At 44.1% G+C, this 133,502-nt stretch overlaps 1 protein-coding gene and 1 long non-coding RNA gene across 2 annotated transcripts; one reads left to right on the top strand and one right to left on the bottom strand.

Annotated features, from left to right (window-relative positions):
• Positions 1 to 36,017: 36,017 nt before the first annotated feature.
• rtn4rl1a (reticulon 4 receptor-like 1a) lies at positions 36,018 to 129,670 on the bottom strand. The gene is made up of 3 exons (XM_030101850.1): positions 129,559 to 129,670; positions 37,896 to 38,350; positions 36,018 to 37,266 (listed from the first exon to the last, which is right to left on the bottom strand). Exons 1-3 carry the CDS (start codon positions 129,569 to 129,571, stop codon positions 36,367 to 36,369), a joined length of 1,368 nt encoding a protein of 455 aa, XP_029957710.1. The 5' UTR covers positions 129,572 to 129,670; the 3' UTR covers positions 36,018 to 36,366.
• LOC115396088 (uncharacterized) lies at positions 100,835 to 109,944 on the top strand. Its single transcript, XR_003932350.1, has 3 exons — positions 100,835 to 100,846; positions 101,016 to 101,017; positions 109,645 to 109,944. It is a non-coding gene; the product is annotated as an uncharacterized LOC115396088 (long non-coding RNA).
• Positions 129,671 to 133,502: the final 3,832 nt, after the last annotated feature.

Here is a 133,502-nt window from a genome sequence, read left to right as displayed (position 1 = left end):
ACTGTTTTATTAGGACTGGCAGAGGAATAAAAACACTGGGACTGCAGCAGAATGAGAAAATATTGGCATTAAAGACATATTGTGAGGGTGAATATGTGAACACATGTACGCTGAAGACATCATACAAACTGAGAAGCAACAGAATTTTTAACAAAATCAGTTACATGTTGCAAGTTATTTAACTGATTTGTCCAAAAGAAAGAGCACAAAAACAATGCATTTCTTACATTGTTGGATGCATTTCACTAGGTTTTGCACATGAAAAGTTTTGTAAACAGCTCTGTTCTGGAAGTCGCAGTATAGTAGAGATGCCCAGACTTCCCTGTCCCCAGACTCTTCCTCCAGCTCTTCCTGGAGGATCCTGAGGGGTTCCCAGACCAGCTGAGAGACATCGTCTCTCCAGCGTGTCCTGGGTCTTCCCCGGGGTCTCCTCCCGGTGCAACATGCCTGGAACTCCTCCCCAGGGAGGCGTCCAGCAGGCATCCTGAACAGATGCCCGGACCACTTCAGCTGGCTCCTTTTAATGTGGAGGAGTAGCGGCTCTACTCCGAGCTCCTCCCTGGTGGCTGAGTCCCTCACCCTATCTCTAACACCCATTTCCCACTGGCCAAAAAACCCATTTAAACCCAGGTAAATTGAGCGACCCAGGTTTTAATCGGGTCGCCTCCTCAGCATTGTTTACCTCACTGTGCTCCATCGCACGGATGATATCATCAACGTGGGACATCATCAGCGTGGTAAAACGCAAAAACGCAGCTTGCCTGCAGGCCATTAGACCGGGGTCTGCAGTCAGTGGGAAAGGAGTCAGTGCTTGATTGTTAGTGGGTCGGGGTCGCAGGGGCATGTCATTATTTTTAATAACAACAGTGTGAAAGGGGTAAGGGAGCGCCCAGCCACCCTACACAGGAAGAACATTTCAGCCGCTTATATCCAGATCTTGTCCTTTTGGTCATGACCAAAAGCTCATGACCATAGGTGAGGGTAGGAGTGAAGATTGACCAGTAAATTGAGGGCTTTGTCTTTCAGTTCAGCTCCTTCTTCACCACAACGGACCGATACAACGACCGCATCACTCGCCTGTCAATCTGATGCTCCACATCCGTCCCCCACTCATGAGAAAGACCCTGAAATACATGAGCTCCTCCACTTGGGCCAGAGTCTCTCCACCGACCTGGAGAGGGCAAGCCACCTTCTTTCGGTTGAGGACCAGCAGATTTGGAGGTGCTGATCCTCATTTCCATCGCTTCACACTCAGCCACAAACCGCCCCAGCTCCTGCTGCAGGTCTTGGTTCGGTGAAGCCAACAGGACAACATCATCCGCAAAAAGTAGAAATGAGATCCTATGGCTACCAAACCAGACCCCCTCCGGCCCCCAGCTGTGCCTAGAAATTCTGTCCATAAAAATGATGAACAGAACTGTTGACAATTAGCAGCCCTGCCGGAGTCCAACATGCACCGGGAACAGGTCCAACTTACTGCCGGCAATGCGGACCAGACTCCTACTCCGGTCATACAGGGACCGGACGGCCCTTAACAAGGGACCCCGGACTCCGTAACCACAAGGCACCCCGAGGGACGTGGTCGAATGCCTTCTTCAAATCCACAAAACACATGTGGACAGGTTGGGCAAACTCCCACAAGCCCTCAAGCACCCTATGGAGGGTATAGGGCTGGTCCAGTGTTCCAGAACCAGGACGAAAACCGCATTGTTCCTCCTGAATCCGAGGTTATACTATCGGTTGAATCCTCCTCTCCAGTACCCTGGAATAGACTTTCCCGGGGAGGCTGAGGAGTGTGATCCCACTTGTTTGTCATAAAAATATATCAGGACAAGTCAAACAAAACCGCAGTGAACGTTGTTTCTTTTCTTACTCACTTTGCTAAGTGTGAGAGATATTTAATAAAACAGTCACACATCGTGATCAGCCTGCCGCACACCCTCACATTTTTAGTGTCTTCATTTCAGCTCTTTGTTTTGCTCGATGGCCCACATGTGTGATGTCTGAAATCACTCCCAGATGCAGCAGACAGATGTTTTTTGCCATTTAAAGCCACTGGTCCATTGAGCACTATCTGCTCATCAAATTACACATCGGGCTCAGCGTGCTGCCGAGCCGGTCCACATCTGTTCTGGGCCGTGGTTTTTACTGTTTGCATGTTCTCCCTCTGCACGTTTTCTCCATTTACTTCACCTTCCATTCCCAGTTCAGTCATATGATTCTTACGGTTCCTGTTTTTTGAGAGACTTTTTGTGTGAAGTTTGAATGCTCTCTCGGTGCATGTGTGGGTTTTCCCTTCAGGTACTTCAATTTTCTCCGGCAATCGATTTTAATGGTCCCCGGATTTATGACTACGAGGTCCTGTTTATACGACGTTTCAAGTGAAAATGCGTTGTTTTTGAGAGACCCTTCCTTCCACGTATGTTCTTTAAAATGTAAAACACAGAGAGCATATCCCCATTTGGCCCGTAATCAGCTGGGAGCGCCGGCGAGCCGCGACCCTGGTGACATAAAAGATGAACAGATGCAGAGATGAAGCCATCAAAAATAACACCGAGCGCCGCCTGAAGTCGTCATTCATTAAATAAATAGAACATTACAGATACCAGGACACTGTATTCACATGCATATACATGAGAATGGAGGCACACAATCAGTGTGCATCACATTATCCCGCTCCTAAAGGCTGCCTCAGAAGGGGAGGGCGGAACATTACAGGGAACAATGGAGGTTGTATACACAGCATATGGGTGATTTTTCATTATACTAGCATGTGGTTTGTAATGATTTGTTTAGGAATAACATTATCTCGCTGTGGAATCCGAGTCAGCAGATGTGGAGTTGTTTGCGTCTGCCGCTCCTCTCGCTCTTCCTGCTATTTCCAGCTGAGCGCTAAGTGGAGACACAGCTAATTATCCAGTTTACACTGCAAACGTAATTACGGGCCTGTGAGAAGTTCGAGCATGCGGTACATACTGAACTGGAGGATGTCGTGGTTGTGGATTCATCACAGGTACATGAATGGCGAGCGCTTACCGAGCAGTTTAACAATTAATTCAACACCCATTTAAAGCAGGATTAATATGAAAAAGAAGCATCTGAAAAGGCCGACATAACAAAACATGTGTACCAGAGCTTCCCATTCTTGATATCTGACTTTTGCTAGAACAATGCAGCTTGGAGCTCATAAATCTCCGTTCCCCGAGGGAGGTGGCTAATCGCAGATGCACCACATGTCTGGAGCTCAGTTATTTAGCCAGATTATCAGTGCAGGAGGTAGCTGGTAACAATGCTGCAGACCACATTCCGAAACACACAACCTCAGGCAGTAATGATTGCTGATTTCTTTCTCTTTTTTTTTTTTTTTTTTTTTTTGCGAGCATGTATTAAATTTGATTTAGAAGGAAAACTAGGAGGGAAGCTAATATTAAATCGGGGCTTGGAGACGGAGGGCTGTCAGAGCTGAGTTAATGTGTAAAAATGATCTTCTGTTGCTGTTATATAAACCTGATTAAAGACGTTCTTTGTTGTGCAATTTACTGCTCGTGTAGCATGTGAGGCGATGTGTGTGTTGAGTCTGAAACACACACAGCTCACACTCATACACACAGTTTTTTGTAAAACCCCAACAGGATTTAACTGAGTATTTAAGATATCTATATAAAATAACAATATTATTCATAATAATACAAAAAATAAAAAATAAACAAATAAGAGAAAACACGGTGGTCCATGACTTCTGTAACACTGAAAATGCAACTTTCTGAATATGACTCACCAGTGGTCTTTCCCCATGTGCCGCACTTGTGTGTTTCCTATTTAAACCCTTCCGTCCTCTTGTGGCCCAACATGAAAACTTGAGCTTTAGACACTGTTTTCCAAACACTGCTGCAAAAATGTTTTTATTTGGTGAGAAAAGCATTTGGCAACTGTTCTTCCATCACTGCCGTTAGTTGCTTCTGAAGTTCACACAAACACACAGAGCAGGGAACAGGTGTGGCTCAAACCAGAGCAGCAAAACCTCTTACATCATATTTACAAGAAGATAATAACACTTAATTGCCCTTAATAGGGAAAATTTGGACTCCATACCGCCGTGTTGTTTCAAAACCTGCCATAGCACTCCTGTGAAAGCAGGTTATATTAACTTACTGCACCGTCCAGCCGGCAAAGGCAGAACGCAAAGGACGAAAGTGACATGGTGTCGAGTCCTGCCTCTCCCCCTGCGCCACCTTCTTCTGTTCGTCCCCGGAAAACTGAAGGCTTTCACTCCACCCTGCTGACTGCCCTAGCACTGTCAGCACACACACACACACACACACACACACACACACACACACACACACACACACACACACACACACACACACACGGTCTTGTTTGAGAAAGTCATTTAACAGTAAAATGTGACTAAACATAAAGTTACTGTAAAGGTTACTGCACCTTCTGTTACTGCTAATGCTGCTGCGCACCACTGCTTTCATGTAGTAACTACCTCACACGAGCACACGTGCACGCTGCAATGTGTTCCCATGCCCTGCTGGCGGGATTCGTACTGCAGCAGACCGCAGAGAGGTCGGACGTATCGGGACGAGTACAGCGACGGCCTTACTAGAACAGCCGGGCTTCTGCTCAGAAATGAAAGTTGAGAAACCAGAAATTCTTTGTAGATGTTTCACAGAAATAAGTTAAGAAAACCTCAGCTTGAGTTGGTTGTTGCCCTTTCTCTGCGGATCGTGGATGTTCTCTCCTGGGAATCCGCTGTCTGTCACAGGAAATAAGATGCATTTCAGGCTAATGAGTTGCTATAAATTGCCTGTAGGTGTGAGCGTTGTGAATGTTTCCACTTTACCTGCTTTTACCTCCATGTTTACAGTGTTTTGCAGAGGCTACATAAGGCTAGCGTGATGCTGCCATGAAAGCTGGTAAACAAGCATTAGCCTGCAGGCCGTGCTGTCAGGGTGAGATGGAAAAAAATATTCACCTTATTTTCCACCATAAAGTAACATTAAATTTGGCTTCATGTTGAAACTGTAGTAATTTTTTAGAAGTAATTCTTCAGTTTGGTGAAAATATAGATATTTTCATCACATTTCCTCTGTACCACAACAAGGAAAAACTTTAAACTTAAATTCAAAAGTCATTATTGCACTAGTTTACCGATCCGGCTCTTCAAGATGAAATTGAGCTGCATGTGACTCCTGAGCTGAAATTAAAGGTGCTGTAGGCAGGATTCTGCATCTCCGCCATCTTGCTTAGGGTTACCTAAGCAAGATGGCGATTTGACCCATCTAAGATGGCAATTTGAAACCCAGCACAGCCAATCCTGTCCTGTTTTCTCTGACATCACGCCCTTACGCAAGTTAAGCCCCTCCCACAAGAACGTGCGACGAACGCCCCTCGACCAATCACGGTTAGAGCCTCAGGGGCTCTTCTGATTGGTCAAAGATACCTGGAGCTGTTGAGATTCCTTTTCAGCTCAGAACAGAGACAGATGGAAATGCTGCGCCCTCGCGGTAGTGCAATTATGCTACACTCCTAAAGGATTATCAATGGATACTCTAACATTTAATCCAAAGAAAACACAGAAAAATTAGCATTGACTAGCAAAATCCTGCCTACAGCACCTTTAATGTATTTAACACCCTGGATTTATTGCCTATAATCAGCTGGAATCAGCTCCACTTCCATGCTAGCATAAAATAGCACGTCATCTCAGGATATCGACCTACAGGGGGCCGATTTTTATCACCTCCTCAACAAAACATCTCAAACTTCTGAGGTTTTAAATCCTTTTTACAAGACTCGTCTGCTCTGCTGTTTGCATATTTACACTTTATCTCAGCTTTGATTGACGCGTTGATTGAGAAACATCTTCCTCCAAATAATCCATGTAGCTTCTGCTGGACTTAGTCATTGTTACCGACCCACGCAGAGCTGACAGCTCAGCTAATGCGACAAAAAGAAAAGTAAGCTCCCCGACTCTTACTTTCCTAACTTTTCAGTTATTTGGGAAGTTTTTTTGTTTGAACTATGCAGTTAAGTAAATTCCACTGTACTCTTAATGGAACTATCAAACTATCAAGGTGTTCTCCCACGACATCTCTTAAGACACGACACGTCTCAAGGAGGAAAGTTCTTGCTCTATCGAGGTACGAAGAGATTCCTGCTGCAGGAATTTTGCTTATATTTTGTGGACGTGATCAGAAATTTGTATCTGAGAGTTTTTTCTTTTGGTAGTACGTTGATTAATCGTCACCTCATTTTAATCTGTGAAAGCATGATTGAAGTGAAGATGACAAATGGACATTCATCCATCCTTGCGCCACCTCCTACTCTGTGGAGCTTTCTGGCAGGACGAGTGGCGATTGTGCAGAAAAAGTCCGGTCAGAGTGAACTGATGAAGACTTCCGGCCTGAAGTTACACTCATAGTAACTTCTGATTCGTCACCACTTCACCTCCTCTGGACGAGTTAGCTGGTCTCGTCTTTGTCCCACAGATCTCCCTGGATGTTATATAAAGCTGTGTCCGTGTGAGGCTCTCATCAGCGTTTTATAATGCGGTGGGAGTATTATTAAATACTGAAAACAGAGAGAACGGGGGGATTTATTCAGAAACTCCAGCGTCTTGTATGCAGAACTGTTGATTTAGATATTTTCAGCGTGTGTTTCTGATGGTTGGGCAATATTTATGCCCTGTGTGAAGCCCATGAGCAAGGCACACGGCACCAGGAGGAGATCTGCTCTGCATAATCCAGCATAATGCTTGTGGGGAACGGCCTGAGGACATCAGACGGAAGCACGACTTGAGCTGTGAAAGACGCCTCATGACCGCGAGCCTCACCAGCTGAATTTTGAGCGAAGCCTGGAAATCTTTTTATAACCCCTCGCTCCGTCCGCCCTCGCCCGTGTCGTGTGCCGTGCATCTGCGGTCCGTCTCGCTCATGCGTGAGCTGCAGCCTTTGTTCAGACACTGAATCACTTTGTCTTTAAAAGCCTCCCCCTCCTGCTGCTTGTAATTTGTGACATGTAAAAGACTGTTTAATACTTTCATCCTCGTCAAGTCTTTGCTATCTGGACGTTTGGCAGGACGGGGTCATGAGTTCAGGGACAGTCGGTGTCAAACTCGCTCATCCTTGTTTTGGGACGGCAGAGCCAAACCGCCAAACTGAAACACACATTATATAACCGATGAACGTTTCCAGGCCTTAGCATGAGCGCCCAGTCCAAGAAGTGCTTGAATCATTTCTCTGATGTTTTTGCTGGAAATGGTTCGCAGTCTGATTTTGGCAAAAAGGCTCCGACGTGTCACAAAGAGGCAAAATAAACTGGAGTCTTATCAGAATTTGGCCGAAAAACGAAGTACAGTGTTGGGATTGTTTATATTCTTGGCATTTCTGCTCTAACAGCATCAGCCTGCTTAATCTTCTGCAAGTGAGCATCTCACTTGTGCTTTTTTTTTTTTTTTTTTTTAATATCCAGCCTCCTTTGTAACATAACAGAGATTCTCGCTGGTCGTTTTGTCTTCAGTCTAATTAGCATCTCTGTCTCCTCTATCCCCCGTCTTCCCATTTTTCCTGCACCTTCTCCTAATGAGTTCGGCTTAATCAGGCATTCCATTTCACTTAGGAACTAATGAAATGTTGAGATCCTTCATGAAGAGTTCTCATTTTCTATTTTATATATATTTTTTTCTCGAGATTTCTCCGTCTGTCTTATTATTATTAATACAGCTGCTCCTTTAGCGCCCATTCAGGGGTCACAGAAAATTACTTCAACACAAAGGCTTCTCCTCTTCCCAGCATGTTTCTTGACAGGACTGGAGAGGAGGTTATCGCGCAGTGGGAGAGGCATTATAACATGTTTCATTACACATTTCACTACAGATAGCCTGGTAGAAAAGGTGCGCTGGGAAATCTAGACTTATTGTGTTGTCTTTGGACTTCATAAATTATATTGTTCGTGGTGTCCGTCACTTCAGCCACATTCTAATGGAGCAGGAGGGAGGCGGTACGCACCGCCCGTCGCGTGGTGCGTTCACGAACAGGCTCTGGGTGCGATCATTAATCACCGGAGCTGCTGAACAGGGGGATAATTTATGATACGATACTGTTTGGTTCCCAGATCCACTGAGTCAGAGGGCGACATGCGGCGAGGAGGGTGCTCGTGTTGGTGACACTCCTCCTGCTGCGATGAGTGTGTCTCTAAGATACCGAAAGATTAAGGAACAACAAAAAACAAGACAAAAAAAATACAGCAGCTGTTTATGTGACTGGTTTCTAATTCTTCAGGTAACGTATTTGTGTATTAAAGGTTCATTTAATGAATTAATCCTAAAGTTTCCCAGCTTACCCTGAACTACACACACACACACACTGGCCTCATTGACTTAATTCCCCCTGTAGTGAAAGTAACCACGAATAGGTTTTTTTTTTTTCATAAAGTCAAGCACTAACACACCTCGGAACTGTGTGTGTTATGAAGAGATGATTGAGTTGCAGGTGATTCACTGAACGGCTGAAATATTCCTTGTGTGATAACTGTGTTTCTGAGTGTGAAGCACATCCTTATAATGAGTGTTAAACGCTGTAATGTAGAGATGTCCAGTTTCTCGTGTCTCAGATGAGCCAGTGAAGGTCAAACAGGATATCTGTCTGCATTTTAACTGCAGCTCAAACCACTGCCAATATTAGTTTCACAGAAAATTGTAGCTTGTTTGAATAATTTATTTTACATAAATACATTCTGAATTCCTCAAGTTGTTTATTTACCATTAATTAAAGACATATTTGTATTTTTAGCTAGTTGATCATTAATAAAATATGTGAATCGTTACTGCATTCTTCATTTTTTAAAGTTTACCTTAAAAAAAGTGAAGGTGAAACCGTTCCGTGTACAATTGTAATTTCTGTAGGTCTTCATTACACAGAGTCATTGAGGCAGCTAACACAAAAAAGCACATAAATTGGATTTATGAAGGATAAAATAAAATTGAAAATCAAAACACTCCAAATCTGAACAGAACTGATCAAACAAGACAGGAAATGAAGAGACAGTGCAATTACGGCTGGTTGTGAGATAGGAATAAATAGGCCCCAAATTTAATTTAATTTAATAAATGCAGAGACACATTAAAAGTTTCGGTCTTTGATTTAACAGAAGTGGAAAAGAGCTTTTGGAGAGCTTGCTCCCTGCATGCAGTGCACAGATTCCGAACGCTGCTTCTCCGTGTTGAGGTTCGCCTCCGGGGACGAAACACAAAGTCAATGACCCAAGAGATTTGGACATAAAAGTGCTGTACGTCTAATGTGCCACACAGTGAAAGACGGATGTGCGCTCCTGGTAAAGACCATTTCATCTGCTGTATTATAACTCTAATTCCACATAGAAAACATAGAAACGGCTTCAGTTTTAAAGTAAAATCACCTCTGAGGCCTCGCGGATGGCGAGGAAGGATGTGTGAGTGCTGATGGGATATTCAGACCGCCGCGCAGAAGTAGGACGCACAGGAAATGTAGGTTACCATTTATGAGGGAGCAGGACGATCCGTCTGGAACGATTCACCAGAGATGGGATGTCTGCGCACACTTTAATGTGTGTGCACGCAACCTAAACAGCACTACATCAAAAGGTTTCCAGCTCGCATGCGTCCTGCACCGCCGCCGTGTTTCTGCCAGACGCACAGCAGAGCATGGGATCCACAGTACTTACGTAAACGCTATCAAGGAAATCAATAAACGCTGAGTTTAAGTTGGAGTGGAAGTTAAAGCAATTGCGGAAGAAATGCATGTGAGACGATGGATTTTGTGTGTGTGATGAACACATGAGGCAGAGTTGCCCGGCGCGGCGCTCGCAGTCAGCTCGCTGCCGTCAGTAAATATCTGGCCGTGTGGTGCCGGGCCAGTGGGCAGGCAGAAATAATGAGGGCTGAAGACGGAGCCAGATGGAGCTTCACTTCACACAGCGTGATTCTGCTCCACTGTCTAACGGACGGCGTTTTGTTATGTGGAGGAAAAACTGAGGGCTCTGGGTCAGTTTTCTGTCAGTTGTCCCTGCTGCCAAAAATAGAGGAATCTTCATTGGTGATGAAAATGCTGAGCTTTAGTAACGGAATGCTTTTGTTGGAAAACAGACGTTTTTTTAGGGGGGGGGGGCGGTTTGCCGTCAGCATATGGCGACAGTCTGGAGTCTTATCAAATCAGCAAACATTTAATTTAAGGACACACACTCACACAAAAAAAAGACTTTTCAGCTGGTGATTGAATGAAATATTAAAGTAAAGCTCTGTAAGTGGAAATGTGTCTGACCTTGGCTCGACTTTACAGGAATCATGAATTCTGAAAAGGGATCCGCGTGGCGGATCGTGACTCCGCTGCTTTTCTTGACAGAAGTTGGGTATAAGTGAACGTCTTCATGTGCATGTGGGCTTTTGCAGACGTGCCTGTTTGTTTTTGTGTCTGCGGCACCGTCGTGTGTGTTTGCTGAACAAATGGTTTAGTGGAGTGTGCAAGCACGGCCAGCTGTATTTGTCCGCCGTAAACCCCCCCTCAATCTGGTCTCACCAGAGCACATTGCCTGAGTCACCCGAGTGTGTTTGGCTGCGCGCACACGTCCCTGCCAACGCGTGTGTGCGTGCGTGCGCATGCCTCTTTGACTCGAGCTTGAACTCATTGCGATTTGTTGGGAATTGTATGAAAAGCAAATGTGCTGCGTTTCTCTGAGCGCTCTCTTAAAATTTGAACTGCAGCCACCCAGCAGTCACAAAGCATGAAGTGATTGGGGAGAAGTTGGACGCGGTTATTGGATGCCGTAGCACGCTGCCTGCAGAGAGGCCAAATATTACATCAGACTGAAAAGCTCCAACAACAAAGACTGTTAGTGAGAACAACTATTTTTACTCTGACATTAGAAGTTCTCGGGCTGGGGAGGGGAAACATTTGGCTGGAGCCGGGCGTGAAGCTTTCAAATATTAGACGGCTCTCGATGTTCTCGTCCACCTCTACCACACGACCCTGCAGCCAAATTCAAACTTTTCTGAAGATCTGATTAAAACCGACGATATAGATATAGCCTAGTTTGCCTGTGCCCAGAGCCGGCCCTGCATCCTGACAACGTGACTTCGTGAAACGTTCAGCTTACATGCTGATACCTCAGCTTGGGCCTCACTGATGCGTTGTGTCCCCGAATATAAAGAGATTTGTGAAACAAATCAATGTTTTCTTTGAATTTTTTTTACCATTTGCTTTGTGGTTTGGATCCATATGGCGTCTCTTGGGGCTGTTTTTACTTGTCACCTCTGTCTTATAGCAAAAATGTCTGCAGGGATTTGTTACGGCCTGAAAATGAAAAGAAGCAGAAGAAGAAGAAAAAAATGGAGTCCTAGGGTATTAATATCTGTGCCTCGCCTATTACATAAGTTGGCACATAATAATCATGTGTTTCTGTATTCAGACACAAATTAGTGTTTTTTTGCGCTTCAGAGCAACAGAAACAAGACGGATGAAACCGCTAATTTATCCTCTACGCTCCCCGTTTCCAGACGGGGGTCAGGGAGGCTGGAGCGTGAGCCACGAGGCGATTTCCACCCAGAGCGGCCAACGACTGTCACCGGGCCAGCGCAGCGAGACAAGGCGATCCCACGTGCGCACATTTACTCCCGGAGCAGCTGAAAGCCACCAATTAACCTGACAGTTGTGGTCGGGATTATATCTCGTGCAAACCAACGTGCATATTCCACACAGAAAGACCTCAGCTGGCGAGCAGCAGGAGTCAACAAAGATAACTTCAAGAGCGACTTTTGATTTACATGCTGATTAACACCCGGTTGGTACATGGATCCATTTGCACAATTTTTTCTGTCACCACCTGTTCTGATGGAGGCCTCTGTGGGTGTTAGAAACAGCAGAACTGCTATTTAAAGGAACTTCTTCTTGATTGATCAGTTGGAAGTGGACTATATCACGGTGTAGTGGGTAGAACTGTCATTGCACGGTGAAAATGTCCCAGTTTGAGCTCTGTACTAAGTTTGCACGTTCTCCCTGTGCGCTGGCTTTATCTTCCTACCATCCAAAAAAATCCTGCCCAGGCTGTATCTCGCTCTGAGGAAGAATCAGTTCCAGTAGCTCTGAGATCCATAAAGCAGTGGAGAAGTGAGGTGGTTGAATAATGTTCTCACCATTAAAGTGATACTTCAACATTTTGGCAAATTGGCCCATTTAGCGCAATTCCTCAGTCATTTCGAACAGCATACTTACTTTTCTTGTGAGGGCGAGCTGTTGTTTATCCAGAGGTGAGTCGGGGAAGGTTTTCGGGACGGACACAATGGAGGTGAACGGTATTTTTGTTCTCCCTCGTCAAACTCATCAAATACACAATCCAACAACCCCAAAACACTCTGGTGGACACGTTTTAATCCGCACATTCCCTACGCTGTGAAATATTAATGCAAAATTACCAGATTGAGTTGTTTATGCGAAGATTGCTAAGACGGAACTACTTACTAAACATGGCGTCTGGGCGTAGTGATTCCAAAAGAAAAAGTAGTTCCCAGTATTTGCTTCAGTGTCGTAACGCTACAATATTATTTGTCGGTGTTCCACAGCGTAGTGAATGTGCGGATTATAACGTGTCCACCAAAGTGTTTTGGGGTTGTTGGATTGTGTATTTGATGAGTTTGACGAGGGGGAACAAAAATACCATCCACTTCCATTGTGTCCGTCTCGAAAACCTTCCCCGACTCGCCTCTGAATAAACAACAGCTCGCCCTCACAAAAAAAATAGTATGCTGTTCGAAATGACTAAGGAATTGCGCTAAATGGGCCAATTTGCCAAAACGTTTAAGTATCGCTTTAAATAGAAGAGAGAGAATCAACCTTACATTGGATTATTACATTTATCTGCTTTCCCATTTTGCAGTCAATATAAACAACTGGGTATGAATGAAGAACTTCCCTCAGATACATCGAGGCACTTTATGTTTTGGAATAGCAAACTGCACTGAAGGTAGAAATAGAACTAAATCTAAAAAAGAAAGTTTTAGGCAGCAAAAACAAATCATGATTGAAAATGCTGAAGTCACTAAACCTGCTGAGTTTGGCATACTGCTCTGGGATCTGATTTGTTTTTAGATCCATTATTAGTATAAAAATGTTGCACGTAGCTTTGAATTGTACCTACATCACATTTTATGATGGACTCATGCTTCATAAATGCATCTTATATAACCCGTGCACACTTCACTGTATTAATATTCAAAGACCTGTCAGTTAAATTCCAAATTGCACAGGACAGGCATCTTATTAATAGTCAGGATTTAGGCGAAACGTCCCCAGAGCCTCATTAAGTGCCTGAAAACCGGCTTTTTCTGCTTTTGTCAGACCTGTGAAATTCAAAACAAAGCAGTAAGACTCAGCTAGATGACAGCCAAACATGTGACTGCATCATTACTCCTTGAAGCATTCTATGATAATCCATTGTATAACTTGATAAAGACATCTTCGACACACACCTTCCTGCTCAGCTACGTTGCATACAGTGTATACACACTACAGCCAAGGGGGAAGAAAGTCTGCAGCATTGTTGAGGGTCAGCAGAAAGTTGTCTTCATCCTTTCATGACCCTCTTTTGCATAACTATCAGAACCATAACTGGTTGAATCCTAACAAAAGTTCTACTGTCAGTACCGAGACCCCAACATATCAAACATATAGATTTGAAAACAGAAACAACGCACAATGCAATAATTTTGACCAGTTTGAACGGAATGAAGCCAATAATACAATAACTTGCCAATAAAATAACAAAATATTAATTAATGTTTTCTTTACGGCCAGGATTGAATGAATTTCATTAAACATGAGCCAACCTACTGTGCTTATTTTTCATAATCACACTGCACAAAAAGACTCTGTTTCCATAAAATGTGGCTCTGTTTGTACTATCACAATATTGGCTGCGGTTATAACATTTTGAATGGATTTTATTGAAACCACTTCAGTCGGGTGGCAACTTTGATTAGACGATTGTTCAAATGTTATCACATAGTGGATCAAATATCCTATTACTCTATTGGCAGGTGAGTACATTTTGGGCCGTATCACATTGAAAAAGGACAAAATTATGAGAATGTCGGCACAAATTGCAAATATATATCCACCCAGTTGTCATCATTACTGTTCTTAATCATTTATCGGAGGGCGGTTGATCAATAGAGGGAGAGCATGTCTGCCAATGCTTGAGCCCACCAGGAGGAAATCCCCTGTGGAAGCAGAACAGAGAGCAAGAGTTTAGAGAGAGGGGAGGAGATGATGGAGGAAGTGATGGATGCCAGAAAGTAGCTTTAGACGTAGAAATTGGTGGGAATCCACACAGAGGGAATGACAAGGTGACATGGATGGGTGTTGCAGTCTCTTCCAGTCCTATTGGTGTTACAGCGATCAAAGTGTCAGACGAGAAGACAGTTATGAAGAAGAAGAAGACATGAGGAGAAGGAACAAGGGATAGAAAGGCAAGAGCAGAGCTGAAAGAGAAGAAAAAAAGCGTGAGGATGAGGTAAGAGTGTGAGGGTGGGAGGAAAGAGAGGAACAGCAGGAGGCATAAACACTTCGAACGTGAATCACAGGCATCTGGCGAGGAAGGAGAAGGAGGTGGAGACTGAGATGTGAGACATAAGGAGAGGTGACAGAGTTAGAGAGTGGGTGAGCGAGACAAAAGTCGACAGAATGATGGAGAAAATGAGACGCAGAGTGGGTTTGATGGGGGGAACAAAAAGCTGCAAGTAAGGCGGCGGTGATGAGCAGCCAAATAGAGGCAAATAGGAGCGGACGCCATGTAAATCAGCATGTTTATCCTAATGTCCCTCCTCGTGGCTTTTTATTTATTTGGTTAGAGCTTGTAAGGGAGATAGGTTTTCCCTGCCTGGATGTATATGAGTGTGTGAGAGAGCCGTCGGGAGGGAGGAAGAAAGTGAAAACTGACAAATCTTGTCAGCTCGCTGCTGTCCTCCCACATAATCTGCTGACAGCTTCTCTGTCCAGTGGAGGAAGAAACCAAAAAAAAAATAAAACATTCCCAATGCTATGAATGACAATGAGGATTTAAATGCTTTTTTTTTTGGTGCCTGAGAGATTTTAGCTGATAATTCAAGGCTCCTTTGTGTTTAATATGAACCAGCTTGTTATGGACATTTCCAGGGAATTGGGTCTTAAGAAAGAAAGGAGGGTTGAGGTTTGTAATATTAGCTGTCAATGTGTCACATTTACTTCCACATGAGGACGCACAGGAGAACTCAAACTGCAGCCGGGGAAATTCTCAGTTGTTGGGCCAATAAATACAGACCAATAAATGGAGAAATTTCCCAAGAGGGTTTTTTTTGGGGCAGGGGAACAGAAGGATCACTCCAGCTGTGTAAATGAAAACACCTTTTTATGACGATGATACTCAGTAATCATAGATGATGATAATAATAATAATGAGAATAATGGCATGTTTTACATAAATGTATAAAAAAGTTAGTTAGAAACATAGGAAAATGTTGCATTTTTATTAAAAAAAATAAGCTAACATGGTTGAAAAATTAGCAAAAATTCAGTTTACTTGTGCTAAATATGCTAAATGTCTTGCAGCATCAGTACCTTCCATTATTGTTTTCATTTGTTTGAGATGCATCAACATTACTTTTAGCATCAGACATTGTTTGTGCATTTTCAGGTAAAATCAAAAACTTTTATCAAGTTTCGGGTGTCGCTGTTCGGAGCCACAGAAAGTGCAACTTTTCAAAAGTTGTCTGAGTCTGTCTCCTTGGAAAAAGAGGAAAGGCAACGTTTCCACCATGCGTGTGCATTTTAATCAAACGTTCTTGTTCACATGCTCATGACTCCCTGGCGTTCATTGTTTTATACCAGAGAGTCACCGAAATAATCCAACTCACTGATCTGTCCACATGAAGGTCCACGTTCTCGCCACTGCTGATGTTTATATTATATTTTTCTCCGCTCGTGTGTGTGTGTGGTTTCATTACAAACGACAAACAACAGCACCTAAACGGAACCCATTCTGAAGTTGTTCTTGAGTTCAGTTATGTTGATTCAATCCCTCAGTAATGTTTGATCCCTTTGTTTTGATTGTACTAATCTTCAAATGCCATCCTCGGAGTTTCTTTTTTAGAAATAAAAGTAACACTTGTAAGTACTTCCCGATGTGACGCCCTCTTTCAACACAACAGCCTCTGAAATCATCACAAATCAGCCTCGCAGAAACTAATCACAAGGTTGTGTGGCGGCGTAATCTCATCTCATCATCCACAGACTATCTGAAGAAATAATGAAAAGGCAAAAATAATCTCAAGTGCTCCGTGAATGATGATTACTTTGTCTCGCATACTGATGTCAAGGTCAAGACTCAAACCTTCTGAAAGATTTGTGCGACTGTTTGGCGATTTCTTCCGCCCCTCGGTGTCCTGTGTTTGGTTTATGCGCCGTTACAGGCAAAGGTCGAGTGGTTCTGGCTTGTATTTCAGGGAAGGATGCAGACACTGTGTGTTCAGTGTAGAAAACGAGTACAGTCTGTCTGGATCCAGACGAGTGTTTCAAGGTCAACACCATCATTATGTCATCTTAATTGTTGTGGCTGTTGCACAATTCGCGCTGCAGTCTTTTTTGTGTGTTATGAACGAAGGGTCCCTGATGTGAAGATGGATTTCAACATGGAAGAGACGTAATTTGGATCTTGTGTTTAATATCCATACCAGTTTTTGTTGTTCCTTTTAAGCTGTCTAAACCTTCTTCTTTACCTTGTCAGGTATTTATAACTACCACAATGTTTTCAGGCACAATGAGCGGCGCCATATTTTACAACACAAAACTAATAAAGTGTTTAATGAGAACGTATCATGTGGCTGTTTTCTGACCTTCACTGTGGTCAAGGTTTAGGATAAGACATAAAAACTGTTTTGTGACGGTGTCAGAAATACCGAGCTGACACTTTGAATAAAACTTAATTGCTGGTCCCAGACTGCATACCGGCAGTGTTCCGATCTCACGTTTATATCCACATTACTTTCTGTGAACATCCCCTCAGCTGAACTCGATGTATCCAGTGTGCTTTAAAACTTCGGGATCTCGACAGGAATTTTAAATGCAGATCAGCTGTATGGCGGTGAGGGATTGATCACGGCAGGTCATTCAGGTTTAAGATATAAATTTGCCTGTTTTAAGGCCCTGTGCAGAGGACAAGAAATGACCTCACATGAACCCTATCAGTCGAGGTTTTCATTTTTTAATATAATTGGCTGATTGCTCGAGAATTAAACTCTGGAACTTCGCCTCAGTTCTAATGTTTTATGCTGCATCCTGGAGCAGTTGTCATGTTTCTGCTTGACAGAGTTGGGGTTTTTTTTTTTTTTTCCTTTCTCCAGAAAGATTTTAAGCTCAGTGAAGCTTTCATTTGCTTGAATGACTGAAGACGGGGAGGAGGAGAACAGCATGTAACACATGGAGGGGTTTTATTCAGCCAAACAGGAAGCACTGTTTACAGCCGATGACACAATGTAAATATTAAGGTCGTGTTTATACAATGTTTTGAAGTAAAAATGGAAAACTTTCATTGCGTGCTGGCCGTCCGCTCACACGAAGACGGTGCTCAGAGTCACTGAAAATGAAAACACATTTTATTTGGTGCCACATTTTTTAAGGAACATGCATTTGTTGGATGTGTGTGTGAATTAAAAGAAGAAAAATTTGCCAAATCCTCTTTGCGGATGCCAAACAGCTTTTATCTGCCGTTTTAAATGAAGTGTGAAGAAACAACACATATTGGTTTTTCAACAATTGATTTTCTTTCCCTTAATGACTAAAAAGCCTTGGTAGCATGTGGAAGGCAAAATTTAGCCAAAACATCCTGGCGCCCCTGCTCTCATGTTGGTGGCACGCCGCTGTGGGCTGGCACGCCGTTCTGTCGCCAGCTCTGGTGGAAAGTCAGCCAATGTGGTCGGGTTAGTCATTCTGGCATCAGCAGCCCGGCCAACTTGATCCCACGTGGGGTTAAAACGGGGAAGCGCGAATTTTTGTACAACCGACTCGCCAAACTCTGCCTCTCGACCCACAGACACATCTGTCCATCATTGTGGGCTGGAGAGAATCAAGAACGAGAGGACACACTGTCACATGTAGGGTCACATCGAGTTATCAGGGACCTGGAAATGCATCGTTTTTGTTTCAGAAAAGTTCAGTGTTTACATGGCAAGATCTGAAAAACGGAAAACGCCTTTGGATTATGAGAAAAGACACAAACGGGAGAACATCCAAACCCAACGATGAAGGGCCTCTAAGCCCAGAATGGAGCCACAGACAGTCGTCATCCTCCACCAACACTCGTTTTTAACCATTTAAAAGGAAACAAACACACTCTGCTACTGTACAGGAAGTATTGGCCCGAAGTTCATGTGCCTCGATAAGGTGTTGTGCTTGCTAACGTCCAGTAATCTATAATATTTCCTAAGCTGCCCACCAGATAGGTTCTTCCACTGCGGCGATGATAAATCCTGTGGCAACCATCAGTGCAGGAATTTATCAGTAAACACCATGGCAACATCACTAATACTACTTCATTCCCGCTCTGTGAGGATACGCTGAATGGCTTTTGACGTGGAATAGACGATAACCAATGCATGCAGCGTCCTCCGATGTAAACACGTAGCTCGACAAGCACACACACTGAGGGACAGTTTGAGGTGTGTGAGAAGCACGGGTCCTCAGAAAGACTCGTGGGAGCACATTAAATCCTCTGACGGATGAGGGCCTCAGCGGCACGCGTCCGATAAACAGGGCGCGGCGAGGAAGACGGGCACGAGCATGACAAGAAGCTCTTTAGTTTTCCTTTATTTCCCAGCTTTTTTTTTTTTTTCCCCTCCTCCTGACTGTTTCGCCTGCCATTATGCGAGCGCCGAAAACGTGCGCACACACACACACACAAAAAAGCTCAAGGCACAAAGCCACCTACACTCAAAGCTATTGTTCTCTCCCGGTCTCGCTCCCACCCGCTCTTTTTTCTCTCTATGTGGTTTTAATTTTCCAAATACGTGGGCTTTAATTAATAAGGGAAACAGAGAGGCCTTTAATTGAAAGCATTCCTGAGAATATCAGCGACGACTGCTGAGGACTGCTCCATTTTCCCCCCCTCTCTCGCTACACAGAGCTCGTCTGTACAACATCACACAACCTTCATATCCCAATTATGTTGAACCGTATGATGTTAAAATACTTAAAATGCTTCAGATTCTATAATATCACTGATATTCCACACCTGTGGGAAGTTTTTTTTATTTCAAATGGTTTCATTTTCTCAAATTGAAGTACTCAAATATCACTAATAAATGTCTAGTTTGCTGGAAGTAAAGGGGTGACTGGCTTCATCCTTTCATACGTCTTTTCTAAGGTAAAATGAAAACATTCAGGGTGCAGGATCACATATTCAGATATGCATTGCTTGAGTAGGATTTTGTGAAAGTGCAGTACATCCAGTTTTAATGCATTTTATTAAATTACAGCCTGATATTTTCCCTTTGAAATTCTAAACACAATATATCCATAATGACATGAAAAAACATTTTCATGAAATGTTCTCAAATTCATTTAAAATAAAAAAAAAAAAACTTGGACATGCTGACAGAGTTGAACTGAGCTCAGGTGTTTCTTGTTTCCACTGATTGTCCTTGAGATGTTTCTAGGCTTCACTGGAGTCTGCCTGCGGTACATTCAGCTGATTGGATGATTGGAAAGACACACACCGTCTATTTAAGGCCTCACAGTTGATGCTGGGCATCACAGCACGAACCCAGCATCAATTCAAGTGTCCATGTGGGTCTCTTTAAATATGAAAGATGTTTTTTTCCCATATTTCTTTGCCAAAGCATCTCTTACCCCTTGTTAGTGGACCTGATTGATCAACAGGACAAACAAAAAGCTGTGACTTTGTTTTTCATCATTCAAACTGCACATAGAAAACAATTCTAAGTCACAGTATATCTTATATTGTGTGATTTTTTTTTTTTTTTCAGATTCACGGTGCTTTTCTGCAAACAACATACCACACCATAGGAAAATACAGGATGTGGCAGTAAGAGCTGAGAGTGACTTGCAGCAAACGTATTTTTCAATTGAAGCTGCACAACAGTGAAACCCAGAACTAGAGGTTTGATGGGAGCGATGCACATTGTAACGCGACCTCCTTATTGCTGAAAAAGCGCGAGCGTGAAGCCATACTGCTGCATGTGGGTGAGCTGAATCCCCCCCGAAGGCTCTGGAAGTCCTGTGTCAGAGGAAAAACACTGCTGTAGATATCTTTTCAGATTTAATTTTTTTTTTTTGAACCCAAGAAGACTCAGGTGATTTATATTCAGTTTGGTGAAAAAGAGTTTATTAAATGTGAAAAATATCAGTGTACTCAACAACCTTTGAGTTAAATCCAAGAAAAGTTGGATATTTTTCTGTCGTTGACCTCGGACTGAGTTGTGTGTGGTCAGCTGAAAAGAGCTCGCTCCCATAATACAATGTCAATTTTAGCAGAAGTTTTCTCTAGAAATTGTGAAGTCTGCGGGGTTGGTTGGTGTTACGGCACTCCTCTGCCGTGGTTTGAGCTTTTCTCCTCACCTGGTTCAGTTACAGCTGTGCAGAGTTTACACGCTCTCTTTCTGCATGTCTGGACTATCTGCAGACACTCTAGGCTCCGCCCACTTTCCAGAGATACGAGGGGGTACCCAAAAAAAACCGGAATTTGGTCAGAAAACAATAATAATAATGAGTTCCGACTTCTGGCTGTCAGATGTGCTGCAGGTAAGCCTTATGCACATCTGTGAGAAATTTGAGCTCCCAGAGTGACACTGACGCCTGTCAGGAGCTATTTATAGCAACAGAGTGCAGAGGCGGTCTGCGATTTTTTCCAAAATGGCGACATTGACGGGGAAGCCAGAGCAGCGCGTAAACATTAAATTCTGCTTTCTGCTGGGAAAAAACAGCAGCAGAAACACTCACCTTGTTGCAGCAAGCCTACAAGGATGCTGCTCTGGGGAAGAATCAGGTCCATGAGTGGTTCGGGTGGTTTAAAAAGGGCCAGATGTCGGCGCGTCAGGTGCGCTCAGCCGTGAAAACAATGCTGAGCTGCTTTTCCGCTGTCCAGGGTATCGTCCACAGCAAGTTTGTCCCTCCAGGTCAGACTGTAAACCAGGACTACTACATGGAAGTCCTCAGACGGCTCCGTGAGGAGGAAGTGGCCCGCGGAGTGGCGGAGTGGAGCCCGGTTGATCCACCACGACAGTGCGCCAGCGGACACGGCGCTGCGCCTCACGCAGTTTCTGGAGAAGAATGAGATGAATCTCCTCTCCCATCCGCCTTATTCGCCAGATGTAGCCTCGAGTGACTTTTTCTTGTTCCCCAAGTTGAAGAAAGAGCTGAAGGGACAGCGGTTTGCAGATGTGGAGGAGGGGACAGAAAAATCGCAGCCGGCAAAAAATGGCACTTTTACGCGCGGGTCTGACGACGCATTGGTGAAGTGGGAGACACGGCTGGAGCGCTGCATGAATGCAGATGGGGATTATTTTGAAGGCGACGGTGGTGTTTTATTTTGAAATGTCATAAATAAAAAGTTACAATCAAATTCCGGTTTTTTTTGGGTACACCCTCGTACGCGTGTAATCGGGTCACATTAGTGAGAGCCGCCAAATTAACCAGGGGTGTGAGTGCGTGGGGTTTTCTGCTTCTCTGTTAGTAATGTGATGACTTGGACTAAACCCTGCTTTCCATCCAAAACGAGACAGAAGGTTAATGAATGGATTTGGATCAAATCCGAGTGTTCAAATTTCCCTGTTTTAGTTTTCTAATCACTAGCCTGTAAAGGATAATTGGACATATCTCGGTCTTAGATTGCAGATGCAAAATCAGACGGTCGGGATATTGCTGATGCAGCAGAAAATAAAGACATAAAGCATGCCTGACCAAGAATGTACTCTTCACCATGTGATTTTTAGTTTGGCACAATCAGCGGTTGATTAAGGGAGAGCAGACGTCTGATTAATGTCAGTCTCCGTCTCAGGCGGCTGACAGAAATGGAGCCGCGCGGAGCTGAAACCTGCACTCGGTGCTAAGAGGATTACATCCAGTGTCCGTGGCCAAACGAAAGTCATCCTTGACTTTAAGAAGGACAGTTTTTCAGTATTGTGTGCTCTGAGGCCTGATTGGCCTCAGCACACTGGTCCGCTGCTCATACTGCTAATACCAGAGCTGCCAGGCTGGCCGCAGCAAACCTGCAGCGACGCTGTGTTTTCTGCACTCCAATGCAGCCCATCGTCTCTGAATCAACTATGACTGTATGATATTATTGCAACGTACACTCAGAACTAAAAGGAAGCTTCCAGAAAATACTTCATAATCCTGTGTAACTCTTGAAGTCCAATCTAGTCCAGTCCAGCGGACCATATGGTGCGCTTGGCTCCTGCGGCCACGCCATGCCCCCTCCTCCACTGTTCTCTGAGGGCTTTAAATAGATTTCACTCACTTCAAATAGAACAAAGTCTGCTTCCATGTTCGGAAAGGACAGAACAGCTTAGTTGGGGGGGAGAGCCCCAATTATCATCTGCAACAGAAAAATCCAACAGAAAAACAACACCAGAACAGAAGCAACATTATGCATTGTGATATTCAATTAAATGCTTTTCTTAAACTCTTCAGTGACTCTAATTAGAGGTTTCGTCTCTTTTTGTGTCCATCGGTAGTGGACGTGTCCATGATGCATCCTCAGTGTGAGCTGGACTCTCTGCAGCCTTATTCCAGATAGAACATGTATAAAAGATGCATAGATGGAAGAAAAGTGAACTCTTTTTCCCCTGCAACAACAACAACAGCTGTGTTTTCCAGTTATTTTGTCGGCGGGACTGTTGATCTTTTTGTAAATGATGTCTGTTTACATGGAAACAGCAGATACGCTGAGAAGGATGTATTTTCAGGTTGGGCGGCTAGTGGGCGCTGTGGGATGTCCTCCCAACGTGGACAGAGCGCACCTACAGCCGAGCGTTATCGCAAAAACTGAGGGCGAGGCTGATCAGCCAGCAAACGGAGAGCTTCGCAGCTCAATTCTCCCCACAACACTCTGCCGCTTGCCTCAAATTATGAGCCGCCGCGCCCTTCACTCACGAACAAGACTTTGAGATATGCAAAATCCTCCACCTGGGGAAGGTTGGCTCCTCTTGCCTGGCGAGGGCACGCCATGGGCTCAGACTTAAAGGTGCTGATCTGCATCCCGACAACTTCACTCAGGGCTGCGAGCTCCTCCGGTGCATGCTGGAGGCGCTCATGTAACGGAGCCAGAAACGACATCATCTGCAAGAAACACACACACACCGCCATCTCCACTTTCCCTGTCTGCACCAAGCGGTTATGTGTGTGTGTAAAAGTGTTGTTTTGATGTGTACTTTTTGTCTTGCTATTGTTACAGACACTTAAAGCAGCTGCAGCAGAGCTTGGTGTTTTTTCTCGTGAGAGATGGACCTCGGAGAGGTTTCACCTATATCTCCAATCCCCCTCGGCTTTAGAAAGTTTTACGTCGGAGCAGATTGTTTGGCTCTCCACTCTCCAGCTTTTGCTTTTTTTTTTTTTTTTTTTTTTTTGTATTTTTTTCCAGCTGCTTTAATTCACTCTCTCTGCTATGTTATTTTGATCCACAGCGGGCGGCCGCTTCCACTGACTGAACTCTAAAAACCCGACGTGTCGTCCCACCTGCCCAGCATCAAACAGGAGCCGGAGAACGCGCGGAGCGTTTGGCAGCTTCATCTCGAGCCCTGCAACAGGAGTAAAACGCATTTACCAGGTGGCCACAAACACCTCTCCCAATGACTGATAATGCTGCTCCCAAACAGCTGGCCTTGTAAATAAACAAATGCTTGTAATCAAGTCTATCATATCATATAAAGAGATGATAACATCAACGTGATGCTAATGCCTCATAGCGTCTGCTGCCAAGTATTTGATTAAAAATTGTTACCACTTACTCCAGCGCTGAGCGTTATCCGACCGGATGCAGATTATCTTTTAAATAATACAGGAACAATAATAAAACAATTATTTGATTCATATCAGTTACACACACGTTTAGTCAGCCTAATGACAATAACAATCATGATGAATTATGGCTGACTTATTTTTTTTGTGTGAGACTCCTAAATGTCATAAAATACCTCGAGCTAAACGGCGTCGTTAGCTCGGCTGCTCCGCGCCGTTGGGAATAAATTTTGGCATGACGTGTTGACATCAGATGTAATTACAGTGTTCTCACCTCACAGTGAGAAAATCTTGAGTTTTCTTTTTTCCTTTTTGTGTGGAGCATGCATGTTGTTGATTTTGCGTTCAGACTTTCGATTTTTTTATGCAGTTTTTTTCTGTATAACTGCTATGAGTACTGACTGCTCCCATAGAGGTCTGCTGTCTTATGACCACAATTAAATGTCACTGACACCACAGAACATACAAGAACAGCTCTTAAGGTTGCATTATAGTAATATTTTTTTCAAAATGACATTATAGCCTGCTTTAGCACTTAATTAAGCAATTTTAGCTATTAGTTTCTTAGTCTTTTTTTTTTTTTAACCAGCTGCAGGTTGCAGACCCCTGCTCACCAGCCACCTGTACTTTCTGCCTGCATTCATATCATGGTACGTCACATGGCGGCCTGTTCGAAATAAAAAGTGCTCTGGTCAATATTTTACTGCTCTGTCGTTGCCGCATTGTGCTCCGCACACGAAACGCCGGCTGGTCCTGCTGTAATCATCGTACTGGACCAAACTAAAAACGCTCTTCTCCCGTCTCTCTGAATCATTCCAGAGAGATTCGTTTCAGCGTCTTTGTCGTCGTCAGTGGACGTCTGGTTGATGTTCAGCGTGTCTTCGACAGGCCGCAGCTGCCTGCTGACGCTGCTGCCACCTCGATTTTTTTTTTTTTGTGTACAGAAATTTAAGACGCTGGCAGATATTTATGCTAATCGCAGCAGTTGGCAGTTTGATCCCTGGCCCCACGCGTCACAGTGAGCCTCATAACTATTAATAGTTTGGTGAGTGCTCTGCAGGGCAGCTCACCTCCATGGGTGAGCTAATGTGATAATGGGCGGCTGAAAGGCCACTTGTAATATCACTAAACTCAGTTTGTCGTCACACCAGGGGCCACTGACAACTTCGTTTCTGCTGTCATGCTCAGTTGTGTTCAATTTTTTTTATTACTTTCAAAAAGTGGTCTTTGTTTTGAGCATATTGTATAAAAAAAATAAAAATAATAATTTTGTCCTAATTTGTAACTTATATTTCTTAGTCATTTTTTTGCAAAATTTTATCAAAAAGAGCAAGATACACATCTTAGTTTTTTTTTTTTCAAATTATGTGTATTCTATGTTTTTGTATGGAAATAAAATTCAGATATATAACAAAAATAATTCTGTTACAGACAGAATCAGAACTCATACGCTAAAGAAAACTTTTGATGAAATTCTTTCTAATTTTAACCCAAACATTTTTTTCAAAGGTTTGAATTTTTTTCCCCTGACATAAATTCGTTTAACTATTATTGGAAATTGTGTTTCCTTGGCTCAGATATTAAAGGTCTAATACAGGATTTTCTCGAAAAGACGAAGCCCCACGTCTGTTACTCACTTTTTGAACAACGCGCATGCGCCAGACCATCCGCCCGGCTCTCCTGCTTCTCCCAGGAAACGCGGAAGTGTACGAGCGCGATCTCCTCTTCTCCAGCGTGCACGGCTCTGTTTACAGTTTCTGCGATCCACCTCGCTCATAAATAAAGCTTGTTTTCCGAAACAGTTACAGTTTCATTATGTCAGACTCGCCATCGGTAAGTACGAGCTCAGAAGCTCACCGGCTACATAAACACTCTGAATGCGCATGCGCAAAAGGGAGAAGCTGATTGGGCGCAAGCACGGAGAACCGCCTTACGAAAGCAGCTCGTCAGAATGATTGACAAACAGACCCACCAATTATTTAGGTGATCCACCCGGAAATCAAAATGTTGTATTACACCTTTAACTTCAAGGCCAGTTGAAGATGTGTATTTTTTTTATTGTCTGATTTGTTATTCTGGTCACTCAGTGTTGAATCACGGCATCCAAAACAAATTTAACCACAGGGGGCTTTTTATTTTTCATCTTTTCGAATTCTCATATATTGACATGAGCGTCTATCTGAACCATTCAATACTGGCCAGACACAAAGGCTGGACTGCTGTGGGTGATATCTTGGGGTCTGCCTCTTTTTCGACTGTATTCATTATCCATGAATTCAATTGCTTATTTTTTTCTCGATAGAGATTGTTTTTGTATGGCTCCTTTTGTGACTGAATATTCCAACCATTTATTGTGATCTCTGACTGAAGAAATATGACGTTTGGGTATCATGGTAAAAAAGACTGACTGAAGCTGAAGTGAAGCTTGTTTTGCCACGTATTGACAATCATAATCATTTTTTCTTACGTCCTAAATATCAAGCCAAGCAATGATTCGTATTTTAAGTGAACATAATGGGATTATGTTGTCATGAGTCAAGACTCAAAGGCTGGGCACAGCAGGTAGCGGGACGAGCGTTCTCTTTATTGAATCTCAGGAAGAGGAGAGATGGAGCCGTGGTCATGCAGACGATGATCAGAGCTGGCGACTGGACCGACTGAGGGCAGCAGAAGTGTAGTCGAGCAGATGAGGATCCTCGCCGGGGACGGGGGCGTTGAGGAGGGAGCAGTGGTGTAGTGGTGCTGTCGAATCTCACGCATTGTAGTCTGACAGAAAAAGGTTGGGAGGATGAAACTCAGAACTCGGGATGAATGCAGGGATGACGGGCAGGACAACATGACCCGATAGATAGAGCCGTCGCCAGGTGAAGACAATCACACTCGGGCACAGATGAAACACACCGGGGCAGGAACAACAATCAGACACCAGGAGGGGCAGTCAAGGAGACGGAAACAGAGACAGGACAGAGCATGTGCACCGTGACAGTAACCCTCGCTTCAATGGCCAACTCCTGACGCCCCGGTTGATCCAGGTGTGAGATGTGGAAGTGCCCAATGGGAATGGAATCGAAAATGTCACACCTGAGATCTCTCCTCGCTCCCGGTACCCTCCCAGTTCCCGGGTATTGATGACTATGAACCTAACCACAGACCGCCAGAGGCTTGGAGGAGGAGATCTGGAGGGAAGGATACAAGGATTTGTCCACAGTAGTGAGGATGGTGACTTTACACCCTGCTGGGCTGAGTCTATGTACATTCATCATCAGAACTGGAGAAGGACACCGAACAGCCAGCGGCTCACACAGGAGGTGGAGCCTCCTTTGCATGGTGTGTATAATACTTTAAGACAGCTCAACCGGTGAAGTGATCTCTGTTGACCATTTATATTCTCTGCACCGTCTTGAGTCGCCATGTGGGTCTTAGGTGCACAGCGTCTGCATAACACCTGGTGCGATGCACTGCATCTAATGTGATTTTGCTGTGAGTTTCTTATTAGTGTAATCTCTGCTGAGCAGCGTTGGTGTAAGGTTTTAAAGAATGATGAGAGCGGAGCATTGAAGCGAAACACCAGTGCTGTACTTTGTATCGCATGAACATACTTTATGTTGTGTGTGTTGCATATTGTATTATACCCATGTGTGCTTGTGTCTGTCTGAAAGCTGTTGAAATGGAGCAGGGCTTGTCTGATTTCACTAAACACTCACTGTGATCCACTGTTGATTGTGGCATTTCATGTAAACTGAAAGTACAATAAACATTTTAAAAGATTCAGGAGAACAGTGTAAAGGAGCAAGTCATTTAAATTAACTCTGGAAGGACATTTTCTCCAATAAAACCAGAAACGGTAAACATACTGTATGCATTCTTTTGTGAAGTTATTCAATTCATTTTATTTTCCCTGTGTCATTACCTGCATTTACCACACCCTGAGGGGGCAGTGTGCAGCCGCCATGCAGCCTGCTGGGACCAGTTTGGGGTCAAGGGCCTTGCTCAAGGGTTAATCTGTTAGTGGAATGAGTCAAATCCCAGTTGCAGCAGGAAAGGCATCCGGCGTAAAAAGTAGCCAAGTTTACAGTGAAACCTGCCAAAACTTACTAACTCTCCTCTGGCGACAAGTCGTGATCTGTGGAGGTAGTTTTGTGATTGTGCAGAACAGATCCATAAAATCTACTAACTATAAGTAAAAGTAGTAATATTATCCCTCGAATAAAACCAAGTTCAACTTTCCCCATGTTTCACAATCATGCTTCTATACAAAAGACAAAATCAGAAGTTCAAACGTTCTTTTGCAGCCTTGTAGGTCTGAATCATTTGAATCTGAAAATGTTTAGAGTGATTAAATATATTGGTTAACGTCTCACTAAGAAATCTGTTTCTGTGTGTCAGATTTTTCAAAGTAGTCTGTTTTTTTATTCACCACAGATTTAAAGCAGGTTTGAGGTCAACTTGTCACTGTGAGTGTCTTCCTCTCTGCGTTCGTCTTGTGATGGGATCAGGACTTTCTCAGGGTGACACTCTGAACAGGATAAAGTGGGACAGAGGAAGGAGAATGGAGGATTTTTTTTCAATACACCGAGGTAAAAGGAAAATCAATAAAAACCCACGAGAGCTCACCATATCCCTCCCAAAATATCAGCTGAGTCTGAAGTGAGGAATGCAGATTTTCATCTGTGTTAGCCTCAAATAACCAGAGAACGGAGTGAAATGATGGAGGAATGAAGTCTGGACAGAGCGGGATGATGGGTAGAGGCTCACAGTGAAACGCCGTCTTCTCCAGGAATAGTTTTAAACCTAGTAAAGCAGAGACCAACTCAGTGGGGTTCCTAGGGAGGGAAAAAAAAGGTGTAAACAAACATGGGAAAGGTATTTTTACAACTTCTCCAGAAAAGCTTTTCGTGGGAGGAGCTTCCGCATGTTGCATCACCCTCAGCCGGGCTCTGACTGGTGCGTTTTGGCCGCGATGACGCTTTTCTTTTCACGCCTGGATGTTGGAGTGGGTCACCCACACAGGTCACTGGACAGCCAGCAACGTCTCACACGGGTGTCCGAGGTGAGACTTTGGCATGGAGTCGAGTTGGGAAAGCACTTTTTCCACTGAGGCTACAAACGGCTGCACCGGGGTCGTCACCCGGCCAAATAACTCGCCACGCTCACTCAGTGCTTATGAAAAGTTTGGGAGGAATTGTTGAGCCCCCTGAACTCCAGTAATGACTGTCTGTCACCGGGAAATGTTGCATGATTGTGCTTTCCCTGGGTATGTTGTTCCACACCTGTGAAGATGAAGTAAACACCGGTAACGCCCTCATTTTAGAGCATCTTCCGCCGTCTGCTGCGACTTCAGCCGAGCTCCTGGAATCAATCAGTCACCAGACTGACGGCAGAGCCGGCAGCTCATCTCATTTCTGATGCTCTGTAACCGATGGAGGCCAATAAAAGTCACGCGAGAGTGACATCCACAAGTTACATTTAACTCACAATAAGTGTTAAAACAAGTCCATTTCTGTCAAATTGAATGCATAACTCTGATCAATAACTCATTTTCAGTGACATTCATAGCTCTGATGTTTTGTGGTCATGCACGAATCTCAGCATGTTAGCCTTTTAATTATAAGTAATTCTGAAGCAGAACGTCTGAAGCTTTCAGCTCATTCCTCTAATATTGTTTAGTTGGATACAGATGTTAAAAATCAGACGATACACGGTGCTGAGGGAGATCTCACCAACTCTTGTTTAGATCTGTTTGGTCCGAGATACATTTTGCCAAACTCTTGCTTTCTTTTGTTGCTCTTCGTGTCATTAAAGATTCATACCTGCAGAAATTTCCCAAGCTCCTCGGCAGGTCTGCGATTCGTCTCACGGATGGGAACGAGCTCTGTGACAGTAATGGCTGACTGCTGTCACTTCCCAGCTGCGCTTGAATTAATTTAGACATCTGTTTCCAGATTGTTTGGTGGATGCATTAAAAATTTAGCCAGAAACACAAATATTGTTTCAGAGACAACGTAGCCCTCTGTGCCACAGTGCAGATACTTCATAGAGACTTCGCCGATTTAAAACATTAATCCAGGATGATGAAACATTGAATAAAGCTGCAGCAGGACTCCCTAAAAACTGATGGAAAAAAAAAAACACACTGAAATGTGTTTGATTCGTCATGCTTACATGACAAATAATGAGGACATCAGCTGGATTTTCAGATGTCATTTTACCCATGTAGGATTACAGCTAAAAGGTTCAACAAGGTCTCCAACTGTGCATTCATTCCCATTCTTCCTGAGAGTAACAGCTTGGCGGTTGCTTCTATTATGATCCGCTGGAAACTGCACGGCTTATTCGCTGCAGCTGGACACGTCGGTGGAGGAAGCTATTGAATATCAGCAAACAAACTTTGATTTAGAGAGAAAAACACTGGTGTGGAAGATGCTCGTTTTAAAGGTTAATAATAAAGTCTGCAGGCAAAAATCATAGAAAGTTGAGGGAATGCGTCTCACTGCTACAGTAACAGCAGCAGCAGTGTGTCTGCTGAAGGTTTTATTTATGATTAACAACCTAAAGTTTATGATAATCAATTAGTTCACACTCATCACATTATTTTGCATGAACCAAAATGATTTTTAATGTCAACACGTTTATGCATGTGTGCAGGAATCCTGATCACTTGAGCTGACTCACCACATATTTAAATAAGCTGTACCCACGCGTCAAGTCGATCTATTTCAGTTACATTTAGGGTTCTGAGAGGAATTACAAACAATCCACATGTGCACAGGGAGAACATTACTAGACATTACTGGCAGATTCAAGCAAAAACCTTTGTCACAGCTGGACTGGGTTCTGAAAGTTTTAACTTTAAGGTATGAAACTTCTCTGGTAATTCAAGTCATCCTGAGCGGCTGAAAGACCCGTGGTTTCATGACTGCACATCTTCCAACGACTCCATTACAATTTCACACTTTGACCTTCCCCCTAATTGAAATCAGATATTTGCCTATAATGAGGGTAATGTAGCCTGATGGAGTTATGGCAGTGAGAAGATGGCTGCTGTTAAATGGTGCTTACAGCAGGGGACTGTGAGGCATGTGAGCTGGTGCGTGATGGACGCCATGTGCTTGGATGGCGACCGGAATGAGAATGAAGCCACGCAGTGCGAGCGTCCCTGCATTCCTCTCTGCGCACCAGTTTGGTGGAAACATCACACATTTGCATTTCGCTCAAGGTGTCTCTCGTTTCTTAGTTTTCCGCTTGTTTCACAAAATCTCCCACTGTTCTCCTCTAGATGTGCCTTTTATTTCCTTCTTTCCACTCTCCCTCTCTCTTTTCAGCTTTTCTTTTGCTGAGTTTCAACTCTTCGGGGATTCTCACAGAGAAATCAATTTTGCCTGGCCTCTTTGCCTTTGGAAGGGAACATAGGCATATATAAATATTCACATGCGGCTATTTCAGATCCTCAGCTTAGGGACTGAACTGGTGGATGAGCTGTTCTTCTGTTTGATCATGAAGCCTGCATACATGTGTCTCTGGATGATTTCTCTCTTTCCCTGTGCATCTTTCTTTTTCTTCTCATTTCTTCCGTCCGTAACTTCTCGTATTTCTCTAATTGACTTTTTTTAGACTCTTTTGTTGTATTTTTTTGTTTTTCATCCCAGTTTGAACTGCGTTTCCCCTTCTTTTCACTGCAGCCTTTATTAAATTGTTCCATCCGTCTTTTCTTGGGTAATTTATTCCAATATCCTGTCTGCTCAGTGCTTCTTCACTTTCTGGCTCCTAACTTTTTCCTCATGTCCAACATTCTGCCTAATTTTTGCTTTGCGGCGACCTTTCCTCTTTTGCTATTCACTACTATTTGCTCATCTTTATTCCTCCCCTCTTCCTTTTTTAATAAACAGCCCTTCCTATATGGGTTTCCTGTGTTGGTTGCTGCCTGGGGTTCATGTCCTCATAGCACTTTATTCTGTTTTATTTATGGCAGAAAGGAAATGTCAGGGTGCTCAGATGAAGCACCTGTGTTATTATCCTGTAATCGGATAATATTTGTTTTACATTATGTAAAGCAAACTGACATCAGATAACCTAAAGGAAGGTTTATATGAGGTTGGCTGCACAGATAAACAGCTGATAACAGGTCCGGTGATGCAGTCCGGCCAGTGGGCTCCTGCAAATGGGCATCCTCCGTTTCTGCTGTGATCATTTCTATCAGACAACATCACGACACTGTGCAGAAAAAACAAACACACTGCATGGAAAGTGGTTGCATGGAGCAGTTCCGGTGGTTTGATTCTCAAACTTTACCCCTCTGTTTGTTTCTGGACATGACACAGGAAGACAAAATTCCACTAACAGTGTGTGTACCAGCCAATAATCTATTTGTAATTCTCTTACAGAATTGGTAACTTGAGCATTTTGAGCTTTGTTATTTTACATTATTGGCCATTTGTATTCCATTATTACATAATTGTTAGTGTGCAGGTCTGCAGCTTGCTTGGCAGCGGTGTGTGTTTGTGTGTGTAATATGAGGATTTTTATGCCATAAACTGTAATAAATCAGTTATCATTCATACAAATGCTCCCTTCTCATTGAGCAGAACTGCAATAAACGATGTTTGAAAGTCATCTTCAAATGTTTCATTCATTATATTGTTTCTTTCAGTGTTGCTACTGGTCACCTTTTTTCCTTTTTTCTCACATAGCTGTTTTACGTGCCTTCATAATTGATGCGCCTTCTTTACCCGGGTGGCTTCTGTTTTAGAAACAGATTTATATTTCATAAATCTCCCTGAACCCACTGGCACCGCGGCTCAGTGCTCCCGTCTGGACTGGTCTTGGTGGAGCGTCGTGTGAATGAACACATGTAAAGTACGGTTCAGGCTCAACTCAGCGGCGGACCGTACACAGCCAGCCCCCCTCCCCCCCCCTCGCCCACATCTTCTGGTCTGTTTGCCACTGATAACTTCTTCATGGATTGCTTTCGTTGATATCTCCTCCCCTCTTCCGTTAAATCCTTTATTCATCCGCTCTTCCTTTCTCCCTCTTCCAATTGTCAGCCTTGTTTTTCCAAACGGCGCAGTGATACTGTCTCTCCGAGGCGCAGCCCTTCACGTTTCCCCCTGACCAGCTGTCAGCCAAGATCCGCCGTGACAGCGGCCATGGCATACTCGGTGCACCTTCGGTACACACACACACACACACACACACACACACACACACATAGGAGGAGCACGTGCAAACAACATGCATGACTCAATCAAAGTGGACGTGGCACATGCCAGCGCTCCGTTCGGACCCCACCTTGACCTGACACCAGACCCTTCCCTCGCATCCTCACAGCTAACACAGCCCGACAGGCGCGTGCGTGTGTGTGTGTGTGTGTGTGTGTGTGTGTGTGTTGAGTTCGGGACTTTGTGTGAGCTTACAGTCAATCAAATACATATTTCATACACGGCTGCTGAGTGTGTGTGAGTGAAACTAGGACATGAAGGGAGCCAGAAACTATCCCGGTTAAATGTGGGTGCTTCTCTCACAGCAGCGGATGAATTTGCACACTTATTCCATTACCTAGCTCTTCTTTTTCTTTCTCCTCCTGCACTTTTTAACCGTTTTTTCTCCCCTTTCATTGCCTTATCGTACAGCCTCAGGGCTCATTTTCGAGGTACGTCTATTAGCCACACACAGAGGCAGACAGATGTGCATACGCGCCGACAAAAGGGAGCAAACAGACGTGGACTTCCTCAGCCATTTGAGGACACTTTCTGTTTAATGTTATTTATAAACAGCTTTTCAGTCTGGCATTGTTTGATAACCACATACAAAACATTTGGGCTGCACAAAGGAAGAGAGGAGAGGAAAAGAATCCGGCGGCGGAGGTGTGTGGTCCGCCGTCGAAGGGAGAGGACCGCAGGAGGAGAGAGGGAGTGGACCGACGTGGAGGGGAAGGGAAGGGAAATGAGGAGAAGGGGAGGGGGAAAAGCAGAGGGACGAGAAGAGGAGGAGGGGCAGTGCAGTGTATCGTCTATCGTGAATGAGTCAGCAAAAGGAAAAAAAAAAAGAACAGACAGAAAGGAAATAATGGGAATAATCATATTTTAAAAAAATAATAAACTTCCAGCCTCAAGCTCCCCGTTTGTCTTTAAGGGAACTACAAAGACTCCACAGAGTTAGTTTCTCCAGGTTTTTTTTTTTTTTTACTTTTTCTCCTCTTTCTTTTTCAATTTTAATACAAAATTCATCCTCACAGAAATGAACAGACACAATTTACATCACCTCTGGGTTCACAGCAGCACAAACAAGTTCACCAGTAGGGATCTCTAATCCTACATGTCCGGGGAAAGACAGCAGTGGCAGGCTTCTGGACGTCTCCCCACATCGAGATAGATAGACATGAAAAGGCGGGGCTCAGCAGGAAAGACACAGCCAGGGTACAGACGTGACCCTGCTCTTGGGTTCCAGGTATTTTTCGGGCTGCCAGCAAACCAAAATAAATTTTGTGCTTTTTTTTTTTTTGTTTCTTTGTCCGTATGTCATGATTTTACCTTTTAGCTATAGGTAACCTTTTGAATTTCAAGTGTAGCTTTGAAATAGAATTCATGACTTCGCAGTGCTGTACGAAGGAAGCAGACCTTCAGTATCGCCGGCCAGTTGAAGGAGCCCAAATGTCCCGAGTGTTTCTGTACAGGTTCCACCGACTGTAATCGAGTGTGTGAGAGTCTGGGCGAGCGACTCCTAAATGCTTTGCGTGGAGGGTCGAATCCTGGACGGTATCTGCTGTGCTCTGCTCTGTGATTCAAACGTCCCGGACTGACATGAGTTTTGAAGTTTCCAGTGAGACAGAAAGGCTGTGAAGGTGACTGATCTGGGGTGTGTGTGTGTGTGTGTGTGTGTGTGTGTGTGTGTGTGTGTGTGCTTAAACCTCTTCAGTTTAGAAATGTTGCCGTGTCTCACAGTCCTCTCTGTCCTTGTTATTTTCTGAAGCAGAGTCCCGGGCCTTGAATTGTGCTCTCGGACACTCTGTCCTCAGACGTAGCAGCATTAAAAAAAAAAAAAAATCCAACTCTCCCAGTGGAGCGTGCAGATCCTCGAGTCCTTTTGCTTTGGAGCGCACTTAACATGACAAATATTCAGTAGTTGTTCCTGGATTCGGGTGAGCGTCACAGAACCTCTTATTCTGTCCAGTTTCTGTGATTCATCAAACCTCTGAAGGAGATGGATCGTGATTTGCAGAGTAAATTAGGCTTCCTCAGACTTGTGGTAGATATTTGGAGTGAACCATCATCCCTCTGACAGACGCACAGCTTCCACGAACGTTGCAGAGGATGCAGTTTTTGGAGAATCCAAAGTTTTGCGAGTCAGGTCTGGGCCTCAGCTCGTCCCCAGTCCGTATCCGTCCACCTCTTGGGCTCGAGGGGTTTTCTAGAATGAATGAAACTGTTTCTTGCGTCCACGTTCTCATCAAGAACAGGCTCTTGTTAGGCACTCTTGCGATCTAGCTTCATTCTACCTGCATGGCTTTAGTGATTTTTTTTTTTTCTTTTTTAATTGAACACACTCACACATGGTAACAGAAATCATCACTCGCTCACTCTTTCCCGCTGTCATTTACACAGATGAGACCAGTCGGCACTCAGAACGGTTGGTTAGATCTGAATGGCTTTTTTTAAGGGTGAGAACAGAAGTTGGCTCTCAGAACAGCCGAGAGTATAGAGATGTGTCGCATCTGCAACAGTTTGGGTTTTGCTTTCGAATTTAGACCCACAGACATGTAAGACCACAGCAGATGCAAAGTGTTATCTCCATCGCTGCGTCTCGTGTCTGCGGCGCGCTGCCTCTTGGTCTCGCTGTGCTTCAGAGTGAGCGGAGACATAGCTGTAAATAACTGCATGAGTGACAGATGGAGGTTGTACTGAGGAAAGCACGGTCTGTGTCAAGAGGACTGAAGACTGACACAGAGCCATCAGGCCTTTTGTTGGTTCCTCTTGTGAATGTTTGAACGGATTAGTGGCTTGTTGCTTCATGTGGCTGTACAGGTTTTATAAGTACATGAGTTGGGTAATGCGATGGATGTCACAGTAACAAAAGTAAAGTTTTCCTGCTGTTTCCCTTGGTGACATCATCAAAGCAATGAACGAAACTGTTTTCCCTGACTTCCACGTATTGATTATGACTCATAACCATCCCTGCATTAATACCACAGGGACAGTCCAGAGAAGTTCTTTATACACAGTCATGTACACACAGGTTACGCACACGCGCCTCCTTCTAAGAGCCAGGCCAGGGCGTTTCAGGAAAAGCGGTTCGTCAGGCTGCAGCACCAAAGTGCCCATGTCTTGTCTTAGCGCAGGATCACAAAAAAGAGTGACAGCAGCAAGGCCGGCGAGAGACACGAAAGATAATCTGCAAGGTGCGACCCCGCTTTATTATTGGCCCTCTGCACCCCGATCGGTGGGCCCACCGAAGTTCTGGGGATGCACTTGTTCTTCCTCCTCCCGGACGCAGACAGGTCGTATTTACCTCTGTCTGCAGTGTAGTCTTTCTCGCCCCCGTCCCGAAGTAGCTGCACTTCGTTGTGCCCGCCCTTCGCCTTGCGGCCCCGCCGGGTGCAGTTTCTGCGGCCTCCCTTCGGGGGCCGCGGCAGGGGCGAAGGCGAGGGCAAGCTGTACTGGTCCCCGTGGGGCAGGTACGGCCGCTGGTGGTGGTTGTGGTGAACTCTGTGGCGATTCAGGTGGTTTAAAGACTCTCCCTGCTCCATCTCCCCGCCTGGGCTGCCACGTGGGTGTCCCTCGCTCGACATGCAGCTGGGTAGCTGCTCTTTCTTCAGCATTTTCAGGTCCTTCCCGACCAGCTCAGGAGGTGAAACACAGATTAGCGATGAAGTGGAGCCTCTGAAACGACGCAACCAGTCCCAAAGTGACAGGGCTTTGCAGTCACACTCCCAGGGGTTGTCGTTAAGTCGCAAGTACTCCAGCGCCGGCAGCAGAGTGAGGCTGACGCCGGAGAGCTCGGTGAGGGAGTTATTAAACAGGTACAGGGTGGTGAGACGCCTCAGGTCATGGAAAGCCTGACGATCGACCCACTGGATTCGATTCTGGTGGAGAAGGAGCCGATCCAGGACGCCCAGACCTCGGAAAGTGTTCTGGCGAAGACTCCACAGCCGATTGCCATGCAGGAAGAGATGGCTGAGGTTCAGCAGGTCGATGAAGAGATCATCCTCAAGGAACTCTAACTGGTTGTCCTGTGTGATGAGAAAACACAGCATTGAAAACGGCTGCAAAATGGAAGATCAATTTCATCACTTTGAGTCGGTAAACTACTTCATATTTACAGTATTTTGTATTTGTACCATGAAAAACATCCCAATCAGAGTTATACAGAGGAATACTCCAAGTTACATGCAATGAAATAAAGAATAATTTAGTTGTCTAGGCTTCTGTGTGTGTGTGCAGAGAGGGCATAACTGTGTGTGAGCCACTTTAACACAACAGACTGTGCATGTTTGTTCCATCACACTATATAATCTTTCCTGTATCTGCTCAACATCACTTGATTCACCCATCAGTCACAGTGAAGAGGTAATTATACTTATTATAATTAAGGCAGAATAATTTTATTTTCATGTCAATGAAATCACACACTCAATCCAGGTTTCCCACAGAGGTTAATCGCTGAAGCTGTTCTATATGTGTGCTCTGGTGGGAGGGAGAGTGCGCGGTGTTGTCTCTACACTCAGGCTGACGACGGGCATTTGAACAGGCTCCAATTTACAGGCGGTGAATGCTGAACCAGGCTGATGGACAGATTACACCCTAATGCGATTGTGGCCGCAGATGCTATATGCAGGAGAGATAGCCGTTATCCATGCACCTGTAGGTAGAGATACTGGAGATTATGCAGCCCTGCAAAGATCCCCGGAGGCAGACTGATCAGGCCACAGTGGTACAGGTGCAGGGCGTGCAGCCGACCCAGGCCCAGGAAGGTGTCTGAAGCCACGGCCTTCAGGTGACGGTTGTCCCCGAGGTCCAGCTCCTCCAGGCGGTCGAAGCCGTGGAAGGTGGACGGCTGGATGTAGGAGATGTTGTTGGAGTACAGCCACAGCATGGTCGTGGTGGGCGAGAAGTGGCCGCGGAGCAGCCGCTGGATCTTGTTGTTTTGCAAGAAGACACGCTCGCTCTGAGCGGGGATGCCCTCGGGCACGGCATGGAAGTTGTGGGCCTGGCAGGACACGGTGCTAGGTGAAGTGTAGCAGATGCAGTGACGAGGGCAGGGCTGAGAGAGATCCAGGCCCCACAGCACCAGCAGCAGCTCCACCCCACCGTAACCTGAGAGAGGAGAGGAGGATGAGGAGGAGAGAGAAAGACAAACAGAATTAATTGAATTCATACAGCACACACTCTCCTATCAGACACATCTTGAATGAAACACTCATTGCGCTCAGTTTACAAGGACAACAATAGCCACGGTTCACTGCAGACAAATTACAATGTCGGCACAATACACACACACACACACACACACACACACACACACACACACACACACACACACACACACACACATAGACACACACACTTTTGCCTGCAAACCCCCGTTTATTGTTTTCAGGTCTCCTCTTCTAACATGTTTTTCAATCAGTCTCAAAGTGTTTACCCTTAACCTTTCCTACCCTTCATGTCGAACTCATTCAAAGACCCCAAAACTCAGGGGGCCGTCTCTTCACGTTCCGCACAAACCTTGAAAATCCTGAATACTAAGAGGCCCTCTCAGCACCACATGAGAAGTACAGAACAATGCTGCACAGATGTCTTTTGTGAAGCTGTGTTTGCCATCTGTTACTGTGCAGCGCTCATTTTCATAAAGGTATACAGAATTTTACATTGTGCAGATCTTGATGATGTGACGCACACACACACACACACACACACACACACACACACACACACACACACACACACACACACACACACAGCATCCCATCATGCTGCATAACATCCTTTGCTCATCCTCTAAAGGCGACAGAAAATCGATGTTTCTCCTGCTTACAAGTGAACATGCGCCACACCTGTAATACATTCCCACAATAAGGGAAACCAAGAAAAAGAGGCGAGGCGGAGAGATGGAGGATGAAGCGCCGTATCATCTGCAGCCGGCATGCCTATGAAGTGGATATTACTTTTTTGTTTTCTGACTCTCCCTGTTTCACTCACACTTTTTTTATTTATTTATTTATGTTTTTTTTCTTCTTCTTTCTCTTCTGCCTTGGATCACTCGAGACTCTAGAGTTTGATGTGTTGCAGGCTTGGAAAGAAAAAGTGGGGTAACTGACAGAGAGATCCGAGGGGGACATGCTGATCTGGGGAGTAATTTCCCAACAGAGAAAGACCCACAATATGAGCATTATGTGCTGACATGACTTCAATCTTGGGATGTGTGTGAGTGTACATTTGATTTGTCTCAATGTGACAATCTTAGCCACATCCGATCATGTTGAGGGCGATTCTGGTTTGACAGCGCATTTAATCATGAATTTAAATGAAAAGGCTTTGATGGTAAAGGGGTAGCGTCGAAAAGCCACAGATTATAAATGCACACATGGGTCAGTGTTCATTTTCTGTCTTTAAATTACATTTATTTGAAGCGCAGTTGAAATCAGTGTCAAACGGATCCGGGTGCACTGAAGGAAGCGTTTTGGCAGGAAAACTGTTGGGTTTGTTTCAGACATTTCACAGCTCAGCACAGCTCTCTCAGTAATGATGTTTTTCAGTCGTTCTCACGCGACCTAACATAATATTCACTTACATTTTTGAAAAATACCTGTCAATGATGTTTTAGTTATATTGTCAATACATTATTTTTGTCATATTTAGGTGAATAGCTGGGCTCTACCTTATACAGCCTTCGAGTTTATCTCATTCACAGCCATGGAGGTGGCTGTTGTGCAAGGCGCTCAATCCATCGGTAGCAAATTGGCATCTCGCTCAAGGACACTTCGACGTAGACAATCGAACCTGCAACATTCTGACTGAGGGACGACCGCTCTTCCAAGTCACAGGCGCCCCGATATAATGCTTCACGATGCAGCCAAGCTGCCAGGTAAGTGGCAGGCGAAGCTATTTTAGTCCACTCATTAATGTAAAACCGTCTGTGTGTTTATGTTCTTGACCCGTGTTGTGCATTAGAAGGTTGGTGCATATGCTGTGCGGCAAAGGGTGAAATCAGCTTCTGCAAAACAAAACCAGCATTCCTGTAAAACAGAAGCTAATTACGTAACGTTTTCCTTCAAATGAAACGGTGAGATTCATCCTAACGAGCTGGGACGAGGCTCTCAGAGAGACAATTCGGACGTCTTTAGGCGTAATTAAAGCGCTGTTTAATCAGCCCGCTTTACTGGCAGAAATGTGCATTTTGGGAGGACGCCAATATTGCATTTTAAAGACATTAACGGGCTGATGCTGATAATCAGGCATCCCCAGTGTGTGTTTGTGTGCCTGCATGTGACTGACGTGGGCAGATGTGATGGACAGATGTCGGCTCGACCCGGACGCTGCTGCTCCGGAAAGAACAACATGTTCTCAAATGTCAGCGGAGGACGGAGGGGTATTATCCTGCGTGCCGCACATATGTCTCGTATGGCTCGGGGTACTTTCATAAACCATAGGTAGCATAATGTGTGTGTCGTCGTCAGCACGTCTGTCTCTGTTCATGTGGCATTTGATATGCTGCATGTAGCGAGAGTAGCGTCTGTATTTGACAAGTTTGACCTTTACTACAAGCAAAAAAAAACATAACGACGCCCATCACTTACAATCAAGGCTAGCCATTACCTCCCCTACCCTATAGCTCAATACCGCTGCACTTTAATACCGAGCGGATTGATGGATACTTATAAATATGGGCAGTTAAGCAACAACCATTAAATTATTAACAGATTTGTGTTTTTAAAATTTAATCATGAACAAAATAAATAATCCATCAGCAGTTTATGAAACATAAAAAACCTCTTAATGATGTGCGATTGAAGCAGTCGAGCACGTTTCGGTACTCACTGTGTAACGAACTCACGACTCCATGTGGTGATTGTTAGGTGTGGTTGAAGGAATGATCATTAACTGAATTTACTGTGCACGGCAGAACGTCTCGGTGGGAGTTCATGTCAGGAAGTCGGTCGATCTTCAGTCGTTCGTCTTTTCAGTGTGGATGCGGTTGAGAGCACTCCGGCGGTAATGCTACCGTGACTTCCTCCAGCACCACCTCCAGGTTGAATTTGATCTGTTTGATTTGTCAGTGGAAAGCAGAGACATTTTGAGCATGTACCCAACGGGATCCCGGGTTTCCCTCCGTGTTTTTTGCAGGTTGGAGTTAGCGCTGCCACTCCCACCTGACTGGAGGAGAAATGCAGGATGAAACCTGCACCGGGAGCCGGGCCATCGCAGCTGAGGGGCAGAGATGGAGAACTCCCACACAAGCACAGGAATGGCCTGAGCCGGGAACTGAGTCAGGCTTTCCCCACCAAATTTCTAATCACACTTGCTTGGTGTGCAGGATTTGTTTGGATATCCTTTTAAAAAGACTCAGAAGGAGGTAACAGATCAGACGTCTGCAAGAAATGATGCTTTCCTTTAGTAATTCTGTTACCGGCCAGCTAAAGATCAGTATCTCACTGTGAGAGTGAATCTGGTTACGGAACGCTGTGTGAAATTCAAGACAACATAAATGCAGCTGAATTCAATTTAAATGATTGTAGAGATATCATGATACAGTCCTTTCACTTCTCTGATCGCCGAGCCTCAGTCGCTGGCTACCTGTTGTTGCAATTCACAGAGGGAGGGAAAGCCTTGACATGATTCTCTTGTTTTCTCTGTTGGCTTCAACAATCAAGTCTTTGCAGCTGCATCAAATTAGAAAGATAATTAGATTTGCACAATTTTCCCAAATGAAGCATTGCAACACCATTCAAACTTGACAGAATGTTTCAGTTTGGCCACGGCGATGCACCTGGAAGAGGTTTCAATAATGAATAATACACTTATCAATTCTCATTTATTATTGAGAAATATGCTAATGAATCCTTTGAACGAGTGCGAAGTTCGACCTCTAATTTCCCCCCTCTCTCTCAGTCCTCTTTCTTCATCCCGCCTCGACTGTTCTAATGTTCTTGTAACACACAACCGGAGTTCTCACTGAGGTATTTTTTTTTGAATGATTTCATCTCTGTTCTCGTTTTTTCTTCCATTTGTCTCCCTCATCCGTACATCAGTGTTCATGCTGCTCTCACTCCTTTCTGCACAATGTCTACACATCCACAGCTTTACATCCACACAATACATTGGCTAATTGCATGTAAACCTGCTCTTTGTGATGTTTTAAGTTCTGAATTTGTTTTGCAACGTGCCACTTTTGTCACTGGCTGCATCAGAAATCCCTTCCTGTTAGTTTACAGCGTTAAATTCACCAACAGGGTTTTCCCACTGGTCCCATTATGGCTTTTCTTTTTGTTTTTTGTTCTCCAATGCAAACTGTTTCCAGAATGAGTCTACTTGACACATACTTGTGATAGTGCTCCTAGCGTTAGTTTGCATTTCCAATTGCTTTTGCTCCCTTGTCGCCTTTTGTTTACCCCTGCAGTGTTTAATTTTTTCCCCCCACTTTTATGTTTTCATCATTGCTTTATATCTGACTTCCTCCTTTGGCCCTTTCATTCTTTATAATTATATCCTTTATCTTTCTGCATTTGTCACTGTGTGTTAGTGTTAGCTTGTCACTGAAAGGTATCCTGATATGTGTTTGCAGATTAACTCTGGCTGTTTAAACTTGAAGCAAGTGATACTGGATTTAGAAACGGAGGAAAAAAAAATAAAAAAACGGACTGCCTTATGGATCTCACACTGGAGGCAGCATTTCCCTTTCCTGTATCCATTTCAGATGATCTTTTCACGGAGCTCAAACACATATAGAGAAATCTAGTACCAGTATTTAATGAGGGACATCCTCATGCATTTGTGGGATGAGCAGCAGCAGCAGAGCCAAGTTTATGGGTTGCGCCCAAACCTGCAGCTGACTCTGCTATTGGCTCTTGGTTCGAGGTTCTGGTGCCTCTGTAACTCCACTGCAACACTATTAAACACATGTTGCATCAGCCTAGACGTAATGCTCATGCACGAGTGACGGTGCATGACCGATTCGCCGCAAACACCCGACTGACACTGATTTGCTGGGTGCATAAATGAAGAGGCTTCTGACCAATGTTTTTTCATGTCGAGTCTGAAAAAGTCAATGAATAACTAGCTTTAGAGGGGAAGGCAGAAATCCAGTAACCTACACAACTTTCTGACCTCATATTATTGTAAATACTCGACAATTGCTGTATGAATAAATCCAGTTTAAGATGATCTTTCCATTTTACATATGACCTTCAGGAGCGAGTGAGGATTTCTATGTTGCTTTCAGAATGATAAAGATGTAGAAGACATTCTACAAGTATTACAAGACAGAATCCTTCAAAGATGCCGTCCTCATTAACGTCGGAACAAAATCTATCGCCCTGCACGAAGAATAAATTCTCAATACCCCGTTTACAAATGCTACGAGCACGTTTCAAACCCAAAAGTCAGCAGTTTGATTTGTAGCCGTCGACTCTGGGCTGCCTTCAGCTCCACTGCTGGAATACATAAACAGACAACTAATTGCAAAGTAGCAATTAACCGAGGCATCAAGCTGGCATTACGCCAAGCGTCCAACCTGTAACAACTCCCAGTCAGGAGCGTCGGGGTACATAAAAATCTGTTTCACCGCTAATTCTTTACGACATATTTCCCTATGCGCTGCTGTTAAATAGGAAAATGAATCAGAGGTAGATTTTATTAAAGTGATTCATGCCCGGCGTGAATCTCTCGCGAAGGGGTGTAATGTCTTCAAGCTCATTTGATACTTTGACAAAAATCACTGCGAATGTTTTGGTCTTGAGAAGCTGCGGTTTTTCCTGGTGTTCGGCGGCGGGCTGCAGCTTAATTGCCTCTTTTGCTTGTGCTAAATCATTCGCAAATTTGATTGCTTGACCACGGGAAAAGCGAAAAAGGGAGCAATCAGAGCAAATTAATATTTTCTCCATTGCTCATCTGCCATAAATAAAACAGGGAAGAGAAGTGAGAAGCGCTAACGTCACCCTCGCCGCGAACACGGACTACGCAGCGTGTGGCTGTTGATCTTGTCATTTTAAAACCACGGGCATTAATTTGCCGCTGTTTGGCGGCGGCGGCGGCGGCCTGCAGCCGAGGGGTTAAGACACCGGCTGCGAACCGCAGGCTCTGTTGTGGGAGTCGTTCTGCGGACCTTTGTTACATCTTTCTTTTCCTGAGCGCCGCTCATCCCCCCCACTGTCTGTAACGAAGGCTTATAAAGGCCCAAATAATTCTTCGAAAATAATCTGTTGCCAGAACAGCCTTCACGTTCCTGGGAAAGCCTGTGCGGGGAGCGTCGCGCTCGGCTGCGGGGGATTTGTGTTCGCGGTGTTGGGTGATCTGATCTGGCTCAGAAGAGTCGATTCTGTTTCATCCAGAAAATGTAGACCGACAAAGATCCCCCCTACACACTCACACACACACACACACACACACACACAGCACTGGGTAAATCAGCTTTTTTGGGAAGCTTTTTGAAACTCTCTAGAAATCATTATTTATAGCGTAGAATTTGTTTCCCCCCCTCTGGAACCGAAACCTATTCTCCACTTGTGACAATGGCCACACAGGTAGTTAACCAGCTGTGGCGCTGAAGCTGTTCGCCATTACGTTTAGCCGCTGCTCCCGTCTGGGATTTGAACACTCCAGATGTTGTCTCAGCTTGGTACATTAGTTATTTAGTCGTGACTCGAATCGCAGAGTAAACTAATGCTAAGACGGTGAAACTAATCCACAGCTGTGACGCTCCTGCTTTTGTCAGATGCTGAAGGAAGAAAGAAAGAAAGTCAGTTAATCTGAGCTTCATATCTTTTTCTCAGAATAACAAAAAAAAAGCAGTAGGTCCAACCACACCTTTAAGCTGCCTATCCATCATGTTTTCATCATATAAATAATCGATGTAAGTGGATGTATTGTATTTATACATTATATACAGTTTAATTTATGCATTTCATATTAGAGAATAATAAAATATATTATTACTGTTATTCAGTAATTAGTCTTTTTTATGCATTGCACAGATACTTGCATTCATTTGTTGGTTTTATTTATTTAAATATAAATGCATGTCACTATTTAAAGTACTTAATATGAGTGTAAATTACATTTTCTTTGCATCTCTTAGCAGTGTTCATTCTGTGTTGCAGTTCTCTGGCATGACCAGAGGTGGGGGGAGTAAAAACTTTATTCATTTGTATATTTTGTGCTCACTCTGGCATTTTTGGCATCAGACTAAAGGACTGTTGGTGCAACATGCTGGACAGCGGGACGCACAACTTTGAACTGAAGTGGAAAACCTTGGCTCAAAAGACCTAATATGACTTTTATTTAGCATTTTTGTTCCACGTTAAAGGCTCTGAGTTGTTTAGATGTTAATCAAACTACTGAGACTTGCTTATTTGGTTTGTAACAAGGTTAGTTTAGCCAGACGTGACAAATGTGAAACACCTGAATCAATACAGGGATGGAATAATATTAAAACCATTAAAAACGTCCCAGAACAACAATAACAACAAAATAACCCTCACATACTTTTGCTCATATTCTGTAATTTTGAGCACATTGCGCTTGGTTTTCGATTTCCCCGTCACACAGGATGATGTCCTTTTGTCCTCTGGGGCAAACATGCATCTCTCTCTCTTTAGTCCAGTAATTGTCTATTTCAGCAAGTGATGCCTTTTTAATCAAAACTCTCTCTCCACTTCTCTCTCTCTCTCTCTCTCTCTCTCCATCTCTCCGTCCATTTCCCGCCAGTTGTTAGTCTAAATTCTCATCTAAGCTTTGCCGGGTAGACGTTTTCTGAAAGCTTCATCAAGCACAGCCAGGGTTCAATTACCAGAGCCGCCTCTGTCCTGTCTCTGTTTTTCTCCTCCCCGTCTCATTCTCATTCCTCCACCCGAGTCATGGCGTGCACACAACAACACACGGGCGGCAGGGAAAAGAGGGTAGAAAGAGAAATCCCGGCGCTCGCCCGCATGCTGCTTGTCAGACCACCGTCAAAACTCCCTCCCGACAACAGCCTGGCATCTGCAGGAGACACCTGCCACTCATCCCGGCAGCACGGCGCCGAATCTCTGAGAGAGATGCAGAGGAAGAGGAGAGGAAGGAGGCCTGCGAGGGGAGGAACGGGCAATATGGTGCTCAAAGGGAATGAGCAGCTCTTAAAACATGAAAGTGGAGGCAGGAGGAAAGCGGCGCAGTGTGGGAGGGAAAGAGAGCGGAGCGAGTGAGACGGGAGCTAAAAAAAGGATGATGGGGATGACAGGGATCCACTGCGAAACGTGGACCGTTATATAGGTAGGTGTGTGACTGTCTGCTCGGCGCGGCAAACACACACACACTCACACACACACACACCGGTGACTTCCGACGAATCGCCTGCTAATTCTGTAACCTTCTGCGAGATGAGTCACGTAAACACAAAGCCATTACACATTAGACACCGAGCGCCGCCGCCGCCGGCCAAGAGAAAACATTTCCTCACATTGAAGCGCGGCGCTCCGCAGGTGCGCACGTGCACGTGCACGCAGGCCGCCGGCGCTCACGCCCACATATAGACACAGGCAATCAAGCCTAATTAGGCAGCGGCGGCGGGATTCAATGAGAAGATTGGATTCAAGAGCGACGCACAGAGTAGGAAAGGTGAAAAAAAAAAAATAACAGTTGGATTTGATAAAGGAGAGCGTGAGTGAGAACGGGGTTCAGGAGGGACCACGGGAGCTCCGACACTCAATATAGATGCTGCTCCTCTCTTGTTAGTGGTTGATTTAGCTTAGCATAATCCCAAAGATCATTTAGCATTGCTCATTCAAACGGTGATAAATCTCTGGCAGAGTTAATGAGAGATTTAAATGGCGTCATTGCCTCAAAGACACAGCTGAAATGTCTCTGCACTATATAATCCTTCTCTCTCATGTAATAAACTACATAAGCATTACATCCATCTTCATATTGGAGACAAATCGGGTCAATACTGCCGGCTCTGCACCGCTGAGTCTCTGTGCCGCAGGAATTACTGCTCCGTGGCGCTGAAAGTTTCGGACGCACTCCCGTGACCCCAAACAAACAACAATCCAAACTAAACTCACAACCAAAGCAGGAGAGGTAACAGATTTGTCCAAATAGGTGTGATAATGGCAGCACGTGCAATGTCAGGCCCTGCTTACGAGGCAACGTTTCAAGTGAAAATGCAGAATTTTTTTGTGTTTTTGAGTCAGAAGAGCTTTGTATTTAGAGGACCGCGTTTTGAAAACGACATCTGTTCCCATGGCAACGGCAGAAACGCTGGAAACGATGTAGTTTTCATGTATGGGAGCACACTGACGTTGATATGGAGAGACGACCAGGTTGGATTGTGAATCTGGTGACTCTCAACTATAGCTCTATCAGGACCAGGAGGATCTGGGCTGGGAGTCATGGCTCTGCAGACCGCCACTGCTGCCGTCGTCCGTCTGTATCTTCATGTGCAGAAGAACTGTCTGCTACGGCCGCAGTGTTCATGCACAGGAGCAGCATTTCCGCCATATACACAGAGACAGAGCTCAAGCTGTGTGTGACGTGATCCTGTTTTCTTTCTCTTCTTAACTTAATTTTTTTTTTTTTTTTTTTTTTTTACAGCCATTACTTCCGATCTGAGCTCTTTTTAAACAGGACTACAGAGCAGGAAGAAAAACTAGGCTGACTCACACAGTTTGGATAGTCAGGTGTCCTTGAGCGCAGCGATATGACGGTTTTCAGAAGCGTCCTTGCTTATGAAGATGAGTCAAATAAACGGCAGTGAAGGACAACCTGGATAAGTCTCATGCATAATCTTGCATCAGTGACTGCCTGGGAAGGAAAAATTAGCAGGTTGGTTTGCTCCGAGAGACTCCCGAGCTGCTGTTTATTTAGTGGAATACAGAAATTCACTTGTTGCGGGGCTTTAAATTTCAATTTATGAGGAGAAACTGTTTAACCTCTGGGTCTCCAGCGGGCTGATTTTGTCCAGCTTTGAAACAAAAGGCTTAAAGTTGAAAGAGAAATCGATGTCCATTATCATGAGGCACCTTCAGTGGTCCCGCACTTGTTTAACAAATTCAGGGAGGCCTGCTTGAAAGCTATTTTTCAAGGTATCTAGGTATCTTATAATTAGTGCTGGTCCTATGTGGTCTATTTTCCGCCGCCTGACAGCCTCAGTGGTCTGATTCCCTGCAGCGGCCCTCCGCGGCCCCCCTGCTTCGCCGCTGTGACATCTGTTCAACACACAACACACTGGCCCATTAAAATACACACACTGTACTCTGATCAGAGAGTGAGCACATACGCGTGTGTGTGTGTGTGTGTGTCTGTGTGTGTTTGTGTGCGAGTTGAGGACAGAGGAAGAGAGCAGCAGAAAAAAAAAAAAAAAAAGCAAAAATAACCCCTACCCTCTTTGCATGCGGTAATTGGGTCATTTGAAAGGCTAAGCTTATCTCAACACTAATCAGGCTCTAATTATACTCAGAAAACTTTGCCCATCCCTCAAACACACACACACGCACACACACACACACACTCCAGATGCATAATCAGATGATGCAGGTCAGCTTTCCCCATTTAAATCCTGCCTATTACTGGTAAGATGCGAGTGGACGAACGCGGCTGCTCTCCATCTCGCCCTGCCTCCTCCAGGCTGCGGCGGTAACGCAGACCGGCAGGGTGACACGTGTCAAATGGAAACAGACGACATGATCAGATTTTGATGAGGAGGTGTGGCACCACCTCTTCCTCCTCCTCCTCCTCCTCAGGGATCAAAAATGAAAGCTCTAAGGCCTGTTCGGGCACGTGGAGCCTGAACCACTTCATCATTCAATCAATGAAATGCATTTCATCTATGGAGATCAGAAAACTAGCAAATAAAAATCTCCAAAAAAGCTCAAATGACAGCCTTGAATTCAAGAGTGTGTTGTGCAAACCAACAAGCTTTACTGTAAAGTACTCAATATTCCTATTTTGATCAATTTCACACATGTGAAGTTGGCTGTATATTATCATCTAGTCTAGTGAAATGAGTTCACTGTAAGTCAGGATGATCATGAGACCTCTGAACCTTTTATATCTTGGACTAATGGACAAGTGCATTTTAAACGACTTCAACCAGAAAAAAAGTTGCAGAAGAAAAAAAAGGAAAAATCAGTTGTCACTGAGCTCTGAATGAGAAGCCACTCACACGTAGCACTGAGTGTTATCTCAGGTCCAGTGCCTGGATTAAAACAACAAAAAAAGACCTTCCGCAAATGTTTTGCATTAAACTACTGAGCAACATTTTACATTTATTCCATTTCACGATTATGATTGCTTGTATGACAGGCCGGCTTACCTTGACTGAAACAACATACGGTAACACTTTATATGAAGCCCCCCGTATAACATATTATAAGTACATTTATAAAGCATTATAATGCCATTATAACACGTGTAGCTGTAGTTCTAAACATTCATAGATGAACACAATGCCAGGACCTAACCCTAACCCTAACCCTAACCCTATGCTGTATAGTGGGTTATAAAGCATTGTGATCATTTATGAGTGTTTATAACTACTTGTAATGTGTTATACCGGGTGCTTAAAGTGTTACCCAACATACATTCCCAGTTGGTGACTGACATGGATTCATGCAGTGAATATTTGGGATTGACAAGAATGTTATTACATGCGTGCAGTAATTGTTTTTTCATTAAAGTGAGCTCAACACTAGTGGGAGCCACTGAGTCATCGGACGGTTGGCTACGGCGGCAGTGAGCGACTACATTCAACCTCACTTATCCGATCCGACATCATTCACCCAGAGATGCTGTGGTCGCTCCAGGACTGACAAGGCAACGCAGCTCATCACAGCGAGGATTTCACTCCATATCCTTCCACTTGGGAGTGTTTTCTGAACATTTTCCTACTAAGGATTAATCCTCTTTGATTAAAATTTTGTTGACATGAAAATCTCTACTTCTTGCATCTTCAACTCTCCAGATGTTTTGCCAACATACCTATGAGTCCCTGATAGAAAATGTCTTCCAGGCTTTTGATCTTACATTCAGTGGTTGAACTTTATGTTTATTGGGATGTCTGAGGGGCAGTTGGGGATATTTCTGGTGATTTTAACACAATATCTAAAGAAACAGAAACACAAATGTCGTACAGACACACCTTTGTAAAAGAAGGCCACTTTGTGCTTCATAGTTGAAGGTCTGCATTCTTTTTTAAAGTCCTTACATGAAATATGGTTTGAAAGACTCTTGTAACTTCAGAAAAATATGCAAATAAAAAGTCTAAAGCACTATGTTTAGACCATTTAATGGGTTGCAGCAGTTAAACACGGTTTGAAGAGCAGAAACTGAAGAAATATCAATCAATGTACACGTTTCAAACAGTATACCGGCATAAATGCAGATGCAGTGTGTGTGCACGCACACACAGACATACGCACACACACCTCTAGTGGAGCAAATACACACCAATCACAGGAATTTCACAGCTGACTGACCCTGATCTGGCAGCAGGCATCTGTGTCTGCGGAGATGGTGGGAACGTGTATGTGCAGATTGAACATCTGTGTGTGTCAGAAATGTGTGTGTGCAGGTATAGGACACACACACACACTATACAAGAGCTGAGGTGCTCATCGCCCTCCTGCGTCTTGGCATCACTAGATCTGGAATGTTCTTTGGCAGATATCCTCAGTGGAGAGCAGCAAGAAATGAGCCTGTCCAGAGGAGAAGACGAAGAGAGAGTGCTGCGTGGGGGCGAGCCGGTTCTCCTCTTAATAGCTGTTTGTCCAATTCCCTCAGCACAGGGAAAATCTCTCTTCCTCTTCTTGTGACTAAATCATTCCCTGCTCCCTGCTCCACACTGCAGGTATGAATCACCCTTTGTCACCCTCCTCCGCTCTCCTCCCTCTTGTTCGTTTAGTTTCCCATCTGTCTCTATTACAAAGACTGTTAAAAGTACATCAGGACTTATTATTGCATAAATCGTTCACAGCCACGACTGTCTGCTCTCTCGCGCCTCGTTTCCGCAGTGTTTGTTTGTGCGGCCCTGAGAGCGGGAATCTTCTGTCATGCTCGGGGATTACACTTGTAAATCACAAACTGTGAGATCTGAGCGAGGAGGGAAAAGAGAAGGAGAGGCTACACATATGAATATCCAAAACGACAAGTGAAGAGCGCGATCTCAGAGTGGTGGCATGTCCGAGGGGTCGTCTTTCACGGGGCCTTTTTTTTTTTTTTTTTTCATGGCGTGACACGCTGCCTTTGCTCGCTTTGACTTTGACAGAGCCAATCACAGGCGGGCGCTGACCATTTTTCAGCCTGATTGGACAAAACGAGACGGGGAGGTCGGCATCAGCTCTCTCATTAAACAGACTCCCCACGAAGCATGACTGTAACCGCCACGGACGTGACAGCGCTTGATGTGATCGCTTCGGTTGCGAACCGCGTGATCCGACACAACGGCTGACAAACGTGAGGCCTGCAACTACAAAATGATTAACGACCGCAGAGCGATGCTACAGCGCGCAGTGTGTTCTGCTGAGATGGAATTGTTGCATCAGACACTCTTCCATCTTCATCTGGAGCGTCGGCCTCCCTCTCATGTCGGATGGTGTCTTCGACTGATACGATCAGCGTGCTACATCATTAGCATGGTATTAGCTTTGCAAAGTGCTCCGCAAGTCCCCCCCCCCCCCCCCCCCCCCCCCCCCCCCGGCCCGGAGTTGATCCTGACATGTTTGACACCGCACCACTTGTGGAAAACGCACTCAGGTAGAATGATGGGGAAACAGCGCGGAGGACACATCAGTCTGGAAATATGAGGAGAGAGGGAGTGCCACAGCTTTCCTCCATCAGCTAAAGAGAGATGGATGAAGTGGGAAGAGCGTGTCAGTTAAAACCCGCGCGATCCGTCATCAGATCTGGCTAATCTGAAGGTTGCTGGTTAAACGGAGCCATTCATCATGGGGTTTGGCCGCGGTGAAGGTTGAAATAATCTGGAGATGTCTCATCCTCCACTTGTTCTGCTGTCTAGTTCAGTTTCCTGATGGCCGCTGGCGTCTTTCTTTGGCTTCTGGTCCAGATGCGGTCTGTTTATTTCTCAAACAAGTCTTGATTTTCACCTTGAGTGCTTTTTCCTTTTGTGAGTATATAACACTACTTAAGTTTTTAGAATTCGACACTGATAACCACAGTGACTGGAACCAGGAGTGTTTTGGGTTTTAAGACCAAACCCTTTGCAGTCTGTTTCTAGGACTGTCTCTGTCCATTACGTAACTAGACAAATACACAAGGGTTCAAAAAGTACTATAGAATGTTTCCTTTCAATTTATGTGACTTGATTTAATTGACCTAAAGCGGACCAGAAAGGCTGCATTGTTAAAACATCTAAAAAGATTCCGCCCAGATGCGTTGTGGCAAGGCATCATCCTGCATTATTCAGAATCTGCTTGAGACTTCTCCTTGCTGAATAAACTCACACCCAAACATCTTAATTTAATCACTCAGTTTCTCTATTCGCTACATCAAGATTCCCAAAATATCCCTCCCTTTTTCTTTTTCTTTCCCCCTTCAGCTTCTTATTCACTCTCAAGGTTTTACCTTTCTGGACTTGTACTTACAGTTCCACGGAGGTCTTGCTCTCCAGATTTTTCTTCCATCTATCCTTGGCTGATTGCAGCTGCTCTCAGTTCAGTATCATTGTTTATTTTTGTAGAAAGCAGCGAACACGGTCTAAGGATTACCCCGGGTAGCTGGGACGCTGTTTCTGGAAAGATGTGTGAACTGTGCAGGTTTTCGGATGTCAGTTTTTCACCACTTTGAACATTACAAACAAACAATTCACCTCAACAGGCGCTTGAAGAGACTGCAGAGAGGAATGTATGAGGTGGATGAATCTCAAACTATCTGCATGACTGCTAAAAAAAACCAGAAACTATGTTGTATGACTTTGATGAAAAGACGTTTTCAGGTGAAGGTTACGACTGGTTCAGAACTGGGTTCCTTTGAATCTGGAAGCTGCTTAAGGCACTATCTTTTTTTTTTTTTTTTGCATACACACCGGTTTGAGGTGTTTTCTTTGTCAGACATCTCCTTCTACTCCAGCGGTTTCAGGCTCAAAGTGAAGCTGAAAGAGATGATTTTAATGGAGTATTTTTGTGATTTGGTAAATTGAAGCGTTTTATTTCGGTCGGTGTGACTCCACTGTGCCTCACCTGAGGCGGAGACGGCGGAGCGGAGTGTACCCACAGCGCGGCTCGTCCCTGATCCTTTCCAGCACCGGGGCCACTCATCACAATCCCGTAAATACTCAGATTCTCCACCTCAAGGCCACACGCACCTTTACAAAAACACCTCTGAGGGCAGGCACATGTGAGCACCAGCTGGAAAACACAAAAAGCTGCATGCATGGTCTCAAACACTCCAGGCATAGCTGGACAAATCCCAGTGGGGCAGTAGACATAAAGTTGACTGCAGCTCTGTTTGTCTTTCTCATCATTTTAGTTGCACATGAGAGCGTTTTGCACGTTTGGGTTTTGAGCCCACAAACCAGCAACAAGCAATAAGCAATCAACTGACCCAACGAGGCCGATGAGTCCAGGCCCAAAACAGTTTTAACCTAGTCCAACCTTAAAAAAAAAAAAAAAAAAAAAAAAAAAACCTAAAAATCTCAGGATGTCAGATTCATGCAGGACGGAAATTAATTAGGCATGCACGTCTGTGACTGTCCTCACTTTCAAGTCGGTGCAGTCAATCCAGCGGCTCCACCTTCACCTCGGTCCTCTCCATTTCTCACCCTTTTTGCAGCAGCCTCGCTCTGACCCCGCTTTCTACTCCTCTCCCTACTCATCTTCCCTCCTCTCTCCCACTTACTGAAAGTCTCTTTGTATTTGAATGAGGGTTGACCCACATGGTGTGGCTATGAATTCTGATTCGGATGCTAAAGACAAAGAGCCGGCAGCTATGTTTCTTTTTTTTCCCTCCAACTAGCAAAGAGCCTGTTGGGTGATTTCCAGTAAGTGTGTTTGCGTGTGCATACGCATTTTCTAAATGTCATTTTTTTTTCCCCCTGCCAGCTTATGGCAGCCCTGAAGAAGAACGCTCACACGCAAACGTGCGCTCACACACACACACACACACACACACACACACACACACACACACACACACACACTCACAGGGTTATAACTACTGTTCTCTGCAGCAGTTTTTCATGATGGTAAAATGTTTCTCTGCACCCGTGTAAACTGCCAGCACCACGCTGCAATCACACACACACACACACACACACACACACACACACACACACACGCACACGCGCGCACACACACCCTTGGTATGAAATTTCTCTCCCGTGCTTTATCTCTGTTTTTGTCTCTCCTTCAATTAGAGCCCATATGCTAGACGGCCCCCAGCTCTCCATGTGCCCTTTGAAGTGAAGTAGATTTAAAAAACAAATGTTTCAAAGCCCCTAAATGAGCCTTCGCAGCGCTGAGAACGGCGAAACAAATGCCCACACAAATTTTTCAGATGCACGCTCATCATCATGCAGCGACTTTGGGAGGATCACAGGCGTTTGGATTTGTAACACGCAGATCTCGACATGACTAAATCTGCCATCATGTGTCCAAACGCACGCATTCACAGTCAGCGTGTTTTCAATCTAACATGCCTATTTCATAAATGTTTCGGTATGACTGCCGGTGGAAGAAATGGGAGGAAAAAAATGGCAAGAATCTGTCTGTTTCTCACTCTCTGAAAAAAATGCACCTTGTGTGGTACTCAGGAAAGAAAGCATTCCCCTCTGAATGTAGAGCAGGTTTGGGAAATTGGATTTTGAAGCCATTTTGTCCACTTCTTTAACTCCATAGATTTCTCAGCACAATGCGTTCACCGCTCAGGGAGTGGTTACCTGTAGTGCAGAGCATTATCTGCTTCTCTCGGGCTGGCCCGCACTGAACACACACAGCGATTACACTCCGAGTTTGCAAAATAAGCATTACAGTATGGACACACACTCGAGGGAGGCACGCACACACACACACACACACACGCTTCCTGCTGTGTTGGGCAGGTATTTACATCTCATGGCGTCAGGCCTGTGGACCACCATAACACTATTAAACACGGAGGTAATTAACAGGTATTCTCAGGCGGGAGAAAAGGAAACGAGACAAACAAGCCGATGATGACAGGCGGCGGACCTGGACGCCTGAGTTCAGATGTTAAGATGCCTCTTTCCGAAACATTGCTGTGTAACATGGACATTTTCTGAAGCAGAAAAGGCAAAAACGATTCATTATAACCTGAAATGTTTTACTTGAAATGTCTATAAACAGAGCCTCGGTGTTAGAAAATGGTTTCGCTTGAACTGTGTTTAGGTGGGAACCAGAGCTCAGGGGAATTCCATAGCAAGACACTTTAATCTATCAATCACTTTCTTTCTAAGGCTTCTGACTGTTCATGTGGATGTGTTCACCAGTGTCTGGCTTCACTGTCTTCACAGCTAAAACCACAGCTCAGTGCACAACACACAGTTCAAACCTTAAATCTTGAATCATCACCAACAGCTGTACAATTTTGTCACTTTGATTTTCACTCAAATGAACAAATTATTAGCAGGAAATTGTTGACTGTGTACACAAAAACAGTATTTTTCATCTTTAATTCAATGAGTTTGGCTTTTTTCTAGGAACAAGGAAATAATTATATCAGTTTTTTTTCAGTATTTTCCATGAGGTTGCCCTGTACCTGAGACCTATCGGCTGATAAGGAGTAGATGGAAATCATTAATTCATTTTTCAGTGTAACACAGATTGACATGTAAATGTAGGCTGAAGCTCTCCCGCTCAGCAGAGCACAACAGATCACTGTTCAACCACAGTAAGCACACATAATAAATAGTGTAGTTCACTAATGGCACGACTCTTATCGCTGTGCACTAAATAATTACTAAAAGGCCCGGCGCTTGCTTAGGGCACAGCTGCTCTAAGGAGCAGGGAGGGTTTATATCATGACCCCGTTTACGCAGTAAAGACTCAGGTGATGCATCGTTCATCCACTGAGTATGTGCGCAGCAGCAGCGTTTCTAAAAGCTTTAGCATTATTAAACGCCGTGTAGTCTGTTATTCTATTTAATTTCCTCTGCGTCACTTCTGCTTTCACCGCTGTAGGTTTGCTCTCTTTGGCTCAGCTGCAGATTTGATCTCAAACCTACAAAATTAAACGGCCACAAACAAAACCTCTTGCTTTTCCAAAATACTACAAACTGGACGACGCCTCTGAAATCCACAGTGCCTTCTCCGTTGTGTGTGCTGTGACACGGTGCGACAGGAGTTCAGGAGGAGAATGGAGTGTCTTCTCCCGTTTCCCCTTTGGTGCCTTGAGGTTAAGCTATTTGTTGGGGTTCCGTGACATCTCGGCCGTTGTGTAACGACTGCGGTGACAGAGGAGGTGAGAAGAGCGAGGGTGGGGGAGCGCCGGCGGCCGGCCGAGTCTCCACGCATGTGGCGTGTGCCGGGCGCAGGCAGACGAGTCCCTGACCCTCAGATCCGGCTCCGTTTTCCTGTTTCACTGCAGTCGCCTCTCAGCTCGGGTGCAAATCCGGCCTTAATTAGACAGCTGGAAGGAAAACTACCTGACAGAGCGGGAATCCTGAATGAGGAGATTTGGGGGAATTCTGGTGCGTTTATATATTGAGGCTGACAACGCGGCGCTCCCAGCCCACACGCACAGCTGGATGACAGCTCCTCGCTCGGCATTTGCATGCACGCAGGAAAGCGGGTGGCTGCGAGAGTGAGGAGGCAGAGAAACGGCTTCATAAACCTCACTTTGGACGGATCACTGACTCAAGATGCCTAATGACATTTTCTGGAGCGAAAGATCACAGAAGTGAAGATTTTTAAAATCTAAAAGAAGGTTCCGAAAACAATGCATTAGTAAAATCGATGTAGTATATCTTCAACACTGCCTGAAGTTAAATGAGCCTAAACAAACACCAAATAAAGGTCAGATTTCACTGAGACATAAACAAATACAAATTCTAAATTGCGGTATAATAAATACAGACATGAGCAGCACAGGTCCTCATTCTTTGATCATTTTTCATGTTCTAAAGCCCCAACTTATGACAGGTGGGTGCTGGACGCTTAAATGGCGTCTGACGACTGGAACAAACACTCACTGACTGATATTTCTGGAGCAGAGTTTCAGCATTTAGCATGTATCTCCAATTCAGAGTTTACTCCAGGAGGAAGTCATTTTAACTGCATCCTATCAGACTATCAGTCATGCCTATCAAAAGAAGCACAAGCTCATAAAACCGACTACAAGGATGATGTCTAAGGTCCTTCAAAGGAAAGAACGCTCAATGAAACAACAGGAATTTATTATTTTATTATCTCATTTAAGTTATAGTTATTTACATTTTTTTTTATCTATTAATATTCATTCATGTTTTCATTTTACCATTAGATGTAAGATGACGGTGATCATAATAAAGTCACAGGATAATGTAAAAAAACTTTAAAAATAAAAGAGGCTATATCAGCACCTAAACGGAAGGCTTAATTCTGACCTACATATTTCAGCTTTTCTCTGGTTTTATTGGGAAATGCTCAAATTCTCTCTTCAAGAGGAATCATCACAAATCTGCCACCATCCGTCGAGCGGAAAGTGATTTTCTTTTAGTCTGATGTCTGGACATTCACATTACCTGCAGCATCTTAAAATACTCCTCTCTCGTCTGCTCCTGTTTCCCGAACCATTAACATAAAAAGGTCTAGAAAACAAATATGGTGTAACGTATGTAGGTGGAAAACGCAGACATCTTTTACATTTCTGGCCAGTGCAGTGTTATTTTACACTTGAGCACAATATTTTCCATTAAACCCACGCAGAATATGTCCCGCGTCTGTTCTCAAGAGTAAATTTGGATTACTGGGATGTAAATACTTGCCACAGAGTGAAAGGTTCACTCAGGTCCAGCTCTTATTCAAGGTCACTGCAGTGCTTTGATGTGATAAAAAGACGCTTTATTTAGAAAACCAAATAAACCACTTACAGACCTACAGATTTATTAGTTTCCAGTTTATCTTTTGCACAGAAAAGCTTTAAAAAGACAAAAGCTTTGCACATTTTTTGACAATTTTATAGCCACAAAATCCCAAAACATCAATATAAATCTTACCAATCTGGTCATAGGAGAGTTAAAACGCAACATATGAAGCAAACCTGAGTTTTATAACATAAAAAATGTTCTTATTCAACTAAACTTGGCAGTTTTTTGTAGTTCACTGATTAAATACTTCATAAACCCAGCAGAATATTAGCAAAGAGCAGCATGACTACTGAAGAAAATGCTCATAAAAGTTTGTTGGCAATAAATAGACGCATTAAAAATTAAAGCTAGTTCACATTTGGATATGCACAGTTCAGTTGTGGAAGCGCAGAATTAAAATGCGAGTAAGGGCTCCGAAATGAGACGGTTCACATTTACCACGGACAAAAAAGAAAGAGTCAGGGTCTGACGATGAGAATCGCTAAGACCTAAACATTAGAGGATTAAAGTTTAGGATTTGTTGCACCTGCTTTGATGCTATATTCAGCTTTCTAAAGCAACATCATCATCAGCTGCTCTGTTTCCTCAGCATGTGCAGCTGGTTGACAGCAGCAGACTGACACACTCCTGCACAATGCATGTAGGGAAATAAGTGTTAATGTTCTAATTACAAGAAACAACTAGTGTAAATATTTCACTTTTTTTTGTGCATATGCTCTCCAACTGTAGACGTGCACGTTTGTCGGCGCAGCTCTGTAAGAGTCAACAGAAGGAGAGAGAAAAGGTGTGTGTGAACATGAGGTTCACACACACTGCAGACGAGCCGGGGTCTAATAATGAGAATGACTGACACCTAAACACAGAAGAGTGAAGTTTGAGATCTGCTGCAGCTGCTCATCCACAACTGATACTATATTAAGCTTTCTGCTCTGACATTATCAGCACCTCTCTCTCTCTGTTTGGCTGTACAGCTGCTTCACAGCGGCAGATTCACACTGAGCCACTCCCAAGTGCTTCAAAAACACATGAAGACAAAAATAAATACTACGATTATACTGGAAATATCTACTATTCAAAACTGAGCATGTTGAGTCACATTTTGTAATAACTTTGCATTTTGTAATAAACTGCCCCAAATGCATTTTGTAATAAATATTGCCGCATTATGTAATAAGTTATTACATTTTGAGAAGATCATTACAAAATGCACTTGCAACTATTTTATTTTCTGTAAATTGTAATAACATGGTGCATTATGTAATAATACCTCTTTTTATTGTTCATCAAACAATAAACTTAGACAAGGGTGACTTGGAAGGTTACAGGAAGCTTGAGACAGCCGTAGCACTGCCTTTGAGCCCTGTTGTGGAAAAAAAGTGCATCTCAGTAGCAATACTTTCTACAAGATAGCCTAATAAACCAAGCATGCTTCTGTAACCCAGTTTCCCTTTCAATGTATCGTTTTACCTTTATCGAAACTATGAAAATGCGGCTCAACAAGCATCATTTCAGATATATTCATATTAGAAATTCAAATAAGAAATGTGGATGTAGAAACAGTTAATATGCGTGTAAACAGAGGATCAAAAGCAAAGTCCAGCTGGAGAAATATTCATTTTTTTCTCCTACGTTGATTTGTTTGTTGTTAAGCGTTGGGCAGCAGGTCACATTTTTACTAACTGGTGCCGCAAGAGGTGAGCCGAAGGTGCCGCAGCACACCCAATTCAATTAACCTTTTGAACACGGCTCAGCCACAGGTAGGCCATTTCCTAAATGTAATTAGAAACTTTTTCCAGCTGAGGTTTTTGGTTTATGGGCTCATGTAAGTTTTGGGAATCTGCACAAAGTTTCACAGCTCGGAAGAAATCGCACTGGACAAATATAGTTCTTGCTTTATTCCCATCGTCTATCTTTCTGGATCAGATTCAGAGTTGTGGGGAGGTGGAGCCGGTCCCAGCAGGCCGGCTGAGAGCAGGTTACGTTCAGGCTGCCAGTCCATCACAGCGCAAACAAAGAGGCGAGCAGACAATCCCTTTTGTTTTAAAACAACGAGAGGCCATTTAGATCGCTGTGATAGACCGCTGAACAAATTTAAAAAAAGGATCTTTTGTTTGAATCAACGTGCAATTGTTATTTTCATCCTGAAATAAAGTCAGTAACACAGTTCTGAATTCAGTCCAACTGTGTATTTTTTTGGGGGGAAAACTGCCTGAAGAGTATCAGGATGGGCCAAACTTCAAAAATGCATGTTTTTGGACTGTATTTGTTAAAAAACAGCTCCAGGAGCCCAGACGGAGCGTGCAATCCACTGCACAGCCTTGATAATCAAGATATCTATTATAATATTCTGAATGCAGAGTTTCATTGCACACCAGACACAGTGGAATGTGGTCTCAGATCTGCAGAGGGAGCAGCCAGTTTTGTTTTCTTCGTCTCATCGCTGCGTCTTCTTTTGGGATCGTTGTCCGGTGGATTAATGATCCGTGCACTGTAGGAGCTGCACAGCACTCCGCTTAACTGTACACCGAAGAACGGGCCTTATGGAGATCCTAAAATACTGCACGGTGGGTTTTCTGCCCAGAGACAGACACACACACACACACACACCCACACTCACACACAGATTGAGTAAGAGAGTAAAGATGAAAGAGGGAGAACAGCACAGCACAAGCTAGGATGGGCCTGAATGAATAATAGGCAATCTATAATGGATGACAAGTTGACCAAGTTCTTTCTCTCTCCATCGTTCTCTTTCCGTCTCTCTTTTCTTTCCCCCCCGCCTCCCTTTGCCGTTTCACTTTCCCCCTCTTCCCTCCGTGCTCTTCTCTCTCTGTGACACCATGTCACCGCTTTGAGGCACATGTTCTGGAAGAAGACGGCGACTGCCATCCTCCCCTGAGCCTCTTAGCTGCCTTTGGAAGAGAGCCGCTTTACTTTATGGGTTTCTCAAATCTCCCGGAGACGCTCTCTCTTCTCTCCACTCCTCAAAAAAAAAAAAAAAAAAAAAAAAAGTCAGATTAAAGGACAAGCGATGTAAAACAGGGAGAGAGGAGAGGAAGACGAGTCTGGGATGAGAGGGGAGGGAAATGACAGGATTTTTACAATAATATAAAACGGGAGAGTATAAATGGGTGAGGACACATGAGGGCCGGGGTGGAACTTTTAGTTCCTGTGTTCGTTTTCTTTTTTTCTATTCATCCATCTCTTACTTCAGATAGTCGAAGTCGTGGGGAGCTGAAGTTGATCTTGGCAGCCGGGACGGGTCACCAGTCCAAACACAGACAGACACACACACTCTCACTTTCACACCCACGGTCCACTTTAGAGCCACCGATCGACCTCCAACACACGGACCGTGGGAGGACGCCAGGCGACCCGGAGAGAGTCCAGAGCTTCCAAACCAGCAAGTTCAGCGCAGGTTTTTAAGTAGCAAACCCTGAATAAAGTATCTTAACAACTGATATAATCATGTTAAACAAAGAGGTTTGAACAGAGTTGGAGAGTCCGGATTGATCCTTCAGTTTCAGCAGAAGAAATTCCTCATGAGGATGGGTCGAGTGCAGACTGTGGTGCAGTGGATTGGTCTTTACTTGTGCTTTGGGGGGCTTTCTGTGTGCATTTTGCATTTCAGACGCTGGTTTCCTCCAGAGATCGCATGTTCTCCCGGTACATGGTAAATTTTCCTCCAGTTACTCCATTTTCCTCTCACTTCAAAAAAAAAAAAAAAAAAAAAAAAAAAAAAAACACACACGTGAGGCTAATCGGTGAATCGGACTTGGTCACGAGTGTGTTTTCCTCTGTCACTCTGCCGCCTGACCGGGGTGTAACCTGCCTTCGCTCGCAGCTCTCTGTGATGGGCTCCTGCCTCCTGAGACCCCCAACAGGATAAAGCGGCATTAAAGCTGGATAGTTTCCTCCCACAGTCCAAAGACACGCGTGTGAGTGTGTCTTTGCGTTCGCCCTGTAATGGACTGCTGACCTCTCCAGGGTGCACTCTGCACTCCCCCCACTTCCCCACAATCGGCCGGGATCGGCCTCGGTGGCCCGCCACCCCCAGCTGAACAAAGCAGGGCAGACGATGGAGATTTACTGCAACACAAACGTGAGAATCGTTAACCGCGGCCTCTAAACTCGATGCGGTCAATAAGAATGGCCGCAAAGGCCGACGCTCGGTTAGAGGAAGCTCTGTTTGCTCTGTCCTCAGTGTTCCTGTTTCTTTATTCATGGTTAGTCAGAGACATTTGCGGCTGTTATGAGAGCGCGGTGCAGCGTGATTTGCTGTGCTTGGCAGGAGGCTGGGTGTTGAATGCACAATGGTCCGGCTCTGCGAGGTTTTGTCTACCGCTGCTGTGTTGGTTGTCCATAAGCTCCTAAGCCGCCTTCCCTGCCGCGCCACTCCCAGCGCTGCTCAGACCTCCCGCGGTGCTCCTCTGGTAACTTTATTGTACATATCAAAACGGAGCGTTCGGCGTATTAAGACACGGAGTGAGCAGGAAATAATAGCCCGGCCTCTACAGCGTTCCCTCTGATTTTGTGTTGGCGGGCGAGGCTGAAGCCACCTCGTTGTTGAGGCAGAAAACAGGTAGGGGTGGAAAACAGGCTTTCTTCGTGGATCAGACTCGTGCTTGTTATTGGATTTAAATCCCGGATTCGTACAACCACGTATTCTCGTCGAGGGCAGTTCGGCGAAGGGGGTGCTGAACGCAAACACGGGTGAGCAACGGGAAGATTAGATGAGGGAGATAATCAGAGGAGCACATGTGTGAGGAGGGTTAAAACAAACAACAGATTCCTTTTTCCACATCGGCTCAGCTGGGATCCACATCACTCAGCACTGGAGGACTCGCTCGGTTTTTCCATTTGACTCGGAAAACCTTTGAGCTTTTGACACGTTCGCTGAAAGCCATGCTGCGATTTTACAGTGGAAAAAACAAAGATTAGAAACCGTTATTGCCTTATTATTATTGCTTTTTTGGTTCAGTTTGATCTTTCCTCATCCATCTTTCAGCCGTTAACCACATCAATAGTCTCTTTTTCTCAGCACAGCAAACGCCTGCGAGGGCATCAACTGAAATATTTAACACAGCTCTGCCTGAATCCGCACTCAGCATACAAGCAGCACTGTTAGGAACAGTAACCACGCTGCAAACAATGTTCTCCTGCTCATCCTGTGCTCTCCCTATCCATCATTAATTGGCATCCATCCATGTATGCAAGACCAAAAACAGATTTTTTTCCCACAAAAACAACTGTGTACTTTGAAAAGATCTCACCCGAAGGTGCTAAAAGTGTGTAGATGCAAAATTACATGGCAATTATGCAATCAAATCTCTTGAAAATAATGTAAAATTCAACAAATTTATATGAATTTCGTCATTTCTTGGTAAAATAAATTGTCAAAATGGACTTTAGTCCCTTCAAGGCTGTGTATTCTATGGGTACCACTGAGTAAAAATACAAAAAAAAATGTCCTAAATTATACAAAGAGTAGTTTTCAGTGGTGATTTTAAGGCACTTAAAATATAAATGTATCAGTCAGGTACACTACACTTGCTGAAGCAAACCTCCAAATCACCATGGTTTCGAGTTATTAAACAAAAATATACAAAAGTAAAAACTCAGTCTCGAAAATTAGTTCTATTTGTTCCTTCCTGTATCTTCCAATTTACCATTTATAAGAAAACATATAAAACATGCAAAAGTTACCAAATATGGTGACTTTCCTGATAAGGGATTAAAAATCCGCCTTTGTTTTGCAGCCGCTGCAATGAAAGTGAGCAGGCTGAGAGCAGGCTGCTCCAGCAGGAGTGAAATAACACTCATTCCACACATGAGACGGCTTCACACTAAATATATTCCAGCCGAAACACATGCATTCTTTGCTGAAATGTGGACAAACATTTGAGGCACTTGTCACAGCTGGAAACTGTTGCTGGATGAAAAAATAATTGCTTATTGGTTTGTTTTGCACCCGTGTGCAATGGCAACTGAAATTGCTTTTTTTTTTTTTTTTTTTTTAACAACACCAAACATGAAAATGACATTTTTAACAAATTATTACTTGGCATGATGGATGTTTCTGATGACTGACGGGTTATTTTCCCAATCTGTTGGGAAACGGGTGCAAAGGGATTTAATTTCCATTGTATATTTCTCCATTTACTGTTGCCATACCCCAAAGATGCCTCTCTGTGTAAAATCCCTCACACCATTAGGTTAAAACCAAATCCTTGGCCTACAGATATCTGAGTTCATACTGTAGCACACCCACCGCCATCCCCGCACAGGCTTATAGGGAATTTCCTTCAAAAAATGTCATCTAAGCGTCTAATTAGTTCAGTATTTTTGGTTTAAAGATTTCCTGAAGCAACACGATCATGTGCAGAAGACTGTTTTTATTTTTTCTTCTTTCAAAGTGACCTTTGGTAACCCTGGAGAGTGTTGCACGAGTCAGCGTGTATGAAACTGCCTCACGGAGCTGTTATTAAAACAAAAATCAAGCAGATCCATGCAGAAACAAGAAGGCAGACATTACCATACATTTGCATACTACACACCAGATAATTCTCCTTTTAGCTACTCATAAGTCCGTTTTTTTTTTTTATTTAATAAACATCCAGATTGGATCACAAGCAGCGGTTGCAGCTGATAAATGTGTGTGTGCGTGCGGTGTGTGTGGTGTCCAAGCATGCGTCTCCACACTGCTGTTTGACTGACAGCGGAGGTAATTATAGTTCCATAGTGGCAGTAACCCCAGTCTCACCCTCTCAGGCTGAGTCCTTGCACCGGAGCACTGATGGACCCCAGCACCGAGGCCGGCGCCAAGACGCCCGCTTCCTCAGCTCAAAGTATAAATGACAGATAAAAAAAAAAAGACAGAGAGAGAGGGAGAGAGACATACTGAGCGAGGAGGAGATAAACAACAGAAAGGTGTGCCAGCAGGCCGAACTGATCAACCGGGAGGGGAAACAAAAGATGCAAAAAAAAAAGAGAGAGAGAGAAATTATGCAGGCGGGGAGATGGGTGGGCAGCAAACGGTGACAACCACGGTGCACCGCTGAGCTAACAGGTACATGACCAAAATAAACCTGCTAGCCTGTGCAGGGGTGAGAGGAGGTAAGCATATTTAATAGAACATAAGGCGAGATGAGGCTAAGAGAGAAGGAGGTTACCGGGAAGGGAGAGAAATGTCGAGGAGCAAAGTGTGTAAATCAGAGTGGTGAAGAAACAAAGCACAATATAAGAGAGAAAAGAGGATGTGCTCAGGTCTGAGCTGCACCAGCTATTTGTACATTAATCTCTGCTTCGGGGAGTAAAGTTCTTTACCAGCTAGTTATAAAACGGTGATTTATCACATCGGGCGAGACCATTAAAACTTAGCTGCTCTGAAATCAATATGGGAATAATAACAATGGATGAAACGTCTGCGTGTGATGTGCACGGGCTTGATCACACTCATACACACAGAGAATTGTCTCCCGGTGCCACCGCTCTCGCTCTCCTCAGCGCTGTTTTCAAAGCGCCGATGTTCTGACAGAGTTCTGTTCTGATCCGTCCGCACTGGGACACATGTGAAGGCGGATCGACATCCTGAACAGGACAAACAGCGCGACACACAGTCACACCTGCTCACATTCAAACCAGCTCAAATGCATGAGGAAAAAATAGCAACACAACATTTTGGACACACAAGGAGAACATGCAAACCCCATGTCAAGGCCTCGCTAAGTCAAGAAGAAAGCTTGACATCGACACACCTCTCAAAGCTCCTCTCCAGCTTTAAACTTACTTTGTCTCTTTTCTCTTTGTATTCTCCAATCCTATAATCCAATCTATCGTTCATCATGTAGTACAGACTGAAGTGCGCCCCTGGTGGTCAAACCTTGCATTGCAGTGAACGTCAAACATTTCTCACAGCTGGAAAATTTCATCTTGAGGGCCGGACTGGACTCTCTGGTGTTCCAGTTCCGGCCCGCGGGTCATATGTTTGACACTCCTGCCATAGAAGATACTGTTCAGCCAAAATGTGTAAAAAGGACACTATCGTAACAATGCAAAATAGTAAACAAATAAATAAATAAAATATTGGCGTCTCAGTGTTTCAAGTCACTGTGGCATTAAAACAAACTGAAGCAGTTTATTTTGAAAGTAAAATAGTTGCATAATGTTGTTTTAGGTTTGGAGGGCTTGGCTTGTGCGTGGAAACCTTTTCCAATTTAATGATGCTGAAGTCTTTACTGAGTAAACACACTAAAAATAGACTAAAGTTTAAAATCATGAACAGCTGGTACAACTGGCTCCTCTGCTGTGTTTTACTCCCTCTCTCTCTCTCTCTCTCTCTCTCTCTCTCTCTCTCTCTCTCTTCCCCTCTCGCTGTGTTCCAGGTCTTCACGAGTTTGATGAAATATTCATCTCTTTCTGACGTAGCTTTGCTCTTTCCCTCCTTACTCCCCACCTCTTTTCCCTCTGCCTCGTCTGTCGTGAAAATCCAAATCGCAGTGGTTTTCTCCTTCCTCGTCCCAAACCCATCTGTGCATCTCCTCCTCCTCCACCGCTCTCTCAATCAGGCCCTAATCTCCTGCCACGTCCCGCTGATAGCTCGTGTCTTTTACCTGTCATCTCTCCATTTCACTATGCTAAAATAATCTGCGGGTTTAGCCGGCGTAGCGACTGTACCGGAGGTGTTTGAAGGGAAAGGTCACAGTGCAGAGGATTATATGAAGTAATGTAATGTACAGTAAAGGGAGCAGCTTAGCGGAGCTTTGTTAGTTGGCTATCTGATGCACGGCGGAGTGAAACATGCTCTGCTAAGCCTCGCAGCACTGATAAGTTGAAAAAGATTCACTGCCGCAACTTTGGAAACGATTCATCTCCGCGTTTAATTTATGCTGCTCAGCCAGTGTGTATATATTCTCCATGTCAAAATGCAGCGGAAGTCATGATTCAGCTAAAATGGGACATATCTTATTGAGTTTGGGAAGTCAAGGTCATTCGATATTTTCATTTTTGGGTTGATGATTTATGTTTTCAACAGCTGGAATAGATTTTTCTTGGCTGTAGCTCATAATCTCCATCCTGTGCTGTCTGGGACTGTACTGAACTACTCGGATGTGACCTGCAACATTTCTTTGTTTCTTTTGTTTAAGATAAATTTTGCTTCTAATTTATGACTTTAATGAAGCTGCATATTCTCGCCTCTTTTTTGAATTTTTAGTTTTGTGAAGGGAATTATGGGGAAAAAAATTAGAATTTTTTCAAAAGAAGTTAATCGAAGATTAAATTTACATATGTGCATGTTGTATCATATTATTTTTCATGACATATTGCATTGATTTCATCATTTGGTGGATTAATATCCCAGTCACGTGATGTTTCCATTGAAAATGCATTCATTTTTGCCTTATTAGTTCAGAAAAGTGTCACGTTTACACAGCATCTCTTGAAAGCGGCGTCCGACTCTACATCGAGGCATAAACACTGAAAACGATGTAGTTTTCTTACTGTAATGCAAAAATATGCATGTCATGCTGTTTTTTTTTGGCGGTGCAGGCTTTCTAAATTGAAATGAAACATTTTGGCGTTAGCATTTCATAATATCTGCTTACATCTTGTGCCTTAAACTTTCTGCATAATCACTGTCATTACGCGCTGCTTGCTTTTTAAGCGCAGTCATGATGCAATCGTGCAACAACCGCTTGACCTCCCGCCACATCATTGGGAGAACGGCTCCTGAACGAGATGGCAGAGTGCTTTTCTCCAAGGAGGAGGAATGATTATCACTTTTGTTGAGCAAAAGAAAGTGCCAGTTAAGTGCAAACTGAGTGTTTTTAGCACATTTCTGCTGTTTCCTTTATGCTGATATTCGGTAACTTCAGCGATGGTTTTGTGGTTTAACTCGAAGCAAGCAATTAAGCGGTTTGTGTTTTTACAGCAGGAACGATCTCTAATTATATCTGTCTGAATCGCATTATTTCCTATAGCGAGTAGTGAATCAAATAAATGATGTACTTATCCTCTGTACACTGAAATTGCATTGCCTTTTCATAACAATGATCCAATCTCTAGGTGGATTAAAAAAAAGACCAAAAATAGGTATTTAAGCCACGATACACCAAGATTTATTAATGTTTCTGAATTATAACATTAAAATGATTTTAATGCTTCTTTTATCATATAATAACTTATTATATTACTGGCAAAATGTGATTACAATAATAGCTGAAATATCTTATTACACTATTGGCAAGCTATTAAGTTGGAGGCTTTATCACGCTGAAAAAATCCATCATTGGAAGGTATAATGTTATTGGTCATTATTACATTATTGGTTATTCCAATCCTCAGAAAGGGGAAAAAAAAAACGACGATATCTCAGAAACGGGTGCTCGGATCTTGTGTTGGTCTGCACCAGGACAGAAAGTGAGCCCACGTCTGCGCCGCCCGGTCAATACTGCACAGACTCTGGTTGCACGTGGCGCGATGCCGGCGCAAGACGATAGTGGCTGTTTCTGAGATATTCTGGCGTCTCTCCGGTACCAGAATGACGAGGCCTCATCCATCTTTTATGCAGCCGGTGCGTCGGATTGAAGATTGATAACACTCTGGGCCGAAAGTAATAACAAATCAACCCTTTCAGGAGGGGAAATCATCGCCGGAGCGCGATCGTAAGGAGCCGTGACAGACGCGGCGCCCTCCGTACTGCGCTCGCAGGTGCTTCTGCCCCGCAAACAGTCATGCTGGAAAGACGAGCCGAGATCGACTGCGCTCCGGCAGGGATTTGTTTTTGGGAGGAAACACAGATCATCAGATCATTTCCTCAAAAAGACATCTCATGCTTTTACTTTTTCTGAGTGATTCCAATTTTCCAAAAGTATCCTGACATTGTTGAGAACTGAGCTGAGAGACTAAACAAGACCCTGACTGTACTGCTGACGGACGGCCTGGGATCTAAAATGTTGTCACAACGAAACCAGACGAACAAGACGCCCGCAGTGACGACCTGATGGACCTGTTTTCCATAATGAGCTCAGGGAATAGATGCAGGTACGACTCCATTTTTGGTTTAGATTCAGAAACGTGACAATGCCAAGAAAAAAGGAAAATTAACCTGAAACGGTGCGTGTGTATTCAAACGTGTGTCTGCTTTTGTGTATCTGCAACATACACCAACACATCTCAGCTTGTCTCTATCAGATGCAGGAACAATGTGCCGCGAGGCTCTGAGCCAATCAGGATCTCGACTGAGGCAGCCGGTCCGATGGGGGAGGAGGCGAAAGAAAAACATCTGAAAGATGCCGTAAGAGGAGAGTGAAAAGACAGAAAGAGGTTAAACACACACACACACACACACACACACACACACAAATAACAGTTTGGTAATAACAGTGGGTAATTATTACAGTCTCTAATTGCTCATTAGTGGTTCCATGCTGCTAACTTTGTCTGGTCTCGTAGTGGTGGATACGACAGTAAATACACCGGCCGGCCGCTCGATTAGGTACACCTCTTCAGACCAAGCATGAGAACGGGGAGGTGATTCTACAGACTTGAGCTTGGCACAGTCGTCGATTACTTCACAAACTGCTGATGAGCTGAGATTTTCACACACAACCATCTCAGAGATGGTCTGGAAAAGGTGACGCCCGCCTCTGACTGACCACCGAGGCTCGAAGCTCGGATCATCTCCGGCCAAAGGCCTCCAGATGTCGTGGAGGAGGTTCTCAGCACAGATGCTCGGCCTCCGGCACCAAGAATAAAAACAGCTTTCATAGTAAAAAACAACATAAATAATGTAGTGTAATGTATTGGCCGGTGTGTATTTGCATGACTTTAGATCACTCCCTATGTAGGTCTCTCTCTCTCTCTCCCTCTCTCTCTCTATTTGTCTCTCTCTTTCCCACAAACACACACACACACACACATAAATGCGCTGAGGCAGAACTGCTGACAACAGTCTGTGGATTATCTCTGAGCTTCTCCATCCCTCTTTACGATTCACACAAGCATCACTGTCGCTCTCTGTCCGTTGCGCCGCTCTCTTTGTCTCCTGCCCCCCCCCCCCCCCCCCCCCCCCCCCCCGTCTCCCACTCTGCCTCCCACATGCATTATTTCACTTATTTATTTCTTTTCACATCTTGCACATGTGAAGGTGCACTGTGTGGGATCTCAGAGCAGGAAGATACTCCTCATGCACGTTCCCAACCCTGAAAACAAGCGCTGATCGTGAGTCCAGGTGTGTGTGTGTGTGTGTGTGTGTGTGTGTGTGTGTGGGGGTTGCGGCGTGACACACGTGTGGCGACGGGCCTGAGACGCGTGCGTCACCGTGGTGATTGTCACACGCATTACCCTCGGCGCTGACCGGAGGCTGGGGCCGCGCCGGAAAGAGCCAAACTGCTGCAACCGGTGGTTAATGAGGTGTGTTCAGCACACTGGCAACTCCAACCATTATCTAGCATGCAGGCCAACAAAGGCACGAGGGGCTATTGATTATCTATTTGACATGCCGCTGAAGCCAGGAGGGCAGGAAAAAGAGAAGGGACAAGGACGAACGGAGGGAGGGGGAAATAAACACTGCTGGTCTTAGAAATCAGCCACAGCTCTGATTGTCTGCGTTTTCCAGAGAATCAGAGGAGGGAAGTGGACGCTCTCGCCGGATCACTGTAATTTCTGCCTCTCGTAATGATTAGTTTGAAGCGGCGTTTACCTTTTATTGTCACAAGAGTTGTACAGTTCTTTGATAACGTCCAGGTGATTTCCAAACGGACGGAGCTTGATGAGCAGCCAAGACAGACGAGGAAAGATGGATCCATTCCAAAATTGCTCCTCTATGTTATTGAAAGATTTTTATTCCTCTAACTCAAACTTTCTTTTGTCATAAATGGTAAATTGTTGCAATAAAACAAATTCTTGGCAGTGCACAGTCAAAAAAAGAGCTTTTTAAACCAAAAGATATGACATACTGTGTGTGTTTTTTTTTTCTTCTTATCTTCATTTTTCATTTCAATCAATTTCATGACTGTTTACCACTTTTTTCAATGGATAAGATCCTGGAACAGCGTTTTCTTTCTTTTGACGTCATTATCAAACAAATGGGCCACAAACTGTTATTGAAAAGTATTTATTAGTTTAACTAGTTCAAATTACATTTCTTCCAAAAGCAGAATTGTCGTGGTTATTGCAGCTACAGATTTTCTTCCTTGAAGAAGTGAGAAAGTGTGGCAGTGAGGGAGGATCTCATCTTCCCGGTCTGAGAACAGCCCACCTCCACGCCGAAATGAAAACGCCTCAGCGGTCCTCGGACTGAGCGATCGGACCCGTTTCGCCGTCTTCCTGATCAACGCCTCACACCCAAAACGTTTCCCTCCTCGCACTCTCGCCAGCGTTGTTCTTTCAGACACAGGCAGACGTTGCTTAGATGACTATTCATAAATCTGGCGATTGGCAGTTCATATGAAAGATAATGATCCAACGTGACGGTGTAGGGAACGTGACTATAGGTTGAAAGAAAGAAGACATCAGCTGAGAAAATCGATATAATGATCAAACAGACGTCATTTTGACGCCACTTGCTCGGTGTGATTTCTTCCCTCTCTTTAAGTAGGACATCGGCATTAGCTCCTCGCGCTTGTGAATCTCTATCCTCCGCAGCTGGAGACCAGAAAATCAAGACTTTTAGTCCGTGCCGTGATGCTGATTCACATCCAGTTCGTGGTTAATCAGGGACTAAATTTGCAGATTTGTGATTGTTTGAAAAATCTCATTCGAAATAATTTAAAATGCATCCCAATGATTAGATCTTAACTCGGGCTGTTCTCAAAAAAAAACAAAAAAAAACATGAAAGTTCCCACAATTAATTGGCACCGATCAAGTAGCTGCCGTGCGAGGCAGGATGGGGAATGAAAGTCTCTCTGCGTAACGCTAAATATAACATCCACAAAGACTTCAGAAACACTTTTGTAGACGGCACGGTGAGACAAGAGGGACGGGCGGCGGCGTGACGCACACTGTGACGACGCATGCATGGCATCTGACACGAGCACACGAGAGCAGCCCACAGTCAGGGTGCATGTCCACTTACAGGAGCCACTGGCATGAAATGAAGCCATGTGCAAAGAGCAGCGCGCCGGTCGAACTACAAGTGTTTGTGGAAGACGGGGTGCAAGGCATTAGTGGAAAGGTCAGCGGGGCTGCCACGACTAAAACTGCTGTTTCTGCAGCAACGCAGCACAATGTGACACGCCATCCATTCGCTCTGAGAATAACCGCTCTCCTGGGAAAGAGGGCCGACACCCCCCCCCAAACACACACACACACACACAAACACACGTTTTAAGACTTCATCTTCACACAGGCCTTCCATTATTTAAGTCATTAGATAAAGTCTGGCGTCGATACGAAGGGCTGAGCGGAGGTGTGGAGCGGCGGACGTGTTACTTCGGGATCATCGTTATGTTAAACGGTCGACCCCGCAGCCACTGGGGTGCAGAGGTCAGCTCTCCCATCAGCTGTCGGTGTGACTCTTGGCCTCTTATGAATGTTAGTGTGCAGGGATCTGTAAAAACGTATCAAATAACTGGCTTCATGTTTCATTTCCCAGAAGGCTTTTCTCCGACTTAGCCAAGGTTAGAGGTTATCAAGGATAGAGAAAAATAGGATTTAGTGCAGTATTTTTTTTTTTCTACCTTAAGTCAGGTAGTGACAGAAATTAGCGCAAGATAAAACTGGAGTGAGTGGAGGGTGCAGATTTTAACATATAATTAAGTCGTCATGAAAGGGAGAAATTAATTGGAAATGTAAAAATTCCCAAACCTACAAGAAGCCGCTAATTTGCTGTAAGTGTGCCGCTGCACCGACACACTTTCACAGCTTCTTTACACACAGGCACATTTTTAGATTTTACAATGGCGAGTGCATCTAATTGTGAATGTTAATTGCAATCTCATCAAATGTGAGTGCAGCGTTCTGCTCGACTCCATCCTGCAAAAAGTGGCATGGCGGCACGCCGATCAAACCAGAAAAGCTGTGTGCAGTGCATGCTGTTGTTTCCTCCACTAAGAATAGGGAACATATATTAAAAAGAAAAATGCTCTGATAAACCCATAAGCCTTAAACACGGTGGGATATAATAGATGACGCATGTGGGTATTAGTCAAGAAAGATTAACTGCTATGATAAAATGTTAGATAATGCTTAATAGCGCCAACATGGAAAGTCCCTATAATGACAAAGCAAAACCCAACAGCTGAGGCACATGGTGTCCTGCTAAATGTGCTGCTGCTGTGCTGAGAGATTACTTATGAGAGAAGAAGGAAAAAAAAAAAAAATAACATCACAAATTCATTCCTTGAAAGCATGCAGGGTAATTCTCTACAGAAATCAAAGCTGTCCAGTGAAACGAGCCACATTTCCCCAGAAACGCAGCTCCATTCTCCCTGCAGGGACTCTGAGAGACTGGAGCCTGTTTGGAAAAAACACACCAGTGCATGTGAGAAACTCGTAAGAGACTCATGAGATTAAACAGGAAGATACACCGAGGGGGAAAACTGAGGATACCTCGGAGAGCAGGATGTTCCCGCACACGTTCACATGTTCGCTTAATGAAGTGTGACATTGGTTATTGGTCGGCCATACAGCAAGGAGGTGAGAGGTGGAGAGAGCCAGGAGGAGGGCGAGAGGGAAGAGCATAAATAAAAGATGGAGGAGCCGACATCTGAATAATGATCAGATGGTGGGAGAAACGAGGGGAAACAACCGAATGTAGATAAACGTTGGATATAATTAAGTGTGTACACGTTGGACGGTACGAGGCCTTTAGGAAAACGTGCTGCAATGAGCATTTCAGTAATTCCATGCAATGTGATGCAGAATGAACATACAGTACCAGCACAGTCATGAGTCTGAACCTACATGCAGTGGCATGGAAGTAAAGCGGAACGCTGGAGGGATTCAAGAAACATGTGTTTCTATAAACTCCACACTGCTCCACAGAAGAGTCCCCAATGTTCCAGTTACTCCAAGAAATCTCCAACCACATGACCGGCGCCGACACCGAAGTACAGCGCACACAGCCTTCGAGAGGTGAAATCATTGCTTTTAAAGATGATATAAGCGGAACAGGAATGAACAGTGACAAAATTAGTTATTTTTGCACATAAATGCCATCATTCGCTTCAGTCATCATTAAATCGTCACAAATTTCAGCCTCTTTAAGTAAGCTGGCCAATTTTATATATCTATTTTTTAGGGGGTTTTCCTTTTTTCAACATTTTTTGTCAGTATTGCATGCAAATGCACATTCAACATTTTGGAGGAATTCTTTAAACCACATATAGAAATTAAACTGCAGAAGCAGCATTTACACAAAGTGTTTGAATAGAAGTAGATGGAACAAAATGCTAAAAGACGTCATTGGCTTAAAGGGTGTAATAAAGAATTAAAAAAAAAATTAATTAATACCAAAATATGCAATTTGCATCAACACAGTCAAAATAATGCAAAAATAAAATTAGAAGAAAACACACACAACATGCCAACATAGAGCAGAGATAAATATCAAAGTCAAGAAGCAGCATTCAGGACCCTTAACGAAACATTTGTGGTCAAAACAGAATTTGTGATTCTGTTTCAGGAGAGTCTCGTATTTCATTGGCAACATTTCAAAAGCTATGTCTGATTTCGCCCGTTTCCACGGAGACTGAGCCAGAGCGTTTTCACAAAGTCTTCGTTTTCACTTCAAGTGTTAGTTTTGTGTAAAAGGGTCTTCATGCCTCGTGTTTGTTACCGGAGCGCAACTTGACATTTTTCTTACAGGAAAATGGTTTTATTGACCATAACCTCAGGGGATTGACTTGGTATTCATGGCAGCATTTTGATATTAGACACAAGCTTTTCCCATCTTCATACAGCTAAAATACCTTGACGTCCATCGATTTATGTAAATATGTGAAAATGTAGTGTGGAAAATGTATTTGCATTTGCATTCATTAGTCGGCCCCACAGGTATGTTGTGGTTACATATTCTGGACCTCACAGCAAGATCTCTGGTTCGAGTCCGGCTCGTCACGGGACGTGTGTGTGAGGTTAACGGTGGATTTACATTCCCTCTCAGGTGGTAAACAAGATCCCTGGATGGATGGATGTTGACAAGTATTAATCGAATGACTGTTTTTTTTGCAGTGGTTTCTTCAGATGTCTTTTTTTTTTTTTTTTTTTTTGACCAAACATTTAATTTGAATCTTCCTTCAGTCATTAGGGACGCGTCTCATTTCGGATCGATCCTTTAACTTGTCCTCGAGCCGCGCCGCTTTTGTCAAGCCGTGACATTTAATTCGCAATGATCTCAGGTTTATGGCAAACAATCCTGGATAAAAAGCTTCAAATTAAATGTTGCTTTTAAATCGGAAGGAAATAGCACATTTTTGTCAGCACACCTATCAAACGCCACAGTCATGAGATTGTTTACAAATGTCAGCTGTTTTCTTTTCTCCTCGTTTTCCTCGTTTGTCAAACAGAAATGAGTTACAGTCAAACATAAGGAACGCTGCCTGACGAGCCTCAAAGCCACGCTCTCAGAGGGAGTGTGTAAAAATAGCCATACAAAAGCTGCAAAATGCAACAGTTTTGGGACATTTCACTTTAATTTGCATTATTAAAATTGGCTTTTTATTAGTATTGCAGTAATTTTTACTAATTGTTTAAATGTTGAAAAAATATCGCCTTTTTTTTTCAGCTCTGTAGGCCTCTCCCTCCTGGAGCACACCTGGCTGTGATGAAGCCCATTACTTGGGTTTAATTAGATTCAGGTGTGTTGAAGCTAAAACACGCAGGATATTTGCTCTCCGGCACCGGAGGTGGAGACCCTGGTGTAGAGAGTGCAGCAGAAAAGTAATTTAAAGGTTATTATTCCAGTATTTAACAGGTCCAGTCCACTGAAGGTGAAACTGGGCTGCACGTTGCCCCTGAACTAAAACGAGTCTGAACAAATAACTGAGTGCGAGCCTGCACAGTGGTGAGCAGCTGCATTACACTGCATATGATAATTACTGTATTTGCACAATAAATTGCCCCCTCTGTGTGGTAATACAGCTAATTATGGTCCATTCAGTCCTGACACCAAAAGTCTCAGATGGCTTAAATGCAAAATGCTTGAATTACTGAGATCCTGTTTAAAGCATGATCATTTGTCACGCATACGCTGTGCTTTGACTGCACATGCAATTAGTGGGTGATCAACTCGGAGTATTACCATGAGTGACACTGAAGGTTTTTGCATGTATTACGCTTCTTTTACATGAGGAAGATCTGCTGGAAATGCTATTGTTTCCAAGTTCATTTACTTCATTTGCCATGCAGTGACTGGAAGCAGTGTTCAGCCCCCACAAGCAGGTTATATAAAAAAAAAAAAAAAACTGCTTGCAAGTAAATTTGAATCTGGCCTTAAAAAACAAACAACAAAAAAATAAATAAAGGAAAAGAACAATAGAATATGTGAGATTATCTGTAGGAAAGTCAAAGCTGTGGGAAACAGAAGAGCAACAAAAGAGATTCAGTAAAAATTGCAAGGTCTGCAACAGAGAAGATATTTCATTTATAATAAATTCCACAAAAGCAGTACTGGGGAGCCAGCTGATTAAACGCGCTTTAATAACAGAATCATCTCAGGTAATCACTGATCACGCTGCATGTTGACAGGTCCGTTTCCACGAATGTGGTGGCCGGAGCCACTGAAAATGCAACTTTCTGCGGGGAGTTTGCATGTTCGGCATGTGTCAAGTTCTGGCCTGAAGCTACATGCGCTGCCCTCATCAGGCTCCCCTCGGGAAACGTTTGATATCTGTGCTCAAGCGAACGGGAGGCCAACGGTGACGGGCAGGAACCGGCCCCGATGTGACTCATTTACACAGAGCGTCAGACCCGAAGCCATGACTGCTTCTGACCGCGCATCACTGAAACGTGCAGCAGGAGGACGCACGGGTCGGAACGCCGACCGACGGCTGCGGGTCAAACCGTACGCGAGACGCCCGTGGAGCGACGCGCTGGAGCATGTGCCTAATCACAGCCCATGGAAGTCCATGCATACAGATTCAAACATGTGTGTCAGGCTGCATCATCTCAACACAACCGTCCATTCTCCGCTCGCCGCGGTGCTGCAGGCGGGCGGCGAAGGCGTAAATACCGAGGAGAAAATCAGGTTTTTTCACAATTATGGAAAAATGTAAATGAAGGCGGTGATGTGAATATGGAAATAATGAAGAGGAAACAATGCAAATATGTCTTTGTGTGAGAGCAGAATTTGAGGACTGGCTGCGCTCGGGCTGGAGACGGGTTTTAAAGCAAATTAATTCGAGTACGAGTGTTAACTGAAGGCAGGCCTGAACCATAATAAGCGTGTATTTATGCTGTTAAAAAAAGCACTTAATTCCCAGCAGAACATTTGCATACTGGTTTAAGCTGAAAGACAGCATCTGTACAGCAGGAAGTTAAGGCATGCAGGCAGTTAGAGGAATCAAAGCCTCCACTCTTGCATTATGCAACAGCGCATGTTCAGAACAATAATAATTCTATAATATCCCTTTCTTAACGATTCCCGGCACTGTCTGGTCTCTCGCTGCACTCACTGGGGCTCTTTTTCTGTTCGTGTCACCCGTCTGTCAAGAATCACTGGCTCATTTTTTGGGGAATATTTAGTTTTTAAGTGAAAGTGGAGCCAATGATTGCTGTTAAAATAGTTGAGAGACTGCCTGTCTGGTTTGCGACACGGCCTTCTGGTTTGAAACCCTGTCTTGGCTAAGACAGTGAATGGGTAATTTCCCTGAATGAGCAACGCTCTACCCCGGCTTTAAAGCCTCCAACCTGCACAGAGTTCCTGCTGCTGGAGTGGCACTCTGTAACGATTCCATATCCTTTTCAAGGCTTTTCCAGCCCGGTCCTTCGGGGAATTAAATACGCAGTGGCCGCGACTTAGCAGGCAGCCATTTAACAGGGGAACTTTTGATATTTATAGAAAAATAATGTGAGAGAAGATTGGCAAATTTTTGCAAATCGGTAATACGCAGCAGGAATCACTGTTCAGTTTTGGGATGTTTGAAGCAGAAAATGTGTGAGGAGGAGTCTAATACGGAGCCTCTGCATCTTTGAAGGGTTTTTTTTTTTCTCAATTTCCTCACATTGTATGTAGTAGCACTATTCCCAAACTGGGGTAAGTGTACCTTCAGGAGTTTTGGAGCTCTCCAGAGGGAACACGAGGAGATTCTAAATTCAGCATCAAATTATTAACGATGAACCTCATTAACTTTGAGAGCCTTCTGCTTATCATTGCCCGTTTTTATATGTTAGCACTTGTTACTAGAATCCTTAAAATACATCTCGTTAAAACAGAAGCTGAAAATCCAGAGAGCCGTTTTCTATTTTTTTAAATAATAGTTTCACATCTTTAGCAGTTTGTAGCACTTTAGACTTTTCTTTTGAGGCTTGCATGAAAGATCTGCTCTATTTTTGTCTGGCTTCTGTTGTGTCAATCACAGTTTATAACTCTCCCTCAGCATAGGCGCCTGCTCAGATATAGAAGCTGAATGTATTTCTGGCTCCGACTCCGTCATGAGATGATGGTATTTTATCAAATGAGAAGTCGTGAACAATCTTGTTTAAAATCTTGTTGCAACATTGCACATTAGCTCACTCTTTGATCCGCACTGTTTCTGTGTGTGCCCAAGGCAACACGGAGTTGCAAAGCAGCAGGCAAACAGTAGATCAGTCAGGCACAGTGAGGAGATTTGATATTCCTGAATTTCATCTGCTGGTAATCCAGCTGGTGGCGGCGAACGCGCGTTTTCATATCGTAGCGCAGCCTGTTCCTCCCGTCTTTTCGCACACAAGGATTCTGTTTGTTGTCTGATTCCAGGCTGGACTCAGTAGCTTCACACACACTCACACTGCCATCAAAACACTGCTTCCTCAGAGATACCGAGCTTCTACACAAGATGGTTAAAACATCTTCAGCTCCAGTTAAATAGGAGGCTTTTCTGTGTGGCGTTCACATGTTCTGCACCCATACGTTTTTTTTCCTCCCACGCCCCAAAGACAAAGCCGGCATCAACTCCAACCTGATGTCTAATTTTAATATACTGTTACATAAAGAAAGGAATAATTAGCCCTGCGAAGCACAGAAAGTCATGCATCAGTGGGAGTCGGCAAATAACTTCCATTTTATGAGCTAGTTCATACTGTTTATATCAAATTGTGTTTGTCTGTAATGAAATATATTTAAATATACAAGCTAACTGAGCTAAGTGGGGTTATAAAAAGGTCAAACGATAATACAGTCTCAGTCTGGATGTCACGTTTCGGGTGTTTGATTACATGACAACGGTGCTCGGACTCACTGAAAATGATCTCCGAAGGTGGAGCTTTTGGAAAAAGCTGTGACATCGTCTCCGTGGGAACGAGGAAAATCAAACTGTGCCATCGTAAATCCTTCTGCACAGGCTCTGGCAGAGGAACAGTAACGGTTGACTCCAGAGGGTCATGACTCCCAGTCGCAGTCCAACCAGTCAGATTTGAGTGGAAACAGGATTTCATTACAGAAAATGTTAAAAGTGTATAAACATAAAACGATGTCTCTATTGAAAACGAGTAGTTTTTATCTTGGATGTTTAAATTAAGTCTTTTCAACAGTGCATTATTTCCAGATCACAAATTTAATCAACTGTTGTTCCTTTCAAGGTTTATCAGTCCACCAACTTCAATCAAAAACCCAATTAAAAGTTTCAGAGACGCCCCTGTTTAGACTGACAAAATAAAGCAACATGCTACAATCACTTCCTCTTCCGACTGCAACTTATTACTAAGAACAATACAGTTTTTTTTTTTAAATCCTCAAATACATGCAGTCTGGGTAAGAGGTTAAGGTCATGTGATTTCTTTCCTCAACTTTTTGTGCCATCTCATCCGAAGCTGCAGAAAGTTGTAACCTTTTGTCTTTGACTTCAGGAAGCGCAGGACCGCCGTCCCTGTGGATCTGAGGGATTACAAGGCCTCATACGAGGCCGGAGTCCTAAACCCTGCAGGTAAATGTTCAGAACGGAAAAACTGTTTTCAAACGCACGGTTTCACGATCATCATGCTACTTTATAATAATGTCACCTGTGGTTTTTTTTTTTCTTCATTACTTCTCGCTGACAAAAGTCTCTAAAATCTCATCTCGATCTACATTACAAAAAGTAAGTGTTCCATTTTTCATTTCGAGAGAATTACTGACTGCTGTCCATGACTTGACAGCTTCCAGACTTGGAGGTCACGGCTCCTGAGGGAGGAAAACTCTGTGTGGGTTTCCAGTAAAGATCTGTGTGGGCACAAAGCGCCATTATTTTCTCTGACTAATCTATACAGTTGATGCAAAAACAAATATGAAACCGGGCAGCGCTCACGAACGGGTTTGGGCTTATACGTCTCAATCACAGTACGAAAAAGGAGGATTTCTTCAGCCGTGAAGGGATACAAACATCTGCTTGCAGACTGATACTTTTCCCATCGACTCAGAAATGAAAGGAACAACAGAAGAAGCGCAATTTTATCAACTGTGTTGCATCAGTGAGATCGCACAATAACAGTGCACAATGCTCCCGCACAAAGGCTGTGGTTATTCACAGTGGCCGTATCGTGCAGTGCACACAACTCACACCTGCGAGAACCCAGTTTTACTCATTATTATTAAATGACCTGAATCTTTGGTGGCGGATGCAAACAAAAGCGTTAAATCCCTCCCTCGCTGTCTTAACGGCACTGCACGATTTTCTGCGCTGCAACTGAACGCCTTGGCTTCTCCGTGTTTTAACATTCGCAAGAATTATTTGTTCCAGTCGGAGAGGGAAAGAAGCACAACGCATCATGTAGTCGGTCCACATGACTCAGGGATTAAGCCTCAGCAAAACGCTGAGAGAAAGCCGGGGAAGAGTAATAAAGAAACCAAGACTGAGACCTCGATACCAAATTGATTTGTGTTTGATTTTCCGTCCAGCTGTATCTTTTTAAAACGTCCGAGCGTTTTATTTGCCTAAGGTGTGGAATCTTTTGCTTTCTGTGAGCTTCTTGGTATCGTGCAGCATTATTAAATAACACTGAGTCTGGGGTTGGGATATCAAAGGTTCAGTTTTCTTTTGATTTTCTTTGTGAGAATTCAGCCTCTGCGTGATGGAAATCGATCAAATAGACCTTCTATTAATCTTACTCTTACATGTGTGAGGAAAAGAAGAAGAAGGAAAAAAGAGAAAAAAGAAAAAGCCTACTCGCAGCCTCTCTCGGTTCCCAGAAGTGGTGCTCAGTGGGCAGCCGGCGCTAACACACATTGACCGTGTACGCCTGCGAACACACACGCCAATGCACGCTCTCATAAACACACGCAGAGCAGGTAATCTGTCTGATTGAAAGAGCTTTCAGACGGGTAATTAAATTTCCCAATGATCCGCCGCGGTGGCTACACACGAATCCGGCTTTCAGAGGTGAGCAGACGACCGAGACCCACAGCAATAACACACCGCTACAGACGTCGAGAGAGAGAGAGAGCGAGAGAGAGAGAGAGGGAGAGAGAGAGAGAGAGAGAGAGAGAGAGAGAGAGAGGTTATATTTCATGTTGACAAGGACAAGATAAACACTGGGGCCTTTAACGACCATTAGCTCAACCTTAACCTTCATCTCCAGCACTTCTGCCATCACAGCGAAATCCACAAACAAGCAAAAGACACACACACACACACACACACACACACACACACACACTCTTATCAGTGGCTCATGTCAGACGCTTTGACAGTAATACCAAAGCCTGCCAAAACCATAAATAAGCATTACAGATGATAAAACACACACTTATGATACATAAGGGCCACACAGCAGTGCAGTGGTTTACACTCTTTGCTGACTGATTTTTGCATGTGTGTGTGTGTGTGTGTGTGTATGTGTGTGTGTGGGGCTTCTTCTGGATACTACAGTACCTTGTTAAAGGTGTGCGATGCCCACGGTCCAGAGTAAGCTGCGATCCTGTACCTGCAGTCATTCATTTAGGTTTTATTTTAAATTCTTTCTTTCACAAAACTTTCACTAACACGCGATGTTGAGGACATCAGTTAGCTTTGTAACGCCATTCCGGATTTGAAATTGCCTGGCAGGGGTGTACAGGTTAAGGAAGCACGCTCGCAACCAGTAGTTCACTTGTTCGATTCCCAGTGACGGGTGGCCGCCGGTCAGCACCCCCATTAACCCCCGACTGCGTCTGGAAGGGCATCTGGCGTAAAACTGCTACTGAGCGGGACATGGGAGCCACACAACGGGCTGCAGGTTCCCCTGATCGCAGCCGCTGATATGACCTTTAACCATTTTCAAAGCTGACAATTGCAGCAATATTTGCCTTTTCTTTTTTTGCTGTTTTTTTGCCCGAATCGGATCTGAGAGTGTGCTGGCTGTCTCCCAGGCATTTTGAGTACATTGACAGGAAACAGAAAGAGCACTCTAAATATCTCAAGCTTTCATCATTTCTAAGGTAGGCTGTAGCAGTTTTAATAGAGGGCTCTGTCTCTCTCTCTCTCTCTCTCTCTCTCTCTCTCTCTCTCTGTGCAGCCGCTCAGAGGACGATCAAATGATGGATGTCATTTGATCGTCTGGTAATTTTTGTACGATATTCAAACTGCTTTAAGTAATGATTGTGATAGTCAGTACCATCCCTGCTGACCAGGAGTTTTGTGTAAAAAGGATGAAAAGCCTGTCCTGTCTGTGAATCTGCTGTCGACGCACAGAAAAGCTCAACTGCATCCTTCATTTTTAAAATTACAATAGCACTGTCATTCACATGGTGAACGTAGACGAACATGAAGCGGAGGCGGAATGCACAGGTTACAAATACTCTGCTGTAATTAAATGGTATTATTTTAAAAAATCTGAAGCATGCTAATTTGAATAAATATTCAAACCTCTGATTTCTATTTTTTTCTTGAAATAGAGAAAATCAATGATTCATGTCTGCATTTGTCATAGCGTTTTTTTAATATCCGTTTGAGAAATACACTGTTTTATGAATTTAATTGAATGTGTGCAACATAGTGTAGAAAATTACCAATTATTTTAGTAAGTCTTGGGAAAAGTACATTTATTTACATATGTTTAAAAATTAGTGAATGTACTTGTGATCAATACAGAGGTAGTTTTACTTGAGTTAGAATTTGTCAGGACTTTTCATACGGTTCATACCGAGGTGGACACGTTTTGTACACATCTCAAAAAATGTCACAATTCGGCCCCGTTCACGTGAAAACGGAGCTCAGAGTCAGTGAAGACACAACTTTTTGAAAATGTTCAAGCTGTATCTCTTTAAAGATGGCAGAAACACTCAAATAATGTTTAATATAATCCTCCAGAACTACTTTACACGTATTTTAGCTAGAGAAAACTATAATTACAGTATATTTAAAATAAGAACATGAGTTTTGAAATGAATTAGAAAATCGTGCCGAAAGAAAGCGATGACCAACAATACATACAGCGAGCGGTTCAATTTCTGATAATTGGGTTTTCCTAAAGAAAAAAAAAAAGCAGATTGTGGCGAGTGAGCGCGGACAGAAACTTGTTTTGATTATTCCGGGCGAGCTGGTTTCATTTACAGGGTTCATCCTGCCAGGTGAAAACAAATGAGCGGCGTTATGAAGAGAACATCTTGTCTGTTTGTAGCAAACAGCGGCCAAGAAACACAATAACGGCCTCCTGTCGGGCTAAATGTAGCGTATCGGCAGCAATAAGAAGAACAGAGGTTATAAGAGCGCCGGCGTGATTTGATCACCGATCGGCATGGCAACCAGCCCTGGCCAAGCAGCCCAAATTAATTGAGGTCTCCCATGTGAGACAAAGGCCAAGCTAATCGAGCTGCTCAGGCTCAGTCTGTTAAGCCTAAAAGACAATAACAGCAGGGCGGACACGCCTCTCGATCCGTCGCCAAACGTGATTTCACATGAGTTCTGCAGCTTCGGGAGCTCGGATTTCCTCCTGGTTTTGAGTTCATTTTGTTTCTGCAGGAAAATAATAAAAACTCTGTTCACTGTTGGCCCTCTCCTCGACTCAGGAGGGTCAAAGTGCAGAGCTCCGAACGGTCCAGGATCCCTGGAGCTGCTACAGATACTGCTCGTTGCTCAAGGACACTTCAGTAGGTGTGTGTGCGTGGGAGGAGGCGAGAGGAAGTGAATGTTTGCATAGCTTCCACATGATTCTGCTGTATTTCTCGAGGTTTTTCGGTCTGCGTGAAGTTCACTAAAGGCAGGTGACTTTTGTGACACAGCTTTCCGGGGCTTCACATCGACTTCCATTCGTTCCCCCGAGGCTTTTCTCTCACTCCGCCTTCACCACTTCTCGTCTAACCCTGAAAGAGTTCAACCTCAAAACATGTCAACACCTTCGATTTGATGATCATCATCATGGGGACGCAACGTTCGCCTCCAGATTAGTCCCTTTAATGTGTGTGTTTGTGTGTTATCAGGTGCAACAGCTGCAAGATATGAGCTAAATGTGACAGTTTTAAATAACTCCACAACAATACGGCGCTTGGCTTTGGTTTGGGTTCAGGAGAAGAACACTTTTCAGGTCATTTTCCTTGATATTCGTGCATCTTACTTCTGCCCCGTGGGCCACCGGGTACGAAATGATCATGGCTGCGTGAATTAGTTAATAGCAGAATTTTTGTGCGATTAATTTTGAATTTATTTTGTATTTTAAATTATGAGATTTTTGAATTCGTAAAGCCTGAATGCACAATGCATGTGATCGTAATTTATCCCGGTTTGAGTCACAAATACACGTCGAGGCAAGTGATGCTCTCTTCACTGCGTTTTTTTGTTTGTTTTTTTTTAGGTTTTTTTCTTTGCGCATTCACTCAAATCTGCTGATGACAACCGCTCACGTCGTCAGCTTCCTCGCCCATCTGGACAATATTTTCACAGCGCACAACTCAAAGCGTGTTTGCATTAGAGCGTGTGTGTTTGTGAGGAGTGGGAAGATGGAGAGCAAAATGAAAGTAAGCACCGAGAGAACAAGAGAAAAGCTGGAAGGGGTGGAGAGGGGGCTGTGTCTTGTTCTTTCTTGTTCCATCTCTCTCTCTCTCTCTTGCTTTCTTTTTTCTTTTTTTTTTTTTTGGTTCCACTGTAATTAGACAGGTCTGTGTGAGTCGCATAGCAAGCAGAATGATGGAGGAGCCACGGGGAGGCAGGGGGGAGAGAATTAGTCAGGGGAGACATGATGAAGCCAAGTAACGTTGCAGGGCGATTAGATTAGATCAAATTGGAAAGGAAAAGTGGCAGGACATCAAATAAACAGCACCGACTGGCTCATAGGAGACAAACAAAATGGTGATATGACACGAGGCTGCGGATGTGGATGTGTGTGTGTGTGTGTGTGTGTGTGTGTGAAATTCCCCTCCTCTGTTTTTAATTGCGGATGAACAAAGGTAGCATGACAATCGAACAATCACGAGAGGATGCGGAGCGTCGAGCCGCATCCACTACAGCGACTCGCATCTGCGGCGTTTATCCGATTCCGGCTGTAATGTGAAATTGGGACGCGGAGCCCGGGCTGAAGGAGGAGGAGAGGCGTGAGACGGTGAAGGAAACGGAGACGGGTGGGACTGGGAGCAGTTCGCTAGCTTGTTAAAACACCACTAATTACCAGCTGGCCTTGCAATAATGAGCCTACCTGACTACTGAGAGCCCAGGGCGACGGCGAGCGATATAATAGCAAGAGAAGAGAAGACAGACAGGAGTCAATGAGGTTCAGGACTCACGTTAAGGATATTTATTCACATAACTGTGAGAGGGCAACCATGTGAATTTGATATGCACAGAGGAGCGATAGAGGGAGAAGAACTCTCCTCAGATCGCTCTGGAGCCGATCGGGCTTCACCTTAACTTCACACTGACTGAAATTAGTGATGAATGACATTATTAATGCAACACTTGATTCATTTTGATTAAAATATTAATCATCAATTCCATAAAGGTCACTAAAATAGTGAACAACAGCTCAGCCAGTGTGTTCTTACTTTGAGCTAAATGTCAGCATGCTAACACGCTCGGCTAACATGTCGGAGCTGATATTTATCAGATTCATTGATTTTCTTCAGGCTCGCCTTTACTAATTTTCACAAGGCGCAAAGTACAGTAGAGACAGAAGGCCGTTCGTTTTGCAAAATGAGGTCATTAAATCAGCAAAATACCTTCATGTCAGCACGGGAGGGGGGGAGAAGTCGGGGGATTACCGGAGTTATTACCGCTCACTGCAGCAGCTCCAGAGGAGATGTTCGGTCTGTCCGACAGAACCACCAGAGACGACCAGCGTTTACCGGGATGAGCAAATCAAGACGTGCGTTTAAAGCTACATACTGCAACAGCGCCAGGCCTGGCAGCAACACGTTAGAAGCTCGTTACGCTTCAAGTTACCGAGCTGCTGAATCTCCAACAACTCGGACCTTTTTCAATACTATGACTGAAGCAGTCTTCTGCACTGAAGAGCAGTTCTGCTCGTTTTCCACTAATTGTCTCATCAGTAGTCCATAAATCATTTTCTTTAGAAAAAAAAAAAAAAAAAAAAAAGAGCCCAAATCCAGAAAATAGAGAAAACATCCTCCAACTAACTGATGACCAATCACCAGACTGACTATCACAGTGACACAAGTGACGTCTAAATCCAACCCATGCACAGGGAGAACATGCAACGCCCTCACACAGAGGCTGTGCCCTGTGCACACTATTCATTATTTTATTTTCACTCACTTGTTATTTTAATGAAAATATTATTTTAGCTTTTAAGAGAAGTAAGATCACTTTTTCCTCATATTGCCAAATCTTATTTCTATCATTACCACATGAGCAGAGTCCACCATGTGAACATCGGTCCTACATTTAGAAGACCAACAACAGTATTCAAAGTTGCTGTTTTCAAACGTTTACTCAACATTATATCAAAGAAAAAGCAGTCAGTAGCGGAACTTTTCTTTTGTCTTATTGAGTAACTGACCAGCCGCTCTTCGGCCTGAACAGGTGCTTTTGGGACAAACCAAATTGAACATGAACCGTGTGCAGTGTCGGACAATGTGTGCGCAGAGATTAAGAAGTGCCCAGTAAACACAAGCATGAGACGGCGGTTGTGTTGTTCCCCCGGTTTTATGGAGGTATATGCTTTCCGCTCCACCAGACGCGCGCACTAACCACCGAAGTTACAGATGAAAATAGACTTAAAAAGGTCAGCGCTTACAACAGCATGGGCAAAACTAAATGCAAGGTCCTTGTGGAGCATGACAGCAACACAGAGGAGAAGGGAAAAGGCTGCAGCACCTTGTTACAGCCACAATAACCTGAGCTGCTTGTTAAGGGGAGTCCTGAGCTGGAGAAATGTTTGGCGGCGAATGAAAATGTGTTTTTGTGAAGCACATAAAACCTGTTTCAACGTGGCGTTCTGTTTCGTTTCTCACAGACTTCTGTAAAGTGAGACAAAAAGGAAGAGCCGGGGGTCGACACGAGACGAATGTCACAGTGCAGACAAACCAGGACATCACTATTACATGGTAACTGCTGAGCCAACAGAGCCAGCGGGATGCCCCGAGGACGGGATGACTGTGTGAGGGTTCTGACAACCAGGGAAATTTGAAAATGGGGGAAAAAAAAAAAAAAGAAAGAAAGACGATGACATACTCTGCAATTTACTTCAAATGCCCTAAATGCACGAGCAGGACAGACACTTCGGGTTTTAATAAAACATTTGGAGATCCGGTGTCTGGCTCAAGGACGCTTTTGCTTTTTATTTGATGCACTAAATGCCGACGCCGGCGTTTTTGAGAGATGCATCACATCCGAGCTGATTAATGAAATACTGAATTTGTCGTCCTGTGTCACGGAGATGCAGAGTCAAAAGCGATTCCTGTTTTCTGGGATTCATTTGATTGAATTTCAGCAATTTTATAAGCTGATGATGTGGATCTAACAACATATCTGAGACTTTCACACACTCTCACAATACTTTAAATTACTTTAAATTATTCCAGAATATTTTGTCCTTTTTGTGCTGTTCTTCTTCCAGTTGCCTCTTTTCCCTGCATCTCCCTTCCTTCGCTGCTCTCCTCCATCCTCAGAATCCTTTCCCCTGCAGAGCTAGAAACTGTCCCTCATGAGGAAATCATCTCTGCCTGGTCTCTCTCGCTTTCCCCCTGGGATGTCCTCATTATTAATCTTGTCAATACTGCTCAATCCTGAAGAAAAACAGGCTGTCTGCTGTTCAGATCCACCATCTCTGAACTACAGAGCCGAGCTGCTCTCACTACTCGGACCCTTCTATCGCCGATTAGTCCTGACACTTGTCTCCATCCTGCCCGAACTCTCTTCTTCACCTCTCTTTCACACCTTCCACTGTTTTGGACGGTTGACCCCGACTACTTAAACCCCTGTCTCTGTGTTATTTCCGCTCTCTGCACTCTCACCGCTTCAATTTACTTTAGAAATTCATCCCATCTGTCCGTCTCCTGTGCCCCCTCATCCGGCGTGGGGTCACAGGTCGTTGGAGTCGATCCCAGCGGCCTCGTGCACTGTTTACACTGCACTACAATGCGCAGTCTTTTTTCCATCTCAGAGAATTTACCTCATTAAAAAAGTTCACAACTTATGGGGATTTTAATCGTCCTAACATCAAAATGTGCTTCGCGTTTCCGTGTCACTCTCTCACACCCCATAAACTGCCAGACTATAATCGGCCTCCGGTAACAAAACCACGCTTGTGCACGCATGACAAATTGAGATTTAGAGTTAGCTGTGAGAAACGTCCCCGCTCGGAGGGATGAATGTGAAAACAGCCTTGTGGTATCAAACCGTGCATACATCATTCTGCACAGTGAAGGTCAAGCAAACAAAGTGGAACAACAATAAACCAAACACGTTCTTTTTCAGCACAATAGGACAGTGGAAACAACTCGAAGAACAGATCGCAATGTGTTACAAACGCATGCTGGCCAAGTCTGCATGCATATGAAGGGAAGGACGAGCGTTGAATTTCCTTCCTGCGAGGGCAACGCTGAGGTGAACGACTGCTGAGAGCCAAACATGAATCACATGAATCTGCAGGGTACAAAAAACAGAAGGAGAGGGGGTATTTCTGAGCAGGGATCGGGGGGTTGGGTCGTACTATGTTTAAAAAAACAAGAACGGGCTAAAAGTGAGCTAAAAACAACAACAACGTGAACTGAAAACCTATTTGTTTTCATCTCGATTTTGGAAGACTTTTTCGAACATCCAGAGAGAAGAGAGGGTCGCTCATCCCTGAGAATCGGACCCACCGTATCACTGACTTGAATGCGTGTTTGCAAAAATAATGTGTTGACTCATCCCCTACAAACAAAGAACAAATGTCACAATGTATGTTAATAGCTTAACCAAAAGCGCGCGTTACAAAATACACATGATTCATCAGGAACATTCTGCTGCCGTGTCGATGAGTAATCGCGGTTCTGCTTTCATAAGTCGGATCTGCATAATGAAGGAATATTTTGGTGCATGTGGTTCGCACTGTGCCACAAAGTTGAGTAAATATCACACGTGCAGGGAACTACTTTTCCTGTAGTCTGTCTACAAAGTAAACTTCAACTCACATGTGCCTGAGTGCCTATCGCGCCGGCTTCAGGGAGGACTGAGCCAGACTGAAGTAATTTTCCAATGAGTCACCCGTTGTTAACAGATGAAAAATGCGAGTGCAAATGTATGCAAATGCATCAGATGAAACGCGTCTATTCTTTTTAATTATATCGCAAGACAAAGCTGTAACGCACGCCGTGCATGTAGGTGGCGGGAAACCTTTAGCACTATGCGGCATGTACGATTTCAAAGGCTCATCAGGACGTGCAGACTTCTCTTCCACTGTTCAATCACCTGCCGCGGCAGGAGGTGCTGCAAACAGAATGAAGCCCTGTTTTGTACTTTGTAATCATCTCTGCCACAAAGGGTTTGTACTCAGCAAGGTTTTGCCACGCTGGGAAGCAAATCAACGTGTTAGGGTTAAGTAGAATCCATAGGACGCTTTCCAGCTGTTTGGCAGGCCGCACCATGAAGACAGGATCAAGGGAGCTCATGCATCCGACACATCAGAGTCGCTCTCTCAATCAACTTCTCACCGATGGAGGCTCTGGAGGAGGAACACTCCGTCTCCGTCGACTTCAAGCCTCGCCGGCTCTCCTGTTGGTCGTATGATGTTCTGTCCACGGAGTGTTTTTATGCTGCAGTCTCGATGCTCCGCCAGGACGACTTGTGTCACTTCAGGGTTTGTTTGTTTTCTTTTCTTTCTTTTATTTATTTATTTTTTTTTTTCCTGGTTAGTGTTCTGCTAAGCGTTTCACTTTCTCTCGCCAAAAAGCAACCGCTGGGACATCCATCTGGAAAAATGTTACGGCTGCCCTGCAACAAAGGAACAAGCCGTGGCTCTGCCTCAAAGGGATGTGAGCGCGGGCCGCCTGCCGCCATGCCACTCGTGCATAAGCGGCGCTGGCCTTTTCCGCAGCGCTGCAGGATGCTGATGAGGTAGAGGAGGGTACTTCAACATCTTTTTCACCCCCCCCCCCCCCCCCCCCCCCCCACACACACACACACACACACACCCCCACCCCCATCCCCATCTGTGAACGTATTCCTGCTCGCCTCTCAATTCTTAAATTTTTTAACAACAAAACTTTGAAGGAAATTTGAAAGGAGACAGCCACACGCAAAAAAAGAAAAAACATCCACTCACATGTGGGGAAAGTGCTGCCCGGTGGCTCTCCACACTCGCTCTGTCTGGGTTTGCAGCGCGGCCTCTGCTGGCGTTAATCTCATTCATCAGATCTGACTTACATCTTTAGAGCTAATGCCCCCCCGCTGTGCAGTGCCATCCACAAAATGAATTTCAGCGTGCCAGTAAAAATCTGTGTGGTAGGGTGACCTAAAAGAGCCTTTTGTGTGAAAGTTTCAGCAACTCTCACTGCTGGTTCATTTAGCAGCATCGGTGGGTTTTGGTGACAAGAACACGAGCTGCAGCCTTGAGAAACGACTTAAAACTTGAACGAATACAGAGTTGACCGAAAACTTGAATTCAGCAGAAGAAACTTGCTTCAATAACCCCAAAATGCTAAATCGATGAAGAGAACCCTACAAAACTATCATCAATAATTAAAAACCACGATGTAAAACAACCACTGCAGCCAGAATTCAGTGTTTTGATAATGTCTCAACATGTAAACAGCTCAGTGGTTTCCGCGCTGCCAATCCGGTGAATCCACTCCACTTACTTTTTTTTTTGGAACTGTGAAAATCAGTCTCAAGCATGAATAATTTATTCAAGCACTGGTTTCTTCTTTTAATTATTTAAAGAACTTTTGTCATTCTTGTATTTTTTTTTTCAGATCTGAGATCATTGCGATGTGTTTGTTTATTGTATTAATATTCAGGGAAAATGCTTTTCATGCCACCCATTTTGTTTTGACGAAGACATCCATCCGAGGGGCAGCCTCCCACTGCGCCAGTGGCTCCAGACAAAATAATAAAAGATCTGATGCATGTCAGCTTGACTTCTGCATAAATGCTTGTCCAGCTCAGGAAAAATGATCTTTGGATGATTATTTATCTTTGACTGGGCATTCATAAAGGGTGCGATAGACGGGATGCTGCACTGCTTAGTGAGCAGAGAGGGTTTTGAGAAATGACTCGATTTTCTTGTTGAGGTGGACCTGCTTTAATTACTGAGCACATAGCCGTGTTGTTATAGTGTCGCTTCGTCATAATGTTTCATTCACTCGTTAAGTTCAAGCTGAAGTTCCAAGCTTCCAAGACCTGGAAGCTAAAGAAGGGAAACCATCACAATAAGCTCCCTGAATTAAAAAAAAAAAAAAAAAAAAAAATCTGCATGAAAAATGATTTTACAATCTCCTTATTAACTTAAAAACAGTAAATTTTGAGTCACGCTGATGAGCGCTGCTAGTAAAGCTTGACCAGACAGAGCGCTCTGATTCAGGCTTACAGCTGGACAGCAGACGCTCTGTTTTACATGAAAAAAAACAAGTACTTGGTGACTTTGGCCGCTCTGCTCTTCTAATCTTCATATAGGCACTGATGCAAGAAAAGACAAAAAAAAAACAAAAAAAAAAACAACTTTCTTTGTGACTTTCAAGTTGTGTTTCAAAGACTTGGGGCTTTAGTCAGACTTGGTTGAAAATACCTAAAAACAGCACAACAAATGAAAAGCACAGGAAATGCTTCTTAAATGGTTTTGTCAAGTTAAACTAAATCTTCCTGACTGATGAACTCCGATTTCATTCTGTTCCTTCCTAAAAGTGTCTATGATCACTGTTTCTCTGCTTATTTGCCGATAAACATTCATGATTGCTTAATAAAGACCAGCCACTGCTTTGTTTTTTTTTTTGTTTTTTTTTTTCTCCATTCAAGGCTTTCATTGCGAGGCCGCAGCAAAAGGAAAGGTTCCTTTCACACTAATTAACAGCATTATGGCTCCGATGGTGTCAGGAGAGCAGACAATAAAGTACAGGGCTTTGGATAGTCATGCAAATTGTGATAGATTACATGCATTATGTGCTTATTGTGAGTCTGCTGTCCAGATTCAAGCGAACGGAGATAAACAGCCGGGGTACGTGTGGACTTCCAGCTTTCAGTCGCGGTCTCTGATGGAAGCTGCCGCGCTCAGCTGTCAACCCTGATCAGCCCTGACATGTCCGCCTGTTTGGGACCTTTCAGCATTTCCATCAACCGTCCCTTTACACGCAGGGGCATTTATAGGACATTTTAAAGGTGCGTTTCATTGCAGATTTCCACGGTCTTAATCCAGGTCACACAGCCGCTCCTTCTCTTCACACTCAGGTTGTGTAAAACCATCTTTTCAGACATTGTCACTTTGTTTAAAGCTTTTTCAGAAGATATGACATCAGACTCTGACAGCCCTGTGTGTGTGAGTGGCTGTCCTCTGAAGTGAGATGACAGACCAAACACATGAAAGGGAAGCTGTTTTTGTTGCACAACATGAATAAAAACTTGGCAAGTTCAACGTCTGGAAACATTTGCTCCCAAATGTCAGACGAGTCTGATCCTGAGTTGAATAAGGAGCTCATGAGCTGGAGAATATCTTCTTTATGCTCCATCGCAGGATAAAACCCTTTAAACAAATACTGTACAGCAGCCGCTGGAGCTCATGCTTTCCGCTTGTCTTGCAGGCGCGTTGTGTCTCCAGTCTGCATGTGGAGCTTTTACCTGATCCACTGAAGTCTGGTTTGCATTATCTGCTTTCAGACCTTGTGCTTCAGCAGCTCTCGCTTCTTTTTCCCACCTGATGAAACTCTCTTTGTGCAATGTAAAGGTCATTTTGAAATTGTATCAGACACTGAGATGGGTTTGGCCTTGTGCATAACCCTCGAATGCTGACTGAACTATCATCGTCATTATCGCCATCAAAGGGTTTTCTGCGGCTTGCAGCCTGTCCTCTGGAATGAGACGGCTTCTTCATTCATGTTCTTACTTTTACAAATAATTGTTCTGCCAATAAAATTTTGATAATTCTTACTAAATATTTCAAATAAGGATGAATCTTATCCTTAGGTGGAAACTTAGCCACAGACTGATCAACGACACTTTTTCACGACTTCGGTTTTACAATCTCACGTGCGTCAACACATCAAGTTTACGGTCGTGAAGTAAACTCTCATCTCAATTAAAACTTTAGAGACAACAAGTGAGATTTTTATGAGGTCTAAATATTTAATAGTCTCCGCAAAACTATCTTCCGCATGAAAATATTCCAGCAGAGCTTCAACACCTCCCACACTTCAGCTGACCTCTGGTAAACACAGCTGTTGTTTGGGCCTGATTTATTCTGCGATTGCAGACAAAGGATTATTCATCGCTGGTATTAATGATATTAATGACAAATAATCACTCAACATATCAAAAAAAGAAAAGCGAATTTGCCTGTCTTTTATATCGCCTCATCCAAATGAAGGCTGGAGCTGGAGTCAATCCAGTTCACTATGGTACGCTTTGGAAAGTTTGCTAATCCATGTGAAGAAAAACAATGAAACTGGCTCTCTGTAAGTTGCAGGATCCAACAAGAGCAAATCAAATCACTGTAGTGGTCATTGTGCGGTTGTAGACTGTAGACTGGCACGAGACTCGAGCAGAGTCATCTCCCATTGTAGTAAAAAGTGAAAAAGCATCATTTTTAAATAAAATTGATGTAGTATCTCCTGCAGCTGAGGCAAGAAGTTGCATTTTCAGTGATTCGGAGGTTCAACGCCATGTTAACAGACAACAACACACCCAAAGTTTTCTGTTCTCACTTATAAATTGCCGTGTGTGTGTGTGTGTGCGACTGTCCGACTGTCCGTGTCTCTCTGTCTGCCACCTGTTCGGGGTGAACCTTTCCTTCTCCCAGTCATCCAGAATTTTTAAATCCTCCTCCAGGCCCAAGTTGGATAAAGCGATCTAAGAGACGTAGAGCTACAGAGGTGGACGTGGTCAAGCCAACCTGCAGTGGAACGTGTTCAACAGCTTCTAAAAATGTGTCCCGCGTTTACTGAGAACAAAGACGTGTGACAGCTAAAAGTTAGGAGGAGGAACTTTGGTCACACCGAAGCAGAATCTTAAGTTTTCTTCTCGCCGTATCTCCGGAGCGATGCTGTGACTCAGGCGGTTGAGGTCACGACTGCATTTGCCATCCTCTCACGTTCAATGCAACCAGTCTGTCGTGGTCAGTGTCTGAGATCTCACAGATTTGAAAACAGGAGAGTTTTTGTCACGGAGGCTGGAATCTGACAGGAATGGGGAGGATGGAGGCGAGCGGCGAGCGGCTGCAGCGGCCGTGTCTGTGTTGGCGTGGAGGAATCTGGACACGGGTTACATTTGTCAATAGTAATAGAGGAGATTTCCAGAGCGTGATTCAGCGGACGTGCAAGAACGGACAGAGCGGCGGCCGCCGCCAGGATCCTGGTGTCTCAGAGGGGATATAGCTGAATGTGAAGCGCATTATTGATGGAGGCTCTTTTCATCAAGTACACTAATGAGGTGAATCCAGGCAAGCGCTATTATCTCTTATGTAGTCTTTTTTCAATCACAAAGTCGAACAGACAACAAAAACTTGCTGATAAACAAAAGCAGATGAAAATGTTCTGAGAATTAAAATGAAAAGCGAGAGGCTTCTCTCGATGCTGGAAGTTGTTCCCTGGTGGGAGGAAGTTGTAATTGAAAGAACTGTTTCAAATTGAAATTTCTAACACTAGAATTAACTGAGATTGTGACTGATTGCAGACTAGCTTGCAACCTTGGGCAGTGCTGTTTTTCCATGCCGTCTCTTCTCAAGTCGCACCACACACCTGGGTGCATGCATATTCTACGAAGGTGCAGACTTCACACATTTTGTTTTGGCGCTGTGATGTGCTGCCACGGCTGTCATATCATTTCCAGTTTGGACGGATTTTATTGCTGCTACCTCGCACAGTTTGTCAGCATTGACACGCTGATCTGCTTGAGGTTGTCTGATTGTGGCGTGGCTGTGAGCACATTTTATTTGACGGGAAAGAACCTGTTTTGTGTAAGTTTTGAATTCATACATGGTGATAACAAGAAAATCCTCCATGAAACCACTTTAATAATTGGCACAGAGATGAAGACTTTACGTGTGTGTGTGTGTGTGTGTGTGTGTGTGTGTGTGTGTGTGTGTGTGTGTGTGTGTGTGTGTAGATTTGCACATATACACTGTGTGTATCGGTATTAGAGCTTTGGGCTTGTTTTGCATAACTGCCTTCCTCCTGCGGTCCTGTGAAAGGAGATGTGGATTGGGACAATAAAGGAGGATTAGATTGTCTGAGTTTCTTGTGTTCGTGTGTGTGTGTGTGTGGTTTTCTGTTGTCTGAGGCATATGGGAAAACGATTTAATATGAAGCTCCCGGCGATGGAAACTAAAAGATGATGAGAAAGCATCTCACACAAAAGCATTAGATAGCCAATATTAGAGTATTTCAGAAGTGTTATTTTTGATTAGGGCACAAGTGGGAAAAAAAAGTATGTGAGTCTATTACGACAAACCACAAACAAAAACTTCTGATCTAAACACCGGGATATTTTTGTTTCTAAACAGAGCGATTATAGAGAGATTAGACTCCTGGGGTGTTGATCCTGGCGAATGAGATCAGACTGATGAATCTGACAGATGAACAATAATCACACAGGATTTTAATGTCACGCCTCTTCCTGCGCCTCTTTTAATTGGATAACAGACATGATGCCACGATGCACAGGTGACCACTTTCTACTTAAAAAGACAAAAAGTCACGCAGGAGTTACTTCTGTCTGTATAAGTTTCCATTCAGCTGAGGCTCAGCAGACGCGAGGGGATCAAACCGTCAGGTCAGATCAGGTGCTTTGTCAGTCACGGTAAAGTATGCTGAAATGGCCTTCAGAATCTCTCCTCAGAGCGGGAAAACTCCTCAATGTGGCATCTCAGAAAGTGGGAAACTTTCTGTGAATGTGGTTTGACCCGGGTCTGTGTGTACGCTTGAGTATTTCATTCAGTCACTTCAGCCCACTCCCATGTCGGCTGTCTGCCTCTGCTTCTCTCACCCTCTCTCCCCCTTTCCTCCCTGCTTTTTTCCCCCCCTCCTCTCTTTCTCTCTCTCAACATGTCTGTCACAACTCGGGCGTTTCTTCGTCTCCCATCTACCGAGCATCCAGCGTCAAGCACAGGACCTAAAATAGCAAGAGTATGAAATATGAAGCAGAGTTACGTAAAGAAGATTCCGTCAGCTACAGAAAGCTGAGCCGAGTGTAGCGTCTGTGGACCAAACTCAACACACACGTATGCAGTACGCTTGCAGCCGTCTTCCACTGGGACTGCAAGAGCCACCCAGTGTCTCTGAAAAGGGCTGATTATTCCAATTATGCCCGACGACGGCATTCGCTCGTTTTCTCAAACTGTCCAAGGAGAGGCGGAGCGGAAAGCGTGCGGCGAGATATTTTCTAATCCACGCAATCTTGTGGACTGAGGCTGGCATCTCGGCAGTGACACAGGGGTTTTTAGGGCTAAACGCAGTGTCAGCACGGCTTTTGTGGAGTTCACTTCGATATTGTCCCGGCCATTAATCATAGATATCTCATATCGCCTCACAGTGAGAAAACGCAGGCTACGTTCCGGGTGTTCTTGATGAAGTTTGAATGTTCTCACGGTGCTCTGGTGTGCTATAAAAATCCTAACGCACGATGTGTTGAAAGCCTACTCAAAGTCAGCGGTGGGCAGTTATTGCTTCCAAAGGAGCCACATAAAAGCTGCGACTGCTGTGGAGGGACGGACCGTAAATTGACTTTGGATCTCATGATAAAATGTGTTTGTTACAATATTTTAATGAGTGACTGTTCCTGCCTTGTATTGGTCTTACATTTCAGTTCTTGGACATTTCTTTTCTCCACAGCTTTACCTTTGATTTCAGGTAATTACTTGCTCTGCCAGAAGCCCAAACTTTATCTAGCGGACTCCTTCATAAAAAAATCAAAGTGAGGATGTTAAACAATTTAGCTGAGCGGCCACATACAGCCCGACTTCACCTTCAGTGGGCCGAACTGGTGAAAAAAGTGCAATAGAAACTTTACATTTAAACTTTAAAGCTTTTCTTCGGTGTGGCGCAGTGCATATGTGATGAAAGTCTATTTTTGCAAAAATGAAACAATTGCTACCAAAAATGATGACAATTTCAACACAAAGCCATTTCTAACACCACCCTCTGCTGCAAAACACAATGAAATGTCAAAGAAATGTCAAGCATGTAAACAAACAGAGTGCTGCAGTGTGTGGTGAAAAACTGTATGATCTTCCCATCAACACCTGACCAGGGATACAGACTCTACCGCACTTATCTGGCACAAAAACACACAGTGAAACACCGAAGACAGGCCAAGACATTCACCATTACAAGTGAGCCGTCGTGAAAAATGGCACTTACGCAGGAGTGAGCCGGGATTGGCTCCAGCTCCTTATGAGACCGACTTGATTAAAGTGGATTAAAAGACGGATGGATTTATGGATTGATGCATCACATGTAGGGATGAACATAATGGATCAGATTGAAAACGGATGTATTGTTATTGCCCATCTGTGTGTGCAGAGGGGCCGTATAATAAAAAATAGATTTTGTAAAATAGTGTTTCATGGTGCTTTTAAGTGGTCACATTATCCCTATGGTGCCTTTAACGTCATATTGATGCAAATAATGCAAGCATAATTCAGTAAAGCCATATTTTTTATGGTTTTCTACACAGCTGCACCGCAGACGAATATGGCTGTCTTCCCAACGGAGCCTTCAGGATTGATCCATCCCAGAAAGCCACTGGATCGTCCATGATGTAGAGAGGCTAACCATCAGGGTGTGCTTCAAAGTACAAAAAAAAAATCCATGTCCCCAGCACTGAAGTGACAAAGTTGATCGACTATTTTTCCTCCTGAGTGGCGGTACCTGAATAGAATTAATGCGAGACGAAGACTGCTGTGAATATCTCACATTTCATTTAGAATGTCCTGGTCCTACCGGAGTCCTGCTGTGCAGGTTTTGGATCAGGGGGATCCAGCATGTGGCCCGAGGGACAAAATAACAACAGATGACAACACTGCGTTTCTACTTATTCCAGTGTGTTCAGCGAGAGATGGCTGATGCAGCAGTGAAAGACACCGAGCGCACCGCTCATGACGTAGTGAGAGCGTTAAATTCATACAGAGATCATCAGTTTCTTCAAAAAACTTAGGCTAAAGGATGCAAACAGGACAAGTTATGAGGAGCAACGAGGTTTTGCCTGCATCAGCCTGTTGAGGTACACTGTGGTCTGGTCAAGCCAGTCGGACTTGAATTGGACAGCGTTTGACTTTATGAACTAAAATGAGTTTGACATGATTATTTTAGACCATTCTTCTTCCAACATGCCTAAGATAAATAAATTATTTTAAAGCCTGAAAATACTATTTTACCAAAAACCATGAATTCCCAGTATTTGCAGTTGAGTGTCTTGCAGGCAGACTATCACAGTTTGTGTTTCGGACAGCCAGAAATAACTTGATCGGCACTGTGTGCTGCAGCAAGAGCAACAAGCTAGCCTCATGCTTTCAACTGCCACGAGGAGTTTGGTGCTACTGAAGCGAGGGAGGTGCCGGAGCACATGGAGCCCAGTGACCCGAGAGTCTTCCAGGCTGACACAGAGGTAAGTACTGGAAGAAAGTGGAGGGCAAAAAAGGCGGCGGGCCAGGCAGGATGTCGGCACTCTCACAAAGCATTGGTGAGATTTGTGGCCGTTAGCCAGGCAGGCTTAGGCATCTTTCCAACGCACCACAACCACAGAGCCAAGGGCAAGAACAGGCGGGACCTGGCCCGGGAGGAAGTGAGAGCCAGAGGTGGGCGCTTGTGTGCAGCCCTGATAGTGAGATGGGAGCAGCAGGGTTCCTCAAACAGATGGGAACAAGGAAAAGGCACTTCACGTTCTCCTGGTTGAGGGTTAAATTTCCCTTCTGGTCACTGTATGATGATCTGCCTATCCCTTCTAATCTTTTATACGTAGTGGGGCAAAGTTGAAACATAAATGTACCCTTTGCGGCAAAGAACAATGGAGTATATCCCCAGCAGCTGTCATCAAACACAAGCTGGTTGTTGCCAACATGACTGCTACAGGATAACGGGAATCACAGAGTTCATCTGCAGAGCCAGAAACAAAGAGTTCCAGACACAAGAGACGGGTGGTGATAATCCAAGAAGCAGTCAGCTCAGCCGGGCCTCCCCAGACACGAATGGTAAAGCTACATTACCAGAAGACATACGGGGAAAAGCATTCTCAAGCTGGGCTGTGAAGCATCTAAATTTATGGTCAATCTGGGTTTTGTGATGCCTTGGGAGAAGGATGTAGAGGAAGCCAGTGGGAATAAGGACAGGGAATGTATAAGGGGTTATTGTGGGGGTGACAGGCACGATGCATTTGTATCCTCCAGGGCATCGCAGAGGCACTAAAAGACAAGTCATCAGAGGAGGTTTGGGAGGCAATCCGGAAACCTTTCACATGGCTGTGGATGTGCATCAAGAGGGACAGACTACTGCTCAATGCCTTTTGGATGTAGATCACTCCTCCTCGGGTTTCCGGGGCATCAGAGGGTCAGAGCCATGAAACACCCAATCATCCCAAACCACTGATGTTGTGTAGATGTGTGTATTGGATACATCTTAATTTGTTCAAATCGCGCTCCACTCCAGCTTTGCTCTTGATGGACCGACAAAGTCGTTCAGTAGCTGCAGCTTCACAACTTCAAGTCAGGGTATTTAGTATTCATAAGCCGCTTAGAAACAAGTGAAAAGACTTTGTAGCAACAGCAATTCATGTGTCACTTGAACAAGAGGAGTCAAAACAATTAAACAATATCTTATGAAACATTTGAAAGCATGTCGTACGTCAACACATTGTTCATCATTTGATTAGCTTTCCCACACTGTTAAACACGCTACTTATTGTTCTCATCTATGGAATTAGTATTTATAGAGATCACTGAGATGTTCAGGTTGATTCATATTGCTTTTTCACTACCTTTTCTAACGGAACTCTTCCAAAGAAATACAATAAAGAGGTAGAGTTAAATATCCTAAGGACAGAATTGAATGGAGTCACTGTTCCTGAGTTACCTGCTAAAATTACATTAAGAAGTCAAACTACCTTATTAAGTCTTTATATGCGAGTACACAGTTGTGTGAGCAAACTTTCCAACCCAGAGAGCTTCTAGCCCTACTATACATCGACTTCTACTTGCTTTCAAATGGTTATTTTGAGGTTTGCTTCCCATTAAGTAGGTAGACTTTCCATATTCATGCACACTCATAGCTTAAATAATTGGAAAATGTCTTAGTCCCATTGCAGCATGGCTGTCAGGGATGCTGTGTGAAAACATCAAAGCCACCGCAGCCCCATTTTCTTTTTTACACCTCATCAATTCTGCTCCAAATTCCTCTTTTCTCTTTTTCTTTTGCAGTGGTTTTTAATTCACCGTCTACTTAGCCTCTGTGACAGAGATAACCAGACTTGGAATTTGATCTGTCTGCACACAGTGCAAGTATAATGTACACAATGGAGGAAAAAAATAAGATAGCACTTAAAGTCATTATGTTTTCATTATTGCATTTTGGAAATGCTTAAAGAGCATACTTAAAGAAATATGTTCAATTGTGAATTTCATACATTTATTTATTTTTTATTTGTTTGAGGTGCAAAATAAATGAGATCTATGCAACTTTTCAACCTACAGATAAAGTAAAAGTAATCATTTTGAATCGAGCTGTGTCGACCAGTATACTGTGATCAAGTGGTGGATCGCGGCCTAAAGGTGGGCGACTGGCTCTTTTTCCGTCGGCCGTAAATGTTGTGCAAAAGATAATCTGTGGGGATAAAAACACTGTAGCCTCCTTTATTTACACTCAGTAATAATACTTGGCAATACTTTGCTTTGCAATGTGTCATAAGTTCGCTTCACGCCGCGGAAGACGAACAAGCCTTGTTTAGATATGCTAATGGAGCGGGGTGAAACACAGGTACCATGCAGAGAAATGGATTTTTATTATACTGAAGGACAATGGAGGATGAAAACGGTGTGTTTTGTGCAGCAGGGTGTGAAAGGAGGCAGACATCAAAACCGAAGCAGCATTTGGACCGACATTCTGAAACAGCAATCACTTTAATTCATATTAAAGCATGAAAACATGGTTGGATTGCCTCAGTTTGACAGCTTATTGTACGTAGATGCATATATTGTTCATAGTATTTCCCTCCTTAATCCTAATTGTCTTGTCATATCGTCATTAAGCTCCTTTTTTTTTTTCGAGCTCAGCTTAAGGCATGAGATGAAAGAACCCGGGTTAAAGTGTGTTGTTGCAAATGTGAGTCTGGATTAGTGACCTTATTTACCCCCTGTAACTCCTTCTTGTGATCACTATGTATGCGCAACCCTTGTGAAAATCAGTAGGCGTAAAAGTCGAGCCACAGCTTAACAGCAATATTTTTCTGATGCTTACATTATCAGCGGAACTCGCCGTCGGTGAAGCTCTTGGTTGAACATGTTTTTTGTGGGTGGATGTGGCTCAGGCGGTCGAGTACGTCCTCTTCGCAGCTCAAGTTGGTGATTTGATTCCCCATTTCTGCCTCCCTGTGTGTCCAGGTGTCCTTGGGCAAGGCACTAAATCCCCACGTTGCTCCCATGAATTTATCCAACTGTGTTCTGCGGCGGTTTCGAGTCGATTCCATATGTTTAAATCAGAAGGTATGGCACATCTTCAGCAGGTCACCAGTCAACCACAGACCAAAAACAGATCTCACACACACACTCACACACACGATAGCCCTTGTAATAACTTAAGTACCTCATAACTATTGTTCCACAACAAAATAATAGATAGCGGTGCGGAGGTTTAACTTCGGTCTCACACTTTGACTCATGTTGCTGATTAATCTCCAGCTCTTGCATGTCACTTTTCCCGCCCTGCGCCGGGGGACGGGGGTGTCGCAGTCTGCTCATCTAACATCAGAGAAAGATGACATTTCGGACTCCATTTCTATTCAAGAGCCGCGCTCCGTTCAAACTCGTAAACTTTCTGTTCAAACTCACCAAATTTCTTCACGCTGCCTGTTTATCATTGCATTCAGATCAAGTGTTAAAATCACACTTGTTTGAGGTCAGTGGTTCCTGAGAAGTCCTGTTGCCTCACAGAGAGACCGAGGTTGGAGTCTTTTCATGTGGAGTGTGCACGTTCTGGCTCGGAAGTTGTCAACAATGTCCAGGCCAGATGCTTTCGGTGCAGATTTTGCATGTTCTCCCTTTGTTTGGCATGGAGTGCACAAATTGCTGAGACTTCAGCACCGTAAGACCTGTGACGTAGAGTCCAACCATTCAGTTATTGCAGAACCTCTAATTATTAAATTCATATATGCAACATGCAATAACATAATTCAGAAGTTTTTTTTTTTTCTTTTTTAATCCCTATGACTTCTCCACTGACTCTAAAAGGTTGAGTTTGGTCAAGTCTACACGGATGGCCCTGCACTTGTAAGTGAGCCCATGAACTCTGCATTTCTTTGATGTTCTCCTTTTCGCCGTCTTTGCAGAAACTAGCCTTCAATCTGACTTCAATCCCCACTGTACTCGAAGCTAAGCGTTAGCTCCCTCTTGATCCTCCTTCTCACGGTAGCATCGCCCTGTCCTGCCCAAACAAGCTCCTAATGAGGCCAAACCTCCGCTCTCGCGCTGAGACACGGGTGCTCGCGTCCACGTGCAGTTCCACTCGTCTACGCTCTCTTCTTGGCGCAGTGTTTGCACGCTCTCATGGCCCAAGATCTTCCCTCCATCTGTCATTCTTCTACTCTTCTCACGTTTTCTGTCTCTGTCTCCGGCTCCCTCCATTTCCACTCTTTTCTCGGAGGAGACCTGCATGAACGTGCCTGTGGGCTTAAAGCCTGTGGAAAGTGGGACAACGCATATCACAGGCATAGGTGACACAGATAGCCTGAACCCCGTGACACAGTGTAAAGAACCTGTGCCCTGGAACTACGGTTGGTTTTAATTCCTTTCTCTGAGGTATTTTCAGGCGGTCTGCGCTGCCCGACCGGGGAGCAGCAGATGTTATGGAGTTAAGCTGTAATCGTTCTGCTTTAGCTGTAGGCGACAGCTGTGCTTATATATTCTAAAACAGCAGCCACCCCTTCACTGTACCACCTCCCCTCCTGCTGGAAGAGTGATGCTCATTGGGCTGAGCTTATATCACCGCAAAAATCCACTCTCTGCTCCAATACACTGCTGACTTTAAACTTGTTCATTTACATCGATCTCTTTCTGTTTGCTTGATAGGTCGCTTCCTTTTCATCCATTCACATCAGTCTTTTTCCATTTCGTCTTTGTTAAACATCATCAATCTGACTTCATGCAGAGTCCCTGTGCAGCTTCCTTTCCATATTTCAGTCTTGTGCTTCAATTTCTCATCCTTATCCAGAGTCCTGTTTCCGTTTCTTAATTGGTCCGCCCATAATGCATTACGCCAGTCCGCAGGCAGGCTCAGTGCCTCTTCAGCCTCCTTGCAGATGAAGGAGAATTGACTGGTTTCTCCCAGATACCATGGTGACAGAGTCAATGAACATACTCCGTGGAGTGAACTTCATTCAGTAGCCAGGGCTCTTTTGTGTGTCTGCATGAGTGTCTGACTCAGAGGGAGTTTGAGAGGCTAAAAATAAGGCGGCACTTTTTTGGGATGCTGCCCGATCTATATTAGAAAACACGCACGGCGAGCCACTCTTCTGAGAATACTTGGGCACGTGTGTTATTTAGCGACATAATGCTCTTCACGCCTTGCAAACAGCACCGCGGTCGTCTACGTCCACATCCACGCAGCTCAAGGAACCAAAGGTGAGAGTGTGTGAGAGCACGTGGGTCGTCAGATGTCAGGAGGACACTCGACCCGCTGCGAGGCCGCGCTCACCGTCGTCTCTGGGGTGATCAAACGAGCTCCTGAACCAATCGGGAAATTAATCAGAACCCTCCTTCAACTCCCATCTCGTTTAAATCCAGCTTTGTAATTACGTCTCTTCCCAGCTTTCCAGTTTTATGACGCTATAGGCAATTTAGGTTTATTGTATTTCAGCATCCTTTGTGTTAAATTTAATTGTTACACCAGCTAAAGGCGCAGGTGAAAACGTTGCTATAAAATTAAAATCATATTGGTATTTTGGGGGGGATTCATGAATAAAATATGTACTTGAATTATCCTCTCTATAAATGGCAGAGTTTTCACAGCGTGCAGCGTTTCGGACAGCGTGGAGCTCGTTTCCCACATCAGCTGTATTATTTTAGGGAGACTTGCAGAAATCTCTGGGTTCAGGCCTGGTGGGCTGAAGTCCAACGTTTAACGAGGAAACACACAGTTTGTGAACTGAGGCTGCATTACGCCACATCACAGTCTGTTTACTTGTAGCGATATTAAGGCAGGAATTAATATCCTGACTCCTCTGCCACAGTTTTTTTTTTTTTTCTTTTTCGGTAGGATTTAGGTCACAAATGGGGGTTTTAGTAGGAAGTAGTTGCCCTTTGATTTATTTACTTGACATTGTCGGGTGGAGAAACATTTTCCCGGGTGTTAGCTGCTCTGGAAATACTGCAGGATGCATTTTTTTTTATTTCTTTATTTCCTCCATTTATGCTTGGGTGTTTGTTTGCGGGCATTACTGATGGTGAAGCTGCATCATCAATGCCCGCCTTAAACTAATTATGTGAAGAAATCTGCAGACATCTGCCACTGATGCAGGATTTATTAAAGAACCTGAAAGGTGCAGAGCTACTCTGAGAGGACACAAAGCCACGGTGTGTTGATAACTTCAATTATTACACTGTGAGTGTATTGCTGCTCCGCGGGATTGTCTATCAGGAAATCCATTCTCCCAGGAACTCATCACCTTGTCTCTTTGCATTTTGTTAAGTCAGCATGAACATTTCTCCCACAAGTGTGGGCAGAAGCAGTGAATAATCTGTACACATTTAAAGAAAATGTGATCCTGACATTAACGTAATAAAAGCTATCTGTGTCATGTTTCCCCCGCTGGCAACTTTAGCATTGAAAGCATGAAGTATGCATGATTTCAAAAGAAACACGCTTCAGATGGATGTAGATTGATGACGGTTGGACCACGACGGCAACATCTGATCAGTTTTTGACTTAATCGCTTGCAAAATTTGTGAGAAGCTCCCAATATATTACGTAAAAATGGAAAAAACGAGGCATTTTGCAGCTATAGCTGTTAGAGATGATGGAGATGTTGTTTCCATGAATGCCAGAGTTCTGAGTCTTCCCTTGTTGGCTGTTGTGTATCACGGGACACTGAGATTCATTTTAACTTTGGATCTTTAACTCACCGCTGCGCACTCAGTTCAAAGTCTGATTTATTGGTCCACGTTTCCATCTGCAAAAAACATTTTTGTTGTCACTCCATCCTATTCATCCTCTCAAACAACTGGAACTGAACTAGGAATGAAAATTTGAAGGACCTAACTCATAGAATGATATCAGATCAACTTGAGAAAAATAAAAATTCTCCATCTATTTAAAGAAAGCACTTTAGGAATCATTGGAGTTTTGTTTTTCACATTTCACATCACACGGTCTATTGTTGCCTCTGTAAACGTGCTTTAAACAATCAAGTTTTAATGTTCAAAACTCTTTGTTTTTCAGTCTTTAATTGCGAGTTACTGGGATCACGCGGCTGTCGCAGCTCAGCTTCTATCAGAAAAGACAGCTTTGATTGCAATGAGAAATACCTGGTTATATGAAATATATTAAGACAGAAAGTGTTTCCGGCAGACTTCACGATGTCGGTGAACTCCCCAAATTTAATCCTGAGGAACTTTCTTACTGTTTCTCATAAAGACATGGAAGTCCTGCCCTGGAGAACAGGTGTGGGACAGCATGCTCACTCAATTAAACCCTCTCTATTCAAACATCTGGATATTGTCACCAATTAACCACAAGCGTGTGAGAGGGAAACTGGAACACCCAGAGAACCGGATGAACCCCGCGCACGTACATGGAGGAGACCGCGGCTCATTAGGACTCTCACAGTGAGAAGATGTGAGAGAAAACAGATTTTCAGGGGCGTTGCACTAATGCTAAGCGTTTGCATGTAATGACCAGTCTCGGGAGGACGGGCTACTGTCGGCGCTGCGTCTGTGTGCGGCGGAGTTGTGTGTGCCTGTGCGAGCGCTCACACATCGTTGTGGATTTTGAACACATGTGGATATCAGTGGCTCATTTGGAAATAAACTGATGCTCACAGTCAGATAAGAAGCTTATCGTGTAGTGAAACCATCTCATAATTAAAACAGGATATGAATAATCTCCAGCGAACATGTTTCATTAATGCAATGTATCTGCTGTGTTTACTCCAACGCGGACATGTAATGATGCCAACATCATGTTGCAATAGTATATCTGAGGCTATAAAACAGCCTCCTGAGCACACAGGCTGATAAACCATTCACGTAACACTAACTGGGCGGTACGTTTGCCAAGGGCGCTGCCACCGGAGTGACAGATTTGATATCCAGGAAAGGAGAAACAACTTGCAACACAACTTTGTCCCAGACCGAATTGAAGAATTGATTTTTTCCCCCCTCTCTTTTCCCCCCACAGAGAAGCATTCAATTAAAAATGGAGGCCTGAGTGGACGGCGGCAGCAGTGCATGAATCAGCGGGTACAAAGCAGGATTGATCAACAATAAGCTGCCAGGATGATAAAATATACGTTAAAGTAAAGAAAGGTAAGGTCTGCAAAAAAAGGAAGAAAAAAACAACAACCCTACACACAAACAGACACACACACACACACACACACACACCATAGGAAGTGATGAGGCAGCTCTGCTTTTGAACTGAAGCTGCCCATCTTTGGTCAACCCATAAAATTCCCCTCAGAATCCTGGATCTGAACCGTAACATTTCTTGTGATAAAGGGAATATACGGCAGCCCCCCCTCCCTCCTGTCTCTCTCCTGTCTTCCTCCGTCCCTCCCTCCTCTCTCCCTCGCTCCCTCTCTCTCTCTCTCTCTCTCCAGGTGATTGCTGTGGACGGTCTCCGGTCTTTGATCTGAGCCGAGCGGGGGCTTAGCTCTGCTCCGACCGGGCCGACTGACTCTGATTCCCGGCGGTATTACCAGGCTAACCCTTTAAGGCAGTCGGGGCTCCGTCCTCTCCGGACCACAGGGGGGCTGCGGGGTTAACACGGAGGGGTTGGATTCAGAAACGGAAACCGGGGTTCAGCAGTTCGAGCGAGGTGCTGAAAACGTGCACCAGCGTGGAAGATATGAGCAGCGTTCACATCTCATCCCATCTGTGTCGTTTTTCTCTGTCGTTATCAAAATATCAAGCAAGCATCCAAACGACAGGCGGCGGTGGGAGGAGGATTGAAGAAGTGGATTACATGTTATTACCCTCTTTTCTGGTGACATCGCAAGGTGATTAAGGAGGAATTAAGTCCATCCATCTCTGACTCCTTTGCTTTATACTTTGTTTACCTCAAACCCAACCTCTACCCTCTCCACGGAAGCAGGGCTCATCTATTAGACACGCTGATGAAATACACATGAAACCTAATCACTCATTACTCGGGGTGATCCAGACAAAAACACACGCCATCTTTAGAAGCAGACTCCACTCCCACACGCGGCACGACCGGCAGCACACACGCAAGTAGCGGCTACACGGAAAACCTCTTCCGTGATCGCGTCTGGGGAGACGCTCGTGAAATGGCATTTGGAGAAGATGCAGCTGTCTGGAGCCGCCGCCGCGCCGGGCGTGCGCGCTCCCTCAGACGAGCAGAGGAGGCAGATGGGAAGAGACAGGGCAGGTAGGAGCAGGGAGAGGGAGACGCAGACCAGAACACATCCTGAGCGCTCGACGGGCAAACTGGCACTCTGCGTCACTGTCACATCCATAAGGATGTTATTATTTTTTTTTATATTTGTGACTGAATGCAAACATCTGTTATCTAGATAGTTTTTTATTGCTGTTATTTCATTACTTTTTGTTTTCCTCTTTGCATAAAACCCCTTTTTTGCTCATTACGTTTATATTAGATAATAAAAATATATTAGTTCTGTGTTTTCCCAGATTAAAATAATTGCACCTTGTTAATTTTGATCCACATTATTATTGAAAACAACAACAGCAACAAAAAAAAAACAACCATTATTTGTTTTTGCAGCCCACATGGCCAACCATCTATTTTTTTAAATCACTTGGGGTTACAGGGCAGCTCGTGCACACACACACACACACACACACACACACACACACACACACACACACACACATCGATGTAATGTAGAGACATCAATATGCTTTAAAACAGGAATATCAAACAAAAGAGCAATGGTCCAAATTTTTGGGGGGAACTTTTCATTATATTTTGCACCAGAAGGCATCATTAAATTTGGCTTTATGTTTAAATTCTAGTCATTTTCTGAAGTTTTAGCTTTGGTGTTTGTTTCACCACTCTGCGCCACAAGCAGAGAAAAAGTTTAAAGTTCACATTTACATGTTATTATTGCGCTATTTAACCGTTTCGATGTGAAAATGCATGTTATTGGACAGTGGGAAACCTACTCATGCACAGGAAGGACAAACAAAAGCCTTCATAACTCAAAATCAACCTGGAGATATTCTCACTGCGAGACGAGAGAGCGGACCCATACACGCAGCCAGCCACGCTAACCCTTCTCTTAAAATAAATCACACAGCTCCACAGCAAAGTCTGGATGCTGTCCATCTACATTAACTCTTCCAAGGTCTGAGTTAATGACTGGTAGTGTTGCGGATTCTGTTCAGTGCAAACCGAGACTTTCCCAGGAGTGCATATGCTCGGATGAATTATTGCTCGCTGATTGGGTTAAGCAAAGGACTCACTTTAACTGATGGGACATACTTATCCTGGCAATAAAAAAATTATTTATGTGAGCAGCCATGTTTAATATTCATGTATCAGCGACTCTTCACCGGGAGCAGATTCATCGCCAGGCGCCGTGAAGATAAACCATAACCTGTCTTTACAATACAGACTGATGCACTCGTCTCGGTCGCCCTAAATCTCGAGCAGCGCAGCACAAATCTGCCCCGGGGACGGACGATTTGCTCTGAGAGTCATTGCCTAAGATGGTGCTGGTCACACACATTCAGAGGAAGAGAAAAGGCATTAGAGGAATGCGACTGATGGATATTTTGGATACAATCATGAAACATTCAGCACATCCAGAGGAGACTGCTGCATTTGGAAATAACCCGCATTTTGAAGTAATGTTTAAGAATACTTTGTTTGTCTCTCATACACCTGAGGTACAACATTTATTTAGCGACTTTCTGGAAACAACAGCGCCCCTAGTGGCCCTACAGGAAAACGACAATTTTTCAAAATGATGTCGAGTAAATATGAAACTTTACTGAAAGGGGAAAAAAATGACACATCTTCCCTTTAAAATAATGTATTTTCACCTAACTTGCATTTCAAAGAAAAAAATGAGTAATTTCTGCTGATGTGCATCAAACACTGGTTGAAAGTGATGTAAAACCACCTTTAAACATTAATTATATCTAATTAGAAAATACTTGCTACAACCAAAGACATACTTAATGTTTTATCAGGAAGGACTATACACTTCTTAGTGCACTCGTTTAATAAATTATAAGAGGCGTTATTAAATTAAAGCGTGTATTGCTTTTTCACAGGCCTGTTTGCGTCTATGTAATGAACGATAAGACAAAAGTGCACTTCAGCGATGCTTGTTTTTCTATTAAAGGTCACAGCAGATTCATCCTCAGTTTAATGTTTGCTGGCACTCGCTGCAGTCGAAGCGGCCGAATGTCGGCTGCAGTCAGACCTCCAGAACGGGTGTTTGTATCGAAGCGGGTGCTGAAACTCTGTCAGAAGTGGCTAAATATAGCATGCTGCATTTTTATTTTTTTTTTGCAGGTTGCATGCCGCTGTTGGTATTACAAGACTGATTGCGGCGGTATCGATCGAACCAGCTGAGGAATCGACCTAAAGCATGTTTGACATCATCCTCTCCTCCTGGCTGGTCTATCTCTTTCACACTATGCCCTGCATGCTTTTCATCATTCTACAGTGAGGGCCATTTTCGTTCACCTCGGCTCTCCGTTCCCCCGTAAAGCTCCCTCTCCCTATCTCTCACATCTGCTCTGCTCGTGCTATCACTCTCACCTTCGTCACTCTCCTCACATCGCTCACCTTCCACCCTGTCTTCATTTGTCTCCACTTCTCTCCAGTTCATCTTCTTCTAGTCTCTTGTACCTCTCTGCTTCCCTCCTCTGCTGCGTCTCCCCCTACTTAAATCCGTCACTTTTATCCCTCCTCTGCTTTCACCCACCTCCCCACTTTCTGCCCTTTTAGCTCTTCTCCTCACTCCTCACCTTCATCCCTCCTCCCTCCGGCCCTGCGCCCCTCCCAGGGTGATTAAGTGATGGTTGGGCTGGCACAGCTGGTGTGGTTGGGCAGGCAGCCCATCTTCATGACAGCTGTGCTGCAGTGTGTTTCCCACATCTTTAGTGGGGCAGTAGCACTGTAGTGATCGTAACAACAACGCGGGTCACGCCGGCTTTTTGGGACTCACTGTATTATTATTAGCTAGACATCTGTTATGCTGCGACAGTCTTACAGGTCATTCTATCAGTGAATAACAGGTGCAGGCTGAGGTGTGAAAATAGGGTCCTGTGTGAAGATCACGAGTGTGTGGGTGCCTCCGCCTCTGTTTCTTCTATTTCCTCCCTCCGCCCGGTGTGGGAGCTCATGCTTCGCGCACCTTTTCATGAACTCGCATCTGGAAAAGCACAACAGGCTGCTGTTGTCTGTGGTAACTTCTCACCGTCTGCTAACGCAACCCTTCACAACATCTGAACGCACCACACGAGCTGCGTTGGGTTCAGTAGGTAAGTTTTACTCTCTGTCAGGATGTTGCAGGCAAACAAAAACACAAAAAACATGCAAAAGGGCAAAAACCTGAGGACAAATGCAAATGTCAGCACAGGAGCTAAACGCCTCTGATCTGGTTCCGCCTGCATAATATCAGTTTGTTGTTTCTTTGTCTTCTTTTCTCTACACTGTCAGCTACAGTGATGTGAAAAGTGTTTGCCCCGTCCTGATTTCTTAAACCTCAATGTTTCAGGCCGTCAAACCGATTTAAATACAAGACAAAGACACAAGTATACAACTTAACTGTGGTTTATCACAGCTGAGTTCAGTTTCTATAGCCGCACCCTGATTACCGCCTCCACCGCTTCTCAATCAGGAAACAACTTCAAGAGGAGCTCCCCGACACAGTGAAGTCGACCGATTCTCAAAAGCTAGACGTCTTAGCCGAGATCCAGAGAAATTCAGGAACAACTGAGAAAGAAAGTAACTGAGATCCATCAGTCTGGAAAAGGTTATGAAGCTCTGGGACTCCAGTCATTATCCACAAAGGGTGATGACAGGGAAGAGCGGTGAACCGCATTGTGAACAACAAAGGTAAGGGGACCAAAATTCCTCCACTGCCCTGTAAAAAGACTCATTAAACGTTTTCCCAAACGCTTGACTGCAGTTGTTGCTGCTGAGGGTGGCCCAATAAGTTATTAGGTTTACGGGTCAATCGTGAAGGTTTGGAGAGTTTTTCCTCTGCATTTTGTGTTTAGTTATGTTGTCTTTGTCTTATGCTTAAATTCAAACATGCAAAGAAAAAATTAAGAAATCAGGAAAAGGGCAAACACTTTTTCATTTTCATTATTCCTTCTATCCGTCTTCTTTCCTGCAGCCGATCTCAGCTCACAGTGAAGGGAACGTCCAGGCGACCCCTGACAGGCCCAGTACAAAGACACACAATCATACATGCGCTTTCCATCCATTCATCAGATACATGGCTTTATTAAAAAAGAAAATGCAGGAGAACATGCTGTAATATCACATTATGGTTTGTATAGAACAAGGTTATGCAACCTCTGTGACACAGAGAACCGTTTATGTCACTTTCCACCGTGAAAATTAAAATAACAGCTTATAAAAATGTAGAGTTTGGTTAGCTTATGTACAAAAACGGTGCTAGTAAGAGCAGTCAGAATGTTAAACCTGGCATTTGGTGTTTAGCTGTTTTAATAGCAGTTTAATCTGTTTTTAGAAGCAGTTTTTCAAGCAGAATGTTCAATATTTTCCACAGTTTGACTCTTTTAAGGCATTTTGCATGTTTCTAGTCTTTTCTTTTTTAATCAAGCTGTTTCAGAGACTGAATTTTAGGTTTTGTTGGTTGATTTTAGCCATTTCCAGTGTTTTTTTTTTTCTTTACACATTTTATGTGTTTTTGCTATTTTTGCTGTTTTTTGCTGTTTGCTGTGAGGCACGCACCAGTGTGGGGCACCATGTTGTAAGCGGCACTACATAAAAAAAGAAAACTAAAAAGTGGAATTTAAAGAAGAATTCTTGAAGGCCTGAAAATGAATCTGACAACTTCAAACAGACCAAAAAAAGTGCCAAAAGTGCTGGTTAGGTGCCGACACAGGCACGTGAAATTATTCATAACATGGCAGGACTGAGAAAACGGAATCAAAACCAAAAAGAAAGTGGGCACGGAAAAACATCCAACTGCAAACACACGAGGAGGCACGGCGCGCTGAAGGCCGGTTACCTGCGGCTGGCCCCGGTTCACGGAGAGGTAACACGTTCCAGGTGATTAGCCGGGCCGACTCAGGAGCGAGCGGAAACAACCGAGCTCAGCATCTTTTTCATGGCAGTAATTAAATCTGCGCGAAAACGACGGCGATACGACTCCGTTACGAGCCTGGTGAGCGGCGCTAAACTCACTATTAGTCACAAGCTGTTGTCTGCTTGGCGGGAGTTTTTCCTCCTCTCCTCGCACTTGTGCGTCGTGGGTTTTAGGTCATGTTGACAGCTTAAGAAGATTAATGCGGTATTGGTTAAAGGGGGAGAGGGAGTTCAGAGGGTGCGCCGCGCCGCGCGGCGCTCACCCTTCCTGCGACGCTCCGCTCGGCTGTGAAGCGAGCACGCGTCCGCCTCTGTGTTGTAGCAATCATCCTCTAACAGACCCTAACCCTCAACATTAGCCGTGCCGACGCCCACGGCGGCAGATGCTCCAGGGACAGGCTTTCCATAAACACCACTTACACGGGACAGCAGCGCACCCACAAAGCAGCTCCGTCAACAAAGGCTATGCCGTCCCGACACTTTTATTTAAAGCTCACTGTATTTAATGTCGTCCGTCTCGGCGCATAAAGCGTCTCCGGGTGAAGATCCGGGTTCGTTCTTGCGATATCAACCTGCAATAATCTGCCCATAATTCAAAAGTAAATGCACAGCGCCGCTGTGAACATGCTGTAAGTGAGATGTTTCATTTCCAGCTACAATTCTCCATTTAAATGATTACTAACATAAAAAAAGAAGGGAAAAATCAAAGCTCAGCGCATAAAAGGGAAAATTCACTATGGATTATTACAGCCACTACCTTGAGCCCATCATGCACAAATCATTTCTAATTTGCTGAACATGGAGCCGCCAGCAGCAGAGTAGATTTAGTATTTTGAGTTTAATCCATTGAAACACATTTTCCCTATTTTAATCACGCCATCAACAAATACAATACACTGAGGATTTCACTCTATGGGCTCAATTTATTAGAATCCTGCACAAAACACACTAAATTTCAAGTTTCTGCAAAAAGATTGCACCTTCCACTGCCCTGTGGGAATTCAAATGACAGCTTTATGCACTCCAAGCTCTATTTGCACCAAAAAAGCATGTTGAGAAATCTTCTGTATTTATTTACATGCATTTACCATGGATCAAAGTGCAAAGAAATCAGAATTTGCTAAGGAAAAAATGCAATATTGGAGAACTATTATGAGAAAATATCTCAGAAAATAAAGTCTGCAAACTAAAGTGACAGCAAGCCGGGTGATGAAGCAGCAGCACATCAATCAAAAACAATACAATAGTAATTCAAATTGTGGATTGTCGATCTGGAACTCAGCCTAAAAAAAAAAACTTTTTCAGTGGTGTGTGTTATTTTGCACAATCCTCAGTGTATCCCGTTAGCGGAGCAGCTTCACTTGTTGAATATCCCACTTGCTTTAGTGAAACTTTAGTAGATCAGGTCCTGTGTGTTTTAATGAAAGTTACGAATAAACCTAAAAAAACAAATGTTTGAGTTTTACGTGTCAAAAAGAGCTGTAAAAGGCCAAACAGGGAAAAGCTTGCTGGGCTGGAAAAGAGCAAGTGTGTGACTCCTAATTCAGCATCATTAAAGTGACTGCAGGCTTGTGCAGCGATGTGTGTGAATATTAGTGTGAGTACTCATTTGTGACTCCTTCCATCTCTGTGGAAGTTTTCCTCTGATTACTTCTTTAGTTGTGTTCCAAAAAAAAAGAAAAACTCTCCGCACTCGCTCCAAATAAAAGGCCGTCCTGGGATTCATCCGTACAGTGTCCCCAGCTGAGCATCTGATTGTTATATAAGGCTAAGTGTGACACGCGCACACACACACTCTTGTGAATACACACGCACCGCGTCTCGGCGTTATAATGAGACGCAGACTGAAGACACAAACAAGCTGTGGCAGCAGACAAACAACACTTTCTCACACGTCCCTCATCTCCTGTTTTCTCACATCACTCCATCTTTATACTTCCGCTCATCACCCCGGCGCACGCGTCAAACACACTCCCACCAAATACACATTCAGCCATTTCATGCGTCAGTGTCTTTGTGTGGTCGGGCCAGAACTCTTATGCAGCAGCTTTGTCATGAAAACTCATTGTTGGCTTTTTTTGGTATTCTGTTGTCCTGAAGGCTATTTCAGGAGTTTAGTCAGAACTTTGATTCAAGCATCAGTGGAAACGGAACAGCATGAAGATCATTAAAGTAACTTTTGGAGAGCGGAGAGCGTGTGTGTGTGTGTGTGTGTGTGTGTGTGTGTGTGTGTGTGTGTGTGTGTGTTACTTGAGCAGGGACTTAAACCTGTTTACATACTGACATTGTGTTCCTCTAAAGAGAAAATCAAACCCTATTTTGAGTAAACACGCGTTTAATGGCTAATCTAAACTGAGGTCTCGTCATGTCAAACCTCATTTTGACGCCAAAACCGCGACCTAAATCCTAGAAGTGTTCCAGGCTCTTCATGAAGGGAAACGTAATGAATGTAACTAACTGAGGCAGCAGGAAGAAGACCAACAATAAAAGCAATGTAGAGGCCGCCATCCTCGTTAGAAGGGTTTTACACATCGAAGGAAATTGAACTTGTGTTGTTTTTGATTGAGCTTTATTGCACTGTAAAGAGGTTCATTGAGTCAACGCTGGAACAACAGCAGCGCTCTGATAGCAAGGCGGATCCAAAACGGCAGAAGAGCTCCAGTCATTAAACTGATAGAAGCACAATGCCGATGAACGAAGCAACTGGTTTAATAAACTGTACACACATCCAGTGGGTAACATAAGCACTGCAGACAAAATGCTGTAAGTGTCAGAAACTTTAGGAAGCCCTGACCCCATACCAGGGACTTTCTTTTTCAAGCCCTGGTTTCAGTGTGAGAAACACAGAAAGTTGTTGAGATGTTTTTCAGCACTTGGTGAAAGTTCCTGCAGCGGAAAAGCATCTTTAAGAGAAGAAAAACATACTTTATTGATTCCCCCCGTGGGGAAACTGCTTCTCTGCATTTAGCCCATCCTCTTCATAATTAACCTTAACTGCACATGCTTGGAGCAGCGGGCTGCCACAGAGCGGCGTCCGGGGGCCGTGACCTCCAAACCTCCAATCCCGAGTGCGCTTTCCAAAACCCGAGGCCAACAAATGAGCGGACACTGCTCCCCAGATAAGAGACGTACGGATACTGAACTGACGGGAACAGATACCGCGCTCGGCCCGAGCCAAAATGCCGAGGCGAGGACAGAACAGTTAGGGTAAGAGTAAGTGTTGGACCAGTAATGGTTATGGCTGGGTTGAGAAAAGGTCACCAGGAAGTGGTTGCAATCGATGCCGGCGTTCCCAGAAGGCTGAGAAACATTGAGCGCTGAGGAGTGCACAATGCAGACAGAAATCTGCGGCAATTTTTCCAGAGAATCAGGCAAAAATATCGAAATATCTTTATTTCGTTTAATCATAAAATGTTTATGGACCGATTAAGAAATTGCTTTTTGTAAAATTGTCCTTGTATGAGAAATAAAAAGAAACAAAGAAATTATGGGAAATGTTTTTATGCTACAAAACACCGACAACAGCTTCAAAAAACGTCCCTTTTCCCATTTGAAACAGAGAGAAGCAATTAGTAAATCAAACCGCTTTAGAGTGTTTTTAGATGGTGATCCTGCTGAAGCTGCTGAGGCGGTCTTAGTGCCGGTAGAGCCCCTGTAATGAGGGCGTTTCGTTGAAACAGCTCCCCCAATGTAAGCATCGGCACCAGTCACAGGCAGATGGGCTCGTTAATGCAGTGATATAGTTATGTAAGACCGCTAGAGCTGCCTCTGCTGTCTGTCTATACTGCAGCAGAGAGAGAGAGAGAGAGAGAGAGAGAGAGAGAGATAGACAGAGAGAGAGAGAGAGAGGTGGGAAATGTTGCAAAAAAAGGGGGTTCTGAGGAAGTCAGTGTGTGTCTGTATGAGTCTGATTATGTATGTGCAGGTGTGTGTGTGTGTGTGTGTGTGTGTGTGTGTGTGTGTGTGTGTGTGTGTGTGGGAGCTCTGCAGGACAGATTGGACTGATGTGGTAAATCAGAAGGAATTGACTTGTTGTCCGGGGTTTGATGAACTCTTCTCCCTCTTTAACCCATCTCCTTCAATTCCCCACATGCTGAGTAACAGCCAATACAGACACTTAACACTTTACTGCACCGAGGCATCAGGAAAAAAAAAGAGAGAGAGAGAGAGAGAGAGAGAGAGAGAGAGAGAGAGAGAGAGAGAGAGAGAGAGAGAGAGAGAGAGAGAGACAGTTGCAAATCAGTGGGCTCCAGGAGTCAAGGGAATACAGAGAGGCTGCAAAGTAGATTGTGTGCATGCATATTAATACACGTTTTAGGATGCTTGAGCACTCTATATGAGGAGAGTTTTCAGGGGCCAGACAAAACAACATAAATAGTAAATGAAATTGACTTTTAGCTCTGAAGTAACAACGTGTGCCCTGCTTCAGCATGAATGGATGGGGCAGCAGGGAGACGACTTCCAGGGTTCAGTCCCCGATAATTAGAAAGGACAAAACATTTTGTTTTGGGAGGTTTAAGTGCAAAGCTCAATGGAGTGCATGTCGCAGGTTCTTTGGCCCAAAAACACAATATTCTGCATATAACAGACAACAAATATTCACACTGAATGTGACTGACTTGTTGAGCGAGTCGTCCTAAAGTCCTTTGAGGTTCTTTAGACCGGTTTTTCTTTTTTCTTTCTTTTTTTAAATGAGAAAATAAGCTCTCGTAGCACAGGGCCACACATTTCATTCGTAGTTTTGAGAAAACTCTATTTTTAACAAACTTGAGAATCTTATTGAGTCAAATCTCTGTCAAGGATTTATTTTCACGCCTCTACTATCGAACGTCTGCTTATTCAGCTTAGCAGAAATCATGATGCAGTATAACTCACTCATTGTGATTTTTGTCTTTCTTTTGAGAAAAAAAATTATAAAAATATGTTTTTAGACTCAAGGAACCATCAAACTCCTATAAGTTATTCTTGAGATCTTGGTGTTGTTTCAAGTTTTAAGACAAGTTTAGTTTAAAAGACCTGCTGTGTCTCTCTGAAACGCTGCTGCTGGTCTGTGTGTCGGAATACAAATTGTAAAATATTTCTCTATCAAGTAATATCATCCGCAAATTCAATCGTTTTATTTACATTTCATTGTAAAACCCGTGTTTGCTTCAATCCCTTTTACGTCTTTAACATAATCACTTCTGGTTTTATTGTCTTCAGAATGCAGCATTACCGCCTCTAAATGTCTCACTTTGAATGCGTATCACGCCGCTGTGAAGCACTTTGAATTACCTTGTTTATATCGTCCTCAATGCAGTTTTAATGCCTCCCTAATGTCTTATTGCTAATGTAAATCTATGCGTCTCTGAAGCGCTGTATGTTGCCTCATGTCTGACTGGCGCTTCAGATCACACTCACATTTCATGGAATTCTGGTCAAAGTCGAAGCGAGCTGTGGGTTTTTTGCTACGAAAGCCGTCTGCATTGGTACCCACATTGCATCAACACACAGTCCCATTGAAATGATATTGGGAACACAGCCTGAGGCTTGTGAATAAACAAGTAATGCTGCTGTTCTCTCTCGAGCGCCGTCTCAAAACACTACTAATTACACTGTCAGGTTGAAACTCTTAGGGATGTGACTGACAGTTTTAGGGGAAGTCTGTAAATTCTGCTAATTGGCAAGCGGCCGATTTCCACACACATTTCAGGAAGTGTTTGCCATGATGGATCGACCGCTTCAAAGCCGAAACTTTACGTCGCCCGCCCCAAGTAAACACCCGGGTGCAAGCGGAGTGGCGCTCAGCGATTCACGTGGGAGCGAGGATCTGCAGCAGCACGAGCTACACTGAGATCTGTCCTTTTTACTTGTGTTTTTGCACGGTGGCTTGTAATCAGGACGAGAAGAGCTTATCAAGAATAGAAGAGGAAACCGCAGCTGTTGGCTCCAAAACAACACGCATGCTAACATGCTGAAATGAATGTGAGTGCCGCATATCAACAGAGGAGGGGAGAGGCGGAGATAAGGAATGAGAAAAGAAAGAGGGAGGCAGAGTGAATAAGGCGAAGAGATGGACTGAGCCGTGCGATCCGCCGAGAGGGAAGAAGCAAGCCCGTACTGCTGAGAGCGGTGGACCCCAAACGCCTTATCGGAAACCAAAACAGCGATCAATTATTCAACAGGTACAGAGCGAACCGGCTACAGAGGAGAAGACATGGGAGGAGAGGAGAATCGAGGGGAGTGGGGCGGAAGAGATATATCCTGCATGGGAGTTTGACACAAAGGATTTATTTCTCCTTCTGAGAAGCATGCGCTGATAAAAGGTGACTTCAGTTTTCAAAGAGAAGTCCGACTATTGCCTTCCTTCTAATACAGGGTGTAATATGTTGGGGCGGGGGGGTAATTAGCTTTTTTTATGATTATTATTCAAGTTGTGACCAACTTAAATCCCTCCTCTTGGCAATTAGTGCCACTTCACCAGCAGGCCGCGCAAAACACATGAAGACGAAATAAAGTGCTGCAACTTCAGAAGCATTTGTGGTTAAAACGTCGTCCTGATTTTCGCCCTGGAGCTTATATAAGCACAGCAAGGAGGCCTCGCTGGTTGAGCTAATCATAGCTGCACCACCATAGATTATGTACAGTTTGTCAAATTGTCAAAAAAGGAAACCACAGGATGGTATTTCTTACTAATTCCAGTCTGCACCTGCTCGTGTGTGTGGGCTACACTAGACGTACGTCCATTAATATTTCTGTCCTTTCGCAGAGACGGACCAAACCCCCAGGAGTGGTGGGGGGGGGGCAGTGCTGAGAAAAGAAGCGAGTAATGAATGGAAGGGACAGTGCCTCTGATTATGCCTCCAGTTTACCAACATTAGTGCGACTTATCATTGACCGTCTCCTCCGTGTCTCTAAAAATAACAGAACTCTTCGTCTCGGCGCTCGGCCAGTCAGGGGTTGGGGATATCTGCTCTGAAAAATATGCAATCAAAGATATTGAAAAAGGTCCTTACCTAGCATAAAGTAAAGAAAACAAGCTTGGTGCATATTTAATAGGCCCTGAACTCTTGTTCGTTCACAGACGAGCTTCACTTGTACGTAACATCAGCTTCTCTGTATAATAAAAAACACACAGCGATACTGAAGAACTGCCGGTTATTGAAATCCGTCTTGGAAAATGGTCAAAAACACTCATTCATTGCATATTTTGTGACAATTGAACAATCATAAATAAATCAAGACATTCTCCTCATAAGAGGGTCGAAGCCTGAAGAATAAGCAGCTGTTCTTCACAATCAGCCACTTCTACGTTGTCATTTGCATAATAGTCAAGAGGAACTATGTATCGCCATCAAGCTGGTGTCGGTACCGGTTTGATTTGGGAACTTTAAGGACTACTTTGCTGTCAGTACAATTAGTTTAGTGTTTGAAGCATCTTTGCCCACTGATCACTTTATTAGGTACACTTACAAAGTTTTTTTTTTTTTTTTTTTTTGTTAAGTATTTCAGCCGGTTAAGGGAGCCTGTGACTATAAGGTCATGAGGGTTTAATTCCCTGAGCCTGCAGTGATATATAGGTGGGGAAAGTGAAAGCCGCCAGTTGTTGCCAGCCTTATCACCAACACTGTGGGCCTGCACACAAGACCCCAAAGCCGTCCACTGATCCCCGGCACTGCACTGCGGCAGCCGGCGGCTCCGCGGACGTGTGCGGTAGGATTGTTCAAACGGGGAGCAGAAAGCTAACTTCAAATGAAACTTCAAAAAACAAACCTCTCGCTGGTAGAAGCGGCTCAATCAGATCCAGTGAAGGTCCTGAAATTCACAAATAGTGACTCTAAGCAGGTTGTTTAAAGGACATGACCATATCCAGTCCATATTTTCACACGACTCTGTCAATTCCAAATGTTTCTATATTTTCTGTGGGTTACAGTGAGATACAGGTCATCCAGCCAAAAAAAAAAAAAAAAGAACGCGATCAGCTCCACCGGCTTCTGCTGTCATTCTCTCACTCTGTGCGTGTGCACTCCTTTATCCTGCAGGTGAAGTCCGTTTCACTCCATAATCACTCACTTAATGTCTGAGTCCATGTTATCTGGCTCCGCTCGGCACTTTATCTCCCGCTCGTCCCTTTCCTCTGCATGTCTTCACCGGCATCACGTCGGTCCACCGTTCAACTCGTCTCCTCAACCGCTGCAGCACTGACATTTACACTAACGACTCCCGAGGCTCAAACAGACACACACACACACACACACACACGCATGCACGCACGCGCGCACACACACTCCGTTACTATGTGAGCGCGCACATTTCTATGCCTTCATCCACAGACTTCCTCACATTTGCAGATACGTCCACGGATCTCACTCTTTGCCTTGATTATTCACTCTATCACAGACATACATGTGAGTACACACGCGCGTGCGCGCACACACACACACACACACACACACACACACACACACACACACACACACAAATGCACAAGTAGCTCCAGCTGTTACCGAGCGGACCTGCAATCACAGAGCTTCGCGGGACTCCTGATAGGGAATAACGTCTCATTTGATTGGACACGTTATTCTCATCGGGCCTTCCTGCGGCGCGTGCAGCCGGCGCCGAAGGTAAACCTCTGAGATTCACCAGCAAATTAGTGCGCCATATTTCCCAACAATCCAGCAAGCACTTTACTGCAGTGGCAATTAAACGAGTAGTATGAGTCTAATTAGAGCAAATGGAGAAATAAATTATTTCTGCTTTGTTTATTGGTTTTTTTGTTTTGTTTTGTTTTTTTGCCGGTCAGCTGACAGTTTGTACATTGCAAAAGTTGAGTAACTTTTTATTTTACTGGAGCAGGCTGGCTCCATAACCTCACATTGTAACCTACTAAAAAATTAATGGAGGAGGAAAACCAGTGTTTTTTTTGTTTTTTTTTTTTGTTCCCTTTATGTAAAAGTGCATAATAAAGCTTTACTTGGCTGGGAAGTTAGAATAAAGCACCAAAGGGGCCATTGTGAAATGTCATTTCATGCTCCGCACTACATAATTTGTAGCACTTGGTGTTTGTTTATTTAGCATCAAAACAATTTCTGCTCATTAAGTGTTTTTCCCATTGTGTTTGTGAGACTTCGCCAGTTTAGAAGCTCGAAGCTGTAAAACATCAGCGCCTGTAATTATTTTAACGTGGGTTACACACGGCGCATCGATTACGAATGCTTCGCACGCTCCGGAAGAAATACTTGTGCGACTTTAACCGTAAAGCATAATTGAGCTGGCAGACCACACCAGACTCCGGATACAGCGGAAGAAAGGCGCAGTCTGTGGCTGACCTTGAGCTCAGGCGGGGGGGGGGGGTTGCAAAGGTCATTGATATGCACAGCCATCACATGGATGCTCGCAGTGTGTGTGTGTGTGTGTGTGTGTGTGTGGTGGTGCATTTCATCCTGGTCTCCACTGTGACTCGCATTAGAGAAGTAATTGATTATCATATGAATTCCATCCCAGTCATCAGATCCCCAGATGATTCGGCCGTCTAATGGAAGACGTCCGCAGGATCCACACAGAGTGCCCTGTTCCTGCATCGTCTCCTAATCTGTAAAATCTGTCCGCCGCCTCAGGACGTCAGCGCTGCAACAGCAAATTTGGATCAATCTCGGCACTCCATTACGCCACCATTTGGTGCTTCACGACCCGAATAAACATTTTGTCACTAATCCATATGTTATTATCGTCCACCGAGACGATCACACTGAACACGCGCGCACACGCGCGCGCACGGCAAAGCAGAAGAGCAGCGGTGGCCTCTAATTGTTCGACTGTAGACTTGACAGCGGCCTGCGGGCAGGATGTATGTGTGCCATAGCGAGTGTCAGCGCGGGGAGGGAGAGACGGTAAAGACGTGACACGAGGCTTTCCTCAGCCTGGCGTCTGATGCACTGCATGATACTCCGTGTCTCACGGCATGAGACGAACCTTCGGACGAGATCAAATTCATGCTGAGAGGAGCACTTTAGGCCCCGCTTCCAGTAAAAATTCCAAATTTTGCAATTTCACCTTTGCCGCGTAAACGGACACCAAATGCACAACGGAAGTTGTGCGTTTTCACTTTGTGAATGTTGTCGTGTAAATGGAGCCGGAGTGGAGACAATATTTTCTGTCGTGAACATTAATCTGTATAGCTAGATGCATTTTGTTTAATTGATGCTTCCATATCACTCTGGAGGGGAACGCTGCTGCCTCTTGGAGAAAGGCTGGGTGTACCGGGTTCATGCAGTTGAATAGAAAATTACACTTATTACAGATTGAGAGATCAAACGTGCACAAAGAGAACATGAAAACGCTAAAGTGAAATGCCTCAAGCCTGGACTCAGCGGTGCTGTCACTGTGAGACAGGAGTGCTAATTGGTCTTATGTTATTTGCATTTGGAATACTCTGTTCAAGTATGATGTGATCGGCATATTTAAAGGGTAGCGGTGATGGCCACTGGGATTTGAACCGCTGATGGGCTCAAGCTCATAGCTGAAAGTGTAAAAATATAAAACAATCACATGGTTACCTGGATCATATTTCTCGTTAATTTAAACTCAAGTTGAGCAGAAACAGGAATGCTGGAGAGTTTCATAAAAAGTCAAGAGTCTTAGGAGTATGGTTCAGAGAAACCCGCGGGCCCTCGAGCAACGCTGAGGCTGTACCCTGAAAGAACGGCGACTCGCAATTTTACCATCATATATTGATATTGATCTTTGAATTTCAGTACAGAACTGAAGCTCATTACAGATTATCATGGCAGACGGTAAGACCAGAGAACATTTGAGGGCTTCAGATATTGCAAATTTTTTCGAGGATCACAGTACATACACACACACACACACACACACACACACACATATATATATATATAGTTACTGGCAGGACCAAGAATAAAAGTGAGAGGATGAAACCGTGTTAAGAAGTCATGATAAGAAGAAAAGAGGAGGAGACAGTGATGTGTCTTTAAAGGCCGACGTTATGAAATCATGCTGTCAGCCATATAGACTGAACTTATGTGACTCAAGCTCTATAAAAACCACAGACCCTACTGTATGTGCCGCCGCTGCAGTGTGGATCAGAGCCGGGTGAAGAACGGAAGCATCGAACTGCGTGCACCTCTCAGCTCCATCAATTCATGACACACACAGGAGAAACACAGGGAGATTCACGGTGACTTTCACCTCACCGGGACATTGTTTTTCTGCAAATAAACGTCCATAAATTAGACCGTTAATCAGTGACGGGAAGACGCCCATCAGGCCTTGTCTGAGAATTACATTTGTACATTCGGTGGTTGGCCCGGTCGCCTCACAGCCAGATAGCCGGGGTTATCTAACACCTCGCTCTGTGGAGTTTGCTTTAGCTCTCTTTTTTTATGATGCTTTTTATGACCTGTCCACTCTGGTGTGTGCCCGGCATCTTAATCAATGTCTGCTTGGACACACACTTTATCAACCGGTGCAGAATCTGAATGGATGAATGGAAAGCTTCTCTAGGCCATTAATACTTATCTGTGGTTGTAGTGTATGTGAAGATAGAAATAGAACTAGATCTTCTAGTCTATAAGTCAGATTTAGTTTTTATACTTGTTGCTGGTCATGCTAAAAGATAAACTAATACATGGGAATGCTAGATGGTAGAAATCTGCTACAATGCTCCCAAAAAAAAATCATATTTGACTGAGAGTGTGATTAAAATGTTGCCAAAAAGAAAAAAAGTTCAACAGAATAATTTAAACAAAAAGTAATGGAAGTAGCAGAACAAGTTTGGAGTGTCTGAGAAAGCTCAGGGAGAGACCGCCACTCATAAACTTATCTTCCAAAACTTCCTTTTCATATGTTCTTGTGAAAGTAAATTTAGGAATATGAAAGTGTCATGTGTCAACTTGTAGTCTGCAAAATGTGAAAACTTCCCCACTTATATGTAAAATGTCAAGAAATTGAAAAAAAAGGGGGGTATATTCAAACAATCCTCGCTTCATCGAAAGCCGCTGCTTATAAATCCAACCACCAGCGTAGAGTTCTTTTTCTTCGGTCCATTTGGCAAACGTTTCAATCCTGACTGTGAGCTAACTGTGATTCTGGTGCCATCTGTCCTTCAGAGAGATCCAAAGATATTTCTGATCAATAGAGCTGATTCACCCCTCCAAACTAAAAATGCCTCTGACACATTTCTTATTCCTGCGCGTCAGCAGCGGCAATAATGTTCACCAAATCAAATCATGTCCTCACCTCCATCTGAACGCACCAAAGTAAATTAAATTCTGAAAAGATTAAAACAAGAAAACAAACAGGAAATGCGTCTGTTATATTTCCCAAATAAATATCAAAAGTATTGTTGCCTTTATTGGGACTATTCTAAATCTACGATTACTTGATTGTTTAATTCTGAGAAAGACAAAAATATCTAATTAAAGCCGATTTGGTGCAGATATGTGAAGAATTTGAAGGAATGTATCAAACGTGTCTGCAGCCGCTCTGCAGCAGCAAATGTTGAAATCTCGATGCTTTGTAAACCTTCAAACCAAGCAGCAAGCGATCAATACGGCCATCAGCTTCAACACGAAGGTGGCCACCTCAGGTCAGAGAGAAAAAATGGAGTGTGCTCGTGTTTGTCCTTCAGATTTGAAAATGCCATCACTTTAGCTTTTTGGACCTCACTGTGAGACATGATGAGAAAGGCAGGTTAACATCATGAAGTCATGACCAAAAGCACATTATGTGAGCTAACAAACTCATTTTAAACAGATCATTTAGTTTCTAAGGATAGTCCAGGCTTCTTCCTTCAGTCTGAAAATGTGAATTTGAGGTTAACATGTTGCTCCAAATGGCCAGTATGAAATGTCCTGATCCCTCCAGGGTGCCCGCCTCATTATATTCCCACCCGAACACTGAGCTGGACAAGTGGTAGATGGATCGATGGTCGGTATGAATGCGAAGTTGTATCCACAGCTGTTGGTTCTGATGTGAGGAATGTGCTCTGCACTTTGACTTGGGCTTCATTTTCTGAAAAAATGATTTGATGGATCAAAAACCTAAACCTCTGCTCATGTTAAAACGTGTAGTAATCACAAGTCAATAGGTGAAAAAGCATTAAAATAGGCTATTATACCAGTGATTTACAGCAAGAGACACTCATTTTGATTTGAATTTGAGGATCTGAATTGACGCCGCTGTGCTGAGCTGCAGATAAAAGGACAGATATGTGATAAGTTGGGAGAAGGAGAAGCAAAGTCAAGTAAGGGAAACAAATCCAGCTTCAAACAAGCTGGGAAACAAAGCTTCGGCCGCTTCCCAAAACCAGCCAGCTCGTAGCCAATCAGCCTGCCAGGCCTCTCTTCCCTCAAACTGAATCTGGCAGCAGGAGCTGGCCAAGCAGAGAAACAGAGAGAGGGAGGGAGAGGGGGAGAGTTTTCATTACACAAAAACACTTATCCTGCTCTCCTCATTCGCTCTGTCTTGTTTTATCCTGCTGCAGAGAGATACTGTGGGTAAAGGTGACAGACACAGATAACTGTATCTCATGCAGACTGCACAATTACTCTGTATGTTTTTTTCTTTTTTTTTTTATCATTGTGACAAGCGCATATTTGTAGGAGGAGATATAAAGCAAGGCATCAGCCGTCACCGCCGCGTTTTGGCCGCGTGTGCGGGTGGGTGCTATCCATCTGAAATTACAGGAAGATTAAAATTAAAGCTTGTCTCCCTCAAGCCAGCGAGCTTTCCCCGCGTCTACTTTTGCTATGTCACATATACAAGCACGCACACACACACACACAATGACAGCACTAATCAGCCCTCTGTCAGGCCCATTAGGTCCGAGCCTTAATGAGGAGATCGCCCAGCTTGTGCCCCGGCTCGGGCCAACCCGGCGAGCTAATAGATTATGATGTGCACGGACGTATGCGTGTGCCGCTTCCTTTCTCTGCGTCGGGCTGCATTGAAATGACAAATGACAGACTTCCAGTGTCTCTATTAAAGAATGCCTTTCTATTATGTTCTCGGGGTTCATTCAGCCGTGCACCGCGCTCGTCACAAAACAGTTCCCTGACAAGCCGCCTTTCCCTCCACATTCACCATGTTTTTTTTTGAAAAGGGGCGATTGGCAGATGAGTCACCACCACTCCACACTAAAAATACTTCCTTTTGAACTGTCTGCTGTGTATGAGTGTGTGTGCGTGTGTGTGTGTGTGTGTAGTGAAATATTATTGTAAAGTATGACTGTTAGAAAAGGTCTTTTCCTTGACATGGAAGCTAAATGAGTGAAGTGGTTGTTTTAATAAATGTGCAATGTTGACGTTGATTAGACAGATAAAAGACTGACTGTTGGGGGATTGGAGCTGGTTGCCAGGTCTGCGGTTTTCCCCCTGGAATTTGGGCTACTTTTTAAGTGTTGCCAGGTTGGTTTTTTTGGTCTGTGGGTTGGGCTTGGGCAGACCCGTTTTGGACGCAAATTGCATAAATAATATGCGTGAATGAAAAAGCAGAACTGGCTTGTTTACGTGAATGTCACTGTTATCCTGAAGCCCATTCAAAAACCCTTGGCTTTAATGAAGCATTGTTTGATTGTCTATGAATATGGAAATAAAACATTAGAGAATAGTCAATCTGAACAGGTAAACCTAATTATAGCCCAAATAACATGTGGCAAACAATTACAGAAAAATGTTTTTAACCTTTTCTCAGCAAAGTGACCATATTCGGTAAAACCTGCATTTTTTCCCGTCTGGTGGCAGTAAAATACAAAATACAATACAAAATACAAGCTTTTAATACATGTCCAATGCATGTATTAAGTCATTTTAGGTTCCTTTGAAACTAAACTGTAGGATGGTGACACTCAGAATTTCAGTAAAGAGTGCATGCATGTGACTAAATAATCTATCACATTTTTCTTTAGCTAGAAATGATGAAATATGTGAAAATGTATCTGTTTTGCACTTTCCAATTGATCGGTTTATGTATCTAAAGATGTTGATTTAAAGTTTTGCAGTCTTTAATCATAAATAAAATTGACTTCACACACTGAATTATTATGATGCCACTTGGTCAGCAGCACTGTTGGACACATGTATGTGTTTTTTTCATCATATATTCTCAATTCTGATATATTTGGCTGCTTTTTTTTTTATTTGTGGCTGTTTTGTGCCTCCGACCTGGCAACCCTGAATGGGAGCTTTCCTGTCATCACATTGCACAGACAAGGTCATTGTGGTAAAAAACTTAATACTCCCTCTCACCACAACACAGGAGGAGCGTGTCAGTGTCGGGGTAAACAGCGGGCGGTGGCTGCGAGCTGCTGTGGTGTTTTATTCCCTCTGGACCCCCGGAGGGGGCCCCCAGTGGGAGGGCCACCATCTCCCTCAATGCAGAGTAGGCACAAGTCAACACGCACCGCTCTCACCTGGTTTGACTGAGCTTTTTTCCTTTGTCACACCAATTTATCCACGCACGCACCAAAAGCGCCATTACGCACAGACGCGTAATTGTGCGCAAATGTGTGAAACACCAGCCACAGACGCTGAAATCGTGAACTTTTATCACTCTTTTTACGATGCCATCTTCTCACACTCTTCTCTTATTTCATCCTCCTGAATACACGCGCGCACGTAAGGACGCGCAGCTCCCGCCGTCCTCGTGCATCCAAGTCACTACAAACTGCAGTGCGGCAGCGCTTCGCTATTTTAGGAATGATTTTTACATGAAGTGGATAAATATTTAATTTGCTCTCCAGCCCTGACCGCCAGAGCGAATAATGGACGACTGGGAAGTGGTTAAGGGCGGGGGGGGGGGACTGGGAGACTCATCTGCAACTCAATTTGGCCACATTAAAAAACACACACACAGTGGAAGAATTTTTCGGAAGTCTCACACAGAGAAACACATCTGAAACAGCAGCGGATTCCTCCAGTCCTTACCTCGCCTGAACATGTTGGCAGCGGCTGTTTGGACCGTCTAGTCGTCTCGGATCTGGAGTATCATCCTTGTGCGCGTCCAGTGCTGTTCACTTGATTGTTTTGATTCCCTCTGACCACTCGGGCTGTTTCTTTTTTCTTCTTTAATCAAGTGAGGAAAAATCAAGAGGACGAGGATGCAAAAATAGAAGATCCAAACCAAGTTCTTCCCCCTCAACGAGGCAGATGCGAGGGGAAAAAAAGCCCACCTTGTCCCGTCCCGACACACTCAGGTGTGTTTGAGGCGATCTCAACTCACCGCCATCTGCTGTTGACGCGCCAGAAACACACGCACTTCATCCGACGTCCGGAACGAACCGAGGAACGGCCGAGAGGAGAAAACAAGCGTCCGAAAACGAGGGGAAAGTTCCTGTATGTGTTCCTGTCAGCGCCGCTGCCGGCGGCTGGAGCTGCGGATCAGGTGGAGTGGAGGAAAAACGCTCCGCGTGCGCATCGTCGGTGTGAGTCAGTGCCGTCTACTGTGTCTGTTACCGAGAGCCGCGAGACTCCTGCCAGCCGAGCCAGCCCCCCTCCCACAGCCAGAGATGCGACTGATGAAAGCCTGAGCATCTCTCTCTCTCTCTCTCTCTCTCTCTCTCTCTCCCTCTCTGCTAAATCCTTTCCCTCCGTGCGCACATTCTTTCATTTCTCCCCAAATATATTCTTTTTTTCTCCAACCAAACTCAATTTCATTGCCAAAAATCCAGGCATGGACACTATTATCCAGAAAATCGGTTTGGTTATAATTAATTTAACTCCTCTGTTCTCTTTTCTTTAAATTCCTCTTCTTGCTCTTCTTATGTTCACTCATCTTCTCTGGCTGCTTCTCCAGTGCAGATTTGAATGTGTTTAATTTGCACAGCCATAATTGAACGGAGTACAGTCTGGCGTTCGAACAAGGTTTACAATGAAAGAATAATGAGTTAGAATTAGGGAATGTGGAAAAAAAAGAGAGCAGACAGTTTTGCTGCAAACAAGTCCAATTAAAACGCAGACATGTATACAAATAAAATATACGAGTAGACTGCAAACTTTATAGAATCATGTTTTTTTAATCATTTTTCTTTAAATAGGTGGGCTGCCATATACTTTATACTTCAGGAGACTTATGCTTACTACTAAGAGATATCCAGCACATCCACCCCAGCTGAGTGGGTGAAGGAAGGATTCACCCTGAACAGGTTTCCAGTTCATCAACGGACAAACACACACTCACAGTCTCACCTCCAGGAAACTTAACGTCGCCAATTAACTTTCAATTCATGTTTTTGCCGTATATCTTTGGGGTGGTGGTAGCCTCCAGGCCACTTTGGAATCCCACAGCGGACAGGTCAGCATGACCTTTGACCTCCATCAGCTCCCCAGTGTGGCTGCTCATCGCTTACTACAAAGTCTGGCTGAAGCAGCAGGGAGAACATGCAAACTCCACAGAGAACACGGACATTCTGGGGCGGTGTCCACTACACCGTCATGTGTCGTATGTATGAAGAAGGTTTTCTTTGTTTTTGTTAAATGTGCTGTGATGAAAATCTCTACATTCAGTTACAGATCTATTGATGACTGAATTTCTTCATGATGTATTTTTTTTATTTTTTTTAACAGCGTCATGAAGAAAGATCAGAATTCCTGTCTGCTGCAGTTTTTCAGCTCAGACTACTGCTGGGAGAAGTCTCCTGCTTGCTCCATTTCTGCAGCTTTCAGAATGCATGTTTTGACCCTCACAGTCTGGATTTACGCTCATTGCACTTGCTCCAGTTGAAAAAAAAAAGACAAACCTGGTGTTTGTTACAACCTCGATGTTGTGTTGCATGAACCCGTGTTCTTTCTTTCACTCTTCATTATGCAGTTTAAATCCCAGTTGTGATTTAAGATAAATTCACTTCTAAAGCATATTTCAGCAAGATAGCAGACTTCATTTAAAGGCAATGCATCTTAAATTGGGATTATTTTCAGTTGTAGAATTGGCTGATTTTTTTTTTCAGTTTTTTCATTGTAAAAGTACATGTGTGTGTGTTCGAGGTAAAGGTGAGTGTTACCAGGCTCCTCTTCGTCTTCGTGTCAGCGGCGGGTGGCGCAGCGCCTGAACGTGACCCAAAGTCTCCGTCGCCCTAAATTCTCTTAATGAGGCCCGTCTCTTGCAGATACTTGAGCAGATTGACACTCTTATCAATTAATAACTTTTTAAGCGCCTACACTTCTCCTCTCTGGAAACCTCGCCGCTTCAGGCGCTCTCTTTCCCTTGAGAATTTCTCACTTTTGAGAACTAGAAAAGCACACGGAGAGCGCAGAACTCCACCAAACACTTTCCATTTCATGAACAATGTCTTGTCCAGCAGAGTGAGAGTCCAAACAGGATATTGCTTTGGCCCACGGGCCTTATGTTTGACACCCCTGCTCTTGCAGACCATCAGAAATATGACCTGTAGTAAGACAGCCATAATGAGCGCTGCTGGGAAGTCCTGAGCTTTCTATAGAGTAACCCACGCAGGGTTTAATAACCCTGCCGAAGAAGGAGAACGGAATAACGACCCACTCCCACCTGCAGTTTGAATGATGTTAACACCTTAAAGGAGCGAGTGCCATTGTGTTTCTGTCAGGCTGCCATGCAAAAAGCATTCAAATCAAATGCACAGAAAAACGTTGGGAAGTGTAATTACCGCTTTTCATGTGTTCCTGAAATGTTTTTCTCTTGGTTCCTGGCATGCGCTGATGTATTTAGCAGTCCCTGGAGCGCTCCTCTCTCCCTCGATGCTCTGTGTGTTTATTTGATTAAAGGAAGTCATTCAGCTTAAGTCTTCCCATTTATTTCTAATCACATGTGAGCTCTGTCTTAACTACACACACCAGATGAACCACTGTCGGACGAATTACCGAGTAAACTAACTGTAACTAAAGGAAAAAGTAAGAGTTAGAGTAAATGTGCAAATGAAATGCACGAGTGTGGGATGTGAATGTTCGCAGGACCGTGTGTGTGTATGTGTGTGTGTGTGTGTGTGTGTGTATGTGTGTGCAAGTGTTTGTGAAGACGGTGAATTATTTATCTTGTTTTCAACAATCTTCCTCATCAGACTGACACTGTTTCCTGCCTTTAAATCTGCGAGTGCAAGTGAAATAACTTATAAAAGACAGGGACAGCATGTTATGATTTATGTCCCGGCGACTTCCTCGAGCTCCTGCGACATTCGACGAGAGATTTATGACGGCGATCGTCGTCGGTGTTAAGATGTATTTGTTCACGGGGCATGCAGAGCGTGAACAGATGACTGCCTTTAAGTGAAAAACTCCAAGGAAACAAAATGTTTTTATGAGTTTGTTCTCAGTTAAGGAAGAACCTGAAACTACAGAGTTTTACTGTGAACATATTCATTTTTTTTTTTTTTTACCTATTAGACAATTATTTAAAAAAAAAAACCCAAACAGTTGAGAGAAAGCAGGTAAAGGCCCCACAATCAGCTGGAAATAGACCGTAGAGTGAATAACCAGCACAGGATGTGTGCTTTATTAATGCCGCAGCAGTCATTAGCGATAATGTCTTATAATGTGAAAACAGAAATACACGGGGGCAGAAACCCTGAAGACGACGTAGATTCATGGATGGGCAGTAATCCTGAGAAGTTGTGAGATATTTCTAAGTATAAAATCTGATTAATAACATGGGTACTCATACAACTTTGTGCTTGACTGCCCGCCCCACGAGCAGGAGTTATCAATCTTACTGATGAGCCCTCTTGTCAGGTGGAGGTTACACTCGGCCCGGAGACTAAACGAGGATTATTACAGCTCAGCCGGGATTTATGTGATGTCTGTCAACTCTGTGCGACCATATCGCTAACAGTCGTCCCGTCCTGCCTGCAAAACCAATAACAGGTCGAGTCTGCCGTCAGTCAGCTTGGAACAGAGGAGAGAAT

Source organism: Salarias fasciatus, chromosome 10, assembly GCF_902148845.1.
Source record: "Salarias fasciatus chromosome 10, fSalaFa1.1, whole genome shotgun sequence".
Lineage (NCBI taxonomy): Eukaryota > Metazoa > Chordata > Actinopteri > Blenniiformes > Blenniidae > Salarias > Salarias fasciatus.
Note: the sequence above shows the minus strand (reverse complement) of the source record. Positions and strands in the feature narration are given on the sequence as shown.

Excerpts from the sequence above, each read along its gene's own strand:
- rtn4rl1a (XM_030101850.1), bottom strand. Across the intron at positions 37,267-37,895 it reads TCCAGTATCTCTACCTACAG|GACAACCAGTTAGAGTTCCT; the intron begins GTGCATGGATAA and ends CTCATCACACAG.